The 144,179-nt window shown below is 42.5% G+C and overlaps 8 protein-coding genes across 8 annotated transcripts; 4 read left to right on the top strand and 4 right to left on the bottom strand.

Annotated features, from left to right (window-relative positions):
- Positions 1 to 18,310: 18,310 nt before the first annotated feature.
- Positions 18,311 to 24,608, top strand: LOC308280435 (uncharacterized protein). The gene is made up of 6 exons (XM_080720699.1): positions 18,311 to 18,492; positions 20,613 to 20,797; positions 21,174 to 21,284; positions 22,343 to 22,483; positions 22,984 to 23,131; positions 23,491 to 24,608. The coding sequence occupies exons 1-6, from the start codon at positions 18,378 to 18,380 to the stop codon at positions 24,438 to 24,440; spliced, it is 1,650 nt and encodes a 549-aa protein (XP_080576825.1). The 5' UTR covers positions 18,311 to 18,377; the 3' UTR covers positions 24,441 to 24,608.
- A 4,785-nt stretch (positions 24,609 to 29,393) lies between these two features.
- prpf31 (PRP31 pre-mRNA processing factor 31 homolog (yeast)) lies at positions 29,394 to 44,149 on the top strand. The gene is made up of 14 exons (XM_080748395.1): positions 29,394 to 29,527; positions 32,086 to 32,298; positions 33,116 to 33,176; positions 33,752 to 33,835; positions 33,960 to 34,057; positions 34,801 to 34,907; positions 36,103 to 36,272; positions 37,019 to 37,176; positions 37,608 to 37,697; positions 40,239 to 40,366; positions 40,836 to 40,908; positions 41,240 to 41,368; positions 42,714 to 42,812; positions 43,861 to 44,149. Exons 2-14 carry the CDS (start codon positions 32,086 to 32,088, stop codon positions 43,972 to 43,974), a joined length of 1,524 nt encoding a protein of 507 aa, XP_080604521.1. The 5' UTR covers positions 29,394 to 29,527; the 3' UTR covers positions 43,975 to 44,149.
- A 6,300-nt stretch (positions 44,150 to 50,449) lies between these two features.
- Positions 50,450 to 71,175, bottom strand: cnot3a (CCR4-NOT transcription complex, subunit 3a). Its single transcript, XM_080748370.1, has 18 exons — positions 71,040 to 71,175; positions 70,197 to 70,267; positions 69,513 to 69,580; positions 69,358 to 69,432; positions 69,148 to 69,237; positions 68,702 to 68,830; positions 67,389 to 67,484; positions 67,037 to 67,250; positions 66,564 to 66,688; positions 65,173 to 65,229; positions 63,605 to 64,538; positions 62,134 to 62,239; positions 59,574 to 59,715; positions 57,618 to 57,717; positions 56,141 to 56,339; positions 55,608 to 55,740; positions 54,236 to 54,361; positions 50,450 to 52,465 (listed from the first exon to the last, which is right to left on the bottom strand). The coding sequence occupies exons 2-18, from the start codon at positions 70,219 to 70,221 to the stop codon at positions 52,367 to 52,369; spliced, it is 2,718 nt and encodes a 905-aa protein (XP_080604496.1). The 5' UTR covers positions 70,222 to 70,267; positions 71,040 to 71,175; the 3' UTR covers positions 50,450 to 52,366.
- A 2,626-nt stretch (positions 71,176 to 73,801) lies between these two features.
- tfpt (TCF3 (E2A) fusion partner) lies at positions 73,802 to 96,496 on the bottom strand (the record flags this gene model as incomplete). Its single annotated transcript, XM_080748417.1, has 6 exons — positions 73,802 to 74,575; positions 92,998 to 93,153; positions 94,045 to 94,114; positions 95,131 to 95,201; positions 95,736 to 95,858; positions 96,395 to 96,496. 6 exons carry the CDS (start codon positions 96,494 to 96,496, stop codon positions 74,501 to 74,503), a joined length of 597 nt encoding a protein of 198 aa, XP_080604543.1. The 3' UTR covers positions 73,802 to 74,500.
- Positions 76,523 to 78,550, bottom strand: LOC308308291 (eukaryotic translation initiation factor 3 subunit B-like; the record flags this gene model as incomplete). Its single annotated transcript, XM_080753675.1, has 1 exon — positions 76,523 to 78,550. The coding sequence occupies one exon, from the start codon at positions 78,548 to 78,550 to the stop codon at positions 76,523 to 76,525; it is 2,028 nt and encodes a 675-aa protein (XP_080609801.1).
- On the top strand, positions 85,970 to 92,566 carry LOC308303847 (activating signal cointegrator 1 complex subunit 3-like; the record flags this gene model as incomplete). The annotated part of the gene is made up of 1 exon (XM_080748345.1): positions 85,970 to 92,566. One exon carries the CDS (start codon positions 85,970 to 85,972, stop codon positions 92,564 to 92,566), a length of 6,597 nt encoding a protein of 2,198 aa, XP_080604471.1.
- A 1,790-nt stretch (positions 96,497 to 98,286) lies between the features above and the next one.
- Positions 98,287 to 101,040, top strand: ndufa3 (NADH:ubiquinone oxidoreductase subunit A3). The gene is made up of 4 exons (XM_080748455.1): positions 98,287 to 98,304; positions 98,546 to 98,620; positions 100,009 to 100,086; positions 100,864 to 101,040. Exons 1-4 carry the CDS (start codon positions 98,298 to 98,300, stop codon positions 100,953 to 100,955), a joined length of 252 nt encoding a protein of 83 aa, XP_080604581.1. The 5' UTR covers positions 98,287 to 98,297; the 3' UTR covers positions 100,956 to 101,040.
- A 4,027-nt stretch (positions 101,041 to 105,067) lies between these two features.
- LOC308299791 (BAR/IMD domain-containing adapter protein 2) lies at positions 105,068 to 127,127 on the bottom strand (the record flags this gene model as incomplete). The annotated part of the gene is made up of 15 exons (XM_080743577.1): positions 105,068 to 105,140; positions 105,505 to 105,545; positions 105,639 to 105,894; positions 107,699 to 107,764; positions 108,879 to 109,080; positions 109,714 to 110,118; positions 110,729 to 111,083; positions 113,500 to 113,676; positions 116,095 to 116,247; positions 120,247 to 120,384; positions 121,099 to 121,170; positions 121,883 to 121,944; positions 125,853 to 125,939; positions 126,620 to 126,695; positions 127,080 to 127,127. 15 exons carry the CDS (start codon positions 127,125 to 127,127, stop codon positions 105,068 to 105,070), a joined length of 2,211 nt encoding a protein of 736 aa, XP_080599703.1.
- Between the last annotated feature and the right edge of the window lie 17,052 nt (positions 127,128 to 144,179).

The raw sequence follows: 144,179 nt of genomic DNA, 5'->3' as shown, positions 1-144,179 counted from the left end.
GTAGAGGGTTAGCCAAAGTATTACTGAAACCAATTTTAGTCCAATCGGCCAAAGGGGGGCGCTATACGAAGCGTTTGAAAATTCAAACTTCAAACGGGCATAAGTCATGACTCGTTTCGTTTTAAGACATGCAACTTGCTTACACGCGTGCTTTGACTCGAGTGGAAGACATCTGTGTCTTTGTTAAGTAAGCTCCGCCCTTCGATTTTCCGCCATTTTGAGCAGTTTGTAAAACGCGTAAACCCGCTTTTATTCTGGAATTTTCGCTCCGCGTGCACAAAACTTTTTTTACGTGAACTTTGGACCAATATCTAAAGATCTGTCAGATCGGATTTTTTTTTTAAATTGAAACATGCTTTTTTAATAATTCAATGAATATTGCAGTTTTATGCAAATTATTCTTCTGCCTCTAAATCATACATGCAAAGTAACATGTTCATGGCATTTGGCAAAGATGTAGAGTGTTAGTCCAAATATCACTAAATCCAATCTCACTCCAATTGGCCAAAGGGGGGCGCTATATCATTTTGAGCAGTTTGTGAAACGCTTAAACCCGTTCGGATTTTTTTAGCAATTTGCATGAAACATTCTACACACAATCTAAGGACCTTTATCTAATATGCCTATGAAGTGCACACACACACAAAAAGAAAAATAATAACAAATATAGCTGCAAGCAGCGATAAAGTGGCCAAAGCCAAAAACACCTCAAATCATGAACACAGCCTGCAATGTCCGTGAAATCTTGCAAGCACATTCCCAATAGGTCAAGGAACAGATACCACCCTTCTTACATTGGCCTGTTATAATAGCGCCACCAGCGGGTCAACTTTTGGCACAACACATTTTTGGAACAAAATGGACCAATCTTTGACGTCAGTAACGTCAAAGAGAGCACTGCCTGCGATCTTGACATTTTGTACTTTTATAGCCATTGTTTTCTGGCTTGAAGCGAGCCCACAATTGTTTCGAAGGAACAATATTTTTCTAGTTGTGGGCTCGCCTATAAGGCGAGCACACTTTAGATATTGTCATTATTTATTTATCTATCAGGCAGTCATATAGTAGACGGGAACTTCGGTTCCTTTCTACTCCTACATACTTAGTGAGAAAATGAAAATAAAAACATCAATGTGTTCAGTTTACTGTGGCGAAGTGTGCTATTACTTTTTACAGCAATCGGCCAAATGGTGGCGCTGTAGGAAGCCTTCGAAAGTGCGATCTTTGAACAGGTATAGCTCATGCTGTGTTATACATACAGCCATGAAACCTGTATACACTTATGCGTCTCCTCATGCCGAACAACTTTTACCCTCTAACTTTTGACCTCTGACCTTTAGGTCTCCCACAATTCAGAATAATATGAAAAACAGTAAAAATCTATCTCCTCCTGGGTTTTTTTCGTTACGCGCACAAAACTTTTTTTACATGAACTTTGGACCAATACGGTCAGATTTATCTCGGCGGATTTCTTTTAAAGTGAAATATAATTTTTTAATAATTCTATCAATATTGCGGTTTTATGCAAATTATTCTTCTGCCTCTAAAACATACATGCAAAGTTACACGTTCATGGCATTTGGCAAAGATGTGGAGGGTTAGTCAAAGTATCACTGAAACCAATTTTATTCCAATCGGCCAAAGGGGGGCGCTATACGAAGCGTTTGAAAATTCAAACTTCAAACGGGCATAAGTCATGACTCGCTTCGTTTGAAGACATGCAACTTGTTACACGCGTGCTTTGACTCGAGCGGAAGACATCTGTGTCGTTGTTAAGTAAGCTCCGCCCTTAGATTTTCCGCCATTTTGAGCAGTTTGTAAAACGCTTAAACCCGCTTTTAATCTGGAATTTTCGCGTCACGTCCACAAAACCTTTTTTTTACATGAACTTTGGACCAATATCTAAAGATCTGTCAGATCGGATTTAAAAGAAAAATTGAAACATGCTTTTTTAATAATTCAATGAATATTGCAGTTTTATGCAAATTATTCTTCTGCCTCTAAATCATACATGCAAAGTAACATGTTCATGGCATTTGGCAAAGATGTAGAGTGTTAGTCCAAATATCACTAAAACCAATCTTACCCCAATTGGCCAAAGGGGGGCGCTATATCATTTTGAGCAGTTTGTGAAACGCTTAAACCCGTTAGGATTTTTTTTTGCAATTTGCATGAAACATTCTACACACAATCTAAGGACCTTTATCTAATATGCCTATGAAGTGCACACACACACAAAAAAAAATGAATATAGCTGCAAGCAGCGATAAAGTGGCCAAAGCCAAAAACACCTCAAATCATGAACACAGCCTGCAATGTGCGTGAAATCTTGCAAGCACATTCCCAATAGGTCAAGGAACAGATACCACCCTTCTTACATTGGCCTGTTATAGCGCCACCAGCGGGTCAACTTTTGCACAACACATTTTTGGAACAAAATGGACCAATCTTTGACGTCAGTAACGTCAAAGAGAGCACTGCCTGCGATCTTGACATTTTGTACTTTTATAGCCATTGTTTTCTGGCTTGAAGCGAGCCCACAATTGTTTCGAAGGAACAATATTTTTCTAGTGACAATATCTAACCGTCATATCAAGTTCTCCTCAAAACTTCGGTTCCTTTCTACTCCTACATACTTAGTGAGAAAATGAAAATAAAAACATCAATGTGTTCAGCTTACTGTGGCGACGTGTGCTATTACTTTTTACAGCAATCGGCCAAATGGTGGCGCTGTAGGAAGCCTTCGAAAGTGCGAACTTTGAACAGGTATAGCTCATGCTCTGTTATACGTACAGCCATGAAACCTGTATACACGTATGCGTCTCCTCATGCCGAACAATTTTGACGCTCTGACTTTTGACCTCTGATCTTTAGATCCCTCAGAATTTGGAATTATATGAAAAACAGTAAAAATCTATCTCCTCCTGGGATCTTTGCGATACGCGCATGAAACTTTTTTCACATGAACTTTGGACCAATACGGTCAAACTAGTCTCGGCGGATTTCTTTTAAAGTGAAATATATTTTATTAATAATTCAATCAATGTTGCGGTTTTATGCAAATTATTCTTCGGCCTCTAAATCATACATGCAAAGTTACACGTTCATGGCATTTGGCAAAGATGTGGAGGGTTAGTCAAAGTATCACTGAAACCAATTTTATTCCAATCGGCCAAAGGGGGGCGCTATACGAAGCGTTTGAAAATTCAAACTTCAAACGGGCATAAGTCATGACTCGTTTCGTTTGAAGACATGCAACTTGTTACACGCGTGCTTTGACTCGAGCGGAAGACATCTGTGTCGTTAAGTAAGCTCCGCCCCCCGATTTTCCGCCATATTGAGCAGTTTGTAAAACGCGTAAACCCGCTTTTATTCTGGAATTTTCACTCCACGTGCACAAAACTTTTTTTACGTGAACTTTGGACCGATATCTAAAGATCTGTCAGATCGGATTTCTTTAAAATTGAAACATGCTTTTTAAAATAAATTCAATGAATATTGCAGTTTTATGCAAATTATTCTTCTGCCTCTAAATCATACATGCAAAGTAACATGTTCATGGCATTTGGCAAAGATGTAGAGTGTTAGTCCAAATATCACTAAAACCAATCTTACCCCAATTGGCCAAAGGGGGGCGCTATATCATTTTGAGCAGTTTGTGAAACGCTTAAACCCGTTAGGATTTATTTTTGCAATTTGCATGAAACATTCTACACACAATCTAAGGACCTTTATCTAATATGCCTATGAAGTGCACACAAACAAAACAAATAATAATAATGAATATAGCTGCAAGCAGCGATAAAGTGGCCAAAGCCAAAAACACCTCAAATCATGATCACAGCCTGCAATGTGCGTGAAATCTTGCAAGCACATTCCCAATAGGTCAAGGAGCAGATACCACCCTTCTTACATTGGCCTGTTATAGCGCCACCAGCGGGTCAACTTTTGCACAACACATTTTTGGAACAAAATGGACCAATCTTTGACGTCAGTAACGTCAAAGAGAGCACTGCCTGCGATCTTGACATTTTGTACTTTTATAGCCATTGTTTTCTGGCTTGAAGCGAGCCCACAATTGTTTCGAAGGAACAATATTTTTCTAGTGACAATATCTTCCCGTCTACTGACAGGCAGGCAGTCAGTAGACGGGAACTTCGGTTCCTTTCTACTCCTACATACTCAGGCAGAAAATGAAAATAAAAACATCAATGTGTTCAGCTTACAGTGGCGAAGTGTGCTATTATTTTATACAGCAATCGGCCAAATGGTGGCGCTGTAGGAAGCCTTCGAAAGTGCGAACTTTGAACAGGTAGAGCTCATGCTCTGTTATACGTACAGCCATGAAACCTGTATACACGTATGCGTCTCCTCATGCCGAACAACTTTTACGCTCTGACTTTTGACCTCTGACCTTTAGATCCCCCAAAATTTTGAATTATATGAAAAACTGTAAAAATCTATCTCCTCCTGGATTTTTTTCGTTACGCGCACAACACTTTTTTCACATGAACTTTGAACCAATACGGTCAGATTGATCAACCAGAATTTTTTTAAAGTGAAATATAATTTTTTAATAATTCAATCAATATTGCGGTTTTATGCAAATTATTCTTCGGCCTCTAAATCATACATGCAAAGTTACACGTTCATGGCATTTGGCAAAGATATAGAGGGTTAGTCAAAGTATCATTGAAACCAATTTTATTCCAATCGGCCAAAGGGGGGCGCTATACAAAGCGTTTGAAAATTCAAACTTCAAACGGGCATAAGTCATGACTCGTTTCGTTTTAAGACATGCAACTTGCTTACACGCGTGCTTTGACTCGAGCGGAAGACATCTGTGTCTTTGTTAAGTAAGCTCCGCCCTTAGATTTTCCGCCATTTTGAGCAGTTTGTAAAACGCTTAAACCCGCTTTTATTCTGGAATTTTCGCGCCACGTCCACAAAACTTTTTTTACATGAACTTTGGACCAATATCTAAAGATCTGTCAGATCGGATTTAAAAATAAAATTGAAACATGCTTTTTTAATAATTCAATGAATATTGCAGTTTTATGCAAATTATTCTTCTGCCTCTAAATCATACATGCAAAGTAACATGTTCATGGCATTTGGCAAAGATGTAGAGTGTTAGTCCAAATATCACTAAAACCAATCTTACCCCAATTGGCCAAAGGGGGGCGCTATATCATTTTGAGCAGTTTGTGAAACGCTTAAACCCGTTAGGATTTTTTTTTTGCAATTTGCATGAAACATTCTACACACAATCTAAGGACCTTTATCTAATATGCCTATGAAGTGCACACACAAAATAATAATAATAATAATAATAATAAATATAGCTGCAAGCAGCGATAAAGTGGCCAAAGCCAAAAACACCTCAAATCATAAACACAGCCTGCAATGTGTGTGAAATCTTGCAAGCACATTCCCAATAGGTCAAGGAACAGATACCACCCTTCTTACATTGGCCTGTTATAGCGCCACCAGCGGGTCAACTTTTGCACAACACATTTTTGGAACAAAATGGACCAATTTTTGACGTCAGTAACGTCAAAGAGAACACTGCCTGCGATATTGACATTTTGTACTTTTATAGCCATTGTTTTCTGGCTTGAAGCGAGCCCACAATTGTTTCGAAGGAACAATATTTTCTAGTTGTGGGCTCGCCTATAAGGCGAGCACACTTTAGATATTGTCATTATTTATCTATCAGTCAGTCAGTCAGTCAGACAGTAGACGGGAACTTCGGTTCCTTTCTACTCCTACATACTTAGTGAGAAAATGAAAATAAAAACATCAATGTGTTCAGTTTACAGTGGCGAAGTGCGCTATTATTTTTTATAGCAATCGGCCAAATGGTGGCGCTGTAGGAAGCCTTCGAAAGTGCGAACTTTGAACAGGTATAGCTCATGCTGTGTTTGAGTTACAGTCATGAAACCTGTATACACGTATGCGTCTCCTCATGCCGAACAACTTTTACCCTCTAACTTTTGACCTCTGACCTTTAGGTCTCCCACAATTCGGAATTATATGAAAAACAGTAAAAATCTATCTCCTCCTGGGATTTTCGCGTTACGCGCATGAAACTTCTTTCACATGAACTTTGGACCAATACGGTCAGATTGATCAACCAGATTTTTTTTAAAGTGAAATATAATTTTTTAATAATTTAATCAATATTGCGGTTTTATGCAAATTATTCTTCGGCCTCTAAATCATACATGCAAAGTTACACGTTCATGGCATTTGGCAAAGATGTGGAGGGTTAGTCAAAGTATCACTGAAACCAATTTTATTCCAATCGGCCAAAGGGGGGCGCTATACGAAGCGTCTGAAAATTCAAACTTCAAACGGGCATAAGTCATGACTCGTTTCGTTTTAAGACATGCAACTTGTTACACGCGTGCTTTGACTCAAGCGGAAGACATATGTGTCGTTGTTAAGTAAGCTCCGCCCTTCAATTTTCCGCCATTTTGAGCAGTTTGTAAAACGCGTAAACCCGCTTTTATTCTGGAATTTTCGCGTCACGTGCACAAAACTTTTTTTACGTGAACTTTGGACCGATATCTAAAGATCTGTCAGATCGGATTTCTTTAACATTGAAACATGCTTTTTTAAATAATTCAAACAATATTGCATTTTTATGCAAATTATTCTTCTGCCTCTAAAACATACATGCAAAGTCACATTTTCATGACAAAATAGTGTAGAGGGTTAGTTCAAATATCAATGAAACCAATCTTACCCCAAATGGCCAAAGGGGGGCGCTATATAATTTTGAGCAGTTTGTAAAACGCTTAAACCCGTTTTTATTCTAGGATTGTTTTTGCAATTTGCATGAAACATTCTACACGCAATCTAAGGACCTTTATCTAACATGCCTATGAAGTGCACACAAAAAAATTATAAAATAATAATAATAAATATAGCTGCAAGCAGCGATAAAGTGGCCAAAGCCAAAAACAACTCAAATCATGAACACAGCCTGGGATGTGCGTGAAATCTTGCAAGCACATTCCCAATAGGTCAAGGAACAGATACCAACCTTCTCACATTGGCCTGTTATAGCGCCACCAGCGGGTCAACTTTTGCACAACACATTTTTGGAACAAAATGGACCAATCTTTGACGTCAGTAACGTCAAAGAGAGCACTGCCTGCGATCTTGACATTTTGCGCTTTTATAGCCATTGTTTTCTGGCTTGAAGCGAGCCCACAATTGTTTCGAAGGAACAATATTTTTCTAGTGACAATATCTAACCGTCATATCAAGTTCTCCTCGAAACTTCGGTTCCTTTCTACTCCTACATACTTAGACAGAAAAGGAAAATAAAAACATCAATGTGTTCAGTTTACAGTGGCGAAGTGTGCTATTATTTTTTATAGCAATCGGCCAAATGGTGGCGCTGTAGGAAGCCTTCGAAAGTGCGATCTTTGAACAGGTATAGCTCATGCTGTGTTATACATACAGCCATGAAACCTGTATACACTTATGCGTCTCCTCATGCCGAACAACTTTTACCCTCTAACTTTTGACCTCTGACCTTTAGGTCTCCCACAATTCCGAATTATATGAAAAACAGTAAAAATCTATCTCCTCCTGGGATTTTCGCGTCAAGTGCACAAAACTTTTTTCACATGAACTTTGGACCAATACGGTCAGATTAATCAACCAGATTTTTTTTAAAGTGAAATATCATTTTTTAATAATTCAATCAATATTGCGGTTTTATGCAAATTATTCTTCGGCCTCTAAATCATACATGCAAAGTTACACGTTCATGGCATTTGGCAAAGATGTGGAGGGTTAGTCAAAGTATCACTGAAACCAATTTTATTCCAATCGGCCAAAGGGGGGCGCTATACGAAGCGTTTGAAAATTCAAACTTCAAACGGGCAAAAGTCATGACTCGTTTCGTTTGAAGACATGCAACTTGTTACACGCGTGCTTTGACTCAAGCGGAAGACATCTGTGTCGTTGTTAAGTAAGCTCCGCCCTTTGATTTTCCGCCATTTTGAGCAGTTTGTAAAACGCGTAAACCCGCTTTTATTCTGGAATTTTCGCGTCACGTGCACAAAACCTTTTTTACGTGAACTTTGGACCGATATCTAAAGATCTGTCATATCGGATTTCTTTAACATTGAAACATGCTTTTTTAAATAATTCAAACAATATTGCATTTTTATGCAAATTATTCTTCTGCCTCTAAAACTTACATGCAAAGTCACATTTTCATGACAAAATAGTGTAGAGGGTTAGTTCAAATATCACTGAAACCAATCTTACCCCAAATGGCCAAAGGGGGGCGCTATATAATTTTGAGCAGTTTGTAAAACGCTTAAACCCGTTTTTATTCTAGGATTTTTTTTGCAATTTGCATGAAACATTCTACACGCAATCTAAGGACCTTTATCTAACATGCCTATGAAGTGCACACAAAAAATATATAAAATAATAATAATAAATATAGCTGCAAGCAGCGATAAAGTGTCCAAAGCCAAAAACACCTCAAATCATGAACACAGCCTGGGATGTGCGTGAAATCTTGCAAGCACATTCCCAATAGGTCAAGGAACAGATACCAACCTTCTCACATTGGCCTGTTATAGCGCCACCAGCGGGTCAACTTTTGCACAACACATTTTTGGAACAAAATGGACCAATCTTTGACGTCAGTAACGTCAAAGAGAGCACTGCCTGCGATCTTGACATTTTGTGCTTTTATAGCCATTGTTTTCTGGCTTGAAGCGAGCCCACAATTGTTTCGAAGGAACAATATTTTTCTAGTGACAATATCTAACCGTCATATCAAGTTCTCCTCAAAACTTCGGTTCCTTTCTACTCCTACATACTTAGACAGAAAATGAAAATAAAAACATCAATGTGTTCAGCTTACAGTGGCGAAGTGTGCTATTATTTTTTACAGCAATCGGCCAAATGGTGGCGCTGTAGGAAGCCTTCGAAAGTGCGAACTTTGAACAGATGGAGCTCATGCTCTGTTATACGTACAGTCATGAAACCTGTATACACGTATGCGTCTCCTCATGCCGAACAACTTTTACGCTCTGACTTTTGACCTCTGACCTTTATATCCCCCAGAATTTTGAATTATATAAAAAACAGTAAAAATCTATCTCCTCCTGGGTTTTTTTCGATACGCGCACAAAACTTTTTTCACATGAACTTTGGACCAATACGGTCAAACTAATCTCGGCGGATTTCTTTTAAAGTGAAATATAATTTTTTAATAATTCTATCAATATTGCGGTTTTATGCAAATTATTCTTCGGCCTCTAAATCATACATGTAAAGGTACACGTTCATGGCATTTGGCAAAGATGTGGAGGGTTAGTCAAAGTATCACTGAAACCAATTTTATTCCAATCGGCCAAAGGGGGGCGCTATACGAAGCGTTTGAAAATTCAAACTTCAAACAGGCATAAGTCATGACTCGTTTTGTTTGAAGACATGCAACTTGTTACACGCGTGCTTTGACTCGAGCGGAAGACATCTGTGTCGTTGTTAAGTAAGCTCCGCCCTTCGATTTTCCGCCATATTGAGCAGTTTGTAAAACGCGTAAACCCGCTTTTATTCTGGAATTTTCGCTCCACGTGCACAAAACTTTTTTTACGTGAACTTTGGACCGATATCTAAAGATCTGTCAGATCGGATTTCTTTAAAATTGAAACATGCTTTTTTAAATAAATTCAATGAATATTGCAGTTTTATGCAAATTATTCTTCTGCCTCTAAATCATACATGCAAAGTAACATGTTCATGGCATTTGGCAAAGATGTAGAGTGTTAGTCCAAATATCACTAAAACCAATCTTACCCCAATTGGCAAAAGGGGGGCGCTATATCATTTTGAGCAGTTTGTGAAACGCTTAAACCCGTTAGGATTTTTTTTGCAATTTGCATGAAACATTCTACACACAATCTAAGGACCTTTATCTAATATGCCTATGAAGTGCACACACACAAAAAAATAATAATAATGAATATAGCTGCAAGCAGCGATAAAGTGGCCAAAGCCAAAAACACTTCAAATCATGAACACAGCCTGCAATGTGCGTGAAATCTTGCAAGCACATTCCCAATAGGTCAAGGAACAGATACCACCCTTCTTACATTGGCCTGTTATAGCGCCACCAGCGGGTCAACTTTTGCACAACACATTTTTGGAACAAAATGGACCAATCTTTGACGTCAGTAACGTCAAAGAGAGCACTGCCTGCGATCTTGACATTTTGTACTTTTATAGCCATTGTTTTCCGGCTTGAAGCGAGCCCACAATTGTTTCGAAGGAACAATATTTTTCTAGTGGATAGTTACTTTTCCCAGATACCCTTGTAGGCTACAACAAAGTGGGGCATACATTTGTGAAAAAACATAAAAAGTTGAAATATGGAGAGCTTGGAGACCCAAGGTTTCTGCCTGGCAGCAAAATACACCTCATAAAGGCTGACAGCTCCCATCAAGCGGTGACAGATACAGTATCACCTCCCACTGGAACCAAGAAGCCTCGTTTCACCCATCCACGTCTCCAACTATACAGACAGAATTAATCTGCTATAATTATCCTGCCCCTTCCTCACACTGTGACATGTACAGCTGTGTGGGGACACAAATCCTGTGCTCAACAATGCGAGGCCTCAGCTCTGTTTCCCAACACGTATTAATTTGGTCTCCAGAAGCCTCCCAGTCTCTCTCTCTCTCTCTCCTCTCTCTCTCTCTCTCTCTCTCTCTCTCTCTCTCTCTCTCATGCACTGGTCGCTTCATTTCACAGAATAATGAGGGTTTTAGTCAAAATCTCCCTCTGGGCTTTTTAAAATGGTATTATTGTTTTTGCACACAGATATGCACCAAGGCCTAAATTAGGCACTTTCATGATCTGCTAGCCTTCAGAGCTCATCATTCCAAAGGCTGAAAGGAGAGTAGATGTTCCTTTATGTTATTCTTAGTTGTCTTCTGTTGCTCTATCAGATGTTTTGTACTAAATAAGAAAAAATCAAACACGTGTGAACTGAGCGGTGGTCGTGGAGGCTGTTCAACAGCACTACTGGGTGTGTGCGTGCGTGCGTGTGTATGCTGTGGTGGTGGTGGTGTGTGTGTATGTGTGTGTGTGTGTGTCTCTGAGTGAGAGGGTGTGTGAGAGAGAGAGTGTGTGTGTGTGTGTGTGTGTGTGTGTGTGTGTGTGTGTGTGTGTGTGTGTGTGTGTGTGTGTGTGTGTGTGTGTGTGTGTGTGTGTGTGTGTGTTGCAGTTGATGCTCAGGCTAGACTCAACAGGCTAGACTCATCAGCACCCTCTTTGGTCACTCAGTGGAACTGAGGCTACATACAGGCTACAGACCCACACGGACGGAGACACAGAGACACACATACACACACGGCCATGCTATGGAGCGGTCTAACCACCGCTCAAAAGAGGTTGCGCATCAGCAATGGGTTTTCTCAGTGGAGTGCTAGACCCCAAATCCACTATACATAAAAAGTAGGAATTGAAAAAAAAAAAAATCACACCCGTGTGAACTGAGCGGTGGTTTACCCCCCCCCCCCCCCCTCCCCCCTTCCCCCTTCCTCCCTGTGTGTGTGTGTGTGTGTGTGTGTGTGTGTGTGTGTGTGTGTGTGTGTGTGCGTGCGTGTGTGTGTGTGTGTGTGCCTGGCCTGGCCTGGCCTGGCCTGAAAACAGCGCCCCTCCCTTAACATGTGTGGTCCTAAAAGGTACTACACCACAGGCTTGAGACTACATACAGACCCACCCACCCACATACACGGACACATACACAGATACACGGAGACACACACGGCCACGCTATGGAGACGGTGTGACCACCGCTCAAAAAGAAAAAAATCCCCAAAAGATAGCACATCCAAAACTTCAAATCTATGGAGGACAAAGTACTCACATTTCCACTTCTTTTATTGGCACACACCAACAAACGAACACTTACGCTTTTCGGCTCTGATCATGGCTCATTGTCGAGACGCGTAAGCAACTAGGTGTAAAAATCTGTGTATTATGTATATTACCACCCCTCATACTGCTGGCTGTGTGTGGGATTTGATTGTAATTTGCCTGTGAAACTTAAAACCAGCTCCTGTGGGGGCACCTTGTTGACTCAGCCTGTAAGCTCTAATCTGAAAAATGTGTTGTTTTTGCAGAAGCATAAATGAGGCTTTGCTTCTGACAGGCACAACACAAGCTGTGATGTTCTGACGTCCAGATAGTGATTTGAATGTAGTGTTAATCGGAACAGTCTCTATATGCTCTCGCTCCGTTCTCTTGTGCAATGCTTTGTAAATACATTTAAATATACTGCTGTTGGGTAGAGACCATGTCCAAAGTATCAACTTTTCAGGAAATGAAAAAAAACAACAACAATACAATACTTCCTCATCAAAGTTGGTAATTGGTATGATGATATGATGATTATACATTATCAGATACTTGAGCGTGTCCTTATACTGTATTATCATCGCTTATATACATCACTTATATATCATTCATCACCCATATACAGCTCAAGTGGATTTAGAAGGTTTTTGACCATTAATGCGGGGAAAGGGTTTTGTTAATACTTTTCATTGGTCTCAATATTTGTAAATCCCACACACAGACGAAAAGGATGTTGAATAGCACTGATTTATATGTAATAAAAAAGAAAATAGAGATGGTTTCTGCCCGACAGCAACGAGATATGTCGAATAAAACCAACTCTCCTCTACATCCAGGGGTGAACACCAAGGGCAAAGATTCCAGGAGGAAAGATGACCTGCCAATCAAAGCCAGGTCACCGGTGGGAGGAGCCAGGTCACCGGTGGGAGGAGCAAGGTCACCGATGGGAGGAGCAAGGTCACCAGTTGGAGCCAAGTCACCGGTGGGTGGGGCTAGGTCGCCAGTGGGAGGAGCCAGGTCACCGGTGGGAGGAGCCAACCCCGTGACATCGTCGCGCTTCACAGTCAGCCCTGCCGACGACCCCCACCTGGTGTGAAGCGCTGGCTGCGTCATGGGAACCTTTCAGAGCCGCACCCTCTTGAGAATGGTCAGTGAAACGGCACCAGCCACTCTCTCAGAGGCTATTTTTTTATTGAATAGGCAAGACGATTGGGAAAGGAAAAAGACTCCCGTTCTAGAAGCTGGGCACATTCCAGGTTTTACCAGCTACAGGAAATTTTGTATGTCTAAAAGGGTTTGCCGAGCTCCTCCGACCGTGCCACTTGTTTTAGGAAAGTTTATTCGGAGCCTCGCTCGCGCTTGGCAAAAGTTCTTCTGTGGAGGAAGTATGCAGTATTATGCTAGGAGAGGAGGAGCCTGGAGCTTAGTAAAATCTGAAACAGATTTGACGGCTATGCAATGGGAGTCTTAACTGTGTACCAGCTTACCCTCTATTTTTTTTCCTGGCTTTGTTCTGTTGTATTTTTCCCCATATTGTGTGGGGAGTGCACTTTCTTTGGTCATCTATGTGTCTATGTAATGCTTAATTTATGCTCCGCCATACTTTGTTGCACGACGGTGTCGTGTGCCCAAAATATAGCTACAAGCCGTGTTGCGTCCTTGACACGTTGTGAGCTTGTAGGTCTGCTATTTTCGGTGCACGCCAGCGTCATGTGGCGAAGTATGAAACGGTCTTAAGCGCTTTGTTAAAGAAAGAAAGGGGAAAAAAACGTTTTTTCATTGCAGTCTGTCAGTTATTCTCGTAGGCAGCCGTTGGGGACAGAAGATGCTTGACTCCTGTGTTTGAATCCTCATTCAACATTTGTACAAAATAACGTAATACAAGTGTATACAATATCATTTTAGAGCTGTTTTAAGTTTAGATGTATTCTTAGACTGCACGAAAAAAGAAAGAAAAAAAAGAAGCAAGCTATGTTACTTTATACTTTTGAATTTCAAAAGGCTATTTCTATTATTTATTTATATGGTTATTTATTTAAAAGCAATTTCCATGCTATGTAAATATTTATTTATTTATTTTTGGTTCGCTTAATTTTAGCTCTCAGAATTGTTTGGGTCAAAAACGCATCTAGGTTTAACTTCTCAAGGTCTTTAAGACAAATAAATCTAAAATATTTTCCCAAACTTCTTAATTGCTAAAAAGTATTTTGTATAATTTCACTTGTTGATATAATAATCCCATCCTGTACGGAGCTATGTCCTCTAATGTAATGTTTTATTTTATTTTTCAATGTCAATGAATTTTTAGCTGTCTTTTGTCATTCCTTTGACCTTTGTTTGATGACAATTAATGTAGCTTAGCATGAAAAAAATGGAAGCCTGTCATTGGTAAATAACTCCATTTGTTGATGTATGTGTTAATTTATCTCATTTTCTACTAATAGCAGCCAATCATACAAGTCGAGGTCCAAATAGTCCCTTTGTTTAGTCTGTTTCAACGTTGGTTTAAAACCTTGTATTGTTTAAAGAATGGTTTTCAAGGGATACTGTATAAACAAGGGGAAATAAAGTCAACATAAAAACTGTGAAACTCTTATTGAACTGTTTAATGACAATAAATTGTATTGACGTATACGTACAAGGTGTTCCATTTAATAAGAAAAGTAATTCTGAAAACTCTTGATATTCAGCTGTCTTGTTTGCCACTGTATTCCACTCATAATGTGTATTTTTGAAAGAATTGCCCTCTCTGTGTAGAAATCCATGCCGTTACGCCACATCTCCAGTATTGGCTAGATTATGCTTAGTTCACTGGGATCAAGTGCCAAAAATAGCCGACCTCCAAGCTCACAGTGCATCACGCTGCGTCACGCTTGAAGGTCAGCTATTTTTGATAGTTTTACCAAAAGGCCCTTTTAGAAATGTCAGCCCTTGCCTCTCACATTCACATTCTCTCCACGTTCCTGGGCCTATGAGTTTTTCAGCGAATCTTAGTCACACCCATGAGCATGGTACAACATGCTCAGGGCAAGTTCGTCAGGAAACTCTTTGCAGTTGCTTGCGGCTGGCCAACCAGTGGTCGGTGACCGCAGGTCTCAGCCAGATCTGTAGAAGAAGAGTTTTGATCTCACCACTTGTTCTATCTCAATGCGATAGTTCCAAACATTGGAACTATCGCATTGAGATAGGATGAGTATTTCCGCATTCCATTCTTACAATCTTGGGAGTCAATGGTGGTCTCAGCTCCATGCTTCTATTCGCAACCAATCACACACTCACTTCTTAATAGAGCACCTTAAATGGGGAAGTTGCATTGCTCATTACTTGCATTTTGCTGCTGCTTTAATACCGCTGTTCTGTTCCACTGCTCCTTTTAAAACTTGCTGCTCGACTGCTATCTTGCTGCTCCCATCATCTTTGCCTTTCCATGCCAGCCACCCGACACATAACTTAATTTGGATTTTAATGGACCCTTTTCACAGGTAAGAACTTTAATTGTGGGTGCGTTTCATTTAAGCATTTCTGACTGTGAGATAAGATTAACTGTACAGGAGCTGTCCACGGTAGGACAGTTACATTTCAAACAATGAAACACATCCACAACTAACGTTATTTCAAAATGTCCTTTCTTTTACCTTTCAACATGTCTGCTATGAAGTCTCTTTAGCTTATTTAGTTCAATTACAATTGACTGAAACAAACACTCATTATACAACCAATAATGTCCAGAAAGCTGGCGAGAACATGAAAATATTGTGACAGACATCCTAGTGAGGTCCAGCTATGAGTCCACTGATCACAAGTAGAGTTAGCAGAACAAGACTAAAGGTCTGTCCATAGTATCTCCGACATGCAAAATTTCCAAACACTAATTCGGACTAATGCTTTTCAGAAGTCACGAGGGATGTAATTGTATGGTCGAAAAGGACCTTTTGACTGAAATCTTCGGTTTCGGTTAAAGTATGGACAGGGCTTAAAGGCCTGTCCACAGTATCTCCGAAATGTTCTGTGAGTTGAACTTTCCGACGTGCAAATTTCCCAACTCTAATTTGGTCTAATGCTTTTCAGAAGTCGCGACTCGCGAGGCACATAATTCTATGGTCGAAAGGGATCTTTTGATCAAAGTCGTCAAAGTATGGACAGGGCTTAAGACAGATACTCAACCCCTAACTGCTTCCAGTGAGGGTGCTACCTTGCACCAGCATAGTTTCCTACGCCATCTGTGTGAAAGTTTATTATAGTAAATTTACCCCCATTGATTCTGGATGGGGACCCAAATACAAGGCCCTGGATGGGGACCCAAATGCATTTGTGTGAGAATCAGTGGGGGTAAATTTACTTGACCCTAAATTTACCCCCATTGATCCAGGGCCTTATTTAGGTCCCCATCCAGGCCCATGCATTTGGGTCCCCATCCAGAATCAATGGGGATTTGAACTCAAGTCTCCATTGAGTGACTAATCAATAGGAAAAAAGCCATTTTGGGGATGAACTACTCCTAAGCATCCCAAAGTTTGGCCAGTGTGGGATGAGGTGGGAGACACTGACACGGGACATGAAAAAAAAACATCACAAGGATGCAACTGGGACGTATCATCAGTGATGTAGCCTGGGGTCGACAGGTGTTTCGGGTCTCGCAACATCATACACCCTCGCCCAGGTGACCCAGCTGGGGTTGATCAAGTCCCGACTTACGTCCCAGTAGCTATCCACGATCAGTCCTACTAGGGAAAGACCAGGGTCACTCAATGTGCTGCACCGGAACAACTCTGCCGGGATTGGGGGCAGCGCCACTCTGGCGCATGGAAGAACTAGGCTCTATGGGTTGACTCCTGGCCGGGCCCCTCCTACGTCTCACCAGGTCCTCTCCTGCTCTCACCAGGTTCAGAACCTGTGCGTTGCACATTCCATTCAGCTGCTGCAGGTGGTTGGGCCGCAAGGGTTGGCCAGTGGTAGTACTGCAAGCTCCACTTGGGCAAGGTGGTGCTGCAGGCTCCGCTTGTGGCTTGAATGGCCATCCAAAAGGCCTCACCGTGGATTTGTTGGGCTTCTTCCTCACGGAAGACACAGGCTGGGGCGCTAACCCAACCTGCTCCCGGGTGTCGTCTACATTCCGGCCGTCAACCGACTCTGCGGTGGTCACCAAACTATTCCTGGTTGTCACATAGTCTATTCCTATGATTCACTATAAATAGAACTATAATGAAAAAAAAAACATCACGAGGATGCAACTGGGACGTATCATCAGTGATGTAGCCTGGGGTCAACAGGTGTTTCGGGTCTCGCAACATCATACACCCTCGCCAAGGTGACCCAGCCGGGGTTGATCAAGTCCCGACTTACGTCCCAGTAGCTATCCACGATCAGTCCTATTAGGGAAAGACCAGGGTCACTCAATGTGCTGCACCGGAACTACTCTGCCGGGATTGGGGGCAGCGCCACTCTGGCGCATGGACATAATATATCTATAGGCTATACATATAGACAAATCCAGATGTAGGAGCGGTTAGCACTGCTCAAAAACAGAGTAAACAGCCTTGGTCAACAATAAGGCTCAGTATGGCTGGAGTAGGCCTGGACTACAGCAGGGGTCTTCAACATTTTCAGGCCAGGGACCCCCAAACTGATCGGGAGATGGAGCAGGGACCCCCTACCTCGTAGGTTGGGGGTGGGGCTACAGCAATATAAAATTGTGTTTCATGTGTATAAACATACCATGTTATTGTGCATTCAATACTATGCTATTAAAATAATAAGACAAATAAAAAAATAAAAAATATATATATAAAAGTTTTTTTCCCCCAACAATTTCCCCCTGTTTAAGACCCCTGACTACAGTATCTTTAGCTTTAATCACACTCTTTACCCTCCATTCCACTGGGCGGCGGTGACAAACGCAACCTAAACCCTGTCATACTTGATAGAAAAGCAGCCGCAAACGGCCAGCCAGAGGTCCGTGAAGTGAGCTGCATTAGCGTTTCCGGCCTGGGAGATGGCTGCAATAAGCCAAGCTCCAGCCTTCAAAATAAAAGTTCACTAAATAATGTTTATTTAAAAGACACAAATGTATTTAAAAAAATACGTGTATGATGTATATCTCTATAATAGTGTACTTTTAATTGTCCTAACACATTTTCCAGGTTCTTTCAGATTGAAATTCGTGGTATGCGAGCTATTAAAGGCCACTTAACATAACTTAAGTGGCCTTGTGTGTGTTCGTTTTAATGCTTAATCTATATTTTGAATGTGCATATCATAGGACAATTACTCGTTTTTCAACATTTTTCAATTGCCTCAGGGGTACTCTTATTCTGAAGAGATCGGCACCGGAAGTCTTATTGCAGCTAACGCTAATGCAGCTCACTTCACATAGGCGCCAGCAAGCCAGCCGCTGGGAGGAGGGCGGGAGGTGCAGATCCGATCTGAACAACTCAGTCTGCACATCAGATCAAAAACACACGTTAAAAGCCACCATGACGCGACAATTTGACGACATGGACGACGTGGACGAGTACATCAAGCTGTTCGAGCAGGCCACGCTGTCCAGCTTCGTCATCTACTCGGTGGAGAGGAGCTACAAGGACAGAGGTTTGTGTTGTTTTGCTGCTATCGCTCGTTAGCACACTTTTTTAGCCTCCGGTGCTGGCTGTGCTGAGCTGATGCGGAAAACAGCAGATCTGCAAGCTCAACGCGCGTCGCCTCCGCGACGCGCGGTGAGCTTGCAGATCTGCTGTTTTCCTGGACCGCGCGACACCATCGTTCCGCCACACGGCGAATCGCTCGCCTGCTCTCAGTGCTCGGCTGCTCGCTAGCTTTGGCTATTAAAGTCCATCTGTTCTTTTTTAATAAATACCTTCTGGGTTTAAATAACACGCACAGTAACGATCTTGGATTAAAACACCGTATTCTTTCTATAGTTATAGTGGCGATCTGATGTTGTGGCGGTGTAATAACGTTGTAATAATAATATTACAACATTACACATATTGCAGGCTTCCCTGCACGACGATACGGCGTACGCTCGATCAAAAAAAATTGCGTTTTTTAACCAAAACTATGTGTTTTCAAATGGGGAAAGAACGGGTGTTGACGCATTATTTCCCCTTTTGTTATTATTGATGATATCTTATCCAAAGTACTGTTCTATCCGTCTGTCTTTCAATGTTTTAGAGTTTTGAGATGCATAAAGTGGTTCCTGTGTGTAAATAAGCTGAAAAGCTTACTAGCATCTCCTTTTAGTTGACCTTGTGCCAGTGGATTGTACTGTCATGAAACTGTACTTTGTTTCCCTATGCAACCTTCTAATACATTCAATCATAGATGGATAGAGAAGTAAACCCAGGCCAGAGGATATTATGGAGCCTTTTGGAACTAATTTGTTGTATTTATGGCGGTCCCAAATACTAAAGAGGTACACAGGGTTCTGAAAGGGGCTAGTAGTGATGGGAGACCAGACTAGATGGGAGTCGGATTCAAGCCCCAAACTCGACTAGGAGCTTTATTTAGGACCCCATTTGATGGATTTTCTTTTAAACTCTGGGACCCCAAACTGTACAAAACAGACCATAAATGTTAAATGATTTACCTGGGAAACCCCTGGAATCGCTCAAGGAACCCTGTGGACCCCTGCCTGACAGGGTGAGGTTCCAAACAGGGCTATAGATCCCAAGTTGAATTACCAGATGCTGCACTAACATGTACCTTACCTTACCTACCAGCTCTTCAGGTTTGATGTTGAACAATGAGGTTTCTATACCACATTTGTCCTGGTGGCCTGGGGGGTGAGAGGAAAGGTCACATTATAAATTGAACAAGAATCAAAACATTAAATCCTAAGCAAACAGATGCTCTTAATGTAGAACTAGTCCTGTGGCTGTGGGTGTGCACAGTAGCCTGTTTGAGGGATTGAATGTAGGAGTCTCAGAAGTAGGCTAATGTTGGAGAACCCAGACCGGTGCCCGTTGGGCAGAATGGTCACCAATCACCATTGTTGTCCAGTTGTGCAATACCCGTTGTATAAACCGTCTGTTTGTCTGTCTGGCCCTCTTTTATGCCCATAATGGTGTTCCGTATCCAGGCCAGTCTGCAAATGTGGCACTGGGCACTGTAGTGATGTCAGTCAGTGATGTCAGTTGGGCATTGTTTTAGCATGCGGCTGTTACCATGGTGGCGACACTGTTTTTAGAATCAGTGATGTCAGCATACAGACAGACAGACGGTCAGATGGCGGATGCCGGACAGACAGACATTCGCTAAATTAATAGTTAGATAGGCTCACAAACCAATATTTACTGTTAAACCTGTGTGGTACAATATACTAGCACATCTGCAGTGGGTTGGAGTCTAGACTGGAGGTGGTCTTCTTACTCTTCCATGGGGATATTTTAGACTGGTGAGGACAGACGCTTACTGCCTGAAGACCATAAGCCCAGTGTCTCCCCTCGCCAACTCTTGCTGAGCAGTTGGTTGTCTTGAATGTCTTCCCATGCAGGAGACCCGTATTTGAATAATGGGTGTTTTCATTGCTATTGCCTCTCTGTCAGGAGACAGGAGAGGACATCACAAGTTGTGTGATGTTACTGAGTCGGTCAAAATATAAATTAATATATCCGTAGATTCACTATATAACATGGCTAGTAGTTACTAGTTATCACTAAAATCTAACTACTTGATATTAAATGTATGTTTTATTGTTTTTGTTTCAACAGCATGGCAGCCCTCGACAAAAAGTCGAATCTACTGGCAGTGGGCGCGGGGAGCTGGCACGCCGGCTATTGAATACACAGGCGTTCCATTCGTGTTCATTGGGTCAAAGAAGATGATTTGCCACCATGGGAAAGACCTCTCTCTAATGAAGAAACAAAGATATAGAGAGCAAAAAGCAAAGAAACTGGTGAGTTTAATGCAGGTGACTGAATCTCTGATGAATCTCTGCATCATCTGCACTAGAAAGACTCATCTGTTCTCAGCAACATTTGTCAAACCAAGTATAGTCTGGCAACTACTGCTATTATATCATTGTCAATCATAATCTCTTATTATATTCAGTGGGCCTCCTTCACAAAATGTTTCACAAATTCATACTTTTTATTTAGCTTTTTTTCTTTTTTAATGGACGAAAATAGCAAGATATAGATTGGCTGTTTTTTCTTTTTTTTTGTAGATGAGGCCCACTGTTAACTAACGTCCTCGCTATGTCAATGTGCATCTTTCTTGCCTTTGAAGACTGAAAGGTATCACAACCTGACTTGAAACATCTAATCTTGCAGCTCGAAGGCCATCGCTTTAAAAAGCGAAGGAGTTTAGGGCAGGACACAAAGAAGGTGGGGTGTCCATCCTCCATACATGTCACCAGGATAGCGAGGTTCCCCAAATATGAGGTTGGTACATTATCTTTTATAAAGCTGCAATGTGCAAATCTTATGTGCTACCTGAGATTCTAACAGTTATTAACTTGAATTATTACCCGGCTTGTTTGAATGCTTGATTCTGATTGGTCCATCGCTGAAATCAGAGGTCTGATATTCCCTGATAACAGACCGCTCCGCTCTAAAACAAACCGCTGCTAATCAAAGACTCAGGACACCTGCTGCAGTCAAGCTGCACTGCGTGAATCGTGTGCTGTATCCAACATGTCAGCCATGTAAACAAACACACAGTGACATTTAGAACTAAACGTTGCTCCCAAGAATGTTTTTAAAAACATTTGAGGCGAGAAATAGACAACGTAGTATCAGAAAATTGATTCTATCTAATCAGCACTTCCTTGTTTTCCAAGGCGACCACGTCGCGCTGGGGGAACGCCCAGCGCAACACTTGTGGAATACTTGCAGTCATCTGTAAACTTTAGTTTTGAGTCAAATTATTCATTTTATTTAGTAGCCGGGTAATAAGCGGAATAATGAATGGCTCCTTGGTGATTGACGATACATAACATCCCTTCAGCCTGATAACTCTCCTCGGCTGGTGCCTCCCTGAACTGTAGTCCAGGGTTTTCAGAAGTTGACACAACAATTCCTGTTCCAGTAAAATTTCCCATAGCTTTGTTTGATTGGCTCTCTGATTTCTAGTTCAAATCTGCTGCTGAGCCAAACAAAACAAAATCATGGGAAGTTTTGGGAACTTTAACTGGTACCAGGAAATGAGTATGCCACCTTCTGAGAGCCAGGCCGATTAGTATTACCTTTTTATATGTAACCGTAAGAAATGAACTATCAACAAAATAGACACTGTAATTGAGTGCTTCAAAGATTCTTCAAACTGTGATCGCTGCACTTAAAATGTATGTCACTTTAAGTGTACGTTCTCTGTCTGTGCTTTCACGGTTGTGATCTCTATTATGGTTCGTACGTACTTCCATGTTTTAGAATTTAGATGAAGCTGGCGTGTTTTGTTTTTTGTTGACCGTGTGATGTATTTGCCACCTTTTTTATGTTAGTTGGAGAACAACACGGAACGAGCAAAAAAGATGACGGCTAAGGCGCTCAGAACGGCCCTGCGGAGGGATCCAGTTGTGTGGGAGAACCTCTACATAATCACAAACCCCAGTGCACACGTTGGACACACACTGGAAGGAGAGGTAATGTATAGTAGGGCTGTCACCATCTGGACGATTAATTGTTATACTGTACAAATAGGGCTGTCACGATTATAAATTGTCACTCAAATAATTGCGATTAACGATTTAATTGTGTTTTTGTCGTTGACAATGACATTTCTGTTTGGCTTTTAGGCCTTTAAGTTGCACATGGTAGATATGACACATAATCTAAATATACAAAGAAATTACTGACATATTTGACAACTTTATACTTAAAAAAGAACATTGATAGTGGAAATAGCCGATCTACAACCTCACAACGCGTCGCAATGTGACGCGTTGTGAGCTTGTTGATCGGCTATTTCGGCTAATCACTGTGATTAGCTAAAATAATTGCATACAGGCGATTAATTTAATAATTATGGCAGTCATAATATACAGGGCATTTATTTTTGGATAGCCACTTTATAATGAATCAATCCAGTCGTGGCAATGTGTGGAAGCACTGCAGCTGAGTGTTCATCTGCTTTGTCTTCCAGTTCATACCGGGCTGGACATGGCAGCAGCTGACACCCGTTGACCTGGCTCCTCGCTACACGCTCGACGCCAGCAGCCTCATTGAACAAGTTATCGTTGAAGGAGAAGACATGGCAATGGATGACGTGGGAGAGCCTATCACATGTGAAGGTGAATGTTGTTTATGTTATTGCATGGTTAAAGGTCCTTTACACACCAGTGGTTCTCGACCTGGGGGCCCAAGTAAGTAGGCAAAAATAATTGGCAAAACACTGTTTTTAATGATGATATAACGTTAATATTAAAACGTTATATCAATAAATAAGAACTTATACTACGTTAGTTCTATTGATCCGAGGTGGAGCACACGATCGAGGTTTCTGAACTGTCCATAGCGCGAGCAAACAAATATGGTGCCATTTTATAATGTGCTATAGTAAGGACCAGTTATGTGAAGATGCAGTTGAAATGGGTGATGTGCGGCTTTAAAAAAGAAATAACTGCAATCTCTATCAACATTTCTTTTTCAGTGTCCACTTCACCAGGCCAGGCAACTTGTGAGATCGCGGTCATCGAAAGTGGAAACGCTGTACCGCGGAAACGTGCCAAGAAGACGGCTTCGTGGAGGAAGTGCGTCAGTTTGAACAAGCAGATTCTTGACACTCTTTACGTCATCGAAGACCAGAACACCCTGGAAGATCTGAGCGTAAAGCTGACCGCGGTGCTAAACGATATGCAACCGATGATCACTGAGGCCGCCACCACGGTGCTGCAACTCGACAACGGGACTAGAAAACGCAAAAGCCCCGGCGTTACCCAACCAAAATCCCTACTGAGAAACAAAATCGGCAGGACAAAGCGCAAGTTTGGCGCGAGGGGATCCACGTATAAAGGCTCTCTGAAACTGACACGCTCTCCGGCACCTACGACGACGGTCACCTTCCAGACGGTCTCGAGTACACTGGAACCGGCCGCGACGGCCTCTCTCCAGCCAAACAACTCCATCACCCTTCAGTCTGCCTCGGGGGTCCCTCTCAACTCCACCTCGTTCACCCTCCAGCCCGCCTCCACGGCCCCTCTCCAGACCACCACGTTCACCTTTCAGCCTGCGCCGGCAGCCTCCCTCCAGACGAGCCCGAGCCCGATCCAGTCTGTCTCGGCGGCCGCCCTCCAGTCGGCTTTGTTAAGGACCCTGCAGCCTGCGTCGACGACCCCTCCTCAGCGGAAGTGGAGGGAACTGCGGCCGGCGATACCAAACTCTGGCCAGTCGGGCACCAGCCCTCAGTCCGCTTCCGCTGTGCCTATGAAGCAAACCATATTCATTCTCCAGCCAGCTTCCGCGACACCTGTTAATCCCGCTACCCAACCTCTGACTTTATCTCCTCTGAAGTCTTCTGTTCAGCCTGCTATTCCCCAGTGCACACCCTTCAACCTGCCCACCAGGTTGCCCTCCAGTCTTCTCCCTCCCCTTAGCCCCTGATGTTGGATAGAGTTTGGGCATCATTTGATGTATTTTGATTTACTTGCCTTTTGATTTTTTTGTATAGTTTCAAGCTACAGTATGACTTTTGTTTTTTGCATAAAAAAAGGGGTTCATGTTTAGAAAGTAAAGTACCCTAAAATTGTACAGAGCAGAACAAGTCACTTTTTCTTCATTAACTTAACTGCAGAAGTCGGTTCAAATAAAGTTAAAGAAAAATAACAATGTCTTATAGTCTAATGATTTTTCCTTTTTGTGCTTGCAAACTTTCTTATTCTGGTGGAGTCTTATCCACGTCAATAATATGCAATATGTGAAAATGGCCGATCTGCAAGCTCACAACACGTTGCAGACATGTTGTGAGCTTGTAGTTCTGATATTTTCGTCTAATGTTCCCTCCAGAATAGGGACGCGATTGGTTAACGTAAAAATAAAAAAAAGTCCCTATCACACAAAGATTTGGCAGCCCCCCCTGCAGTATATCTAATGACCACCTAGGGGTCCCGGACCCCCTGTTGAAAACCCCTGGAGTAGAGGTTTCAGGTCACAGGCCAGACAGTCAATTAAGTTTGTGATTGGAAGCATAACAATGGCATTAGACATGATATTCAATAGAGGTCATGAGGATTCCATTCTTTGGTCTTTTCTATATCGATTATACAGGTCTTATCCCACATTGGCCAAGCTTCTGGACACTTAATGAATCAACTTATAATTGGCACTGCTCCCTTCACACTGGGTGTGATATTTGACCAATTGGCATTTCTGTAGCGTCTTACATGTGTGCATTACATTCATACAGATGACGTAGGCAACTATGCAAGGTTGAGTATATATATGTTAGTCTGGTTCTGCTATAGCTCTACTTGTGATCAGCAGACTCATAATGGACTAGGATGTCTGTCACAATATTTTCATGTTCTCGACAGCTTTCTGGACATCATTGGTTGTATCATTTGAGTGTTTTGTTTGTTTCAGTCAATTGTAATTGAACTAAATAAGCTAAAGAGACTTCATAGCAGACATGAAAGGTAAAGAAAATACATTTTGAAATGATCGTTGTGGATGACGTGTTTCATTAATTGAAATGTAACTGTCCTACCGTGGCAGGTTTAAGGATGTCACGCTTCTCAATAGGAGTGAGAAGGATTGACACCAATGTAAACAAGCCATTGTGCTTTCTCGGGTTTAAATCCTAAAGTGTCTGAACTGTACTGTCCTGTGCTGAAAAGTAGAGCAGCTGTAGGCTACTTTTCCTATGCAAACATCTAATAAAGTATTCAATCAACTAATCAATCGGGATCAGAAATGGCTACATTAGAGGATCAGCCCAGGTTAGAAGGTTTGGAGATAAGAGACAGGCAACTCAGGTGATTTTGAGATGGTTGGTTTGAACATCACCGGCTGCAGAAGAGGGATGAGAAGGGAGAAGAATGCCAGAGATGGAGAAGAGGAGTTCCAGAGAGGAAGTTCATGGATGCGGTGAGAGAGGACGTGCAGGTGCTGGAGATAAGCAGAGAACAGGCAGATGGATGGGATGATGTGTGGGAATTAGCTGAAAGAACAGTGGTTCTCAAACATAACATTTTCACATGTGACCTGTGATATGTATTTGGCTACAGACAAGTTATTGTGCCATGGGGACTTCCATAAGAGAAGCTTTGTTATCAATATGTTAAAAAAGAGTGCATCTCTCCACTCCGACATGTCTCCTTTCCGACATGTCTCCATTCCGACACTAATCCTATCTCTAACCCTAACCCTAAACCTTACGCCACTCCGACAATAAGAAGTCAATTTCGGAGTGGCGACATGTCGGAATGGAGAGAGCCTCCCGTTAAAAAAATGTGCACACATTTTCAAGATCTTTCAAAAATGTAAAATAAATATATATTATAAATATTAAGGGTGCAACGGTTTACAACATTTACGGTATAAAATAGGGTTCCTAATTGTTCTTAATTTTGCTAGGGAATCCCCTCAAGGACCCCTGGGCGTCCTCGGACCCCACTTTGTTCATTTCAATGACCTCTGTTTGGTACTCATAATAATCCATTGGGAACCCCTTCAAAGACCCCTGGGAGTCCTGACTCCCCAGACCCCACTTTGAGAACCTCTGGATCAGACAGACAGACAGACAGACAGACAGACAGACAGACAGACAGACAGACAGACAGACAGACTGATTGATTGAAGAATTTATTAGAAGTTTGCAATAGAAAAAAGTACAGTTTCATGACAGTACAAATCACTGGTACAAGGTCAACTAAAAGGAGATCCTAGAAAGCCGAGGCTTATTTCCACAGGAACCACACTTTAAGTATCTCATATAACATTGAAAGACAGACGGATAGAACATAGTACTTTATCTAGGATAATATCAGTTTCAAAAGCATAACATCAGATACAAAAGGCAGAATACAAAGAAAAGGGGGGGGGGAGCATGGGGGCTTAGTCTATTTACAAGTCACGGGTAGCTGCTGTCTGAAGGTGACTTTTCATACCAATTTTGAAGGAGGCTAGGGATTTGCTCTCCTTTAGGACTTGTGGAAGGGCGTTCCACATGTTGATGGTATAGCAGGAGAACGAGTTAGCGCCTTGTTTAGTGTTAAATCTACGCTGATGATGATTAGTGGAGCTGCCTCTGGTGTTATGATCGTGAATAGAGATGGACCGATTGCAAAATTCTTGGCCGATACCGATCCACCGGTTTTATGAAGGTCTGACCTGCCAAAACCGATTTTTCCGATACCGATTTCTTTAGCTAAGAACTAGGAAATAGGGTTGCTCCAATACCCTTTTGTTTCAGGCCAAGTAGGCCTACAAGACATACTTCAATTTGAGTACCAATAAGCTAGAAGAACACTAATCCCAAATCAATCACAATAGTACAATATCCAAAATCACAGACAATATCCAGTCTAATATGACCGTCTGGACTAGGCAGGAGGAAAGCAGGTGACACATGCTTTTCCCCCCCCTTCTTTTTGGAGACGACATTGACACAGGATTATGGAATATATCCTTACATTGCAAAGGTAATCGGCACCATCTGTATTCTGTAGGCTGCCTCTAAGTAGACTGGCTGCTACTTGCTAATGTTTACGTCACAGGACCGAGCATCATGCTGTGCAGTGCAAGAGATACAATTGGCCGATTTTGGCATATTTATGTCAGTGACCTGCCGATCACCGATTTGGCCGGTTTGATATGATACCTGCCGATTTCTGATATTGGCCGATACCGATGTCCATCCCTAATCGTGAACATCCTTGACCTTTAAGAAGTAGTTTGTCAGGTACATGGGAATCTTGGAGGTGTAGTGTATCTTGTACACCAGGCCCATTGCAAGATGCTGTACTCTGTCAGCTACTTTGAGCCACCCCACGCTTTCGTGGTGATGCTCGGTAAGGTGGGTCAGAGGAGGGAGACCAAGCACAACCCTAATTAGTTTGTTTTGGGCTGTTTGGAGCTTTAGCTTTAAGGCAGCTGGGGCGTCGCGATACCAGACAAGGACTCCGTAATCAATGAGGGGCCCAATAAGAGCACCTCCTAGTGTCTTTCGGGATTTAATATTGATCAGCGGGGCAACTCTTTGCAAGAAGCGAATTCGTTGATTGACTTTATTGATTACCTTGGTGGTCATTTTTTCACTGGATAGGTTAGCCTCCAGCCAGGATGCAACCCAGGTAGCAGATGTGGTTTTTTCTTTCTATCACAGTGTCACCTACTTTAATTGTGAAGTTCTCAACTAGGCTAAGTTTCTGACTAGATCCAAAGAGGATACATTCAGTTTTGCCTAGGTGAATTGAGAGTCTGTTGTCATTGAGCCAGGTGCAGATCTTGTTAAGTTCACAGTTAAGGGCCTTTTCAACCTGCAATATGTCTCTGCCTGAGACTAGGAGAGCCGAGTCATCCGCGAACAGAAACAGATTGCAGTCACAAGCAGATGACATGTCGTTTACGTATATTAAGAACAACAGTGGTCCTAGTATACTCCCTTGAGGTACTCCACAGTTTACTGGGAGGGGGGGGGACAGGGTTCCGTTGACTTCCACCATCTGTTCCCTCCCCACCAAGTAAGAGTGCATCCATCTCACTGCTGTGCTATCAAGACCAATAGCTTTGAGTTTTTCAATCAGAATAGAATGATCGACGGTGTCAAATGCCTTCTAGAGGTCCAGCATGACCATGCCGCAATATTTGCCATCGTGAATTTCACGTTTGATGTAATCATTCAAATAGATGAGGCATGTATCTGTGGAATGGGACTCTCTGAAGCCAGACTGGAACTCGTAGATCAGTTTATTCTCTTCAAGATATTTAGCCACCTGTTCATAGACAATTTTTTCCATTACCTTAGAGATGGAACTAAGGATTGAGATTGGCCTGTAGTTGCCAGGGTCAAGTTTACTGCCTTTTTTGTGCAGGGGGGTTACCTTGGCTAATTTGAAGTCCTGGGGGACATAACCCTGCTTGATAGATAGATTAATAATATGGGTAATGATTGGGGCAATGGTGGCAGCTGAGTCTATGAGAAATTTGGGGGCGATTTTATCATGGCCAGCGGCCTTGAATTGAGGTAGGGTGCGCAGTTTTTTAAACACTTCATCAGTTGTCACCGTGGCAAGTTTAAAGTTGTCTTTGCATACCCCAAGGTTCCTGTAGAATTTCAAGATGTGCCTAACACCAAACAGCCCAGATGGAGCGGGCAGTTTATTGACCAGATTTTTGGCCATGGAGGTGAAGTAGATGTTGAGATTTTTGGCTACATCAAGACTATCAGTGAGGAGGGTTGACAAAGACAGACAATATTGTAAACTTTATTCAGAACTCAATGATTTATTTTTAAACGCAGGCTCCCCTCCACTCCAGGAGGGGGCGATAATACACTTAATTTGGCAGCCGCCATAAAACACCAACAGGAAGAAGGGCTGACGTATTATTTGTGCGACGAAAACGATTAGAAGACGTCGTGGAGAAAGATTTTTCAGTCTATCGCACTAAACGCTGCATAAAAACAAACAACAATAGAGCTAAAACCAACAAGTTGTTTCCTCGAAAGACGGGATTATTAAATTCCCGAGGTGAGTTACTTTTATGTATCATTAATTTATTGTGCGAGTGAGTGTTAAAGCCTTGTTATGTCGGTGTGGATCATGTGAACATCTAACTAGCTTCAGTCTCAAAGAAACATTGAATTCTCCAAGGCAGTGTTTCTCAAATTTCAAGGTCTCCCCTTAAATTAAGGGGAGAGCTTGAAATTAGTTAAGGCTTAACTCTGACAGTGTACAAATGGAACCAAATGGACCATGGAACCAAATGGGCAGGGCCCATTTGGTTCCATTTGTACACTGTCAGAGTTACAGACTTTAAAGGGTCAATTTTAGACCCTATAGGGTGGCGAGTTTAGAAACTCTAGGCTTGCTAAGGGAAGGAGCGCTCGTTTTCAGTTATTGTCCACGACATTGCAAGCGGCGCGAAGGCCAGCGGACCTTGTGGCCGCGAAGAGCGGGCCAGGGCCGGCCGCGCGAGTTACGAAGCCGTGGTGAATGCAATCGTTCTATTTATGCCCAGCGCACGATAAACGCAATGATAATTGGGTTTTGGTGCACCTCGCGCGGTCCAAGTGACTACAACGGAGCGCTCCCAACCTCCGGTTCAGCCAATCACAAGCTTCAAAAATGAGTGCGGGGCGTGGTTTCCCTTAGCAAGCCTAGAGTTTCAAAGAGTCTCTGAAATCCACTCTGAGAACCACTGCTGCAAGAGACCCAGTAGTCCATCTAATATGATAGTATTATTTAGTATACGAATATTTTAATATTAAAATATCTCTTTACTTCAGAATTTGTGGTGTAGAATCATACTTATGTCCTCCTATACTGTATCTTTCGACCAAGTCTTTGAGGAGTTTATTGTATAAGTTTGGTCTCTAGGCGCAAGCTTGGAGAATAGGGGAATATTGAGGTTCCAAATCAGGGGTCTTTAATGTTCTTCAGGCCAAGGAAGGACCCCTTGGTTGAGAGAGAGATGAAGCAGGAGAGATGAAGCAGGAGAGAGATGACTTGTAAATAGACTAAGCCCCCATGCTCCCCCCCCCCCTTTTTTTCCCCTTTTTTTTTCTCTGCCTTGCTTTGTATTTGATGTTATGCTTTTGAAACTGATATTATCCTAGATAAAGTGTGTTCTATCTGTCTGTCTTTCAATGTTATATGAGATACTTAAAGTGTGGTTCCTGTGGAAATAAGCCTCGGCTTTCTAGGATCTCCTTTTAGTTGACCTTGTGTGATTTGTACTGTCATGAAACTGTACTTTTTTCTATTGCAAATTTCTAATAAATTCTTCAATCTTCAATCAATCAAAGGGACATCCTAGCCTGTCTTAGCCATACTATATGCTGCAGTTAACTGCTCCCTTGTGTTAACATGAGCGGATAGTTTAGCTGTGCTAGGCTAGGGACATCCACTACATACATAAACATATTTTATGAAAATGTGTTGCAGATTAAACTGTGTTATAGATTTCTTGGATAGCTTCATAGACTTGTTGAGCGGTGGTCACATCGTCTCCTATACGTGGCCGTGTGTATGCGTGCGTGCGTGTCTGTCTGTCTGTATGTAGCCTGCAATACCTTTTCTGACCACACATGTTAAGGGAGGGGCGCTGTTGTTCAGCCTCAGGCCAGGCACACTCACATTCACACACACATACCGGTACACACGCACGCACACACACACGCACACACACACATACACAGCCTCCACCGCTCAGTTCACACGAGTGATTTTTTGACTGACTGACAAGTGACAAACAACATCAGTGGTGTGTACATTGATGTTTTCTTGTTTATTTGTTTGCAGTGCACATCATCTTAAATATGTTGGGTTCACGTTAGTGTATTTAACCACTTAAGCCAGGGGTGGGCAACTTTGATGATGGCGAGGACCACTATATTTCCACCTTCACTCCAGAGGGCCACATAGCATATTGCTATGTCCTACTTTGTCATTCCAGTATCTCATACAAAAGAAGCAAAAAATAGCAGATCTACAAGCTCAAAACGCATCGCGCTGTGATGCGTTTTGAGCTTGTAGATCGGTATTTTTTGCTTCTTTTGAATTGGAATCCTGAATATTGTTTTTGTTATTTTTGAATTGGAATCCTGAAATGTCATATTTTGATTTAATTTCAAACATTTAATTATATAATCATGTTAACTTTATTAACTTGAATACAAATACATTGAACATAAAGAAATACATTTTAATACTACTATACTAGTCATTAAGCTACTAATATAGACTGAAGGAATTAAAGCAGGTCATGTTTGGAATTGTAACAGCTGATATCAATAATATATCAGTATTCCGGTATCAACCTGCGGGCCGCATTAAGTGAAGGTGGGTGCCGCACGTGGCCCCCGGGTCGCCAGTTGCCCATGTATGACTTAAACCCTCAATACTTGACTGTTGGGTCAGTACTTGGTCTGCTCTTTTTTTCTTTTCTGCGGGGTCTGCGGCCGTATACATTGGGAGAGCCTGACATGAAAATACTTGAGAACCAGTCTTGAGGACCACCGCGAGGACAAGATCAAGATTCAATTCAATAATTGTATTAAGATGGTCTTTCTTTTCCTGGCTACCAGATGTCTCTAGCGGACGAGCTGCTGGCAGATTTGGAGGAGGCTGGAGCCGAGGGCGAGGATGGGCTCTATCCCGGAGAGGAGGAGGGGGACAGCGATGGAGAGGCAGCGGAGGGGAAGCAGGAAGGTCTGGAGGACATCCCAGAGGAGATGGAGGTGGACTACAGTGGCGCTGAGAGTGTGACGTCCATCGCCAAGCTGCGCAACAGCAAACAGGTTTGTTATATTGCGTTGGCCACTTTCATCACTGCATATTTTGGGAATGTCATTATAAGTGCCGATTTTTCTTAATTGTCCAAACAGTTTCAAGATGTGTTTTTTTGTGTGTGAAAAACATTTTAATTTAAAAAATAGCGGAAATTGCTGATGTACCATCTTAAACTTGTAGATTGTCTATTCTTTGCTATTTGTCCTTGAAAAAGTATATAGGGTTTAAGTGGTTAAGATTTATACTTCATTGCACCATTTCTCACTTATAATTGTGTTATTTAGACCTTTGTAATACCTTTATAATAATAATAATCTAGAAGGTCCCACAGCTAGAAGGTCCTGGGTTCGATTCCCGCCGGGGGACGCTGTGGGCGCTGGCGGCGTGTTCCTCCTCCGCGTCATCAGCGCCCACACCCTAGGTGGGGTTGGCGATAGGGCCTTTCTGTGTGGAGTTTGCATGTTCTCCCCGTGTCTCCTAGGGTTGATACCCTCACAAAAACATGCACGTAATCCTGGTCTCAATAATGCCTCCCCCTGGCCAGCCGGGGCGCCTGATGGAGGGGAAAGGAACTGGTTGGAATAACGTGTTCCTTCCACGCGCTACGTCCAAACCAGGGAAATCTCCACTGTCAGGTGAAAAGAAGCAACTTGGACTCCTCATGCATAGAAGGAAGCATGAGGTCAGTCCGTTGTCTCCCCAGGCGCGGCAGAGGGAGAGCAGAGCCCAGGATTACATAGGCAATTAGCACTGGGTGAAAAAATGGGTTACAAAAGTGTGGGATAAAAATTATAGAAGTATAATAATAATAATCTATTTCTATAGTTTTCAGAAATCATGGAAAAGATTGACCTATATGTTGGGAAGCAGCGCAAGAACTCAGAAGGTGAGAATTACCACACTGTTGATTTTCGGCATTGTCCACTGTCTCGTTTGTACAAAGCACTTTATCTGTATCTATTTCTCTCTAGTGTTTCTTTCCCCCTGCCTTTATTTTTCTACTTATTTATATAAATTGCTATTTCTATCGTGCACAATTGACTGCCATAATAATTCTGAGCAAAAAATTACTATTACGGCTGTGCATGAAAATGTGAAAGACCTATGGCAATCGATCACCCTGTCTGAACATCAGTTAACACATTTAATTATTATTCTATCTAAAAACCAGTGAGGCTGCTCTCCCTACCTTGCTCTGTTATGAAGTTGGCATTAGTCATTTAGATGATCCATCTATTGCACTTTGCATCCACCATTTAGCTTACAGTTTACTAGTAAAAAGGGACATAGTTGGCAGGAAAGGATACAAAGAAATGGTTTGGATGACCAATAAGCTAAAAATGAAGTATGGATAAACAGGCCAGGGTTCTGGTTGTTAACATGTCTCACGCACAAATCCCTTTCCTTCAGTATGAAACTGTTCTGATGATATCTGATGTACTCTATTGTTTTTCCCTACAGTGTCTGGCCCGGTCGAGTCTGACCCAGAATACAGACTGATTGTGGCTGCCAATAACCTCACAGTGGAGATTGACAATGACCTCAGTGAGTTTTTATTTTAATGATCTCTGATGATCTTTTTACAGAAGCCTAGAAGTACAGATTTCATTTTATTATTTCCCATGCAAACATATTGACCTCCACTTCTCATTTTCTTCCTCTTTGTCAGATATCATTCACAAGTTTGTCCGTGACAAGTACTCCAAAAGATTCCCAGAGCTGGAATCTCTGGTGCCAAATTCTCTAGATTACATCCGGACAGTTAAGGTGAGTTTGTAGTTGAAATGATTAGATCTGTGCAACGATTTACGTCGAGTCGTTTCCGATAGACTGTTGCCCAAAATTGCAGATCCAACCCATCTACAATCTCGCATGTGCTGGGTACCTCTGATACGGCCAGATTGGCACATGTCTCTAGTGTATTAAAATTTGTTGTGGACTGTAAAGGTGGACGTCAAAAACATAACATGCCCATATATGGACTGTAAACCACTTTAAAAAAACAGCTGTAATGCTACATAGCTACCTGAACAGTTAGTTTTACTATAAGAGCACATGGCCGCAACTCATATTTCTGCTAAACATTTCAGTTGTGAAATCATGTATGATGATATAATGATACCCATGAATACAACTAATGTTTTCTGTGGGCCTCCACAGACTACAAGAGTTTGTGCGCAATGTTGTGGCATTTGAGGAGAAAGATTGCTTGCAAGATTGCTGACGAGTCATGACACGTAGTGTTAAAGTGCCTGGCTGATATGTTAATAGGCGTTTTTACGACCCACCCGACGGTAGAAAATATCTAACATGTTTGAAAATCAGCGCACAGCGGGGTAGCGATCCATCATGAAATCTGGTCGTGCACAAACTCTTGTAGTCTGTGGAGGCCCTTAGTAAGATGGGTTTCCTAGAGAGTTGTGCTTTGTTGTTGTATTGTAATGCCCAGTTGCCTGAAATTTCCACTCTAAAGGAAGATATCGTGTCTGGTTTGTGTTTTTGCTTTTCAGGAACTGGGCAACAACCTGGACAAGTGTAAGAATAACGAGAACCTGCAGCAGATCCTGACCAATGCCACCATCATGGTGGTCAGCGTTACAGCCTCCACCACACAGGGGTCTGTATCTGTAAAATACATTTAAACACACTGGGGTCAGTATCTGTAAAATACATTTAAACACACTGGGGTCAGTATCTGTAAAATACATTTAAACACACTGGGGTCAGTATCTGTAAAATACATTTAACCACACAGGGGTCTGTATCTGTAAAACACATTTAAACACACAGGGGTCTGTATCTGTAAAATACATTTAAACATCCTCAACCACACTGGGGTCTGTATCTGTAAAATACATTTAAACACACAAAGCTTTGATTGTACGCTTTTGGAACGTTGCTCACCGATGGCTGAGCTTCTTTGATCTCGGCAACTGACTCTATTCCATATTACTATTCAAGCAAGACACTTAGAGCCTAACTGCTCGCGGGTGCCATATTAACCCTGCCGGTCAACTGCCTGATCAACAATTTAACTATGGGGTTCCCTGCCGGTTGACTTTTATATAAAAAGTAATTTTTTAGATATTTTTTGTGGAAAAAACGGTGATTCCTACCTTGTGTTGTTGTGACAGACAGAGTGTGAAAAAGGAGGATGAGATCATGACGCATCCGGAAGTGCAGGGTCTCTCCATGTTAGCATGGGCTATTTAGCCATAAGCTTCAATGCAAACTAAAAACCATAGCGCCGCTTCAGTAGATCGGATTTTGATGGCGTGTGGCGCGTGCATACGATCCGGCACGGAGGCGCGCACGCACCCACGTTGATTCCTGCCGTCTGCCCCATTGTGAAGCGCATAGGTGGATCCTTGGTTGTGTTCTCATCGCAGAGAGAACCGGGCCTTTTCAGTGTTACGATGGCGCTCTCTAGTGGTGTTTTGGTGGTGGTTTATCATCAGTCAAGTGAAAATCTAAGTTCATATGAAATTAAAATATAACTACTTCCTGGCGTTATTAGCGCACAGCCATATTTTGGGTTAGCAGGGAATGTAATGGCAGCCACTGCTTCTAAGAGTTAGGATGGGTAAATACGGAGGATGAATTTCATGTATGTGTAAATGTACAGTGACCAATACCCCAGCTACTATTACAAAAATACTAGGACATGGTTCATGCTAGCATTTAGAACTATCTTCAATGCATGGTTCCTTTTTAAATGGTATGAATTCATCAAATTGATCAATTGATCAAATGAAATCACAAAAGTAAAAGGACAAAAAAAATGTTTTCTTTATTTTTTTTAATTGTCTTAGGACGATGTTAGGTGAGGATGAGTTAAAGCGATTGGAGGAGGCCTGTGACATGGCGCTGGAGCTGAACCAATCAAAACACAGGATCTATGAATATGTGGAGTCCAGAATGTCCTTCATTGCTCCAAATGTCTCCGTCATCGTTGGAGCGTCGACAGCCGCTAAGATCATGGGTAAATTGAGCGTGAAGTCAACATTGTATGATAAAATGGGTCATTATTATCACATTACATCTGTGGCTGATGAAACCCACTTTCAGTACACCCGGTGTGGTTACAATTCAGGCATTTATCAGACGCTTGTATCCAGAGCGACTTACAAAATCAAATGTGAGATCAGCAGTATCCTAGTCAACAAATGAGTAGGGATGCTAGGAGGATGGATGCTTGGTGCATTGTCACAGGTGTTTTAGGGAAGGTTGGATGGTTTTTAGGGCTGTCACAATTATTACATAATCGTCTAATCGTGATTATTTTTACATTATCGCAATTATTTTGTCATAATCGTGAATGTTGAAAAATGTCAGAAATAGTGGAAATAGCAGATCTACAAGCTCGCATCGCATCGCGGCGCGTTGTGAGCTTGTAGATCGGCTATTTCCACTATCAATGTTATTTTTTAAGTAGTAAGTTGTCAAATATGTCAGTAATGTATTTGTATATTTAGGTTATGTGTCATATCTACCATATGCAACTTCAAAGCCTAAAAGCCAAACAGAAATGTAATTATCAACGACAAAAACACAATTAAATCGTTAATCGCCAATTATTTGAGTGACAATTAATCGTCATGTAAAATGTCATATCGTGACAGCCCTAATGGTTTTGTTTAGTTCCATCTCAGCATTGTTTCTTGTGCTCTGTGTGTGTGTCTGTAGGTATTGCTGGTGGTCTAACCTGCTCTGTGTGTGTGTCTGTAGGTATTGCTGGTGGTCTAACCAACCTGTCCAAGATGCCAGCCTGTAATCTCATGTTGCTGGGAGCCCAGAGAAGAACCCTGTCAGGATTCAGCAGTACCTCGCTGCTGCCTCACACTGGCTACATCTACCACTGTGATGTGGTGCAGTCACTGCCCCCGGTCAGTGCATACATAGTCACCCTGACAGCTCATTTGTTTTGGAGACCTTTATTGATCCTGCTGGGGATATCCCAAGCCAAGTGTCTTAAGTGGCTCAGGGACTTTTCAATGTGGTCCGGGGTTGGCGAACTAGGTTTCTGATTCCTTTACACACTCGGCTACTGTAGCCAACATTGCTGAAAACAACCGTTTTTCAAACTAGGCTTTAATGTGAAGCAATAGTAGAGCTCTGCAATTAATTATAATATTTTGGATGTCGTAGAAATCTATTTTCTTTTTGCGGGACCCATTCTAGTTAAACAATGACAGTACCTGTAATACCTTAATGTAAGAGTAGTTGATGGGTACCTGCAATGTAAAATGTTGGGAACCACTGCCCTAGAGTATGACGTGTTCACATGTATTTTGCCCTGGTGTGGTGTTCTCTTTAGGACTTGAGGAGAAAGGCAGCTCGTCTGGTGGCTGCAAAGTGCACCCTGGCTTCCAGAGTGGACAGCTTCCATGAGAGGCCAGATGGCAAGGTGAGGCGCATCCCTGTTTCATTCATATTCAGCCTTCCTGTTGAAAGGAAATCATATTCAACAAACTAATATTTCACAATGTTTGATCCAGTCTATTGATGGCTGACACCTTTTTTGAACTACAACACAGTGAGTTGAACGTTAAGGCCCTAACACCAAGCCGACATCGGCTGAAAAGCAATGGCTGTGGCCAGCAATTGCCCGTCATTTTGGTGGTGTGTCCCATGCCATAACAGAGTTCGCTTATTAGCGGTGGCCGACTGAGGCCCCATATACACGAAGACAATACACTGAGTTGTTTCCAAAACGTTCACTGTACAGACTGAATCGTCTCAAGAAATGCAAGTGTCTACATGAATCCACTGAGAACGCAACAAAAACACTGAAAATGCTGTAGTACATATGCCCGGCCTGTGAGTGGCGCTGTAATACTGCCACAAAAAGAGAGAGGAAAAGAGCAGTTATTTCCACTTGTTGCTGATGGAGGTGCTGTGGGAGGGAGGGAGGGCGGGCGGAGTACAGTTTGCTGTAAAAGTCCTCTCGCACTCCGTAGCACAAACGCAACATGTGTGATGATGATGTTGGGAGGGGAGGGGGACTCGGCGCATACGGGTTAGGGAGAGGTTGTGCTGCAATGTACGTTATTCGGCTGTACACACAGAGACGCGATGGCGCCATCTTCAAATCGATTCACTCTGGGAGCTGGTTTCTGCCATCTCCATGTGGCAGAAAGGTGTAAAAGTTAAAGAACTAGTGCGGAATGACTCAAATTAGTTTTCGTCTGGACGCCGCCTAAGCATTTTAAATCAGCAGCGGGAGGTTGTCAGAGAGGGAGAGCTCTCTGATTGTGAGGTCAGTGAGGGAGGGCTCTCTGATTGTGAGGTCAGTGAGGGAGAGCTCTCTGATTGTGAGGTCAGTGAGGGAGGGCTCTCTGATTGTGAGGTCAGTGAGGGAGGGCTCTCTGATTGTGAGGGCAGTGAGGGAGGGCTCTCTGATTGTGAGGTCAGTGAGGGAGGGCTCTCTGATTGTGAGGGCAGAGAGGGAGAGCTCTCTGATTGTGAGGTCAGAGAGGGAGAGCTCTGATTGTGAGGTCAGAGAGGGAGAGCTCTCTGATTGTGAGGGCAGTGAGGGAGGGCTCTCTGATTGTGAGGTCAGAGAGGGAGGGCTCTCTGATTGTGAGGTCAGAGAGGGAGAGCTCTCTGATTGTGAGGTCAGTGAGGGAGGGCTCTCTGATTGTGAGGGCAGTGAGGGAGAGCTCTCTGATTGTGAGGTCAGAGAGGGAGGGCTCTCTGATTGTGAGGTCAGTGAGGGAGGGCTCTCTGATTGTGAGGGCAGAGAGGGAGAGCTCTCTGATTGTGAGGTCAGAGAGGGAGGGCTCTCTGATTGTGAGGGCAGTGAGGGAGGGCTCTCTGATTGTGAGGGCAGAGAGGGAGAGCTCTCTGATTGTGAGGTCAGAGAGGGAGGGCTCTCTGATTGTGAGGTCAGTGAGGGAGAGCTCTCTGATTGTGAGGTCAGTGAAGGAGGGCTCTCTGATTGTGAGGTCAGTGAGGGAGGGCTCTCTGATTGTGAGGGCAGAGAGGGAGGGCTCTCTGATTGTGAGGTCAGTGAGGGAGGGCTCTCTGATTGTGAGGTCAGTGAAGGAGGGCTCTCTGATTGTGAGGTCAGTGAAGGAGGGCTCTCTGATTGTGAGGTCAGTGAGGGAGGGCTCTCTGATTGTGAGGGCAGTGAGGGAGGGCTCTCTGATTGTGAGGGCAGAGAGGGAGAGCTCTCTGATTGTGAGGTCAGAGAGGGAGGGCTCTCTGATTGTGAGGGCAGTGAGGGAGAGCTCTCTGATTGTGAGGTCAGTGAGGGAGGGCTCTCTGATTGTGAGGTCAGTGAGGGAGAGCTCTCTGATTGTGAGGTCAGAGAGGGAGAGCTCTCTGATTGTGAGGTCAGAGAGGGAGGGCTCTCTGATTGTGAGGTCAGTGAGGGAGGGCTCTCTGATTGTGAGGTCAGTGAGGGAGGGCTCTCTGATTGTGAGGTCAGAGAGGGAGGGCTCTCTGATTGTGAGGTCAGTGAGGGAGGGCTCTCTGATTGTGAGGGCAGTGAGGGAGGGCTCTCTGATTGTGAGGTCAGTGAGGGAGGGCTCTCTGATTGTGAGGTCAGTGAGGGAGGGCTCTGATTGTGAGGTCAGTGAGGGAGGGCTCTGATTGTGAGGTCAGTGAGGGAGGGCTCTCTGATTGTGAGGTCAGTGAGGGAGGGCTCTCTGATTGTGAGGTCAGAGAGGGAGGGCTCTCTGATTGTGAGGTCAGTGAGGGAGGGCTCTCTGATTGTGAGGTCAGTGAGGGAGGGCTCTGATTGTGAGGGCAGTGAGGGAGAGCTCTCTGATTGTGAGGTCAGTGAGGGAGGGCTCTCTGATTGTGAGGTCAGAGAGGGAGGGCTCTCTGATTGTGAGGTCAGTGAGGGAGGGCTCTCTGATTGTGAGGTCAGTGAGGGAGGGCTCTCTGATTGTGAGGTCAGTGAGGGAGGGCTTTCTGACCATACCTGTGTGTTTCTCTGCAGGTGGGATACGACCTGAAGGAGGAGATTGAGAGGAAGTTTGACAAGTGGCAGGAGCCTCCTCCAGTGAAGACGGTGAAACCACTGCCGGCCCCACTGGATGGACAGAGGAAGAAGAGAGGAGGAAGGAGGTACACTCATACACACCGTGCATTTAACACATCTGGTGCCAACCCTGAGTTTCCCGAGTTTGGGCCGTTTTTGAAGAAAGTTTTTTTTTTTTTCTTTTTTTCAAAAATCATTTTTTTCAAAAATGAATGAACGGATTTCCAAGCGGATTTTTTTGTTTGAAAGCTGTGAACAGTGTGCACACACGTGGTGCATCATCTAGGCATGGGCGTGCACGAACCGTGCACTATAAATTACATGGAAGTCTATGGAGACCATGGCAACGCGGGACATTGAGGGGAAAAAAATCATTGCAACTTAAGTGTTAAAAACGCCACACTGGATAGGTCATAATTAGAACCACTTGAACCCTAGCATCCCTATCAGGTCAACAAAGTAAGCATGGGGTTTAAGTGGTTAAGAAATAGAGCCTCATAGAATTTAAGTAATTAACATTGGATTTGACCATGCGTATTTTTTGTCTTCCTCAAGGTATCGTAAGATGAAGGAGCGTCTTGGACTGACGGAGATCAGGAAACATGCCAACAGGATGACTTTCGCCGAGGTTAAGAATGGATTCAATATTTCTCAAAACGCCTCACATGGTTCTCATAGGAAGAAACCTGCACAGTTACATCCTCAGTGTTGGTTAAACTCTGATTGTACAAATGGACTGCATTATTTTACACTGAGGATTTGGTATGTTGTTAAACACCACTTCCCAATTTATATTGGAACCAGGCTAAATTAATGCATTGAGATGAAACAACAACATTGTTTAGTGTTTTTATTTTGGCCCCAAAGGTCCAATCGTAGATGGCCAGTTGTAATTTGAATGATGTCTGCCAGCATGAATGGGGGAGGGTTGAATATGTTTTTGTGGTGGTGTCTTTCAGATTGAGGATGACGCGTACCAGGAGGACCTGGGCTTCAGTCTGGGTCAGCTGGGGAAGAGTGGCAGCGGGCGGGTCAGGCAGGCCCAGGTCAACGAAGCCACCAAGGCCAGGATCTCCAAGTCCCTCCAGGTACAGCCAGACCAGACTCCTGATAAACATGAATTGAAGGGTTCCGGTCCAAAATGTACTTGCATGTCGTTGCTGTCTGGCCAAAACCAGCTAATATATAACAAAAAAACAAAAAAGGTTTTTGATTTATTTTTTCCCCTTCTCATAAATCTGTGCTATTGAACACCCTTTACGTCTGTGTGTTGGTTAAAAAAGTATTAAAAAGTGCTCCAGCTAAAATCTCCTAACTCCACTTGAGCTCGGTGTCTTTTTGGAGGTTTTGGCCCGACAGCAGAGATATATATATTTTAACCACTTCCAACCAATCAAATCCAGTGCATTCAAAAAAATGACCACAGCATAGATCATAACTGATCTACAAGCTCATAGTGTGGCTTGGCTAGGCTCTCCAACAACATTATGACGCTATACCTACCAATAATGATCATTGCAACCCATATTATCCATATAATGCTCAAGATTTAAATAATTCCATATGATCGATACACTTGTTTAACATCATGGGTGGCTCTTCTGTATCCCTGCTCCAGTTAGTCCAAAATGCAGCTGCCAAAATCTAAACACAAGTCGTAGGTCACATACTGCACTACTAGTGTTGGCTTAATGTAGAATTGATTTACAAATCCTTTTAATCACTTATAAAGCACTACACAGTACACAGGCTGGCCCCACGCCACATAACCGAACTACTTGCCAATGTGAGATATCTCGGGTCTTCTGCCCAAGTCTCTCTGTACTCAAAACTAATGGTGGCCGAGCCTTTGCAGTGGTTGCTCCCACTGTGAGACTTCGCACTCACTTTGCTTGGTATCAAATATCAAACAAGACACACACATGCATATCTCCTTGTATGGGCCCTTCTCTCTGTGACATTAGTTATCTTCATACATGGAGATCCGTGCTCATTCCGTGCTCCTACACACACACACACACACACACAAAGCCAGACGTAGGAGCAGTTGACACCGCAAAAAAAAAAAGACATGTGACAGTTGACTGCTTTTAAGAAGTTGTCAAAACTTTATTGTTTCCTAAGCACTCTAGCACTATTTTCTCATTGTACAGCACTGTGTATCTGTTTTGAAGGTTGCTTTAAAAATGTTTACTCTGGCACACACTGGCCTATTGGTCCAGGCGCATACCACATAGGCTTTATGTAGCCTGCAATGGGTCGCTGGTTCGATTCCCAATCCTGACCAAGGTTTGCTGCGTGTCTCTCCCCATTTCCTGTCAGTCTACTGTCCTGTAAATAAAGGCATAAAAGCCCCCAAAAAACATATCTTAAAAAAAAAATGTTTACTTACTTTTACTGTAATGTCTTGTCCCTGTGTTTGCTTTCCCTCAGAGGACACTGCAGAAGCAGAGCATGACGTACGGAGGGAAGTCCACAGTCAGAGACCGATCGTCTGGAACCAGCTCCAGTGTAGCTTTCACTCCTCTCCAGGTACCAAGAATAAAGCCCTTTGCACACAGGACAGTTGCGTTTTTTTCATTTGCTGCATGAATAAAACGCATTGGATTTGGTGTGCAATGCTGTGCGGAATCGGCGTTGCGGATCCCAAAAGGAGTCATAAAAGGAGTGATGAGTTTTTTACCGCATGCGACAAGACGCACGAATCGAACTGGGTTCGATCGAGAAAAAAACGCACGGCCGCAGCCACTGGTCGCACGGCTAATTCGGATCCGGTGTGCATGAGGTCGTAGAGAATCATTGTTTTCCTTTTAAAAAATGAAATTGTCCGTTTTATCCGTGCGGATAAACGCGCCTGTGTGCAAAGGGCTTAACCCACTGCACATAGGATTGGTTGATGTGGTAGCCTAGAACAGTGTTTTTTGTTTAGTTTTTTAAACTTTGATTTGTCAATGACCCAATAACTCTGAGAGTGTACACTCACTCGCAAGAGTTACAGGCCTGCAAGCGTCCATTTGGAGTGTGTGTCCTCATGCAGGCGCAGAAAAACACCATGAACTACTGATATATAAAGTGGTGGAAAAAATATGTTACATCAGCATGAAATGAATTTGAGAATGTTTACAGTTATGAAACGGATAAAAAGCGAATGACCAATGCGTAATCTATGTCAGTAATCTGGCTAGCCATCGTCAAAGAAAAGGTCCTTTTCACTTAACTGGAGCTCAGTTAGTCTTCTTGAAGACTACTATGTGATGTCAGTGGCTTTTTCATGTGAAGGTGCCCCAAAATGATATGTATTTGGCCACGGACCCCCATCTCAAAATATTTAGTTCCATGGACCCCCCCAGAAGCAAAATTTGAGTTACAAACGTTTGCTTTAAAAAATACATTTATTCAAAGATTTGCACACATTTTCACGACTTCCTCAAAAATAGCTGATCTACAAGCTCGCAGCGTGAGCTTGTATATCTGCTATTTTTCAATAGTTAAAGCGTTCAGTAATCCCAGGCCTAAATGGGTTATAAAGATTATCCTGGTTGTTCCTAACGGCTGTTTCCCTCTGTCATATTTCTGTCAGGGGCTGGAGATTGTCAACCCTCAGGCGGCAGAGAAGAAGGTGGCTGAGGCCAACCAGAAATACTTCTCCAACATGGCAGAGTTCCTCAAAGTCAAGAAAGAAGAAAAGATGTGATGACTTTAACACCATACAGTATTTACTGTAGCGCCTCCTCTTTTTTCCCCTTTGACTCAACCACGGTAAAAAGATGACTTTGTTTTTTATGTGTATAATTTTGCTTCTGTATTTTATGTTCTACCTTATGACTTTTTTTTCCCGTTTTGAATAATAAACAATGCAGACATTTTGACATGGTTTCGTAATTTTTATTATGGCATAGAAAAGTGTCCGACCTAGACTGATGGACTCACTGTCGTGATTCTGTCATATAAATATACAGTACATCACTGTTGTATAACAACCGTTAATGAAGTTACATTAGTTGACTGTTTTATCCAGCAACAACATGATACTTTCCTTTAACTTTACTTACCAAAGCTGAAGAGAGAGAAAATACTAACTACTATATTATGACTTTTCCACAAATGTGGAAAACATACTGTACATAATTTAAAGCAATAAACAGAAAGTATGAAACTAAGCCTTGTCGGGCCATGATGAGCCCATCTCCTGTTTCTGTAGCATGAGGCAGCTTGAAGCTAGTATGTCAGTTGCCAACATTGGACTGTCAGAATCCATGAGATTTCTATTTTTTGTAAAGGGGGTCTGAGTCAGACCCTGGTCGGGGAGTCCCCCAACCCCCCCACCCCCTTACAAAAAATAGAGGGTCCTCCCCAAAAACCTAATCTTAACATATATATTTTCCTGTGTTCTATTGAATTTGTGCGGAAGGTGAGTGGTTCAAACCCTGCCTAAGCCAACGTCAGCAAGGGGGGAAGATGACAGCCAGCCCCATGGCCTCCCCTAAGTAACAAGAAATCTTGTGAAATACAATGTTGTCAACCAATCATCAAGGATGATGATACACAAAAGAAGTACATTTCTAAAGCTTCTCCCTCTTCCACCGACCGGTACGGGCCTAAAAGAGGGCGTGAGGAGGGAGCTGGGCTGTCTCCACCCCTGTCGCCTTAAAAACCCAGAAATTGAAGACATACCCTGACCAAGATTCAAACCCTCAACCTTCAAGTAGTAAAACATCTACTTCACTCATGCACCACCAGGCCTTTCACACTATTGTAATCTTGGAGCTTATATTTAAAGTTGAAATGAGAGGTGACAGGTCAGGAAATGAAAATCCACTGCAAACACCTCTACCCCTGATAGAATAACTTAAATGATACTGACCATAATTATTACTGACATGATACTGGACATGATACTGACATTATTACTGGCCATGATCAACATAATACTGAAGCCTGAAGAACCCACCGTGGGTTGAGTATTACGTTCTCTGATGTAGATTTCTATGTCATTGTGGCTCAAGAGATGAACACAGGTTTAACATATCAAAGGTGTGAAGTTTAAGTCCCCACTGGATATTTTCACTGTCCATCTAAATTCTAAAAGTTGGGTTAATTATTACTTTCACCTTTACATCATCCATGCCAGTGTGGCTCAAGAGATGAACAAAGGTTTAACAACCAAAGGTGAGGGGTTCAATTCCCCATTGGATATTTTCGCTGTCCATCTAAATTCTGAAAGTTGGGTTAAGTATTACGTCCGTCAAATTATCTTCCATGCCAGTATGGCTCAATAGATGGACACAGGTTTAACAAACCGAAGGTGAGCAGTTCAATTCCCCACTGGAACTTTTCGCTGTCTAACTAAATAAGGCATGGGCCACATACTGTGAAACCAAAACTACTGCTGATTGGGATAAATACAGAATGTTGAGAAACAAAAGTAAAACTATGTGTAGAAATGCAAAATCTAATTATTTCAAAGAATCTTTCACACACAATTCAAATAACCCCAAAGCATTCTGGAATAAAATCAAAACATTAACTAATGCACCTGACAAATCTAGTAATTACAATAAATTAAAGGTCAATAACACTATTCTACAAGATCCTCTTTCAGTAGCGCAAGCATTTAATCAACATTTCTCCTCAGTATGTGCCCCCACAGTGTCTGATCCCTATGTCATCTCAAATTTTTCACCACCTTGCCACAGTACATTCGCATTTAAAAAAATTACTCCTGTTGAGGTCATGACTGCCATCAATGTGTTGAAAGTTGCCAGCAGCCCCGGTTTAGATGGTATTGAAAATAAATGTCTTAAATTAGCGGCAAACATTCTTATGTACCCTCTATGCGATCTATTTAATTTATCTTTAACAACCTGTGAAATACCTGCCATATGGAAGTGCTCACGCATAACTCCACTACACAAAGCTGGTAGTGAACTAGATTCTAATAATTACAGACCAATCTCAATCATTTGTTCTATAGCCAAAATATTTGAAAAATTAATTCACAAACAATTATCTAACTACCTCTGTAAACACAATATTCTATCACCTGTTCAATCTGGTTTCCGTTCAAATCACTCCACAACGACTGCTCTATTAAAACTCACTAATGACATACTTTCCTCATCTGCTGATGGCAACCTTACAGGAGCAATTTTCATAGATTTAAGCAAAGCATTTGACCTGGTTGACCACTATCTGCTCTTAGACAAACTCTACTCAGTTGGACTTTCACGTAATGCTCTACTCTGGTTCAGTTCATATCTCCATAACAGAAAACAATGTGTCATCATACAGGACAATAAATCTGATCTGGTAGTACAAGAACGAGGTGTGCCGCAAGGTTCAACCTTAGGCCCACTTCTGTTCACCATTTTTATCAATGACCTTCCCAAAACTCTCTCTGGCTGCAAGGTGCAACTTTATGCTGACGACACAGTTATTTATAGCTCACAACCAAATCTATTACAAAATCAGTCAATCTTGCAAATTAATTTCAATAAACTTGAATCGTGGCTCTCAGCTAATAGACTTGTCATCAACAAAACCAAAACCAACACTATGCTTTTTGGAACAAAAAATAATCTCAACAAACCCGAAATTCTAAACCATTCATTTACCATTACCTGTCTTGATGGTACACACTTAAGTAGAATAGATCACACCAAATACCTCGGCCTTTGGCTGGACTCAGAATTATCATTCAAATGCCACATAGACAATATTGTAAGAAAAATCAATTACAGCACAAGTGTTCTGTACCGCAACAAAAATTGTTTCACCTTCACAGCCAGAAAGAAAATAGTGCTACAAGTCACATTACCCATCATGGATTATGCTGATATAGTCTATCAGTCTGCTACTAAAACAAATCTTCTACCTCTAAACACCATATACAACCGCTTATGTAGATTTGTTCTTGATTGCCCTTACATGACCCATCACTGCATATTATATGAAAATCTCAATTTACCATCTCCCACAGTAAGACGACAGCAGCACTGGTTACAGTTCATTTTCAAATGTATTCACTTCAATTATCCTCAGTATTTAAAACAGTATATGGACCCATACACTTCTGATCACAATCTCAGACATTGTGCACAGACTTACTTTAAGGTCCCACCAAACATATCCAATGTAGCTGGCAAAAAATCATTTATGTTTAAAGCTCCCTCTGACTGGAACAACCTACCTGCTCACATTCGGTCAATAACTTCATTTAAACTGTTCAAAACTGCGCTGTCCTCTTATCTCGAGATTACCTGTTCGTGCTTTGAATAATTTATCTTTATAACTTTATAACCATATGATCCATCATGTGCTCTGTACTTTTCTATTATTGTTGTTAGTGTTGTCCTATTTGTAGTATGTTTTGTTTTGGTCTTGTTTTGTTTTGTTGTTGTTGTCTTCTTGTCTTGTTGATGTTGTCTTACCTATATGTGAAAGTTCTATGTGTATATGTATAAAATGAATGATGTTTGTCAATCTGTGGGAGCTCCTCGAAAACGAGATGATACATCTCAAGGGGTTATCCTAATAAAGAATTTCTATATATATATATAAATTCTAAAAGTTGGGTTAATTATTACATTCGCCGTGGTATCATCCATGCTGATGTGGCTCAATGGTTAAAACCAAGGTCTACAAGTCAAAGGTTCTAAGTTCAAACCTCAAACAAAACTGAAATATCTCAAGTCTCAAAATAACATCAAAAGCTAATAAACCAACTCAAAAGTGCACTAAGTGAACTCAAATACCCCAACAAAAAGTGAAACAATAAAATAAAACTGGTAATGGGAAGGATCACTAATATATAAACTAAAAAATAATAGTAATACAAATAAATAAAAGAACCACAAATACAAAATCACTGGGAATAATCACTGACATAAGAAAAAAAAAAAAAAAATTAGAGAAAAAAACTTTAAAGCTGTACTGTGGAAGCTGCTCAACTAGTGGTCAGTAGCGGTATTGCTTTTTTCGGCCGGAGTCGCCGCGGACCACCGGAACGGTGGTCTCGCGAGCACCTCCGCCTTGCCGATACGATTCCGTAGAGACGTCTCCCATCATTTTTAGACCAGAATTGAGGGAGTAGCAAGCAAGATTCCTTCACCAATGTAAACACAATTGCTGAGGGAAGCTACTTCCTTTAGAGACAGCAAGACTCGCTGTGATTGGCCGGTGGTGTATGATCGGCGCTGTGATTGGCCGGTAGTGTATCATGTGGGAGATGACATCATTTTGCCGGGAAATTCTCCCCCCCTCACAACTCATAGAAAACATATAAAGAGAAGGCTTCAGAAGCTGAAAATAACAGAGTGGGGGTTCTAAAACTTTAGCGATTTAACAGTTAGGACAATTTTAAGATTTGTTTTATAAAAAAAGTTACATGGTATAACTTTAACTTAATATGTAAATTTCGAAAGCTCCTCCCCCTGGAGGTGTGGCACCTGCAGACTCCTCCCTCTTCCACCGGGGCTAAAAGAGGGCGTGAGGAGGGAGCTGGGATCTCTCCGCCCTCATTGCCTTAAAAACAAGAAAAATGAAGGCATTCCCTGACCAAGATTCAAACCCTCAACCTTCTGGTTGTGAGGTATCTGCTTTACTCTTGCACCACCAGGCCTTTCACATTAATTGGATTTTGGAGGTTATATTTATAGTTGAAAGGAGAGATGACAGATCAAAAGATGAAAATCCACTGCAAACACCTCTACCACCTCTACCCCTGATAGAATGACTGAATCTACTAGATCACCCCCTGATGATCAGGGTTCATTTTGACACAAGTGAGTTCTATTCCAGGTTATTGTTTAAAACCATTTGTACTTTTACTGAGTCTGCACCTGCATTTACACTTGAAAGCACTTTAAAGCAAACAGAGATGTTTCATTTTAGCCCAAGTAATGTCATTCAAATTCATACCCTTTTTGTCATATATGGATTTCTTAGTTTCAGATGATCAAAACTATAGCAGTTTCAGCCACAAGTTTTTCTTGTTTTGCCCTACACTTTAGACAGTTACATTAAAAAAGACACTTTACATTCGTGACAATCTCAAAGTGCTACAATAGGCATAAATACAAGTATCATCACACGATTCACACCATTAAAAAACATTTAGAAACTTTAAAGTTTAGTTTCTCAATTAAATACTGCTGAATTATTAAATATATAATTAATAATTAAATGTGTATGTGTCACAAGCCTGTGGGGCCATGACAAATTGAGGAGGACACGTGCTAGTGGTTGTGTTGGCATTGGCAACCCTGAACTAAAGCTAAACCCACACCTTGAATCAGTTTATATCAAACCCAGGTGCGCCAGGTGCGTTTGTGCGTTATTTCTTTCCACACTGCACCAATTATCTGCACCTATGTTGTTTCTGCAGCCTGGCCGGGAACTACATTCTTGTAGCTGGGGACTACTTTCTTGCAGAGCAGAGTGTATGATTAGTGAAATAGAACAGTTTTCATTGGTACAAGTCTAGAGCTAGGCTTGTGGTTACCTGTATTTTACACCGGCTGAGCCTCTAAAACCACAGGTAACCACAAGCCTCTTGTGGCTTATTGCTTCATTAAATACTATGCTATTAAAATAATAGATTCATATATTCGTGCTTGCTTTTTAAACGTGCATACATGATGTGGCCGTACCACTGCCATTTATAAACATACCGTATTAACTGAGAAGCAATGTTTAAATACAAATATATATATACATTTTCCACCAACAATTTCGGGGACCCCCTGCAGTATCCCCGCGGTCCCCCTGGGGGCCCGTGTTGAAGACCCCTGGCCTATGCCAAATGTTGGAAATGCATATTGTACAAGTAAGGTAGTTAATTATTGTAGTAAAGTATTATGGACAGGAGGTGGCAGTGTTGCACCCATTTATGCCCCGATTAATTTAGGAATCGGTTTAGTCAAGTGTGATTGATGTAAATTGCATTGATTCCAAGGCACTGAATGGCGTTATTATGAATAATTGATTCAGTAACAATTGTATCAGCTCATTCCATGAGATGGGTGCAATATGTTCAATACAACAGTAAGGGTCGTCTAAATGTGCTCTGACGGTCATGCAATTAAATGACAGGACATGACATCACATGTCACAATTGTAATTTCTGAAAAGTATTTATTGAAATTTTACAATCCTGTTTTAACCCCACTTTATGACGTCGCCCATGCAGAACCTTGACAAGTAAATATGAGAAAAAACTTGTAAATATTTATCTTGAAATTCACATTTTAGCAATTTTCTACCTGACCCTCCTTTTCTCAAAAGCCCAAAAATAGATTCTATAAAAGGCAAATCTCTCATAACTTTGCTCTATTCTCCCCCCTCCCGCTCACGTCCTTTTCCTCATCTTTAAAGAAAACTGCAATATGTCAAGGGCTGGATCACACAAGACACATTTCACTTTTAACTCCTTTAGTTTCACAGACGAGACCTTTTCGTTGGCCAAATCGGAGGGGGACATGTTAAATTCACGACAAATGCTCATCGTTTAAGCGTCCAAGAAAAGATCCCACCCGGTCCTAGAAAAAAGGGTTTAAAAGCCAGCTCAAAATGTGCCAGTGAAAATCCACAGTTCCTCAGGAGTAGCACATGAACAATCACTACAGACCAGACATGGGGTTTCTCTTCAGTTTCAACGCAAAACCCCCTCATAGGTTCAATCCACCGCCAGGTTATTTGGAGCAGATTGGTACGTGCTTTTCACTCGACATGTAAACAGTTTAATCAGTGCATTCACCATTTCACTTTATAGATAGGGGGTTTCTTTATAACTTGAAATATCAGGTGGTAAATTCAACACAGCAGTGGAAATTTAAGTTGTGATGATGAGGTAACGACAAAAGGATGTAGGCAGAGGAATTTAAATCAAGGTACTGACTGGGTATTTTGAGGGAGGTGTAATGGTTGTATTGAGTGAAAAAGGGCATAGACAGATTCACTGAATTAAAAATGGCTCTGCAGTTATTTCTGCGTTGAGGGTGAAAACAATCAGCTAGATTTCTCAAAAAACGCTTTTGCTTTTTAGATTTAGATTTTATTTTTTCACAAACATGAATGCCCCCAATAAGGATGAAGCATTCTCTTTTTACAGGTAAACTTAAAAACACTTTATTTGTAAAGAGAGGGAGTCGGAGACGAGTTCAATTGCATAGCAATTTAATTCATGTCCAATAAGGACTCTTTCCCTGGCACAGGGAGAGTCCCTGTGGTCATTCTCAATCAGTGTTTTTAAATCCACCAAGACAATATCAATAGAACTATTGATAATCGCTCACTATCTCTAATAGTGACCATATTCAACAGGCATCGTAGGGCCTCAAATGAAGCCATTTTCCTACATGTCTGCTTAACCCCCCCCCTCCCCTCCCCTCCCCCCATTTCTACACCACCGAATTACAGTAAGTACAACTTGGCCAATTTTAACGGAACAAGATTTAACCCAAATGTATTTTGTTTTGTCAGTCAAAGGCTTCCAGGCTTGTGTCGGGGTAGGAGCGTGGTACAGAGAAATGATCTTGATGAAAACGGAAAGGGGGGGGGGGGGGTATGAAAAAAGAAAAAAGGAAAAACTTAAAACATGAGAAACATGCATGGGTTAGGCTTTCCTAATGCCGAATTTATGCTCCGCCGTACGATGGCGTTGCACGCCCAAAATAGCCCATCTACAAGCTATCAACGGGTTGCGGATGCGACGCGTTGCGAGCTTGCGGATGGGCTATTTTCGGCTTGCACCACCATCGTACGACAAAGTATGAAACAGGCTTAATGCCACATACTGAGTGTGCACAAAGACAGGCACAAACGCAAGATCTCCAATGATACCCTTAGACCCTCCCCCACTTGGGCACGCCAACGGGGGTTCTGACCACGGCTGGTGCGGCGGTGTGAGGGAGGGCATGGGGCTTCACGTGAGATGCAGCCTATACGGACACCAGTCTCCGTTATAGGAGAGGGGCTTCTACTACACATCACAATCTCTAGCCACAGTATGGAGTTCAGTCTCGGAATGTCAACAGCAGCACGTTCTCCCTCTCTGTCTTTCCGCCATCAGTCCCCTCTTTTGTCCGTCACTGGAGGTCTCTGTCCTCGAGGTACCTATACTCAAAGGTGAAGCCCTCCTTCTTCCTCTGGCCCCATTTCTCATAGTCAAAGTAAATGTAAGTGCCCTGGAATGGAGGGAGAGAAGTGAGAGGAACAGTCAGATCATTATTTCATTAAAAGGCGCATTAGAAAACTTTCAGGCACTACGACATGTCGCACTTACAACACCTCTGTTGCGCATAAGGTTTGTCGTTTCCCTGATTTGTGCCTCCAAGATCAACACATGGATAATGGCGGCTGTCCTCTTTCTTTGAAAAGGCGTATTAACTGTTCTGCTGCTGTAGACGATCCTCACCGTCATTCAAATCGGTGACTACATGACGCCGTTGACAGCGCTCACCGTCAATCTTACTGTATTTACAGTAAATGTATTAATACTTACATAATGTCGCTCCGGTCGCGGCCGCATCGGTAATGTCGCGATTTGTTTAAAACGCACGTTGGGCGTGCACACGAAGTGAAGCTCCTCCATGTTAAGTCAATGGAGAGGCCCATAAAGAGACTTCATTTAATCCAAAAGAGCCATTTTGAGCCATTTTGCACCAGATCTGATGTAAACAATACACACGGCAGGGCGCAGCCATGTTTCTCTTCTCGGCTCACACTGTCATGTGACTAGATGACGTAATCGTTGCCGTCAAGTGATAATCCAAAAAAACAAAAACAACCCCCTTCCAGCCCTTCAAAATAATAGCGGCGGCCGACGGAGGAAACGGCGCGGCACCAAGGCAACAAGCAACCTTCAGATTAAGAGGCACGAGTTGTGTTAAACTGATGTATTTAACCATTGCTATTATTTTGATAAAAAAAACTTCCAAAATCCAAACCTTTTAAAAGCTCGACTGCTGCACAGCTGTTTAATCAACAGTACACACAATCTGGAGTGGTATTTTACGTGCACAGCATCATCAGTTGCTTAATCGATTATTTGATTAAAGGCCAAATCCATATATCAACAAAATACAGCAAATCATATTATCAGCAAAGTCAATCACCTAAAGAAAAAAAACATGTCTCCACTCTTCGCTGCCATTTATTTGGGATGTAGATTTTTGCATATATATCATTCACATTTAAGTGAAGTCGTAAATTGCAAATATTAGAAACATATATAGGATAAATTACAAAACCCACAATTACTAAATTAATGGATTATTGTGTTATCCCCCCATATTGTATTGGTGAAGGGTTGTATTTAGTTTTACATGCACACACACGCACGCACGCGCGCGCGCGCACACGCCTCACAACAGGGACATAAAACGTGAAAGAAAAAAAGTGGAAAAAGGGTATTGTTTTGTCACAACCATTTTTTTGGACTCAATAAAGTATTAAAACATATGGACATAGGGACCTACAAACAAAGTCAAACGTAGGAGCAGTTAGCACCACTCAAATAATAATAATGGATTACTAAAATACTCAACAATACTGCGCAGATATCTATTATTTACATGTACATACCTGTATGTGTACGCACATTTATGTGAGCATTTCTTTTGTGCACATTTGTCTTAATATACAAAGTGTCATGTGCTTGTGTGATGTGTGTTTAAACATTGTGGTAAATGTTTGAGGGTTTGCCATGTGCGATTGTGTGCGCGTAGTGGCTGCGTCTTTTGTCTGCGTGTCTGCAGACAGGCAACAGGTTCATCGTTAAATGTAGCATTTCTAGACATTTCAAACATTCTAGCAGAAAACAATAGCAGCAATTCATAGATCATCTCCCTGTATTATTTGTCACTTTGAAACAGATTGTTTTGAATCTATGCTTATCATATTACATCTGTGTGAATAACAGATATACAAAGATTTAACATCACTAGGTCTTTCACCTGTTCAAACTCATCAGTGATAGTCTTGGGTTCCTCGTGTCGCTGGAACCACATCATGTACTTGGTGTGGAACCTCCATGATTGTTTCTTCAAAGCCTTCGCAGACAGATACTGAGCCTTGGTGCCCTGGGAGACGGAAGCCACATTGACAGGATTAATAGATTACTTTGGTGACCGGGGGATCCATCATCCATAGCTCACTCCTTTTTCCCCATCTACACCAAATCTCTCTTACCCATTTAGGCCTAGAATTATTCAATGCTTTAACTATTGAAAAATAGCAGACATACAAGCTCACAGCGCGGCACCGCTGCGAGCTTGTAGATCTGCTATTTTTGAAAAATCTAAATTTGTTTTTAACAAGTCTTTGAATACATCTATATAAAAGCGAACATTTGTAACTCAAATATTTGCTTCTGGGTGGTCCCTGGAACAACATATTTCAAGATGGGAGTCCGTGGCCAAATACCTGTAATTTTGGGGGTCCTTGACATGAAAAGGTTTGAGAACTGCCGATTTATTTTTTTCAAAAATAGCAGATCTACAAGCTCGCTGTGAGCATGTATATATCTGCTATTTTTCAATAGTTAATATATTACTTTGGTAACCGGGGGATCCATAGCTCGCTCCTTTTTCCCCTTCTACACCAAATCTCGTAATTTGAAAACAGCCCAAGTTAACAACGTGTGATAATAACAACACGTGGTGAGCATGTAGATCCCACACTATGATGACAAAATAGCGACGCTAACATGGTTTACACAATAACACACTGGACAAGAGTTATGAAGAATGTAATGCAACGTGGAATATATTCTACGATTTCTCAAATGTTGGTGAAAGTCTCTGAAAGCGTGGCAGGGAATGACATACGTTGAAAAACAATGTTGGCACTTGGCAATCAAAGTCATTATGATGATTCCAAGGGTAGAAATAACTGAGCTGCAAACACATGCCAGCTGAGTTCAAGCGAGTTGGGAGAGTGGATCAAACTATACCTCCGTTTAATGTAGTTATTTCTTATTGTAGACAGCGATGTGAGCCTATTTAGAAAGTATGGGGAACATTTTGAAACATGTGAGCTATAATGACATGCTGAAATAGGGACGTCAGGCTGAAAGTAGTTATGCTATAATTTACGAGAGGCCATGATGATATATTCTAATTATTTTACACTCTGTGAGCTAGTTAGATCTGCTATTTTCTCTAATTGTACGACTGAGTATGTAGGGCTTATCCACTTTGTTGATCGGTGTCCCTCAAGGGTCTATACTTGGTCCCCTATTCGTTTCCCTCACACCAAATCTCTCGCTGAAAATCGACAAGCTCACAACACGTCACGATTGCGATGCGTCGTGAGCTTGTTCCATACCTCCAGGTAGTAGAAGATGAAGAAGAGTGTTTCTGTTGACAGTCTCTGGTAGAACTCTATAGAGTCTGAATGGTGAGGGGGCATCTGATGATGGAAGGGCAAGGTGGGACAGGGATTCCTCATCAGGTACTGCCTGGAAAACCATCAAATGGAAAACATCAAATACGTTTCCATGTGTTTAGCTCCACTGCAGTAAAAAAGTTACAAAAATAAATAAGTACATATAATGTAGACTTGCAGCAGGCTGTACATTTAAGACTGAAATGACAATCATGTGTATTTCTTTGTTTGAAAACAGTAGCCACCATTTCCATTGTTTCTGTCAGGCCGTACGGCCGAAGGCCTGTACGATCTTCCGGCATTTTGCCCACAATTAGGGATGGGTATCGTTTGGATTTTTATGAGTCCGGTTCCGGTTCTGCTTATCGGTTCCGGTTCGTTAATCGCAATTATTTGAGTGACAATTAATCGTCATGTGAAATGTCATAATGGTGACAGCCCTACAAAAACACAACTAGCTGTGGTGATTGTACCTGATCCTCTCGGAGTCCGAGGGGTGAGGCATGTGTGTCCACGCTGACTCCTGCATGGCCTGCTGGTAAAGCTGGTCTTTAGAGAGAGGTGTGGGGCCCAGCGGACACACCCCCAGCGAGGGGGGGATGCTGACTTCTGACAAGGACGGCTGGGGGGCGGCAGGAGTCCCGGGGGCTGCAGACGAACTGGAGAAGATGTCTACGGGAAGAAGAAAGGGTGCAGGTTTGGTCAGGATGTCACGTCATTTTGACCTGGACATTGTTTGTGACCTTGACCTTCGCCGTTTCGACTCATAAGTTAATGTGTGTGTCGGTTTGTCCGTAGCTAATCTTGCAAATCACAGAAGGGATCAAGTGCCATATTGCTTGTGCACACTGTACAGTAGGCCACCTTAGTACCGGCACCCATTTCCTTCACATTCTAAATATTTTTAAATATTTAACTTAAGATTTTATAATGGGAGTCAAAGGGGCTCTGAATTGGACTGATAGTCATCAAAATGACATGATTGATATGACAGAAATAAATGATAAAGGCTGTGTGCATGTGCCTTTGTTGTCATTATAGCACAAGGGGCTCCCTTAACACTCACCCTGCCAAAAAAGACGTTTCTATAATAAAAACGTCTTTTTAACTATGGACCTCCCTGCCAGACGTCTTCTGGACGTCTTTTTTAAATAAATCATTAAAAAAAAAAATGTTTTGGACCTCCAACAATGTACTAGGCATGATCGCGATCGCGAAATTGCATGTTTAACCCCCATACCAACCCCATCTTTCAAACATGGCAGCCATGTTTGTTTACATTTGAAGAAAACATAAGGGCTGTTTTCTCCTGAATGCCTGAACGGATTTCCAAGCGGATTTTTTTGTTTGAAAGCTGTGAAAAGCATGCACATGCATAGTGCATGATCTGTGCACGAATGTGTGCACCAGCGTGTACACTATTTTTTTAACCCTTTGGTGGCGAACCGGCAATATAAGAGGTCCCACTTTAAATATGGCACCGACTGAGTTAAGAGATCAGAGGTTTTTTTAGGCCCTACAACAGCATAACTTGCTACAAATTAATTTATGCAAGAGCGCATTATGTAAGCACATTACGTCCCACTTTCTCTCCATATTTGGAGAGAAATGTCATCATCAACATGATATGATGACATATTTGCTCAAAATGCATCTCATGGTGATTGAAAGGGAGTTTTTCACTAGCGACAGGAACCATAAATTATTTATGACAACGTTTATTAAGGTTAGAATTAGAAAATCAAAGGGGGAAACGAATGGGGTCCAGTGTAGACAAATTATTTTTGGTACCTCGCGGTGGGAAAACAGCGCAACTAGCGGCCAAACATAGGAAGTTTTAGTTCCGTATTGGATTTGTTTTAAATCGGCGGAACTATGCCCCTGGTCTGATAGCACTGTACAGAATGTACACACGGTGTGTCATAGGTGTGTGGTGGTGATGATGCTGACCTCTGTCTGGTAGGTGCAGGTTTGAGATCTCTCCGTCCAGACGAGATCCTAGCGCTGCTCTCTCAGCCATGGCCTTGAGAGAACTGAGGGGCTCAGGGGCCTGGAGGTTGGAGCACAGAAGAACAGTCCTTGTTGGTACACTTGTGCTTTTTATTACTGGATACGGTGACCATGTCTATGTCTGTGTTCTTGTTTGTGTATGTTTACTGTGTTTTAGAGTCTTATCATCTTGCTGTAAACATGAATTGCCCAGTTTGGGACATGCTTATAAACCTTGACCCTGAATGGAAAGGAAGGATGGAAAGAGTATTGTTACGTTTTATTAGAATAATATGAGTGTGTGTGTGTGTGTGTGTGTGTGTGTAGTGCAGGGGGATTGTGGGAAAGGCAGACGGTAAAAACAATGCAACTATTAACAAAAGAAAAGTAATTTGAGTGCTGTGATATCCCCTACATCAGGGGTTTTCAAAGTGGGTGACGGGGAACCCTAGGGTGCCGCGACATGATTTGATAATATTTGGAATCTATTTGAACACTTGAAAAAATATTTAGTATCATTTTAAACTTGAGGTACAAAGTTATTTTCAGTCAGTTCTAACCAAAATGGCTGTTATCTCAACGCTTTCCTCGCAACATAATCACTAAAATATCGTCACTGTCGGGCAGAAACCTCGTATTTCCAAGTTTCAAATGTTGGTAAAGCAAAGCCCTGCTTCATCATACAAGACTGTCGCACAAAACTAGTGAAAACAGCCGATCTACAAGCACACAACGCCTCGCGATGCGAGGCATTGTGTGCTTGTAGATCGGCTGTTTTCACTAGTTTAGTACATTTTATAGATGATAAATACAAAACGACGATATGCTATAAGGTGCTGGGAGTGAACATTATAATGTAAGGGTGCCTCGGATTAAAAAAATATATTTATGGGGTGCCCTGAGACAAAAAAGTTTGGGAACCCCTGCCCTACATACTATAATTGTATGGATTTTGCTTGGCTCAGTATGTTGAGCAAAGCCCTAACGACACCACTGGGTTATGGGATGCATTCTTATGGGACAACAAATATATGTATTTACTTTTGGGGTTGGATGAAAGCTTCTGTCAAAACGCATGTCAATCAGCTTTAATTGGAAGCACCAAGTGATGTTTTATACCAATGAAAATGTTTATATAGTGTGTAATGTAAAAATGAATATCACCTTTCTTACATACGATTTAACTCACTTTACTCCTATGAGATGAAGCTTCAAATTGTATCATAGGCTTTAGAAATCCATATTTTATTTGGCATAGTGCAGGTCGACCTGCTATCAAGGCCACCATGTTCGGACCAGGTGACCAGAAGGGCTGGTCTTGCCATAAATGAAGACTCAACATGATGTCACAACATAGATATTTTAGCTATTTGGCATATGACAAAGTACTCTATATATAAGGCTTTAAGTGGTTAATGTGAAAATACTTCACATAAACCAGTATTAACCCATTAAAACATGGAACCACTTTAACCATTATTTTATGCTTTAACTATTAAAACATAGCAGATATACAAGCTCACAGTGTGGCACCAAGTTATAAAAATCTAGATTTTTTTGCAAATCTTTGATTATATCTTTTTTTTTTTTAAGCGAACATTTGTAACTCAAATATTTGCTTCTGGGGGGGGGGGGGGGCCTGTAACAACATATTTTGAGATGGGGATCCGCAGTCAAATACATGTAATTTTAGGGGTCCTTGACATGATAAAGTTTGAGAACCACTGATTTAGAAGAAGGATTTAGAAGACAATCGGGTCAAAAATATTCAAAGACAAATTTTCAAGAATAGCAGATCTACAAGCTCGCAGCGCAGCACTCGGTGCCGCACTGTGAGCTTGTATATCTGCTATTCTTTTTAATAGTTAAAGCATAACATAATGGTTAAAGTAATAATGCGTATTTGACGCTGCTCACCTTTAGGCTCTCCGAGGGCTGTGTGTAGGAGTGGGGTCCGTTGAGCAGGCTCCCTCCTCCGGGTGTGCTGTCAGAAAAGGAGGGGGACGGAGAGCTGGGGGGCAGGGTGATGGAGCTGATGAGACTGGGCCCGTTGTCCATCCTGTCAACAGGGCCAGAGCGGCAAGAGCAGAGAGAGAAGGCAGAGTTATGTTTGGCATGTGGTCACCAACTTGCAGCGCAATGTGCAGCCGAAAGTTCAGTGGACCCTGAAGCACTGTGCTCTCCAGGCAGCACAGGTGGATGGAACACTGACCTATCCAAACACACCACTGAAGAGAAATAAGAGCGCGATTTAAAGTTCAATAAAGTTTAAACTAGATTAAGCCATAAGGTCGAGCAATGTAATCCACATTAGATCTTAAGATTTCAGCCCGAGCCTGACGGGACCCGATGGGTCCGGTCGGCGCGAGCTGGGCCTGGCCCAATTTGTCACGTATTTGTGGGGCTTTGGGTGGGGTCTGTCTTTTTTAACCAGGGAGGCAAGCGCAGTGCAGTATCATGATGTCTCTGTGACTGTGTAGATGCGCTCATAACTCTATAGCTGCGCATTTGAGTGTGTTCTGACTGTGTGTGCGCTGCTGCGCAACTTTGATCGTGTGACTGTGTGTGTGTATTGGTGGCTGCTGTGGCGTGTGCATGCATGCGCACTGCCCGAGCAGAGCGGAGGACATCATTGAAACTGTCCACAGTCACTTTTGTATATCCTAAGAATATTATAGACATTGAGTGAACTTTTAGTTATAATAGCCTGTACACCTTCTGCCTGACTTAGCGGCGGCCATCAGCCATGTTCTCCAGCAAGGCTCCGATGTTTATTTGTTCCTTAATTAAGACAGTGCTTGCAACAAGCTGTTTTTAAAAATAAAGACAATTGGAAAAGGGTATCACCAATATTTAATTTAGAAAAAAGGCTGCAAGCAGCAATTAAGCTCGTTTAGAAAAATGACAAGCTTCGGGCTGTGTCGGGCTCGAATTGTCAATTACGTATCGGGCTTTGGCTCTGTCCCGGGCTGACGTTCTGTCAGGCTGGGTTGGGCCAGGCTCACATATTTAGGCCTGATTAAAGCTCTAATCCACATTTCATGTATAGGAAAAAAAAGGGAAAAAAGAAATCTCAAAATTTAGTCAATACGCTAATTACTGCCCAAGTGTATAGTCCTTGTTAATATTATCAACCCTTACGGTTGGTCTTTTGGAAGGTGTACCACACGTCTACTTCAATACACATGCATTCGTGTAGTCGTTTCTTTCAAGATAGACAAATTAATAAAAGATAGTTGTAGCCTACTAGCCCTGCCCTACATCTATGTCTACTAGGGCATTCACGAATGAGAGAGTGTTTTTTACTGGTGATTCAGTCAGAGTGTATGAAAGGGTGCGCTCGTTTTATTGTCCACGACATTGCAAGCGGCGCGAAGGCCAGCGGACCTTGGTCCTGCTCTTCGCCCCCGAGCGCCACAGGCGCGAGTGGCCGCGAAGAGCGGGCCAGGGCCGCGCGGCCGGCGGAGCGCCGCGCGAGTTACGAAGCCGTGGTGAATGCAATCGTTATATTTATGCCCAGGCCGTAAGGCCTGGGCAAGCCCACGCAGTCCGGTCCACGCAGTCCGGTGCGCATTTCCGAACGCACCCTTTCCCCACACTCGGACTGAAACACCAGTAAAAAACACCATCCCATTCACGAATAGTGATTTTTGAGCGGTGGTCACACCGTCTCCATAGCGTGGCCGTGTGTGTAGGTATGTTTGTTTGTTAGTTAGTCTGTTTGTATGTGGGTGGGTCTGTATGTAGCCTCAAGCCTGTGTAGTACCTTTTCTGACCACACATGTTAAGGGAGGGGCGCTGTTGTCCAGGCCACACACACACACACACACACACACACACACACACACACACACACACACACACACACACACACACACACACACACACACACGGGGGGGGGGGGGGGAGAACCACCGCTCAGTTCACACGGGTGTGATTTTAGTATTCGAATTATTCGACCTCAAAGTATTCGAATAGTCGAATATTCGACTGGCCAAACTTTCAAATATTAAGTAAGCAAGAGGCGATCATTGTGAAAATAGCAGATCTACATGCTCACAACGCCTCGCGTTGCAAGGCGTTGTGAGCATGTAGATCAGCTATTTTCACAATATTTATCTGCGGAACCGAGTCAAATTAAATGTAATACCTACAATTCCAAGTGCTTGTCAGGGTGGGGGTCCCCAGTTCAAATATGTTTCTTTTGGGGGTCACAGCCTAAAAAGGTTTGAGAACCCCTGGTATAGAGCATTAACAAATTCATCCAAAAGGGGCAACTCATTCTTATGAATTCCTATCTAGCCAAGCTTTATAAACTATAGATTAAAAAAAAAGAAGAAAAAAAAACAAAACGCAAATATTCGACTTTGGTGAACAACGTCGAATAGTGACTTTGATATTCCAATATTCTAATATTCTAATATTTGGTGAATGCTCTAATGTCTACCCAGCTTGTCTTACGAATTGGACAACTCACGGCTGACTGGTTGAGGAGGTGAGTGATGAGGGCTGGCTGCTCTGTGATTGGCTAGGTGTGCTTAGCGCTGACTCTGTAGAACTCTCTGCCACTACGGCACTGTAACCTGAAAGAAGGGGAGGGGAGAAGGTCACAAACAGAGACACACAAGTGACCATAGGGCTGTCACAATTATTACATAATCGTCTAATCGTGATTATTTGACATTATCGCAATTATTTTGTCATAATCGTCATAATCGTGAATGTTGAAAGATTTCAGAAATAGTGTTAATAGCAGATCTACAAGCTCACAACGCGTTGCAGATCTTGTAGATCGGCTATTTCAACTATCAAAGTTATTTTTTAAGTAGTAAGTTGTCAAATATGTCAGTAATTTCTTTGTATATTTAGGTTATGTGTCATATCTACCATGTACAACTTCAAAGCCTAAAACGACATATCAACGACAAAAACACAATTAAATCGTTAATCGCCAATTATTTGAGTGACAATTAATCGTCATGTAAAATGTCATATCGTGACAGCCCTAAGTGACCACGTTATTAATCATCTAAACGCATACTTAAATATGCGCACAACATGGACAATGGGTGCTGCTGGGACAATAAGGCTAACACAATATAGAGAGGTAAAGCCCGCACTCCAACTGTATGGCAAAAGAGTGACTTTAAATTGATTTGTATGACAATGTCTTCAGGTCAGTTTCCATACTGACCTGAAAAAGATCCATTGCGGATCGAAATGTCATTATATTATTATTGTTTTTAAGTTGCTCTTTTACCATACAGTTTAATAATGCCACTGGATAACATGTTATAATGACCCAACAGACTAATCCATGTTTGAACTTACTATACAATAGTATAAGAGTACACAATAAATACTGGGTTAATACTTAAAAGGACAACTTTTTTTTAACCTGGATCCTATTGTTCTGTTCTCCACATTAAAGGTGTTTTTATGTTATTAATTAAAACAAAAAGGTTAAAAGCTCTATATTTTTATAGTAATCATTGCTATACAGAGAATATTTGTTCAGTAACAAGGGTCTCCAGCTCTATTATTAACATAAAAATGTACATTTAGGTCACCAATTTCATCCAATCAGGTGAGAAAACCACTTTATCAACTTCACTTTTATAGAGCTCAATTTCTAATTCTAACGACTAATTTTGTCTGTTCAGTTTTTTTGTTTCATTACTTCCAAGTTGGTATCCTGACCTGAAGATGAATTATTCTTTTTACTAAAGAGTTGGAGACTGAACAAACACTCTATAGCAATGATTACTATGTGAATATAGAGCTATTTCACAAAACTATATCACTTACATCACCTTTAAATACTCAAGTACTTGTGCACATAAAATACTTTACTGGTTAATACAATGTAACAAAGTTGATAGCACCATTTTTGTACTTTTCATACAGAGAAGATAAGTAAAACCAAAAGGACAAGTAAGTTGACCTACTTGTGCTTCCATTCTGTTTCAGTCCACTTGGTGGTCTAGCTGGAGCAGCATTTACTCCTCCGCCTACACCTCCATTCCCTCCCATCATGCCTACGACCCCTATGGGGGCGGCACTGACGGGGCTGGGGGGCACCTGAGGTGTTCCAGCGGCCACGTTTTGCCCAGGGACCAGACCCAGGATCCCTCCAGTCAAAGAGCTGTGGGCAGGGCTCGAACCCAGCAAACCCAGGCCCGTACCAGCGCCGTTGGTGGTGACTCCACTGGAGCCAGAGGTGGGGATGGAGACGCTGCTCTCTATGGATACGCTTGACTGGCCGATGCTGCTCAGACCCAAGCCGCCCGATGCCGCCGCCTGGGCGTAAGGGGCGGGGGTGGAGCCGGAAATCAGCCCCGCCATGGTGTTCAGGGCCGTAGGCATGCCACCCAGACCTAAACTGGTTAGCTGGTTGGCAGTGCTGGTCCCCGTCATGCCAACTTTGCTCAGACCCAGTCCGAGCCCGAGCCCCAGGCTGGAGGCCGGGGACGGCCCGGGCAACGGCTGGGCTTGGGAGATGGGCGCCACTGAACTGGGCGTGCTGGGGGTGGGCAGAGATGGGGTGGTGGAGGCTGGTAAGAGGGGATGGCTGGGCGGGCTGGGGGTGTTTGAGGGGACAGAGGGTTTTGTTTGTGGTGGCTGTTGCTGCTGTTGTTGCTGGCTTGGTGGCTGGGCTTGTTGCTGCTGCTGCTGTTGTTGTGGTTGTGGTTGTGGAGGCAGATGCTGATGTTGCTGCACCGCGCTGCTGAAGCTTCCTATAAGACTGTTGCTGGTGGGAACGATGGGGATGCCCCCGACGATGCTCGCCATGGACACCAGCGAGGACGATGACGACGAGCCCGAGGTGGTGGAGGAAGATAAGGAAGAAAGCAAGGAGGGGGTGCCGTTTTTCACAGGCGACTGCAAAATGACAGAACAGCAACAAAAGAAAGGCTTTCTTAGAGAATTTAACTCATGGCAACTGGAATACAGAATATAGCCTACAAGGAACAGAGTTGTATTTCAATGAGGTATGGAGGGGGGAGAAGCCGTCACCGTCCAACTATGGGCTAAAGTGTGGCATAATTCTTTTACAACATGAGTCATAGCAAGGAGGGAACGTAAACATTGGCTCACTGTGGCTCCAAAGTAGAGCCAGACCAATGCCAGATGTTTGGGTCTGATGTTGTTCCCGGTTTTGGATAGGCCTAGACCATTGATTACCAGTGTTTTGACCAATATTGATATATATATTGATATATATTGATATATATTGATATATATATATATATATATATATATATAAAATAATTAGAAATGTTCATTTCATTAAAGTTAAACAAATGAAAATAAATACAGAGCTAGATATAAAAAATGTAAATAAAAACATTAAATATCCACCTATAATGAGAAACCAGGTTAAAACATCATGATACATCGGCTGAAGAAAAGTCCAATAATGACTAATATATCGGTTGGGGTCTACTCCAAATGACCAAAGATGAAGAGGTAATGATGTGTTCATCTACTGACAGTAAAGATTGCAGCCTCTTACCTGACTAACTTCACTGTCTGTCCACCGGGCCCTTTTCTTATCGTCCTCCGAGTTCTCCTATAGGAAGAGACCTTAGTATGACAATCCACTTTGCATATGTGTCATCAAATTAGCGTGCCTGGACTCTATAGGCCAGTAACTGGACATGCAACTAGTGTTAAGTGAACACAAACTGTTTTTGTGGCATTTCGTAGCCAATAATTCAATATTTGCTGATGGTAGGAGACCTTTGGAAATGATATAGAAATAGTGTAATCACATAGAATCACAGAGTAATCACGGAGAGGCCTACTGATGATCCAGGTACAAAGAAAATGTTTTAAATATATTAATTACTCTTATTATTAAGATCTGACATAAAGCTTCTGAGCTCTGGAGACTAGGGATGGGATGATATGAACATTTCATATCACGATTATTGTGAATAAAGAAATTGCGATTTAAGATATCGTGATAATCAAAATATCAACAACATCCATTATCTGGATTACCTGGGGTGGAACATTTGTCAAAAAATAGCAGATCTACAATCTCACAACGCGTTGCAGATGGTAGATCGGCGATTTTTTGTCAAAGAGATTTGTTAGAGAGTGGAAATAAATACTGTATCAAGTAGGTATATTATAAGTATGTTTTACCAATAGAGGGTTTAAATGGCACCGGATATGCAGCTCGGCAAATAAAAGGTGAATTGATCCCAGTGCATGACGGAGGACGATTTCACGATAAATTAAATCTCCACAATATGATTATCGTGAGTGTTTTTTATCACGATAAACGATAATATCGCTTATCGTTTCATCCCTACTGGAGACACAGAAGTTAGAACACACTGATAGGCGTTATGTCTGATATGTATGTGTCTTCCTCACAATAGAAAGACAGGATTCAGATAAAAGATCCCATTAAGACGGGGGTCAGCAACCCGCGGCTCTAGAGCCGCATGCGGCTCTTTAGCGCCACCCTAGAGGCTCCCTGGAGCTTTTTCAAAATGTATGAAAATGGAAAAAGATTGTCACTGTTGGGCAGAAACCTTGTATCTCCAAGTTTCAAATTTGTATGTTTTTTCTTTTCTCGCAAAGTAAAGCCCTGCTTCATCATACAACACTGACGCACAAAAGTAGTGAAAACAGCAGATCTACAAGCACACAACGCCTCGCGGTGCGAGGCGTTGTGTGCTTGTAGATCGGCTGTTTTCACTAGTTTAGTTCATTTTTTAAATGATAAATACAAAACGAAGTTATGGACATAGTACAAGGTTTCCACCCGACAACGACGATATATAAGGCTTTTAAAAAATGTTGTGGCTCCAGACAGATTTCTTTTTTTTTTTTTTGGTCCAATATGGGGTTGCCGACCCCTGCATTAAGAGAACAAGGTCCAGAACTCACGGCAGTGCATGTGGCTGGGGATGGGGGGATAGGCGAGGAGGAGGTGGTGGAGGTGGGAGTGCTGCTGGAGTGGAGGAACATTTCATCCTCCAAGCCCTGACCCGACGGCGACGTGGCCACTAACGCTGCGGGTACCACAGAGAGAGGACAGAGAGAGAGAGAGAAAGAGACGATAGAAACCAAAGTCACAGTGTTACAGCTCTGACAGTGTTCAAGTTGATGCAGAAATCAGCGGTTCAAAATAAAACACAAATATCCCCACTAAGGCTGCACATTTAATTAACACTATATTTGTTGAGCTTTTAGTTCCCCACTTCTACTACTATACTATCTATTCTGGGGATGTCATAATATAAAGTGTGTATTTAATTTTACATCCAATTCGAGGTCTAAACAACGATATTAAAATACCAGGATATTAAGACTTTCCCTAGCACCTGCATAACACACAAAAAGACGACAGTTCTACGTACGTATGTCTTCAAGATCCAGGTCGTCGTACAGGAACTCGTTCTCCTCGAAGTCGGGGTCCTGTGACGAGTCGATGTAATACTCCACGTCGTCCTTGATCTTCTGGACTGAATCCACCTGCACCGAGTCGTTGTCCAGCATTCGCAGGATGGTTTCCAACATGCGGATGTGGAACCTGTGCCTTTCGACCAACCTCTTGAGCTCTTCAATGCGATCCTGCTTCTACGTTGCACACAGGGAGTCAAGAACAGCATCGTGCAGGACTGAATATTGGTCTTTTTCGAGGCAGTGCCACAGAGTGACAAAATGTAGGAGATTGCACTTGTGAATCAGGAGCAAGCAAGCGATACTCACCTCCTTGTCGCCCTTCTTCTTTCGCGTCTGCACCGAGAGAGACTCGACCTCGCTTTCGAACTGGTCTACCTGCATATTTAGAGTGTCTATTGTATTCTAGATGGGGAAGAAAGAAAAGTTATAAGAATGAACAGAGAATTTATTATTATTATAACAAAATTACACTCAAGTGGTCTCGCCTCTATGCCTGTGAATTCTGCATCTAGAATCGGGGAACAGAACCTGGGATTGGTGGTTGTTCTGTAGATTGTGTTACTTTATTATGCATATTAAAATGAATAAGACAAATGAATGCCTACCCAACTTGTGGATTACAGTTTCCACATTTGACCCATTGGATATTCAGAGCAGCAAATGATAGTATGTTATTCAGAATATTGCATTCTTGGGAGTGTTCAGAGTGAACTCTGGCCATTAAGACCAAGGAGACCATGCAGCAGAGCGTATGTGTCCACAATGGCAGCCACATACTTAGGCTAATTAGGTCTGTCGGACAGCCAGCTAGCTGCCACTCAACATTGTGAGAGTAATTCTTCCTCAGGTCACAACCTGCCACAGCCTTTTGAATGTTTAAGCAGGATAAAAAGGTTTATTAGCATATATCTGTGACTAATCTATCACTGTCATCTTCCCTTAGTTGTAACTGCCTTCAGAACCAGCACATTAAGTCCTCTATTTTTGGTTGTTGATGCTTTCAAACAGAGTCCTTTCTTGTTCAAGTGTCAGATTACTAGATTAGAGTTGGAATTCTACTCAAAAAGTCAAGACAGTCTGGATGCTGTGTGATGCACGGTGGGGGGTGATCAGGAAGGCTCATGGCATCATTGAGAGAGCTGAAATGATTTATGATTGCAGCCTATTGTAAGGCTAATCAGTCATTCCCAAATTTTCCATTATCAGATTAACTCTTCTGTCCTTTTTCTGTGCGTTTTAGGGGAATGAGGAATAAAAGGATTACTGAATCCTATTGTCGTCTTGTGACGCAGACATGTGAAAATCTGACATAACACTTCCCCAATGCACTATTGCTCGCTCTCTAGTCTCTAGGCACTGGAAAATACCAGAATTTCTCACAATAAAGTGTCAGGACTGAGGTTAAAAGTTGGTGACGTTACCCTTTAAGTAAAAATAAGTCACACCCAGTGTGAAGTTGAGCGGTGCTATTAATGAAGCTATGGCCAGTGTGAGATTGGGGCGGGACATACATACAGACTCAGGACATACGTAAATACAGACAAAGACAGATTTAGGAGCGTTTAGCACCACCACTCCAGAAATATGCAGTAGGTGGAGTTGAATAGTGGACATCTTACTGTTAGCCACTGTCCCGTTTCCTCCTTTTCCCTCTGAGCTGGATCGACCTTCTGAGCGAGCCCCAAACCTTCTTTCGAGTACGCCTTTGTTTTTGTTTCTCGCTCCACCACCTTGAACCGCTCCATTTGCTGAGGCAAGACAAGTCACAAATGGTTACATTAGAGATGGGCTACAATCACCAACCTCCATTGTTAGGTAGATAGATAGATGCTTTATTTGTCCTTGCGGAAATTTTTTTTGCAAACAAGCAGTCATCAGGACACAAAATCACAACGCATAATACACCAACACAATACATGAATGACAAGACAGACCCCACAATTCACTGATAACATGATACAAAACAAAAATACCAGAATTTCTCACAATAGAGTGACAGGACTGAGGTTTCTTCACATGAGTCGATTAACAGAAAGAGTCAAGAATAAGAGCGAGAGAAAAGTACCGTCTCGATGAGTTTGCGGTTCTCCACTAGCTGCCGTTTGTCTTTGATCTCGTTCGAGGCTACCCATGTCTTTATCTGATCTCTCAATCGCTACATAGAGGGGGGAGAGGTGATGAAAACGTTAGAACTCGCAATTGGCAAATTAAACCACATATGTGTTAAGACTGGAAAAGAGATGAAGAGAAATTGAGTATTGCACTGATTTCTTACTTGTAGTTTTTTAATCTCTTTTTTGAGGTCAGCCTCATATTTTTCCTTCTGGTTAGCATTCGCTGCATTGTGAAGCTGGAAAACATGCAGTGTCAGTTTCCTGAAAAATACATTTTGGAAATGGGGTGCACAATAAAAGTAAGGTATGTTCTCACCTTTTGCCAAATATCTTCAAACTGTTCTACTCCTTCAGCTACCTTTTTCAAACATCTGTCGATTTCACCTGCAGAAATAAAAGAGGGTCACAATTTATAAATGTAATCAAATGCATTTCTATTGCAAAGTTAATCACAAGTCACTAATAAGCAGTGGTGTGTTCTAGGTTTTCGGATGGTATCCCCCCCCCCCCACACACACACACACACACACACACACACACACGCGACGTGTACGCGCATATACACTCGCACGTGGTCACCAAATGAAATGGTTCGTAGAGGGTATACGATTCTTCAAAAATGTTCTTGGGCGGTATCTGCTGATAAGCCATTACTAAAACAAAAGCACTAAGTATCCTGATTGCTGATTCTGACCAAAGAGAAGTTGAGATGAGACACAAACTAAACTCTGGTACAGGAACCTTTGGTCCTATAGAGACAACAGATTGTCATTCTACCAACAGGTCCAGTAGCTGGGCTATACCAAAGTAAGGATAAGATGCAGCACTACACACAATGTGCCCTGGTTGGCACAGGACTATGGTGGCATAATTTTGGTCTCTCTTGTGAGAGACAAGATTATGACCAAAACGTTCTGTACCAGTACCAGACCTGCCCCACCACACACACACACACACACACACACACACACACACACACACAATAACTGAAGCCTCTTACCTTGTAGTTTTCTCTTGTCAGCCATGGCTTTGACTACGACAATGTCCACATTCCGTCTGTCACACAGTTAGCTGGGGGGAAAGTACAGATGTGACTGAACAGTGCAACGGGACAGACAACCAGCTGGTGATCTGAGCTGTCCAAGAAAGTCAAGTCCAGGTCAAGAGTCAGAGCAATGAAATCACAACAAGTCCTGCTTTCAGGAGGCAGCGATGCAAGTTCGGCTCGAGTCCATGTCTCCAGCTATCTATCTGGATGGAACTGACGTTAACATTAGCCCACTTGCAGACAGACAGACACACACACACACACACACACACACACACACACTTAACGGCTAACCGTTACCTCCATGGAAATGTGAATGGGAAGCTGAACACACCGATGTAACCTGTGTGTAACCACGCATTTCAGACGGCATGTTTTCCTTTAATTCAGCTTCACATTAACGCGTTAGTATAGGGGCTCACTGTCTGACTGACATCATGCTCGTCAGCTAACGTTATAGCTACCTACCTAGCTGGCTATGCTTAGCTCGACAGCTAGTTGGGTCAACAACACCACATTCATAACTCGTGTTAGTGGGCATCTTTCATATTCGTGCATTAACGTATCGGGGTGCATTGCTGCCGTTTTAGGGTGGCTGTTGCGTGGTGCAGGGCTCATATAAAATATCACAATATTTGCCTACTCGCTAGCCTACTAGCTAATATTGCTAATAGGCTAGCCTCTGCATAAAATACTAGACAGCAGCTTAGCTAGCTAGTTAGCCACATTTAGGAGAAAAAAAGGGAAACTGGGTCAACCCGAGCGTCTAGATTCACGCTTGTTTTCGACATTTACCTAGGGTCTGGGCTTTCGTTTGTCCTGTTCAATTATAGCCAATGCTAATTCCCCCAAAAGTCTTCTTTACTTGCAAATTATGTGTTTCTTTTCGACACTCTCGTTGTACTCTAGCTAAAGATGGACGGTAGCTAAATCCCACCTCCAACTTTGGGTCCAGCCCCTAAATCCCGTCCGTGGGATGTGATTGGACGAATGGCTGGGAAACATCCGCTGGAGCGGAGCACGGCGATTGGTCTAGCGAGCCTGGCTGGGTTATGATTGACAGCAGCCCCCAAAACATTGGATCAGAATGTACACACTGACTAGTCTATGGCAGGGGTCTTCAACAGGGGGTCTGGGACCCCGCTAGGGGGTCCTCAAGTTACTACAGGGGGTCCTCCAAATCTTCCAATCCTTTTCTATATTAACCACTTGAATCCTTGTGTCCATATTCTGATAACTGTAGCCAAAAATAGCAGATCTACAAGCTCACAACGCCTCGCGCTGCGAGCTTGTAGATCGGCTATTTTCGGCAAAGAAGAGGTTTGTGTAGGGGGGAAAAAGAGCAGACTAAGTACAGAGTAAAAGGTCAAGTTCATTAGGTAATGATTGTTCAAGTGGTTAAATATCAGAAAACAAACAATAATTGACATGAATCCAAAATACACTGATGATTGTGCTGTCAAACAATGAAACGTATGGAATCTCTGAAAAGGTTGTGGGGGTCCCTTCATCTCTCTCTCACCTAAGGGGTCCTTGGCCTGAAAACATTGAAGACCCCTGGTCTATGGTACACACTGGAAATTCAGTTGGAGCACTTTTCCTTTCTTCAATCATTGCTCACCTTCTTCATTTCGTATCATCAATGCCAGCAGTCCATTCACAGTTTTATTTATCTGCTCACGGTGACTTTGAGAAACTGACAACTAGGGCTGTCACGATTATGACATTTTACATGACGATTAATTGCCACTCAAATAATTGCCAATGAATTGTGTATTTGTTGTTGACAATACATTTCTGTTTGGCTTTTAGGCTTTGAAGTTGCATGTGGCAATCATGACACATAACATGTATACAAAGAAATTACTGACATATTTGACAATTTTATACTAAAATAACATTGATAGTGGAAATAGCCGATCTACATGCTCATTGTGAGCTTGTAGATCTGCTATTTCCACTACTTTCTGAAAGTGTTGTAACTATATTAAAATTTCTCAACATGGACACGATTATGCAAAATAATTGTGATAACCTCAAATAATTGAGATTAGACGATTATGTAATAATTGTGACAGCCCTACTGACAACACAGATTTTTTTTCATTAATATGTAAACATCCCTATTATCTGACTCCATTGATAACATTAGTTGTTGAGGGGGGCGATATTTTAAGCAATAAGTAAATGTATTTATTTAGTGGGTGTGCAGCCTGTATAATCTATCCGTTTCTTGTCTTCCAACAATGAAAAAAAAGAAAACGTTTTATTCTAACCAAAATGTCACAAACTTGTGGATATCAGAAATTAAATTTAATACACAGATCCATCTAGAAAAAATAGAATATTGTGTGAAAAAGCATTGCAGATGCCCTAGCAGATAGCCAGATATCCCAAATCACAACTGACTTTGGAAACTTCCCACTGGACTTCAAGCAACTCTGACTTCAGGTGGTTGACATTTCTCTGTAATAAATGCTTGTTTTGAGTGGTCTTGTGTAATATTGTAATAATTTGAAATATGGACTTTTGATATTCATGAAAAAATCTAAATTTTAACACACAAAAAAAAGGTTTGGAATAATTCACTGAATGTGCAATGTATCTTCTATCTAGAATATATGAAAGTTCCAAGAAAATGTACTTTTACACAATATTCAAATTTTTCAAGATGGATCTGTATATTCAGAATACACATATATATATATATATATATTAGGGCTGGGACTTTAACTGATTAATTGCGATTAATTAATTACAGAAAACTAACGTGATTAAAAAAATAACACATTTTAATCGCACTTAGTTTTTGCACCACAGAACCTTCAGTTTCGGGCATACTGATCATCGATGCAGCAACCAAGAAGAGACAACACACACAAAGGGAGAAGTAGCCGATCAGAGCGCTTTGCTTGGCCCAGTGGATGCGAAATTTAGATTTAAAAAACTCAATCGTTGATTTCCTCGTACAACAAAATGTGTTTTACTTGGAAAAAAATGCTTCTCAGGTCAAATATCGATGTGCGATTAAAATGCGAAAGATTTTGATTAATTAATCAGAGCCTGTAATAAATTAGATTAAAAATTGTAATCGCATCCCAGCCCTAATATATATATATATATATATATATATATATATATATATATAACGTGCATACTCGCATGCTCCAATAAATATATATATGTGTGTGTTTTTTTTCTTTTTGTCGCAATCATAAGTCAATCGTTTGATGACCAGCAGTGGTTCCCTATGGAAACACAAAGAGTCGCCTCAAATTATTGGCTTAGGAATGCGACAACATTTTTTGGGGGGGTGAACTATCCATTTAACGACAACATTTCGAGTCTGGGCACTTAGAGTCAAAGAATTTGACCTGATGAAGAGGCTATAAATTATGTTTGGTGAAGTGTGCAGTTCTGTTCTGTTCCGTTTGTCTCTGGGACATGTGTCAATATGTAGGCTGTACAGATTCTCCTGTATTCCTCTACTACGCCTCCTTTTTTCAGTCTTACTCAATAAAACATAAAGATCAATATAATATCACGTTTCACATTTTACTGTGCAGCTTAATTAATCAAGGCAGGTTTGATAACTAGCACGTTAACAAAGGAGCTCATCTTGAGAGCTACTAGAGCACAGCGTTGTGGTGTGCAAAACTCTGATTACATGATTATGCTGCCAGATTCAGACCCACTGCCTTACAATACGTAATAAGTTTCAGCAATGGAGGGTCTGATTCACAAAATCTCAGCTATGCCTCATTGGCTGGTCTGTAACAAGTCCATGTTTGCTCAATTCATGTCATTTCCCCCCCCTGCTTAACCACATTTCTTTAGTTGTGACTTTAGATATCTATCTAATTGTCTGGCTACTGCAAGACATAGATTAAACTGGTTTGTGTCGTCAACTACCAATACAAAATATTTACACAACAGATATACAATATACAAATATATACAACCAAAAGTTAACAAATGAAGTGATTATGGTCATGGGCTGACTTCTAATATCAACACAGAGCTTCACTCAACCGACGGGTCTCAGGTTCAATATCCGCTGCAGCCAGGTTTCCTTTCAAGAAGTGTTTGAGCAAGGCACTGCAACTCCTTTGAATTACTACTGTAGCTAAAAGGTGAAAAAGAAAAAACAAAAGAAAAAACGCCACGTGTCCCATCAGGTGTATTAAACTGAAGCAATGGAGAGCTCCGGTGTGTTTCCTCAGAGGAGGGCATGCCGTGCGGAGCTCCCTTCCACGTTAGTGCGACAGAGAGGTCGGGCTGGGAAAGTCTCCAAACTGGGTTTCAGCCAACATGGATATATCTCCTTCAGTCTGTGGATGGGGAATGGAAACAGTTAACACCAGTTCAAGAAGAATGCTCTATATAATATATCTATATTATATCATTTTAATAAAATAATCAATAAAGAAAAGTCGAATAACAGACACACATGGGTTGTGAGCTTGTAATACATTTACAGGATTATTCTGCATCATTCCGTTGACATTCACATGACATTCGCTTCTCGATTATTTTTCGAAAAAGTAAAATAATAATCACTAACAAAATTACCACTAGTTGCAGCCCTAGAATTCTCTGCTGTATACTGTATGTGTCTGTAAAACACATCCCCTTCTCCTCAACAATAGGGCACACAGTGCCGGATTTATATGACATGAGGCCCCTGGGCAAGGGGAAATAAAGAGGCCCTCGTGCGTGCGCGAAGCGCAGTCTAAAACGAGGGCTTTAGACTGCGCTAAGCTTTCAGAGCAGCTACATGCAGTGCGGCCAGCAGAGCAGAAGCTCTCAATGTTATTACCATAATAAAACAAAATGTACAGTAACTAAACACAATTATCACTTTATTTGGATTGCAATACTTTAAAATTTTGCAACCGGTCATGATTTGATGATTTGTTTTCAAAACTAGGCCACCAAATTTTAGATGTCAATCAAGATGGAATATGAAAAATCACACCCAATGTGAAGTGAGCGGTGGTCGTGCTTGCATAACATCTTCAGACTAGGATTTAAGTCTAGGATGTACAGGCTATGCCACACACACACATTTTGCTATGGCAAAACGCTGAGGAAAAAGGCTACAGACATACGACATATGACATCACTAGACAAACATGATGCTACGCACTCACATTTTACTATGGCAAAACGCTAAGGAAAAAGGCTACGGACACACACACAGCTAGACACACACACATTTTGCTCTGGCAAAACGCTGAGGAAAAGTGCTACAGACATACGACATATGACATCACTAGACAAACATGATACTGTATTCCGATTGCGAGACGTTTGGATAAACAAAGGAGTAATATCACAAAATGTTTTACGTAAGTCCTCCTCCTGATGGCGCTATAGAAGACAGATGTGACAAATGCAGGTCAAAGGTTTTTACTTGGCCACTAGGGAATATGCATACACAATTTTACACATATTGGTGCAGTTATAGGTGGAATCAGTAATCGGCCTGTTATATAGAGCCACCATGAGACTGATTTGAAAAATTGCAAGTGCCATTTCCTCCTTCTTCCGCCAGATTAGCTGATGGACGGACGGACACACGGATGGACGTACGGCTTGCAACACATACTTCAGCCTCTCAGCCTGGCGGAGGGGAAAAAATATATAATTTAATGGCTCAGGGCTAGGGATAGGACCATATGAAAATTTCATATCATGATTTTTGTGACCAAAGAAATCACGATTTACGATATTATCGTGATAATCGATCAAAATATCCCCTAAATCCATTATCCTGGGGCCAAACATTTGCCAAAGGCAAAGAGATTTTTTAGAGAGTGAAAAAAAGACTGTATCAAGTATGTATATATTATAAGTACGTTTTACCAAGAGAGGGTATAAACGGTACCGGATAATATGCAGCGCAGCAAATAAAAGATGAATTGATTCCTGTGCATGACGGAGGACGATTTCACAATGGATGCCTGAGATGTCCACAGGAGTCTTAGGGTCAAAGGTTAATGGGAGCCGACTCACCGTTAAGACACCTGGTTACCCTGGTTACCAAGTAAACAAAACCTGTGGTAACCGCTGGTGAGCGAAAACACTACATATCCTCCCATGATGCAACTCGTTCGCCAGCATCATGGAGCGTCCATCTCCAAAGAAATGGCTTTTTATCTCGGAATCTACTTCCACAAACTTGATACGATTATCGCGTTTTTTTTTTTTTATCAAGATAAACGATAATATCACTTATCGTCCGACCCCTACGCAGGGCACTATACAGGCCGACCTCAGAGGGGAATCAGTTCTTCGCCGATAAAGAACTCAACGGTCTCCTCCTCCCAGTCGCCGCCTCCTACGCTGCTGTCCAGCTCGTCCGTGTCCACGCCCTCCCTCAGCCTGAGGCGGAGCTCCCTCTGCTCGCGGTACTCCCTGGTGGCGTCCTGGCGGTACTGCTCGTACTTCTCCACCATGGCCCGGCGCCGGTCCACCAGCTCCTTGGAGGCCCTGGACTGGCTCAGGCGGTCCTTCTGCTCGAAGACCTTGGAGAAGCTCTTCAGGTTCTTTCTGATGGCCTCCGCCTGCTCGGGGCTGAGCAGGGTGGGCGGCCGCGGCCGCCACAGCAGCTGGCAGAAGCGCTCCTTGTCGCCGACCTTCCGGAGCAGGCGGCCCTGAAAGCTCCACAGCCAGTAGGCGTTGTCCACCTTGTGGCTCCACCAGGATACGGAGGTGACCACGTAGCGTCCCGTGGGGTCCCACTCCACGTCGGACGCCGTGTAGTGCTCCACCGTGTTCATCATGGTGCAGTCGGACGTGTCCAGGAAGACCAGGTGGCCGTTGAGGCTCTCCAGGCCGGCCAGCACCAGGAACTGACCCCGCGGGCTCCAGAAGATGCTGTTGACCGGCTGGTTCTCAAACACCTTCATGAACTTGACGCTCCTGCCCTCCTGGATGTGGTAGATGGAGACGCTGTATCGATTGGGAGACTCGCCATGGATCACGGCCAGCTTGCTGCCATTGGGCTCCAGGGCAAACGTCACGATGCTCTCCTGCATCGTCAGCGGCTCCACCAGGACCACCTTCTCCCTCATCTGGAAGATCATGAACGTGGTGTCGACACGCCGCGCTCCCTTGGCATGCCTGCCCACCTTCACGCAGAGGTAGTGTCCGTTCCTCTGCCAGTGCAGCTTGCAGTCGACCATGTCGAATGCAAGGTGGTGAAACTCGATATCCTGCCTCGAGGGGATCTGCATCAGGATCAATTTGGGCGCGCGGTAACCGTCCCCGTGTGACCAGAACGCTACTATGTTGTCACGGGGCGACCACGAGAAGTCCATGATTCCAACGATCGTTAGACTCTTCTTGTCAAGCAGGAACATAGACGGAGTCTCGTAGATGCTCAACGTATCCTGTGTCATCCTGGCGAGGTACTTCCCGTCGTGGCTCCACTTGAAGATGGGCCAGTGTGTCGAGCTCTCGCAGTGGAAAACCCTCTTGGTCTGGCCACTCCTGACGTCCCAGATGATGACGAGGGCCTGCGAGTCCTCCTTCGACGGACTGCAGGTCACCACGTACCTCTCACAGGGGGAGAAGTCGGCGAGGGAGACGTCCGGGTGGTTGAACCTCTGGATCTGCTTGAACTTCTCGCCGCCCCACAGCGCGATGCCCCGCTGGTGGAAGGTCGCCAGGTAGGTGCCCTGGGGGGACCAGCGCACGTACGTCTCCGTCCACAGCTTCCTCTCCTCGACCGGGACGGGCTCCGCCGCCGCGTCGTTGGAGAAGATGGCCGTCCGCTGTCCCGCCTCATAGATCACGCTGTACTGGTCGCAGCAGTCGGGGTCCAAGAGCCAGTGCTGCAGATTCCCTGTGTCCTTGAAGGGCTGCTCCTCGGGACGCTCCCAGTCGTCGCCGACGTTCATGACTCTGTCGAACTCGCTCAGCGTGGTGACCCGGAACGTGTGCTGCTTGTCCAGCTTGAGGCCGTCGACGGCCTTGGCGGCCTCTGCCTGGGCGGGCGTGGCGTACTCCACGAAGACGTAGCCCTTGTTCATGCCGTCGTCCCCCTCGGGGTAGAACTCGGTGGTGACGTCGCCGTACATGGAGAAGATCTTGTGCAGGGCCCTCTTGAGCTTGTCCAGTTTCTCGGGGCCCACCCGGGGGACGTTGTCCACCACCACACAGCTGCAGGCAATGCCCTCGGCCTCCAGGGGGCGCTCCTGCAGGAGGTCGCCCAGGAGCTCCTCGTCTCTGATGTCGTCCACAAAGTCCTCCGGGTCGCTGAAGGAAGGTTCTACCGCATCGTACAACAAGTCCATCATCGTATCTTGCATGTTTACAGAAAAAAGGTGTCGGGGACTTATTATGTCTCTTTAAAAAGCAGAGCTTAATGTGAGGTTTAAACGACTCGGTCAATCACACGTGATGACAGAATGTCATACCCATATATGTAGCTCTTTACGTGTAAGTTCAGCTTTGCAGTCAGCCAATCTGGGGATTGGACTCCACCTTTAAATATCACTCTCCGACCCCTTGACATTCTCTCTTCACCTCCATCCCCAGCTTGTATGTTTGAGCGGTGCCTACATCTGGCTTTGTAGGTTTGTACGGATGTCCCTCCCCATTGGCCAAGCTTTGCGGAATGCTTAATGAAATTAACTCATAACTAGAAAAGATGCAATTGGAAATTGCAAGTGTGGTTGCCTATTTATTGTCTGGAAAGCCAGATTGTCATGGGAAGCTTGACCAATCCTCAAGCTTGCACCCATTGAACTCAATTGACTTGCTCTATAATGGTGACGTCAACGAGAATGCAGCTAAAAGTTATCCAGAACATTAATGCTGCTTCCTGATTGGCTATGTTTATGCAGCGTTTGTGTTCCGGACTAGAACAATAGTCTGGTTGCCCTACTGGCGACCACATTAAATAGTACGGCTCACTTCACTCTGGGTGTGATTCTTTTTGACAATCAAAGTCATGCCCTTTAAAGTCCAATTGTGAATGAAGATTAGACAGTTAAACCCAACATTAAATAAACCCTGTTTGATCCATTCGTTCGTTTGACATGGGCTGGAAGAGCAAAACATAACTAGAGATACTGTTCCTCCGAAATAGTGTGGGCTCGCTTGTAAAAAAAGTAAATTGTTATTTTTTCATATTTTATGTTTAAATAAATACAAATATGTCTATATAAGTGAATGGTTGTTGTTGCTTTGTTGAATATAGAAAATTACATTGTTTAAAAAAGAAGGTCATTTTATAATGAATGAAATACTGTAATGGTAATGTATGTTGCTAGTTTCCTTGTCATGTTTGTCTGGGAGGGACAATTGTTCACAATTCAAGTTTCTATTGATTCTGGGAGTTTCAATTCAGAGGCCTTTCTCTATCTTCATGCTAAATGGTTGTTCTTTGGATGGATTGAGAACTTTGTTGTCATTGTCTCGGGAGATAATCTCTGGTACTTTCAACAGACACATCAGAAGTTATGATACAGTATACAGGATTGTGGTAACTATAGTATGTTTGTAGTACTCCTGACTGGATACAATGTTGTGGTTGAGAGATGGAAATGTAGTCCAATAATGTGTTCTTGTCAGTGGTTGGTTCTGTGATTACTTGAAGATATCTTTTTGATTCAAAAACATTAAATATTGGATGCAGTGTGTGTGTTTTTTTTCTCCACAAATAATGATTGGATTATGATTCATCATGTCTAAATATTCCAAAAGGCATTTCAAATTTGAAATGAATACGTCAACATTGTAGGTTGGAGGTCTATAAATAACAGTAACCAGTGCATTGATCGGGGCTTCAATTCTGACAACCATGAATTCCAAGTCAGTTACGTTGTGTATGTATTCCATTTCATAGGCTTGAATGTGTTTTAACATAAACAGCTACTCCACCTCCGTTTCTATTGGACACGTAAGAATTCTTGGTGTAGGAAACGTCTCGGTTACGTTTGAAAATTGTGTAACCTTTTAAATGGAAACGGTCACTAATAAATGGTCCTTGTAGATGAGTTTCTGTAAGACATAATACATCTGCTAAACATAGCTCATGATGGTATCTTATATTATCGATATGAGGTGCTAGTCCTTCTGTGTTATGATGGATTATAAAAGCTAACTTGTGTCATCTTATTAAGGGCTTTAGTGACTTCAGGATTTGAGTGGATGGTATTCTCATTCATATTAATTATATGTAATCCACTGAGAGCTAACTCTAATGAGAGCTACGTAAGCCATACCAGGTTCAAAAATATTCTTTCGTGATATCACTGCAGTTGAGGTTGTCATGCCCTGAACCTTGTGTATTGTACATGCAAATGCAAGCCTTATGGGAAAATCATGGGAAAATCATTGGCATGAACCAGGAGCCACTCAGCAGCATCCATAAAAAACGGACAGAAAAAAAGGCCTCTCAAATAGTTGAGGATAATACACACACCCTCCACAACTATTTTAATTTAATGCCCTCAGGCCGTCGATACAGATCCTCGACCTTTAAAAAAAGGGGCTTAAACAGCTTTGTGCCCACCTCCATCAGACTGCTGAACACCTAGGTCTGGTGGAGCATGTCTGGACTTCTAATGCCTTTGATTTGTTTTAGTCTTTCGTCTATAAAGGTAAAAGATTTTTAGAAATTATTAATACTTCGTCAATGATAATAATCTCAGCATTTGACAACTCTGCTCTTACTTCATCAAGTTTATTCTTCTTAAGTCCAACATATGGAATTACTAATTTTATAGGTAGCTTAAAGATGGAATGAAGAGTTTTTCCTGAAATATTAAAAGCTGCAGTACCTGTAAAAGCGGTTAACAAAACAGTAGGCTTTGTGATATCAATTTCCTCACGATTCCTTGGGAGTTTCTGTAGTATTCTGGATGACTCTGAATAGACCTTATTCACACCGCGGCCATCTTGGATCACATGACTTCCTATAGCAGCCTGCATTACAAACCATTGTGAACAATGGAGCGATGGTCCCAAAATATGAGTTCTATTCAACCATTTTCTTTTGACCAAATCGACAAATGGGCAGATGACAACATCAACATCCCCAAAAGGATTAAATAGAAGGGTAAATCCACAATATTCATGGTAGTTAGGTTACACTGTTACTCTCTACACGAAGACTTGCTACAGTATCTGCGCAGACTAGTGCTTGCTCTGCCATCATATAGTTAATATTACTGTATCCGTGTATCGTGATTTTTGCATATTAATCAGGAACAATCCAACAACAAATAGTTAATATGATGGTGGAGCAAGCACTACACAGATGGCAAGTCTTTGTACACAGTAAGGTTGCAACCTAACTAACCTTGAATATCGTTACCATGGATGTAATCAATCTACTGTAGCCCTTCTATTTAATCATTTTGGGGATGTTGATGTTGTCATCTGCCCATTTGTCAATTTGGTAAAAAGAAATTGGTTGAATAGAACTCATATTTTGGGACCATTGCTCCATTGTTCACAATGGTTTGCAATGCAGGCTGCTATCCCAGGAAGTCATGTGATCTTAGATGGCCGCGGTGTGAATAAGGTCCTGTTCCAGCACCACCGTTTATAAACAAAAGAAACTGTTCTACATTTATGTAACAAATGCGCTTAATGCACCAGCCTCTAATGGTGTAGAATATTGAAGCTTGTTTCTGGTTTAGACTTTTATACATTTGGTGTAACACTATAGGGTTTAGTCTCGCGTAGCCAGACAACTATTCCACAATCTCTGAATGCTATATAGTCTGGAACAGCAGCTCCCGAACGGCGAGTATCGAAAACGGGCATTAACGTTCAAACAAATATATTTTAAAATGTCATTTCTGCTAAGCAGCAAGCTAAACATGCTTATATGATTTTTATTTATATAATGATAAATATGTGTGATGTGAGACTGAAACGGAAGTGACGTGGGGGCTTCACACTCGCCGTTTCTTCCCCGGTGCGCCAGACTGTATGCCGGGAGCATTTGACCAAATCGCGGAGGCAACAGTCTGGCCACGCGAGACTATATAGGGTTTATCTCAAATGGTTGTGTTTTTGTAGTTCCAGTTCCTGTTTTTGGTTTAGTCTCATTCCTGTATTCTGGTACATCTTCTTGTTCAAGTTCGTCATCTAAATGTCTAGTTTTACTTTCTTCAATACAGACTTCTTTACAGACTTTTTTGGTCTGGGGCATCAATGTTTACATTTTGGCCAGGGCTTTTTAGCATACATGCCATAACACGTTCCGAGCCTGCGATCTCGATCAGCCGAGTGAGTGGCACGGTTAGAACCGTATATAGAAAGTGTATATATGAACGTGTTTAGTTAACATTAAGGTGGGTAGGAACCAATATGCGGAACCAATATCCGGACTGTGTTGCCCGTCGGACCGGTCCGCAGGTCCGTCGGTCAAATCAGTCCTGTCACTGAGCCATATAGTAAGGTTTTAAAGCAATTTTTAGCGATCAATATTAGATTATGAACTATAAATCTTTTGATTAATTAAAAAGACGTTTAGTGTGTTTTTGGCAACAAAGATCAAAGACATTTAGTGTGTTTTTGGTGTTCAGTGAGTTAAAATATCACACTTTGTAATCCAATCAAGTTCTTCAAAATTAACTTCTTTACCTTGTTGTCTGGTAATAGCTTCAATTACCTCAGGCCATCGCATTTCAGCAGCGGAGAATGTGCTGAAAAAGGTTGGTTGGCCTAATTGTCTAATCATAGCAAATGGTGGTGTTCCTCTCAGTGGTTGAATAAATCTAATAGCATCTTTGTATCAAACTAATTTCTGAACCTCATGTTTGTCTTGCAGCATTCTAGAAGTAATTTTTTGTCCATCTCATGTAACAGCCTTTCCTTTACGCAATTGTATTGTCATACTGGAAGTGGCTAAATGAATTTCTGTTGTGCAAAAAATAAATAATTGATGTCTCTAGCAAAACGTGCATCTACATTCATAAACCTTGATTTAAGGTAACTGCATGGTGTTAACTTAATAGGCCTTTCACTATCAAATGCATTTTGACCAGTGGGGAATTGGACAGGGAATGCAGAACATTCAAGATTTGATGTTTTGAAAAAACTGACTGGACTATTATTTTCAGCTGGTGCAACATTATAAATCTTATCATTCATTATAAGTTAATAACTCATCTCCAATGTCTGATGGTTGTAGGCATGATTCTAAGCTATTATTTGATTGTCTTTAGACTGTTTTCCGATGTCTGTCCATGTGTCTTCCACAATGTCATCCATATCTTTGTTTTCTTCCTCATTATTTGTTGGGTCACATAACTCAGGTTCATCTCTGATAGTAATATCTTCATATTGGGGATGTAGTTTTTAAGAACGGGTGAGCCAATGGCTCAGGGAAATGAGCAGTTGCTGTGCTATGGAAAAGATAACCTATATTCTGAAGAAGAAGGGAGAAATGTACGATGAGGTTTGGGGACCTTTTACTCGTCTCTTAAGGGACGTTGATGTGTCGGAAATGCTTCGAATGGATGTAAATACCACATAATCTGTTGTGGCTCTATGCACTCTGTGGACGCTGTTGTTTGCCCTGATCTATATATTTTTTTATTCTATTTTATTTTTGAGTGTGTGTGTGTGTTTTTGCTGTTTTTGTTTTTGCATTTGTTTTGTTTATTGCTCTTATGTAATACTCCTTGTCATGTCCTATACGTTTATTAATGAAAAAAACAAAAAAACAATAAACATATTGTTTAAAAAAAAAAGAAGGTATAACGCACACTTACGTTTTATGCAACTGACAGTCTGGGATAATTGATGTCCTTTGAATCTTAATGCTCTTTTTAATGTAACTCTTAGAACTTGAGATTCACTTCTAAGTCTGGGTAAAACATTAACAGTTGATTCCACTTCTGATGGTACACAAACCACATTACCACATATTGCTCTTTGTTGGCCTTTAGGGAGTGCGATGATCTTAGCAAAAGCTATGTTCTTTGAAATGAGATGTCGTTCTAATATATTAAGATCAAGTAATTCTGAAGGAATTGGTGCTAATTTCAGATTATTAGCCTTAGCAATTGGTGGCATATTTCCTCTTATAAGATAGTCATGGCATGTAGGACAAATCCATTAATTTCTCCTTTCGTTAACTGCTGTACATTGTTGTAGATCTTTGCATTTATCATTACAAATATGAACATATTGTCCAGTTAAGCATGCAGCCACTATTAGGGGATTCTTCACATAGTTAGATCTAATGCATTTTCGTACTTGATTTGGAAACAAAGCTCTAAGACAAACAGTGCAAATATGAGTGGGGCCTTTCTGTTGTTGTTATTTATATCAGGTTGCACTTGTTGGTGGTGATGTCACCAAGAACGCTGCTCCTCATTGGCTAAGGGTCCTGTCTTTGTACTATCTGTACATTTTTTTAGGAGAATAAACTTGACCTATAAAGATTTGGTATAACATACTGGTCTCGCCTTTCAGCGAGCCCACAACTATTGGTCTTGATAAAAAAAAAGAAAAAAGAAAAAAAGAAAAGAGTGTATATTTACTGAAAAGTTTCATTATGGCTAATATAATAAAGGTGACGTCACAATAATGCTGCTTCCTAATTGGCTAAAGGTTCCCCCGTAACCTTGGAACAGAACAATAGTGTTCCACACTAATAATAGTGAAAACAGGATGAGGTCCAATAACAGCGCGCATGGCTTTCATGTGGATCTATGACGTATCTATGACATATGACTCTATGGGCAAGGTTTCAGCCCGATTCACCCGGCAAGGTTTCAGCCCAATTCAAGACATCCTTATAGATGTTGAAAGAGTCTAGCCGATAATTTGGCTATCCAGACAATATATAGGCAACCACACTCGCAATTTCCCAAAATTGCATTCTTTCTAGTTACATCTCCTCCCTTTCTGAGAAACACCTTGGACGTTGGAAGGAACATGTACCAATCGTTGATTGGTACATTGGTATGCAAGATTAGCTCCAAACAGTCTCGTTCAGAGCTACAGCGTAATATTGTAAAAGAAAACAAAGGCTGGCTCCCAGCCTAATTTTAGGTTATATCGCTGCGGTTGCACAAGCATGGTGGTGGCAGAAATAACAATACGGGAAATGAATATTCACAAATTGATTAAAGATCCCAATACTTAAAGACGGGGTGCCATGATTTCCCCTCCCCCATAAAATATGATTATATATCAGGAGGAAGATTTCCTTCAAAAAAGTGTATATAGAAAGAGAGCATTAGTGAGGACGAATTAGATCAAGATAGACTGTCAATGGGTGAAGTGGTCCTTTAACTACTTGTGCCAGCAGTGCGCACAAGCAGGGTGATGAGCTCTGTCTGTGGGTATGTGGGTATTTGGCCAAAGGCTGGGCCTTTAGTCAAAGAGTCAGAATCTAAAGGCTTGTTGATGAGGAAAAATTATTCACAGGCATAAAGCCAATGACATCACACTGACGTCACTGCCAGCCAATTAGCACTCTGGTCATTAAATCATAATACACATATGTATATGTTGCGTGAGGCCATGACTCATTCACTCAGTCACATTCAAGTGTGGCTGTGCCTAAACCCCACTGTGTTTCTCTCTCATCAGCATGGCACTCCCAGCCATACAATAATTGAATACTATATACAGAAATACAAAGGTATGCACAATAATAGAACTATTAGAGAAAAAACGGAATTTACATCTCATTTAACAATAATAATAGAAGTTAAACATCTGTTAGCATAGCAATAACAATGTCTCCACCACGGCTCACAGATGCACTGCGGTCCTTCTCCAAAGTAAGCAAAGAGGAGGATTTAGCTGAACATGTCTATGATTTAAGGACAAAGCGGCTGAAAAGACAGGAGCTGTTTGTCAAAGCTGGCCTGACGTGGCAGAAGATTGTTCAGTTTTGCACACAGAGCCAGGACAAAGCAGAGCAGCAGGCTGCCTCTCAGGAGCTGAAGAGCATCCTTCAGGCCGCCAAACAAATAGTGGGGACAGAGAACGTCCAGGAGACCATCGAAAGCGCTGCCGTCTTTCTCTTTGAGATCTTCCACAACAAAGACCATGTGGGGACTGAGGAAACACGGGCAATCAAGCAGATGTTTGGCCCCTTCCCTGCCTCTGCAGCTGAGGCCTCTTGTGCTGCGGTGGTACGGGCAGTGGCTCCGCTCGGAGAGTCGCGGGTAGAGGACTTTGTCCGGGCCCAGATCTCCCATATCCATCAACGTGGCTCTGCCTTCGGATGCAACATCGTCTTCTCCCATGACTGCTACACTGTCGACCCCGTGGAGAACTTGCCCCTGGTCGAGGAGTCCGAGAAGGACGTCAGCCTGGATTTTAACAGCTTCCTCAACAACCACCAGGGTGCAGGGAGGATCAGGGGTCAGGAGGATGCGTCCACATCAAGGGCTCCCGACCAGGGATCTGGGGACCGAGCTATTTTGATTGCAGAGGTAGAGAAGTACCTGAACGGAGGTAACATGATCTCCTCCAGCCGAGAGGAGCTTTGCGCCTCCCTGTACGGGATGCTGGCCTCCCACACAAGTGACGACGAGCTGCAGAATGGGCTATTTGAGCTGCTGGGCCCAGAGGGGTTTGAGATGATCTCCACCCTCCTGCAGCGAAGGGTTGCAATCATCAACTCTCTCCGCTTACTTTCACCCGACTGGCTCAGCCACCTGACAGATGATAGCCGCAAAGGTGCTGGCGAGGGTTCCAAGCCCACCTTTGCCTGCCAAGTCACCATCCAGTCCGAGCAGGAGAGACAGATGATGAAGATGAATTGGAAGAATGAGAAGAGAGAGAGAAAGAGAGTGAAATGTTATGAAGACTGCTTTGAAGACTGCTTTGACGCCAAAGAGATAAGAGCCCAGAGGGAGAAGGCCCTGCTAACCGCACGTCAGGAGCCTTTGTTCAGCAGGGAGAGGGTGTACGAGCATGTCCGCTACCCCAATGTTTACGACTGCTATGCTGAGGCCACAAAGACCCCTGCCTTTGTGGGAGGAGCAAAGATACTGTTACCAGAGGGCATTCGCAGAGACAACACGAAGATGTATGAGGAAGTGGAAATACCACCCAATGCACCCATGCCCATCGGCATCGAGGAGAAGCCCATCTACATCTCTGAGCTGGATGAGATAGGGCAGCTGGTGTTCAAAGGGATGAAGCGTCTGAACCGGATCCAGTCCATTGTCTTCGAGATGGCCTACAACACCAATGAGAACCTGCTCATCTGTGCCCCCACTGGAGCTGGCAAGACCAATGTCGCCATGCTCACTGTCCTGCACGAGATCCGCCAACACCTCCAACCTGGAGGGGTCATCAGTAAGGACAAGTTCAAGATTGTGTATGTGGCTCCTATGAAGGCCCTGGCAGCTGAAATGACTAATTACTTCAGTAAGCGGTTGGAACCACTGGGAATCACTGTCAAAGAGCTCACCGGAGACATGCAGCTAACCAAAGCGGAGATCCTACAAACACAGATGGTGGTGACCACGCCTGAAAAGTGGGACATCGTAACCAGGAAGGGTGTTGGAGATGTGGCCCTGTCTCAGATTGTCCGTCTGCTAATCCTGGATGAAGTGCACCTGCTCCACGAGGACAGAGGGCCCGTCCTGGAAAGCCTGGTGGCCAGGACCATCAGACAGGTGGAGTCCAGCCAGAGTATGATCAGGATCCTGGGTCTGTCGGCCACACTGCCCAACTACCTGGACGTGGCAACTTTCCTCCACGTCAACCCCTACATCGGCCTTTTCTTCTTTGATGGGCGTTTCAGGCCGGTTCCCCTTGGCCAGACCTTTGTTGGCATCAAAACCACCAACAAGATTCAACAGCTGCATGACATGGAGGAGGTGTGCTATAACAAAGTCCTGCAGCATATCAGAGCCGGGCATCAGGTGATGGTGTTTGTGCACGCCCGTAATGCCACAGTGAAGACTGCCATGAGTCTGATCGAGATGGCCAAGAACCAAGGCACCATCACCCTTTTCCAACCCAACCAGGGAGCAGAATATGGCCAAGGTGAGAAACAAGTCCAGCGCTCCAGGAACAAGCAGATGAGGGAGGTGTTCCCTGAAGGTTTTGGGATCCACCATGCAGGCATGCTTCGCTCCGACCGTATCCTGATGGAGAGCATGTTCTCCAGGGGCCTTATAAAGGTGCTGGTGTGCACAGCAACGCTGGCCTGGGGTGTCAACCTGCCTGCCCATGCGGTCATCATTAAGGGAACTCAGATCTATGACAACACACGCGGCTCCCTGGTGGACCTAGGCATTCTAAACATCATGCAGATCTTTGGGCGAGCCGGACGGCCACAGTTCGACACGCACGGTGAGGGAATCATCATCACCACTCACGACAAGCTGAGCCACTACCTCACCCTGCTTACCCAACAGAGTCCGATTGAAAGCCAGTTCCTTAAAAACCTGTCAAATAACCTCAATGCAGAGATTGCCCTGGGGACTGTCAGCAATGTAGATGAGGCAGTGAAATGGTTGAGTTATACCTACCTGTATGTACGGATGAGGGCAAACCCACTGGTATATGGCATCAACCACAAGGCTTACCAGATGGACCCAGGCTTGGAGCTGTACAGGAGGGAACTGGTGGTGCAGTCAGCCAGGCAGCTGGATAAGGCCCAGATGATTCGCTTTGAGGAGCGCACCGGCTACTTCTCCTCCACAGACCTGGGCCGGACAGCCAGTCACTTCTACATCAAATACAACACCATAGAGACGTTCAATGAGGTGTTCAACTCCCAGAAGACTGAGGCTGACATCCTGAGCATGGTGTCCAAGGCCGAGGAGTTTGACCAGGTCAAGGTGCGTGATGAGGAGTTGGAGGAACTGGAACAGTTGCTGAGTAAGTACTGTGAGTTGCCGGCTGCGGGTGGGGTGGAGAACAGCTACGGCAAGATCAACATCCTGCTGCAGACCTACATAGGCCGAGGAGATGTGGACAGCTTCTCCCTAATTTCAGACCTCTCCTATGTGGCACAGAATGCTGCTCGTATCGTCAGGGCTCTGTTCGAGATCGCCCTGAGGAAGCGCTGGCCAGCTATGACCCACCGCCTGCTCACCCTCTGTAAGGTGATCGACAAGCAGCTGTGGAGCTTTGCTCACCCTCTTCGACAGTTCCCTATCCTTCCCCACACAGTGCTGTCACGCTTGGAGGAGAAAAAGCTCAGCCTGGATAAACTGAAGGAGATGAGGAAGGATGAGATCGGTCACATGCTGCACCACGTCAACATCGGGTTGAAGGTTAAGCAATGTGCCCACCAGATCCCCTCAATCACAATCGAAGCCAGCATCCAGCCAATCACCCGTACCATCCTCCGCGTGTCCCTCGTCATCACCCCTGATTTCAGCTGGAAGGACCAGGTGCACGGATCAGTGGGCGAACCCTGGTGGCTGTGGGTGGAGGACCCAATCAACGACCACATCTACCACTCCGAGTACCTCCTCCTACAGAAGAAACAGGTGGTGACAGAAGAGTCCCTGCATATTGTGTTCAGCATCCCCATCTTTGAGCCTCTGCCCTCCCAGTACTACATCAGAGCCGTGTCAGACCGCTGGCTGGGTGCCGAGGCTGTCTGCGCCATCAACTTCCAGAACCTCATACTGCCGGAGAGGCATCCCCCTCACACAGAGCTGCTGGATCTCCAGCCACTGCCCATAACAGCCATGGGGAACAGAGAGTACGAGAGCCTGTACAAATTCACCCACTACAACCCCATCCAGACGCAGATATTCCACACACTCTACCACACAGACTCCAACGTCCTGCTGGGGGCACCAACAGGCTCCGGTAAAACCATTGCTGCAGAGATGGCCATGTTTCGTGTGTTCAACAAGTATCCAACCTCCAAGGTGGTGTATATCGCCCCAATGAAGGCCCTGGTGAAAGAGAGGATTCAGGACTGGAAGTTCCGAATAGAGGAAAAGCTGGGAAAGAAAGTGGTGGAGCTGACAGGTGACGTGACCCCCGACATGAGAGCAATCGCACAGGCTGACCTCATTGTCACCACACCAGAGAAGTGGGACGGGGTGAGCCGCAGTTGGCAGAACCGCAGCTATGTCCAGAAGGTAGCCATCCTCATCATTGACGAGATCCACCTGCTCGGGGAGGACAGGGGTCCAGTGCTGGAGGTCATTGTATCCCGAACCAACTTCATCTCCTCCCATACCTCCAAGAGGGTGCGTGTGGTTGGCCTTTCCACTGCTCTGGCTAATGCGCGAGACCTGGCCGACTGGCTGGGGATCAAACAGGCGGGCTTGTTTAATTTCCGTCCTTCTGTGCGTCCAGTGCCCCTTGAGGTTCACATCCATGGTTTCCCAGGACAGCACTACTGCCCCCGCATGTACAGCATGAACAAGCCTGCCTTCCAAGCAATCCGCAGCCACTCTCCAGCCAAACCAGTGCTGATCTTTGTGTCCTCACGCCGTCAGACACGCCTCACAGCACTGGACCTGATTGCATACCTGGCCTCGGACGACAACCCCAAACAGTGGCTGCATCAGGATGAGAGAGAGATGGAGGCCATCATTGCAACAGTGAAGGAATCCAACCTGAAACTCACGCTGGCGTTTGGGATTGGCATGCACCACGCCGGCCTGCATGAGAGAGACAGGAAAACCGTGGAGGAGTTGTTTCTTAACAGCAAGATCCAGATACTGATCGCCACAAGCACACTAGCCTGGGGAGTCAATTTCCCTGCTCACTTGGTAATCGTCAAGGGAACAGAGTACTTTGATGGAAAAACCAAGCGCTACATCGACTATCCCATCACAGATGTTCTGCAGATGATGGGCCGTGCAGGCAGGCCACAGTTTGACAACCAGGGCAAAGCAGTCATCCTGGTCCACGATATCAAAAAGGATTTCTACAAGAAATTCCTCTATGAGCCTTTCCCTGTGGAATCCAGTCTCCTGAGTGTGCTGTCAGACCATCTGAATGCCGAGATTGCTGCAGGAACCATCGGCTCCAAGAACGATGGCTTAGATTACATCACCTGGACGTACTTCTTCAGACGATTAATCATGAACCCCAACTACTACCAACTGGAAGACGTCAGCCACAAGGCCATCAATAAGTACCTGTCCAACCTGGTGGAAATAAGTCTGAGGGATCTAGAGTGCTCCTACTGCATAGAGATACAAGAGGATGAGCGCACCATCAAGCCGCTGACATATGGTCGCATCTCCTCCTACTACTACCTGAAGCACCAGACCATCCGCATGTTCAAAGAGAGGCTGAGGGACCAGCTGCCCATCCAGGAGATCCTCTCTGTTCTCACGGATGCAAAGGAGTACGCAGAGCTCCCCGTCAGACACAACGAGGACCAGCTGAACAGCCAGCTGGCTCAGCAGCTCCCTCTGCCTGTGAAACCACACTCCTTTGACAGTCCCCACACCAAGACCCACTTGCTGCTACAGGCCCACTTCAGCCGCACCCCACTGCCCTGTAGCGACTACGCTACCGACACCAAAACAGTGCTGGACAACACCATCCGTGTCTGCCAGGCTATGCTGGATGTTGTTGCCAATGAGGGCTGGCTGGGGACTGCTCTCAGCATATGTAACCTGGTACAGATGATTGTCCAGGGCAGGTGGCAGCACGAGTCGTCATTACTGACACTGCCCCATATTGAACAAAACAACCTCTACCTGTTCAGCCAGTGGGCTAACAAGGAGAGAGGCGGGGCTGGAGGCTTCAACGGACCACCTGAGCTACCTGAGCTTATCACCACATGCAAAGGGAGAGAGAGTACATTCGCTGCCATCTTTGGTCAGGAGCTGCAACCCAATCAGATCTCCCAGGCGTGGTCATTCCTCAGCCATCTGCCAGTGGTGGAGGTGGGGCTGTGTGTGAAAGGCTGGTGGGAGGACTGCCGGGAGCAGATGGAGCACCCAGTTCCTGCCATTGTGGTGGGGAGGGAAAGAAGTTGGATGGATGTCCACGCTGACCAAGAGTACGTCCTCCAGGTCTCACTGAGACGTGTCAATATTGGACAGCAGCAGAGGAGGAAGCAAGACAGTAAAGCCCACGCCCCCCGGTTCCCTAAAGTGAAAGATGAAGGCTGGTTCCTGGTTCTAGGAGAAGCTGACCACAGGGAGTTGCTGGCTGTCAAACGGGTCGGATATGTACGCAACCAGAGACTTGTCTCCGTGGCCTTCTACACCCCAGAGAAGACTGGACAGTGTATTTACACCCTGTACCTGATGAGTGACTGCTACCTGGGTCTGGATCAGAAGTATGACATCCACCTCAATGTGACCCCTGCCAGGATCACCACCCAGGTCAATACCGAGGTGACAGAAGCCATGAGTGATTTGTCCCTCAAGTGACACAACATGCCACCATTCACCATTGTGTCTGCCTTAACTGGGAATCAATGATAGGTGGGGACTGGGTGGGGGTTTACGTCTCGTGATGACTCAAGATTTACAAACTATTCTATGTGAAGGCCACATAACCTTCTATCCAGTACATGGAATAATTGAGAACTGGCATTAAATTGGGAGGAAAATAAAAAACGGATACAAATATAATGTATGTTATTTAATATAAGTTCTGCTCCCTACAGACCACCTGCAAGCACAGCCAATTGTGTTTGTTGGGGTACCTGGCATGGAAGATTCAAACTCAAGCCTCCACTGTTGTTGGAAGAACTTTACACCTGCACCCCCTAGATGCTCCTAGGCACCATATATTGAGTTTTACTTCCACTTTGGAACACAGCCATGCAGAAAACCTTGTTTAAAGTGTGTTCGCCTACCTGTTGGTCCTTGTCCTTCTCCTGTTTTGGCACGCGATGTCTCCTCTTCTTCGGACCGCCGGCAGGATGAAATCCAGTGGAGGAGGAGCCAGACACGCCATTGGGCCTATCATCCTCCACCCCAGGAGCGGAGTCTAATTGGGCACCAGGCTCATCCTGAAATGAAACAACAGTCAACATGATGTACCCGCCCCAAGTGATTCAGTGACCAAAGGGGCACATATCGTGTGGCCTACCCAGGGTTGTGTAAGGTTTGGTTTGTCGCTCTGAGGACCCTAGGAAACTGTGGGAGAAAGTAGCATTTCTACAACATACGGTTTAACACTTCACATTTAAGTCTAAGTGAAATTGCTTTATGCTCTCCAGTAGGTTGCGAAGAAGCCCCTCAATATGTAATTCAAGTTTGGGTCTACGACCTACGGTTCAAGAGTCATAGGCCAAAGGGTAAGGCGGCCACCACTATAAGACTGATTCACTTGCAACCTCTTTCCATGATGATAGTGTATTTTTCATGATGAATACATACTGTATATGTAAACATCACTCGTGAGTGTATTCCATACACTCTATATAATAATCTACAATAATTTAACATCGTTCTCAGATACTCATCATTATTTTACTAGGTAATCATCAGATCGGTTCCTGTTCGTCATGTAATACCAGTGTTAAACAAAGAACAGTTAGTTCATCATTACAGAGCAATGGTGGCATGGAATTCATTACCAATTTAGGAAAGTAATACTGTTTTAAATAAAGGTTGAAATTGTATTTGTTCACACAAGATGTAAAAGAAAGAAGAAAAAAAAAGGATATATATCCCACTTGACACGAATAATGTTGAATTTGTACTATGGAGCTATCAAATGCAGTGGACAGGTTATGAGTTATGTTGTGTGTTGTACTGTTGTGTATGTATTTGTATTTATGTGAAATAAGCTGTTGTTGTTGACGATATGTTTTAAGACCCTAGGAAGAGTAGCTGCTGTGACTGTAGTGTACAGTAAGCTAATGGGGATCTAATAAATAAATCAAGTGTATTCTCACCTCCAGTAGTACGGTGAGCTGGGCATTCCTGTAGTCATCACCATGAGCGTCCAGAGTCTTCATAAGAAACCTACAAGAATGCAATGAAATGGATGTTGAGAGATCAGCAGTTTAGAGGTGGAGGACTAATAGTAAGGGAAAGTTAGCAGAGTGCCGGACCAATCTGGGAACTAAATCATTACCAATAGCTTTCTTCACAAATGTGTTCATAAAGGTGTCTACTATCACCTCTGAACTTTCTCAATCACAACTCCCTTGGGAAACTTTGTGGGAGCAAATCAAAGTTTGGGGGTATCCCGAGGGCCTGGGATTAAAGGGGGGATAAAATGGCCAATATGAGCGTATGAGGTCAGGTGTGTAATTAGGGTATTGTGGGGCTGCTGAATCCATTCCAACCATTAGTTATCTGTAAAAATGACTTGGCCATAAAATAGGCCACACCTACTTTTGTGGGTCCACGAGACTTAGATCTAATACTGGCAATAAAAAAAATGGTTGGAGTAGGGTTTGAATACATGAAAACTATTCAAGATCAGGCGAGTAAGCGCACATCATGAAACACAGGATAACATGATACAATCTGACAAGGAACACTCAAACACAGGGTTTATAGGGACTAACAGGACACAGGTGAACTCGAATGACATGATTGGCTAAGCCTTAGCCAATTAGGCCTATTTTATGGCCACAGAGTCATTTTAACTGAAAACTGACTCTGTGGATTCAGCAGCCCAAAAATACCCTAATTACACACCTCATATGCTCATATTGGCAATTCTTTTATTTTATCCCCTTTAATCCCAGGCATCCCGATACCCCCAACTTTGATTGGCTCCCACAAAGTTTCCCAAGGGAGTTGTGATTGAAAATGTTCAGAGGTGATAGTAGACACCTTTATGAACACATCTGTGAAGAAAGCTATTGGTAATGATTTAGTTCCCAGATTGGTCAAGCACTTAACATGTTTTAATATGAATATTAAATTATCATTTTTGGGGGGGCCCACTTGGAATATCCAGTCATGGTCCACCAGTGTTAGTGGGCCTGTGGGTACACAGGTTTGGAATCGTTGTTAAAAAACATTACCTTCTCTCTTTCTTCATGCGCCGTGTTAGTCTCTGAACTTGGTGAAGACGACCAAGGATCTTCTGGTTCACCTGAGACAGAAACAAATGAGGGATCACTTGGAATTAATTATTTGAGAGGCAAACCCAATAATGATGGTGCCATTTAATCACTTTAACGTTGGTGTCTGTTTTTTGGGCATGTCACTATTAGGCAAACATTTTCAAAGTTTGTGAGCTTGTAGATCGGCTAGTTTCACCCAGGGCTCAATACTTGGTCCACTTCCCTTTTCTCTACACTAAATATGTTATGCAAAAATAACAAATCTAAAGCTCACGTGTTGTTTAACGTGACACATTTTTGCCCAACACCGTTGTATGGCAAAGTATAAAATACGGCTTAAGTTGTGAATCAGTATAATCAATTTAGTCGGTTATAGAAAAACAAAAACGATTTGCTTTGCGTTGATTTGTTGATGTTTAAAAATAAAACCTTGTTAATTTGTTGATGTTTAAAAATAAAACTGCCTCTCAATTGTTCAAAAAAGGTAATCGACAGAATAATCCCTGAGAAAATAATTGACGGTTGCCGCCCTAATAACATAGAATGATCCCATGTTCACTAACCTGTTCTATTTCTTTACATCTCTTACTGAGAGCTAGGTATTTTCTTTTATTCAGTGCTCTCGTCTCTTCATCCTCTTGTCCTCCTTCCTCTAAGAGCTCCGTTCCTCCCGGACCCAGCTCCACCTGGTGGAAACAAAAGAAAAGTGTGTTGCTAGTAGAGCCAGACCAATGCCACAGTTATGGGTCTGATTCTGATCCGGATTTTGGAGAGTTGTAGACCACTGTTTAGTGACGTTTTGACGTCCAAGTTTCCGATGATGTGCCATATCTGACGGACTGTCACGGACAGATCTAGTTTGAATAACAAGTCTCAAGTCTGTCTCAAGTTATCCAACTTCATTCAAATCTGGTCCATCTATCGGATCTGTGAAGCCAATAAAAGCAGCACTGCTGCTTTTTTTGGGCAGGTGTGGCTGTGGGAAATGAAACAGCGTGACTGTCAAGCCCCTATCATAGTAGGCACCGCGGTGATAAGCTATCCACCGCGGTGTAGTCTTTTCAAGTCATAAAACTACAACATTGCCTCATTACTCGCGGTGAAGAGCTATCCACCGCGAGCCCCGACACATCTCTCTGTTTTTACTTTCAGACAGATCGACCCATCACTGATTGCTCGATCTATATATCTGTACATACATACACGCATAAGAAAACATTACCTCCCCCGGGCCCAACTCCACACCACCAGGTTCTAGCTCTGCCTCCAGGATGTGGCCTCCAAAGAGAGGAGGCAACGCCAAGCCAGAGAAATCCTCCATCATCTGGACAGGACAGCAAAGACACAGCACAGCCAGCCCAGAGAAACACAGACACAGGCAATCAACACATGCACAGACACACTAAATGTGATCAACATCTAAAACTGCTAAAAAACTAATATTGATTAAAAACTAAAAGAATACAACCTAAAACTAGCAGCAGTGATGGTAACCGGAATAGTGGGCACCCGAGAACTCTGGGCACCATCTTCTTTTTATATTGCATTTATTTATGTATTTATTTTATAAACCGGGGAACAAATACATTATTTTAAGTTACATTTAAGGCCTAATATTTCTACAATTGCTACAAAGAAGAAGGGTAAATGTAGGTCTGATAATGTACCATGCATGTCCAAATCATGTATAGCCATACAGTACACACACACACACACACACACACACACACACACACACACACACACACACACACACACACACACACACACACACACACACACACACACACACACACACACACTAGGCAATATAACACTGCCGGTGTTTTCTGTACGGCAGGGGTCTTCAACGTTTTCAGGCCAAGGACCCCTTAGTTGAGAGAGAGATGAAGCAGGGACCCCCACAACCTGATCATAGATTCCATATACCGTAGTTTCATTGTTTGACAGCACAATCGTCAGTGTATTTTAGATTCGTGTCAATTTCTGTTTTCAGATATTTAACCACTTGAACCGTCAATACTTAATAAACTTTACCTTTCACTCTGTACTTAGTCTGCTCTTTTTCCCCAATACACACCAAAACTCTTTGCCAAAAATAGCAGATCTACAAGCTCACTGCGAGGCGAGAGCTGGTAGATCTGCTATTTTTGGCTAAAGTCCTCAGAATAGGGACGCTAGGATTCAAGTGGTTAATATAAAAAAGAAGAAAAAGGTTTCCATCACTCAAAGATTTGGAGGACCCCCTGTACTCTTTAACTCTGAGGACCCTCTAGGGGTCCCGGACCCCCTCTGTTGGAGACCCATGCTGTACGTGGTTTGAAATAATTCCTGCTACAACAATATCAAACCATCTCCTTACATTATGGCTCAGAGCCTGCTCAGCCTCAGATCACTGATGCTCTGCACCAGTGGTGTAAAGTAACTAAGTACTTTTACTTAAGTAGGCTACTGTAGGCCTACTTAAGTACAGTTTTGAGGCATTTGTACTTTACTTGAGTATTTCCAATTTCCAATACTTTTACATCTACTCCACTACATCTGGTATCCAAATATTGTACTTTTACTCCACTATATTTATTTGAAAACTATAGTAACTAGCTACTTTTCTGATATAAATTATAAATATTATAAAACATACATTAACCACTTTAGCCCCATTCTTTCTATACCTTGTACATTTTGATGCCAATACTTTCATACTTTTAATCAAGTACATTTTGAAATCTGGACTTTTACTTGTAACGGTCTATAGTGTGGGCCAAATAATACATAACAGTATTTCTACATGGCAGTATTGATACTTTTACTCAAGCAAAAAAAAAATGAGTAGCCTACTTGTGGAAACTGTCTTGCTGCTAAACTATGTATGTGATCATCGCAGATAAGTAAAAGGTGACTCACCAATTTAAACCCTTCTGTCATATGCAGACAAACAAATAATAAAATTAAAAAATCAATGTTTAATAGCAAAAAACCTTCTGGTTGAACTTACACACTCACCTCATAATAATACGGACTCCAATGTTTTCACGCGACGGGCGCATTAAAAGTACGTCACCGTTTGGCCGACTACATTTCCCATGAGCCTCAGCGTACAGTCAGTGTAAAAACTACAAGTCAACATGGCAGGTGCGAGCATATTTGTTGTTTTAGCATTCGCACACATAGGCAATATTTTGTTAATGATTTGCTGTATTAGTCGCACAACTTAATAGTTTGAATATTATGCATTTGTTTCAACGAAACTGCGCAGCCGATTACCTTTAAAATCTATGACATTAATCCATCTAAAGAACAGACGTGACCTTGGGTGTGTTGCTAATGTTAGCTGACTTGGTGCATTCATTGTTGTGTTGTTGGTTCTCTCCAGGGGTCGGAGCATTTCTAAAGAATGCGTGGAATAAGGAGCCTGTGATATTTGCGTCCTGTGCTCTTGGGCTTCTAGGTCAGTCACAACCCCGTCTCTCTCTCTCTGTGTGTGTGTGTGTGTGTGTGTGTGTGTGTGTGTGTGTGTGTGTGTTTGTTTGATTGATTGATTGAAGAATTTATTAGAAGTTTGCAATAGAAAAAAGTACAGTTTCATGACGGTACAAATCACTGGTACAAGGTCAACTAAAAAGAGATCCTAGAAAGCCGAGGCTTATTTCCACAGGAACCACACTTTAAGTATCTCATATAACATTGAAAGACAGACGGATAGAACATAGTACTTTATCTAGGATAATATCAGTTTCAAAAGCATAACATCAAATACAAAGGCAGAAAAAAGAATAATAAAAAAGGGGGGGGGGCATGGGGGCTTAGTCTATTTACAAGTCACGGGTAGCAGCTGTCTGAAGGTGACTTTTCATACCAATTTTGAAGGAGGCTAGGGATTTGCTCTCCTTTAGGGCTTGAGGAAGGGCGTTCCACATGTTGATGGTGTAGCAGGAGAACGAGTTAGAGCCTTGTTTAGTGTTAAATCTACGTTGATGATGATTAGTGGAGCTGCCTCTGGTGTTGTGGTCGTGAACATCCTTGACCTTTAAGAAGTAGTTTGTCAGGTACATGGGAATCTTGGAGGTGTAGTGTATCTTGTACACCAGGCCCATTGCAAGATGCTGTACTCTGTCAGCTACTTTGAGCCATCCCACGCTTCGTGTGTGTGTGTGTGTGTGTGTGTGTGTGTGTGTGTGTGTGTGTGTGTGATCATTTCCTATGCAAACTTTGCAAAGTACTGTCACTGTGTTCTATCAGTCTGTGTCTTTCAATGTTATAATTTGTTATATGAGATACATAAAGTGGTTCCTGTGTAAATTAGCCGAAAATATTACTAAGATCACCTTTTAGTTGACCCTGTACCAGTGATTTGTACTGTCACGAAACTGTACTTTTCCCTATGCAACCTTCTAATACATTCTTCAATCAATCAATCATGTCGGTGCCCAACATTAGTTATTTTATAAACACTTACTGTATATTGTATTTTTCTAATTGGTTGTCACTGTTGACGTTTTTAAATTGAATTGCTGATGTGCACCTGAATTTATTGTCACAATTATCAAACTGCTAAATGTTTTGATCCCCAGCGTCCATCTGTTATTTATTATCCTGTAAACAAAGCATATAATGTTGTTGGGTTATACTGTACATCCCCTGCCGCTGCCATAATGTATTTGAATACATTTTTTAGAATGGGATTATAGGGATGGCATAGTGTAGATGCAATGAAAATGTTCAGTCTTTCATATTAAATAACACGTAAGTAGTAAATTAGTTCCTTCTATTTCGAGTATTTGTAATAGTGTAAACCATGAGCTGTATGATTGTCATATGTGATGTTTTCCTCGTCAGGCATGGCTCTTCCATTGGTCAGTCCCTGGACCAAATACAGTGGAATGATGAATCAATCTACTCCGTACAACTACCCAGGTAAGTAGAGCTGCTGAACAATGTTTATTAATTTGTTTATATATATAGAATACAGTTTTATATACAGTATATTGTGGGTTAAATAAAGAGGTTATCAATCGTGATTGCTCGCAAGCTTGTGCACGCGACCGCTCCACTTGCTAAGAAATCCACAGCACAGAGCACATCACTGGTTGCACCCCTACTTGAAAATGGAAAAGGTTTAGAACATACATGGGCAACTGGCGGCCCGGGGCCCCCACCTTCACTTAATGCGGCCCGCAGGTCAATACCGGATTACTGACATATTATTGATTTCAGCTGTTGCAATTCCAAACATGACCTGCTTTAATTCCGTCAGTCTATATTAGTAGCTTAATGACTAGTATAGTAGTATTAAAATGTATTTTTTTATGTCCAATGTATTTGTATTTAGGTTCATAAAGTTAACATGAGTATATAACTAAATGCATTTGAAATTAAATCAAAAAGTTACATTTCAGGATTCCAATTAAAAAAGAACAAAGAATTATTCAGGATTCCAATCCAAAAGAAGCAAAAATAGCCGATCTACAAGCTCAAAACTGCAATGCGTTTTGAGCTTGTAGATCTGCTATTCTTTTAGATCTGCTTCTTTTGCATGAGATACTAGAATGACAAAGTAGGACGTAGCAATATGCAATGTGGCCCTCTGGAGGGAAGGTGGAAATATAGTGGCCCTCACCATCATCAAAGTTGCCCACCCCTGGTTTAGAAGAATCACTGATCTAAACAAAGCTATTTTTGTTGTGCTTCCAGTCCCTGTGAGAGATGATGGAAACATGCCTGATGTTCCTGTGCACCCATCTGAACCCAAAGGAAATAAGCTTGACTGGATGAAAAACCTATGAAGCTCGTACCTGTTTTTCCTGTTTATCTGTACAGTATAGCTGCTCTGTCTATCGATGACCCACAATAAAGATTCCTTATTTGATACCACCATTGTATTTTATGGCTCTGGGTTGGATCATATACTGTATTCACAAATTCATATATTCTGGATTAGATATGAGAAGTAAAATCTTCTAGACCAGACGTTTGTCCGAGCCAGGACTCAAACTAGTGAAACTAGCAGATCTACAAGCTCACAATGTGTCACTTTGTGCCGTTTGGTGAGATTGTAGATCTGCTATTTTCGCTATTTTAAACCTTTTCAATTTATTTATGGAAATAATTAGATTTGTATTTTATTTATTAAATACTTAAAGGAGTAGTTCACCCCCAAAATGACTTTTTTTCTATTGATTACTCAGGCCATGGAGAGTAGAGTTCAATAATATTTTTTGTTTTTTGTCACATTCCTAAGACAAAAATGTGATAACAATAAATTTACCCCCATTGATTCCGGATGGTGACCCGTTTCGAAACGGGTCACCATCCGGAATCAATGGGGGTAAATTTACTCGAATCAAAATTTTGTCTTAGGAATGTGACAAAAACCAAAAAATATTATTGAACTCTACTCTCCATGGCCTGAGTAATCAATAGAAAAAAAGTCATTTTGGGGGTGAACTACTCCTTTAAGAAAAATGTTGGAATTGTATATAATTGATGAAAAGTTGAAATACATGTGTTTAAATGTAGGAAATGGAAAAAATACAATATTGCAAATTTGGTCTGCGACCCACGTTTGGGAAACAGTGTTCGACAAGAGCGAACAACACCATGCTTACTTCAGATCATTCAACTCCCACCAAATGCTAATGTTAAGACGCTTTGAGGGAGAGAAAAATCATGGCTCCAATGTGAATTTCAGAATTCATGTGGACAACTTTTGACCTCAGTCATCTATTAAAGACATATCCATAATGTATTGCTGCAAATTTGGGCAAGCTTTCAGCCTGATTTGAGCCCCATTGACTTAATTGATCAAATTTGTGTAAAAGAATAATAAACTTTACATGGGGCTGATCGATTGGTCTATTTGCTGAAGTTCTGTTTATTTGGATGTCTTTGGAAACCAGTATTAAAGACAGACAATATTGCTTGTGGAACATTGCTGGGTTGCTTTCCCAATCCCAACATTAAAGTCATTAATAACAGTGGAGACCTGATTGTTTTTTCCTTTATAGAATATATTCTTTATTTAATGACAAGTCAGTATTCAATATTCCATGTGAGGAATATACTTCCTAACAGTATTCTGCATGTATTGTACTAATGCCTTCAATAATCACCAGAATTTTCTATAGATTAAACAAACAAAAGTACAGCTTGTTAGCATTGCCATACATTTTGACAGACTCAAGGTACAGTGTAGAAATGAGTGTGCTGCGTTAAATCAATATTTCACTTTGGTAGAACATTTTCACTTTTTCTGTGATCAAGCCTCTATGAGTTCCACTTGGAAAAGTAAAAGCAATAATATTTAATTCTCTGTCAAAGCATGTTTCCTGCTTCCTGAGGTTTTGAGCTTGTAGATCGGCTATTTTTGTAATTTGTTGAACAAGATTTGTTTACAAATTGAACAGTGTGCGTGCTTGCATCTGGGTCCCTGGAGGCTTATTTCTCCTTAACTACAGGGCTGAGTGATAAAAGGTGAAAATGTTCTCAAAACGCAATGCCACTTTAAAGTAGGAAAATCAAAGTTATACAGTCATCGGTTGTTTTTAAGCACCTTCTTTTACAAACATAAATCAGCATTAGCTCTATGATTTTGCTATAACCATTAACATTGACTTAATAAGTCATTTAGGTACTGTTAGGAGATCTAACATTACCACAGAACACTGGTGGGTGATCTGTAGAATATAACATCATAGCAAAAGAAATAAGAAGTCATAGAAATTCTGTTTCAAGACAGCTTTGATGAATCACAGCTCGGGTTACAATGACTGAAATTCAAATGGTTAAATTACTACAGAACTACTAGCAGAAACACTACCGTGGCTATCATCTAGTTTACCATTAACACTTGCTTAGACGCCGCTCAACTTCCAAAACGCTCTCTTCATCACTTTCAAAGTTACATTCCTCCACTTAAAACACAATCCTGATGTCAGTCTTGGCTTTCACGTCTCTCTAGAAAGATTCTGTGCAGTTGGATTTGGAAAATGTGCAACTACAATCAGCTAGATGTTGTCTATCTTTTTATTCATTTATCTGGGACTGAAAATGAATTAAGGTGGGTTGAAACCCAAAGCCTAGGTGCTGCATTCCCTCGTTCTTTAAACTTTATACCCTCAACCAAGTACCCTTTTCTAAAACACGTCTCTTGTTTATTAAAAAACACATAATCCAATCTCTCAACTGTCAATTATCAAGGTAAAACCCCCAGAATAAGTGGAGATCTTTGATCTCTTTTTGCTCCTCTTGCAGCAAAGGGGATGTTGAGGGTTTCACTCTTTTAACCTTGTAAATTTATAAAAGTTTCAATTATTTCTCTGGTCTACTAAAGGGTAGAATTTGTTTTTGCACTTGATCTTCAAAGATCAAAGAAAACGTTCATCAGCTTATTTAATGCTCCGATATCTATTAGATCTATCATATGTATTTTACCGGTATACTGGTGAAGGGAAAATTAAACTAAACTCAAAATAGAGAATTAGATGTAAAATGTTAAAGAACATATAGACAGCAATCAACCTAATTTTAAATAGAAACAATTTGTACAATATTTAAAATCAAAAATGAAATGAGCATATTCCATGTTCCTCTGCCTCCTTCGTTGAATTTGGAACCATGAAATTACAACAATCTGTTTGACTATTCCAAGCAAACAAAAGAACAACAAGCATTTACTCTAAAGGAGGAACCTGTCCTTTTCCTTGTTACTTCATAGTGGTGAGTTTAGATTTGACCACACATGAACAACCTGCCATTAGGAGCCAGTCCCTAAATGGGTTGAACAAAAGAAATAATAATGTTTTTTTTAATATTGTCAACAGGGGCGTCACAAGGGGTAGGAAAGTGGGACTTAGTTACCAGGGCCCAAGGTGGAGGGGCCCTAGTAACTTTAGCTATTGAAAAATAGCAGATATATAAGCTCACAGCGCGGCACCGAGTGCCGCGCTGCGAGCTTGTAGATCTGCTATTTTTGAAAAGTCGTGAAAATGTGCGCAAATCTTTGAATATATGTATTTTTTAAGTGAACATTTGTAACTCAAATTTTGCTTCTGGGGGGTCCCTGGAACTAAATATTTTGAGATGGGGGGGTCCTTCACATGAAAAGGTTTGAGCATCACTGACATGAAAACATAGGTTTCTTGGCACACATTTTCACGATTTTTCAAAAATAGCTTGTATATCTGCTATTTTTCAATAGTTAACATTCATGGGGGGCCCGCAGTGAATCCTTGTACTCAGGGCCCAGAATTTGGTGTGACGCCCCTGATTGGCACAAAGACAGTGAAAAGAAACTAAATACAGATTATGTGAAAGGGGGGGGGGGGGGGGGAATAATTACAAAAAGAGTCTTCCATCCCAGTTTGAGGGGTCAAAATGTTGAGGCTAAATTATACTTTGCCCAACAAAAGTGTTATATTTAGTTGTTCATGATCTAGCTATGTTGATAGTTAATACTGCACAACCTACCTCACTATCAACATACTACATTACACTCATGTTTCATCAAAGACTAGCCAAGATATATTCATATCTCGCCCCACATTTCATTCCAAGACATTGTTCCGATATTATAGTGGGAATTATTGCTAGATTTTAAATATTATAAACTTCTCCGCAACAATCAATACAGCCAGGAAGAAAAGAATTAACAAAAACATGACTGTGACCACAGTTAGATCAAAAGACAGTACTGCATTATATGGACATGCGATATAATTTCCATTGCTGAATACGTTCTTCTCTACTCTTGTCTACATTCAGACACTTTTAAAATGTAAAATTAAACATTTGAAATATTTCGCCAAATAATCGAATTAAACCAATATGCTACCTTCATGAGTAATGTTCAAAATATACTCGATATTTGATTTTCCCATGGGTTGAGTGTAGACTCTGTTTACTCAATGATGGGAGCTGAGCGATCGTTGGTGACCGTTTTTCTGAGTCGGATGTGGGCAAATGGATTGGTCCTAAAAGGAGCAGATGATAAAATACATAAAATATATTATCTCCAATAATATCCACAAGTATGATGTAAGAGCGATTACATAAAGAGAGTCATTTTTGGGATGAATGATGGGAAGCGTCATCACAAAGAGAAAGAAATCTACCATTTGGAGAAAAACGAAACGCTTGTAGATCATTTGTAGATACGGTACATTAATACAGTATATTGACTACATTATATCAACATAAAGAACACAAGGGGCTACTGATGCCTTTAACTGATCTTTTAACTTTGCGTATGAAACACCTTAATTTCTGAAGATGGCGTCATGAGTTCTTGATAAAATGGAGCTCAAATTAATAACATTAGTAAAATAGATCATTTACCTGGTTGGGGAGGGTGGTGGGGAAGCCATATCGGAGGAGAGCTGGAATGCAGAAGGAGGTATTAAAAGAAATGAGCACTGTGTGTCAAACATAACCGTGTAAACCTCCGTTATGACAAGGCACTTATACCGTACCTCTTGCATCAGCATTGACAGAGTGGGTCGGCTGGCTGGCCTCATCCACTCAACCCCTTGACCTTTCCCCAGAGGCCTCAGGCTGACCTGGCTGGTGTCGGCCATGCTGTAGGGGCGTGGGCGGAAGGTGCTGACCCTCTGTGGAGGAAGGGAGCGCTCCTCTTCGGACTCCGGGGTAAGGGCTGGGAGACCCCCAGAGCCTAGCTTGTCCAGCTGGCCGGTACTGGTGCTATTAGCCTTGGACAACAGCAGGGAGCTGTTATGGAGGCGTATTACACAGAAAGAACAGGTAAGACACAACAAAACGAGAATCCCTTGTCACCGTATATCATTCTCTGCCTAAAGGCATAATTCTTGCGGAAACAATATTTGGAGAGGTTGTAAGACCAAAATGATGGATTGCAGAGAAAAACTAAAACAAATGCATTCCATTGCCAGTTCTTTTCAGCACTCCTTGCACCTTGAAGATTTTCTAACTAGCTGAACATCACCTCAAATGACACCAATATGAACAGTGTCAATGGTCACAAACTCAAGGTGCTCTTGTTTTATTTCAGTGATCTGGACAGTACTGAAGAAAGGCTGCTTTAGGAGGTACAAGCTTCTATAATTCCTCTCTGAGTAACTACCAGTAAGACTCCCTAATCGGGAGATAAGCGACCGTCAGGTCGCAGCGTGAGTTTAGGTCCAAAAATGGGTTAAAAAAATCGGCCTGATGGTGGCGCTATATGGGACAGATCCATTTGATGAAATAAGTGTAGACATACTGTGTAGCGATTTGTGTGATTTTAGGGCAAAAACTGTAGGAGCAGTGTTGAAAAATGTGTTTCACAAGAACCGGCCTCAAGGTGGCGCTAGAAGAGGGGCATGTGAGAAAAGAGGAGATCCATGTTGATGACATGTACCGATTTGCGTGATTTTAGGGCAAAAATTGTGGGAGCTGTGTCCATAACTGTGTGGTGCAAGAAGCGGCCTCATGGTGGCTGGCAAGGAGTGTGTGTGGAAAATTTCACATGGATAGGGGCAAGGATGGCGGAGATATGAGTAGGGCAAAATTGTGACAAATTCTAGCTTCTGGGGCATCCGTGGAACTGAATATTTTGAGATGGGGGTCCGTGGCCAAATACATAACATTTTTCCTTGACATGAAAAGGTGTGAGCACCACTGACATAGAAACATAGGTTTTTCAAAAAACCTTAGAAGGATTTGAAAAATTCAAAGACTTGCACAAACTTTCACGATTTTTCAACAATAGCAGATCTACAAGCTCGCAGCGCGGCATTCGGTGCCACGCTGCGAGCTTGTAGATCTGCCAATTTTCAATAGTTAAAGTACCGAGGGCCCAGAATTTGGTGTGTTGCAGCTGTTGCTGTTGGAGCAGAGGAAGTCTTTGGAGACAGAGTGGTGAAAGATGTGGACTTAAGAGAGCGGAAAGGTGGAGAGCATGGGAAATAATAACTACATATTATTCCACAATCTGTGAGCAGAGCAGCCGATACGTTTATGCCTCACAATGTCATGAACAACGCGAAGATCAGAGCATGGAAACGTGATCAAAGCCATGTTGATTTCAACATGACACCAATTCAGATTGCTGTGAATCAGATATTATACACAGAACACTTAATAAAACTCTTACTTTTTTTTTTTAAACTATGACATATTTCAGTATTGTAACAATGCCATATTTCAGTATATTGTAACTATGACATATTTCAGTATATTGTAACTACAGTATGACATATTTCAGTATATTGTAACTATGAAATATTTCAGTATATTGTAACTATGACATATTTCAGTATATTGTAACTATGACATATTTCAGTATATTGTAACTACAGTATGACATATTTCAGTATATTGTAACTATGACATATTTCAGTATATTGTAACTATGACATATTTCAGTATATTGTAACTATGACATATTTCAGTATATTGTAACTACAGTATGACATATTTCAGTATATTGTAACTACAGTATGACATATTTCAGTATTTTGTAACTGACATTTCAGTATATTGTAAATACGGTGTGTTTCTGGTGTTGGCTGACCTGCTGCTGAGGTTGTCATGGTTACTGGGGTGGGCTTGAGTGTAGGAGAAAGGGAACCAGCCTTTCCTGTTGATGAGGGATAAGTTACAATTCAAATCATGATGTCCAACAAACAATCAAAGAATAACGCCCTTCAAGTGAGATCTGTTATTATGCAACGACAATACTTTGACATACTCAATAGTTAAAATCACATGTTCCACCCCCACACTGTTAACTCCCATAAGCACAGCCAGCGTTGCTTTAGGCCACTATTCAAACTCATCTCTGCAAGTCAACCATAATGCCGTTGAAGACATTATTCTATTGCGTCTTATACCTACTACATCAATGTGCCACAATTACAGTAGAATATGTTATTTCTGTATTCAATTGCTGTGTTCAATCCTTCATTAAAGGGTCTAGTTTCCACCGTCTAATTATAGACAGCCTAGTAAAAGAAGTCTCTCTCTCTCCCTCTCTCTCTCTCAGAGGAGCGTCTGAGCGTCAAAGAAAAAAATAGTGTTAAAATGTTTTCAGTTACTGCTTTCTATTGTTTAAGCGATTTTTGTATTTTGATTTCAGTGGGTTGGGGCATGCCCACAAGTGGCTAAATATGTCTTTTTAGACACAATAAGCCGGCAATTTCTTTGTTACTATTTACACCAGCCCCCAGAAGTCACATATACCCATGAAAGAGTGCTGTGCATCTTGGGAATGGGCTTATTGTTTCTAAAAATACATATTTAGCCACCAACCTGGCGGCATGCATGCAAATCAAAATCGTTAAAATCACTGAAACGATAGAAAGAAGTAAATGAAAACATTTTAACACTCATCTTTTCTTTTCTCTAATGATTATCTAAAATATGAACCCTTGTTGTAAAAAAAGTTGCCCTTTAAGTAAATGGTAAATTTATATAGCGCTTTTATCCAAAGCGCTTTACAGAGATTGTGCATTACATTCACCCATTCACGCACACATTCATACACCGGTGGCGGAGGAAACCATGCAAGGCACCAACCTGCTCACCGGGAGCAATGTGGGGTTCAGAGTCTTGCCCAAGGACCCTTCGACATTAACTCAGGGGGAGCCCGGATTCGAACTGGGAACCCTTCGTGCTCTAATAACAGTTTCTCTACCCCTGAGCTATGCCGCCCCACTTTAAGTAATAAATGACCATAATGTAGTGGAACGTACCGCCCGGTGCGCTCATGCTGACCATAGTGCCACCCGTCTCTTGGCTCTGAGATGAGGAGGGTGATGCCGTCGCCCGGCAGGAAGTGGAGTAAGCAAGCGCCGCTAGCCGCTCCACCACCTTCTGACGCTCCGGGGGTGTGAGCAAACACAGCCTCCACTCTGGTTGGTCCCGTCAGGGGCAGCATTCTGGGGAGACTGGATCCTAGAGGGAGGAGATGAGGGTGTTTATCTGAGGCAGGGGTAGGCAACCCTAGGCACGGGTGCCAACATGGGCACAGGGGAGGGTGATCACTGGCACACTGGCAGAAGTGTGAGAAATCACAACGTGGTCAATTAAATCACCTAAGTCACCTAATTTGCAGCAAATTACATCCTGCACATAATCCTACATTCATCAAAATTCTGAACTTTGACTGGGGAGGGAGTCGGGGAGATAGGTGAGCTAATCTGATGATCGTTATAACAATGTCCTGACAATCAGAATATGACAGACATGGCACCCTGACTAACTAGAAACTAAAAACATAGCACTTGATTTCAAAAAGGTTGCTGACTCTCTGAGGAGACATCATGGGGCACCGCCAGAGGCTCAGTAGATAGAATGTGCGCGCGTATGTGTATGCATGTGTGAACGAATGTGAGGAATGTATTGTAAAGAACATTACAACGTATGCAATCACTGCAAATAAAATGTGAACTATTCGCCGATGCATTTTCCGATCGTTTGTTCTCCGCGATCACTTATGTGCAAGGAGGACCTCGAATATCACAAAACGACTTCTCGCTCATTTTGAAAACCAGGGGCCAGAGGAGCGGACGACGTGGAAGAACGTACCCCCAAAGCCGCCCATCCTCATCTCGCTGCCAGGTCTCCTGGGCAGTGGCAGCGTGGCCGTGGCATACACCTCCGCCAACTTCATCAGCGAGGGGTTGTGGGACGGAGGCGCGGCGCCGCACCCCGCCGCGGCCAGCCCGGCCTGCTGGTGCAGCAGCTGCACCGGCGTCATGGCCCTGGAGAGGGGGGCGCTGTGGGGCAGCGGCGGGCTGTGCGGGGCACTGTGGGAGATGGACAGGGTGACGGCCTGCGTGCCGTGCGCGGGGCTGGCCTGGCTGAGGGACAGCACCGTGGAGGGGATGAGGCTGGGGGACAGGTTGGTGGTGCTGGTGGCCAGCAGGAGAGGACTCTGGTGGTTGGAGGCGGAGGCGGAGGTGGTGGTGGGGGTGGATGTTTGTGGCAAGGCTGTGAAAAGGAGTTAAGGATGTGCAGTTCAATATATGGGTTCAATTTTTTTTTTTTTACATAAGACGCTAAATAAGTACAGAGAGCTATCATGATTGTATATTATTTATTTACAGTAATATAGTAGGTATGTAATGGATATATTGGTGTCTATCTATGTATACTTGTATATACTGTATATATATACACATTACTAATATCTTTGTAAAGTTCAAAGTTCAGATCTTTGTTCTTGTTTTCCTTTTTTTTAAAGATTTGTTTTTGGGCTTTTATGCCTTTATTGATAGGACAGTAGACTGACAGGAAATGGGGGGGAGAGATGGGGAGTGACACGCGGCAAAGGTCGTCCGGATTGGGAATCGAACCGGCAACACCGCCAGGCATCCACGCCTAGGTGGCAATCCTAAGTGGTATGCGCCTGGACCAGTAGGCCAGTGGGCGGCCCTCGTTTTTTGTTTTCTTTGAGAGATTACTTTCTTTGTGTTTTTGTCAAAATAATGTGACAAGGGTGGGCAAAATAAGCCATGGGCTTCAGCCTACACCTTTTTGGTCAAAATGAAATTCAAAAAAATTGACCAAAATAAACTACTACTACTATTAAATGACGTACCAGGGCAGGCGCCGGCGGTGCCGCCAGCACCGCTCTCTGCCAGCAGGCTGGCAGAGGCACTCAGAGGTGTGCTGGTGTGTTGGGGGGAAGCGCTGGCCGAGCCACCGCCGCTGCTGGTGCTGTTGATGCTGCCTCCAGCGGCACCGGCGGCCCCTCCTCCTCCGTCTCCTCCAGCAGAGGAGGTGCCGTGAAGCGAGTGGAAGGCGGTCTGAGGGGAGCCCTGGGCAGGCGGGGAGGAGGAGGAGCTGTCACTGGGCGCGGCAGAGGAGGAGGGGAGCGGGCGGGGAGACTGCTGCTGGTGGGAGCGGTTGGAATCTCCGTTCGAAAGCGGTGGGACTTCCTGAACTGACAGCCTCTGAGGGAGAGAGACAGAGAGACAGAGAGACAGAGAGAGAGAGAGAGAGAGAGAGAGAGAGAGACAGAATATGAGCATTTAGGAAGACAAACAGAAAAAACATGTTTACTTCTAACTACATATTATAGGGCAGGGGTCTTCAACGTTTTCAGGCCGAGGACCCCTTAGTTGAGAGAGAGATGAATCAGGGACCCCCACAACCTGTTCATAGATTCCATATAGTTTCATTGTTTGACAGCAACGATCATCAGTGTATTTGGGATTCATGTCAATTTGTGTTTTCAGATATTTAACCACTTGAGCCGTCAATACTTAATAAACTTGACCTTTCACTCTGTACTTAGTCTGCTCGTTTTCCCCTCTACACCAAAGCTTTTTGCCGAAAATAGCCGATCTACAAGCTCACAACGCCTCGCAGCGCGAGGCGTTGTGAGCTTGTAGATCTGCTATTTTTGGCTAAAGTTCTCAGAATATGGACGCTAGGGTTCAAGTAGTTCATATAAAAAAGAAGAGAAAAAGGTTTCTATCACACAAAGATTTGGAGGGCCCCCTGTAGTAACTCTGAGGACCCCATAGGGGTCCCGGACCCCCTGTTGAAGACCCCTGTTATAGGCAGTGGTTCTCAACCTGTGGGTGGGACCCCCAAGGGAGTTTCTAAATTATTTTGGGGGGTCCCCAGATGATTAACTTAATGTGCAACTTTGTTTTCTGTAGAAGGAGGAGGATGGATCATGTTGATTTAAAGGGATACCGCACCAGCAGAGTCAGAGCGCGGTGGTAACCAAAAAGTATATTCAACTTTGTTTTCTCACTCAACAGTTAACAAACAGACATAAAGTTTAAGTGTATAGAGGGTATCTGCACATTTCAAAAGTGACAATGTAAGGACTTTATTATACCTCTAAAATGTCAAATTAAACCTCTAAAATGTCAAATTAAACATTGGCCAAATTGTCAAATATTTGAGGCAGAAATTGTGAAAATAGCCGATCTAACGCGAGGCGTTGTGTGCATGTAGATCTGCGATTTCACAATAGAACAATAGTGTTATACAAAATGTAATGCCTCAACTCTTAGTGCTCATCAGGGAGGGGGGGGTCCCCAGTTAAAATATGATTATTTTGGGGGTCACGGCCTGAAAAGGTTTAGGACCACTGTTATAGGGCTCAGAGATGTAGTAGTGGTTAATCTACCCCGGTCCATCTAGGATCAGATTCCACCAGAATTCTCTGCACCTCTCCTCTACCGTCTCGACCCCTTTCAGCTGTCTGTCACACAGCTGAGAGCGCACATTTGTCGCTCACAGAAAGCAGCCGGCGTGCATAGTTGCCATATAAAAACAAATGCATGATACCAGCACTATTCACATACCGTAACTGATTACTTTTCAGAATTACATTTCTTCGTTTGTGTTACAATAGACTAGCTAGTATGTTGTTGATAATCTAAATGACTTAGTAAAGGTCCCGGTTCTAATGTGTAGCTATTTATTAATTTATTGGTATGGTTTGCCCTTGATATCAATGTAAGTTATTTGCTGCTTGCCAGACCTTGCGCTCTGTAGGCTATCTCAATACACTGATAATAACAATAAACGTAAAAGTAAGCATTGTCTTAATGAATTGATTGTATAAACTGTATAGTTGTGTACTATAATAAAGGAAATGTTTTATCAATCAAATATGGGATTACTGGTCGTATGCAAACAGTATGACTTGATTTAACTTGGTTCATCCCACAACGGCTATTGTCTAGGTTCAAAAACATTAACACAGGGAGATACAGTAGGTTGTCGATATTGTGCATTTGTATTTACATGATAAATATGCCTGTGTGTAGCCTACTCCATTAACATTCATAGGACAATTGAAGAAAACACAAGCTCGCAACCCTAGTCTGTCTTGCTGAATGACTGAAACTAACAATCCTTAGTTTCCTGTAAAAACAATTTAAACCAGGGGTCTTCAACAGGGGGTCCGGGACCCCTAGGGGGTCCTCAGTGTTACTACAGGTGGGCCACCAAATCCTTGTGTGATAGGATAATCTTTTTCAATTAAAAACTTGAACCCTCGCATCCCTAATCTGTGGAGAACTTTAGCCAAAAATAGCAGATCTACAAGCTTGTAGATCGGCTATTTTCAGCACATAGGTTTGGTGTAGAGGTAAAAGAGAGCAGACCAAGTACAGAGTGAAATGTCAAGTTTACTAAGTATCGACGATTTAAGTGGCTAAATGTCTGAAACACAAATCCAACATAGACTGATGACAGTGCTGTCAAACAAGTTGATGAAAATCTACATAACGCATTTATACAATATGTAGAGGGGGTCCCTGCTTCATCTCTCTCTCTCAGTTAAGGGGTCCTTGGCCTGAAAACGTTGAAAACCCCTGATTTAAACTACTCCCATCATCCCACCTGCTCTCCCTGGGCGGAGCCCAGCTTGGTGTGTCGGAGGACCTCGGCTATCCCAGCAGCCCCAGAGGCCTGCGGGGCCGTGTGGCGCAGCAGGTTCAGGGCCCGCTCCGGGAGCTTGGTGGGCTGAGAACACGACTGCTGCCAAGACGACAGTTTCTGGGACAGGAGCTCTCTCACCTGTGGAAATGTTTAAAAGCATAAACAGGCAATGTTATGTATGGACAACTTGAAGTAGTAGTTCACCCCCTAAATTATTACTCACGCCATGGAGACTTGAGTTCAATAATATTTTTTTGTATTTGTCGCATTCCCAAGACAAAAATGTGATAATAGTAAATGTACTCCGATTGGTTCCGGATGGGGACCTGGAATAAGCATGGCCCTCGTTGGGGACCCAAATGAATGGCAGTGGATGGGGAAACCATTTTATTTATTTTTTGTTAAGGAATGTGAATTAACTAGAAAATATTGTTCCTTCGAAACAATTGTGGGCTCGCTTCAAGCCAGAAAACAATGGCTATAAAAGTACAAAATGTCAAGATCGCAGGCAGTGCTCTCTTTGACGTTACTGACGCAATCGGACGCTGCATGCGTGATTTGAGGCATTTTGTTCCAAAAATGGGTTATGCTAAAGTTGACCCGCTGGTGGCGCTATAACAGGCCAATGTGAGAAGGGCGGCATCTGTTCCTTGACCTAATGGGAATGTGCTTGCAAAATTTCACGCACATCGCAGGCTGTGTTCATGATTTGAGGTGTTTTTGGCCACTTTATCGCTGCTTGCAGCTATATTTATTATTATTAATATTATTTTAAAAAATTGTGCACTTCATAGGCATGTTAGATAAAGGTCCTTAGATTGTGTGTAGAATGTTTCATGCAAATTGCAAAAAAGATCCTAGAATAAAAACAGGTTTAAGCATTTCACAAAGTGCTCAAAATGATATAGCGCCCCCCTTTGGCCAATTGGGCTAAGATTGGTTTTAGTGATATTTGGACTAACACTCTACATCTTTGCCAAATGCCATGAATATGTTACTTTGCATGTATGATTTAGAGGCAGAAGAATAATTTGCATAAAACTGCAATATTCATTGAATTTATTAAAAAAGCATGCTTCAATTTAAAAAAAATCCGATCTGACAGATCTTTAGATATTGGTCCAAAGTTCACGTAAAAAAAAAGTTTTGTGCACGTGACGCGAACATTCCAGAATGAAAGTGGGTTTAAGTGTTTTACAAACTGCTCAAAATGGCGGAAAATCTAAGGGCGGAGCTTACTTAACAAAGACACAGATGTCTTCCGCTCAAGTCAAAGCACGCGTGTAAGCAAGTTGCATGACTTCAAACGAAACGAGTCATGACTTATGCCCGTTTGAAGTTTGAATTTTCAAACGCTTCGTATAGCGCCCCCCTTTGGCCGATTGGAATAAGATTGGTTTCAGTGATATTTTGACTAACCCTCTACATCTTTGCCAAATGCCATGAACGTGTAACTTTGCATGTATGATTTAGAGTCCGAAGAATAATTTGCATAAAACCGCAATATATATTGAATTATTAAAAAATCATTATTTAACGTACAAACTTCTCACCACATAGCCTGTGTAGATATAGGTTCAAAGTTCATGTGAAAAAAGTTTCATGCACATAATGCGAAAATCCCAGGAGGAGATAGATTTTTACTGTTTTTCATATAATTCCAAATTTTGGGGGATCTAAAGGTCAGAGGTCAAAAGTCAGAGGGTAAAAGTTGTTCGGCATGAGGAGACGCATACGTGTATACGGGTTTCATGGCTGTACCTCAAACACAGCATGAGCTATACTGTTCAAAGTTCGCACTTTCGAAGGCTTCCTACAGCGCACCATTTGGCCGATTGCTGTATAAAGTAATAGCGCACGTTTTTATTTTCATTTTCTCACTAAGTATGTAGGAGTAGAAAGGTGCCAAAGTATTGAGGAGAACTTGCACTGACTGACTGCCTAGTATAGAAATAATGACAATATCTAAAGTGTGCTCGCCTTACAGGCGAGCCCACAATTACTAGATGATGCTTATAAATGGTTTAGTAAGTAAACCCATAGTCTGGAAAATGTGTCAATCTTGTGCAAATAATAGCTGGAATTATACACTTTTCAAGATGTTAAATGATATCCTGAGAACCCCATGACGTTATTATACATAGATCTATCTTCTTCATTTTGCCCTCAAAGTGCACCAGAGTAATACAAATGCAAAGAAAATTAACACAAGGTCAGATTAGATCAGATTCCTGGCCAGCCAGACCATTTCCTACATGCCACTTCCCTATACTCTCTCTCCATGTTTAGTGTCTGTCTCCACATAACATATCAAATGAGGTTATTTATTTATTTATTTATTTGGTCTCAGTCTCGACTTGGTCTCGACCTGCCTTGGTCTCGGTCTCGACCTCGACCCCCTCCCACACTCGGTCTTGACTCGGACTGCCCCCCCCCCCCCCCCCCCCCCCCCCCCTCCCCTCGGACTTGGTCTTGACTTGGACTCGCTTTAGGTGGACTCGACTACAACACTAGTATGAAGGTGACAGCCATGTATTGTTCATTGCTGCGTCTCACCTTGCAGTGGTAGTTCATAAGCAGCTTGGTGACAGAACACTGTCTGTCCACCAGGAAACAGTATCTCCTCCGCTCCTCTGTCAGTGCAGACTTGTAACCCACGGCAACCAGGGTGTCCAGCTCACCTTGGCGACGACTCATCAACTCCACAAACTGAGAGAAAGAGTTGGACACATTTCAGTACAAATGACATGTGTACATGGCATGCACATACGGTACATACCCACAAAAAAAACATGCGCATATATAGGCGCTCACACAAACATGTACACTTAGGTAGGGCATTCACTGAATATTCGAATATTCTAATATCAAAGTCACTATTCGACGTTGTTCACCAAAGTCGAATATTTGGTTATTTTTTTATTTTAATTCTCTCTTTTTTTTAAATAAATATTATTTAGTCATGGTTTATACAGCTTGGCTAGATAGGAAGTCATAAGAATGAGTTGTCAATGCCCCTGATGGATGAATTGTTTAATGCTCTATACTGATGTCATGCGTTACGTTTCGTCTCCCGGAACTAATTGCCAGTGGAAAAACAGCGGCCAGCCAGAAAACTCGATGTCATGATGGAGGAAGATCCAGCTAATGCAACTGTCACTACTAGACTGAAGATTGCTTGTTTTTGGATGAAAAAAATATATATATTTCCTGTAGAATATTCGACTATTCGACTGTTTTCAGGTGACAGTGACCAGCATTGGCCAGGTGGGTAACATAGATTCTACCTCTTCCGAAGTGGTCTGACACTACACGTGAGAAACGATTGCCTAACAACGCTTCGCAGACGCCAGGCCACAGGACCTAGACTGACGACTTGACACAGACTACTTGAACTTTAGAGAACACAGATACACTCCTACAAATGTGAATACACAGTCTACACACAAACACAAACGTATGCACATTACGCACGCACGCACGCACGCACGCACGCACGCACGCACGCACGCACACACGCACACACACACACACACACACACACACACACACACACACACACACACACACTCACTTTATAAATACATGCCCATTCACTATGCTCACGCACCCACACACAAAAAACATAACATACTTTAACACTTATTGTAAGGACAGAAAGGGACAACGAGGAACAGAGAGGAAGTTGTGACATCACATCCTGTCTGCTGCTAAGCGATGATAACAAAATCTAAATCGTCAAATATTGTCCCTCGACCCCCACTGACCTTTTCCTTCCCTTGTTCTCTCCTCCCGTTTTAATTCCCCATTCCCCATAGTATACTCCAGATCTCTCAAAACGCCCGCCCTGCCACTGATATCGCCCCTGTTTCTCCAAGTAAAATAAAATAAAATACTAAGGCAGGGGTCTTCAACTTTTTCAGGCCAAGGACCCCTCAGTTGAGAGAGAAATGAAGCAGGGACCCCCACAACCTTTTCATAGATTCCATATAGTTTCATCGTTTGACGGCACAATTCATCAGTGTATTTTGGATTCAAGTCAATTAGTGTTTTCAGATATTTAACCAGTAAGACTCCCTAATCGGGAGATAAGCGACCGTAGGTCTCGCTAGAAGAGGGCCATGTGAGAAATGAGGGGTGGGGTCTCCGCGTTGCCTTGGCGGACGAATAGGTACCGGCCCCGGCTCTCCCGGACGCTCCTAGGCCGAGTTAGGGCATTTTATGTGAGCTGCAGTGGAGGGGGTCCTCCACTGGGGGCGCCACCACTTTTGCATCCGTTCTGGAGTAGCAGGAGTGGGTGGTCCCCGGGAATTCCCCGTGAGCAGCCCCGTGGGGGTGGTCATTTGGTCATTTTTGCACATTTGGTATTTTTTTTACACCTGGGGGTCCCCCAGGGACCTGGGGGTCCCTGGAACTCCGGGGGTCCTTGGAGGTTGTAGATTGGCAGGTAAGGAGTGTGTGTGCAAAATCTGGCATGGATCGGGGCAACGGTTGCGGAGATATGAGCAGGGCAAAAGTGTGACGTCTGACGTGTGACGGACGGACGGACGGACGGACGGACGGACGGACTGACTGACTGACTGACGCACGGACACCTGGTGGAGCTTTCTGTAGTAAGTCGCAACCACTTGAACCGTCAATACTTAATACATTCAACCTTTCACTCTGTACTTAGTCTGCTCTTTTCCCCCTCCACACCAAAGATCTTTGCCGAAAATAGCCGATCTACAAGCTCACGAGTCACAACGCCTCGAGGCGTTGTGAGCTTGTAGATCTGCTATTTCTGGCTACAGATCTCAGAATATGGACGCTAGGGTTCAAGTGGTTAATATAAAAAAGAAGAAAAAAAAGTTTCTATCAAACAAAGAATTGGAGGACCCCCTGTAGTAACTCTGAGAACCCCCTGGGGGTCCCGGACCCCCTGTTGAAGACCCCTGTACTAAGTTACTTGTTCTCCATGGGAGATCAGCTGAGTCAGATTGCATCGTTCATTAATCTCATTAACAAAAGGTCCCTGGTTCTCACACAAACAAACACACACACATAACTCTACCTTTTAATCCCCATAATGCTGGAGTAAAGCTGGTTATCCGGCTGCATAAAAGAGGATCCAAGTGTGTGAAGGATTATCGGTGTTTCGTTCTCTTACTCTCAAATAAAAGAGGTCACCGTGCGTGACCCTGTCACCTATAGCTCACTGAAAAATGCAATCGTTGCATAATGTCCTCGTAACAACACAGTCATACCCTGAACTATAAATGAGACCAGTGATTATCAACCAATGGGCCGGAGCACATTGGTGTGCCGTGAGTATATTGCGAGTGAGATTTTCATCATAATGTGACATTAATAATAAACAAGTACATTGCATTCTTTTGTCAAAACCTTGAAAAAAAAATCGTTTTCATTGTGATAAAGATGAATTATTAGTATGTGTTTCTTAAACTTAGTTGCAAGATCTAGTTCCTATCCACGCAGCAACACAATCGATTGGCAGAATGTTCAGTGGTCAGATGGGATGGCCATGAACGCTTTCGATATTTTCAGGAGGGCCCTGATCCAGAAAAGGTTGAGAACCACTGAATAAGACTTTAGGCTGCACCTTTCTCTGTGCTATGATCTGTTCTGTGATGAATAATAATGATCCTTATAGAACATTATAATAGGCTATGCACACTTATACAGCAATGACATGCCCAAAATAACGTCACCAGGTTGAATGTGGGAAAGTTCCACTGTGGGATTTCTAAATAATTAACCAATTAAAAATATTAAGTAATAAATATAAAAGTATTATGACTACATTGGAACCAGAACACAGGTTCTTTTTTCCATTTCCTGAAAAGTAACGCTTTTCAGGAAATGGAAAAGTAACGCTTTTCAGGAACCCAACAGCAATGATATTCATTCATTGTACAGCTCCTACAGGCTCAAAATAGCTTGTAGATCTGCAATTCGGCATTCGTTTACAAAAAAAGGACATGGCGTTCATGTCCTACCTGGGATTCCGCCATGTGAGTGCTGAAATGACACTTTGATCTTTATGTAATACCTCTTGTCAACCAGTAGTGGTCCCTATCGACCACAGGATCTAAAGTCTCAATAGAAGACCAACTACAACCACAGCAGTTGTTTTACTTGTATTGTATTAGCATGCTCTAGCACAGGGGTTTTCAAACTTTTTTGACTCAGGGCACCCCTGTAAACAACTTTTTCATCCACGGCACCCCTGAAACACAATTTTTAGAATCTTACATCCTATTGGAGAAATATCCGTTTCCATCAGAACTGACTGAAAATAACATTATACTTGACATTTAACCACTTGAACCCCAGCATGCCTATTCTGGGGGGAAGGTTCACCAAAAATAGCCGATCTACAAGCTCACAACACGACGCGTTGTGAGCTTGTAGATCTGCTATTTTTGGTGAAGAGAGTTGTCGTAGATGGAAAAAGAACTCATCAAGTACAATGGAAATCAGGTCTGTTTTTACTAAGCATAGTGAAGTGATATTGATGCAGTGATATTGATGAATTCCAAATATTATCAAATTATCTCGTGGCACCCCTGGACTGGCATCACCCACTTTGAAAACCCCTGCTCTCGCATACCGTTTGGCAAAGAATTACGTTTGAAATAAAATAAACATGTAATCACTAAATAAATGTTGTGCAGCTTCTAGAGAGACAGCGTACAGCTGTGTTACCTGCATCTCTCTGTCACCATACTTGTTGGGGTGGCGGCTGCCCTGGCTTTTCCTGCGCAGCTTCTTCAGCTGAGACTGGCAGCGCTCGATGGACTCCGTCTTGGACTTCCGCTCACTCTGGTACTTCTTTAATGTGGCCTGAGACACACAGGCAGAGCAAGAGGTGGGTGAGAGAGAGAGAGAGAGAGAGAGAGAGAGAGAGAGAGAGAGAGAGAGAGAGAGAGAGAGAGAGAGAAATCAATAATTGACCTTCTCGACCGTGACCATCTGTGCTTTTGACAGACAGAATTAAATACCTTTGGCACATGTAGACTGTCTAAATATGTTTGATATTTATGTTTGATAAAACCCCCAAAAATAATCATAGTTGAGCTGGGGACCCCCCACCCTGACAAGCACTACTTGGAGTTGGAAGAGTTGAGGCATTACATTTAGTTTAACACAGTTCTATTCTGCCTCTAATATTTGACTATTTGGCTAAAGTTTAATTTTTCATTTTAGAGATATTAAAAAAGGTATTAAAAGTCCTTAAATTGTCACTTTAGAAATGTGCAGATACCCACTTTATACACTTAAACTGTATGTTGGTTTGCTTACTGTTGAGTGAGAGAACAATGTTACACATTAATCTGGGGACACCCCGAAATAATTTGGGGACCCCCCCCTGCGGGTCCCGACCCACAGCTTGAGAACCACTGATCTAATATATGAAGTTTTATGGCCTTGTGTTGTGATTTAATGAATGATACTGAGTGAGTCATTGTGGACAGAATGACATACTGTAGTGTACACAGACAGTATACTACACAGGGACAGGCAGTAGTTGAACAATGGCTTTGCAGCTCAACTTACTGTAAGGTATTTGATGTCCAACTCCAACTTCTGCTCCAGCTGGGCCAGCAGCTCCGAATGAAACAGCTTCAACTGTTGAGGGACATTATTATACACATAATTATGTTATATATTTAAAGGTCTTATGACATAACGTTTCATTATTCTTTCCTTTTTTCATGTTTCCTGACCTCAATTACACCAAAAGAAACTTTTCAACATTCAGTGGCTCAGTGGATGCGTACGTCCAGAGGCAAATTAACTCACTTTTCTGAGCCTAGTAATTAAAAAAACTACATATTACAGAAAGACGACTGAATGTCAAAGTTCTGTTTTTTGGGGGGGTGTAATTGAGGCCAGGAAACATGAAGAAAAGTCTAAAAATAAATACATTTGATGTCATAAGACCTTTAAACTTTGTTTTTATTTTTTATTAGTGCCTACTTCGTTTTTACAGCAGTGTTGCACGAACATTGCTAAATTATAAGCTCATAGCATGGTGCTTGTAGATCTGCTATTTTTCGCTATAAAAAAAAGAAATTTCAAAGTGAAATTTAAATTCAAATTTAAATCGTCTGTGGGTTTTATAAATATGTATCCACTGAAAAGCATTAACAAGAGCTTGTGACTATATAACATTGGATCCACCCACCATCAATGATAATACAACATACCAGAACTTTTACATCATTTAAATATACAGCAAATATCAGCACTCATACACTATGGCCTATGAACACCGTAATAATGTATATACGATTTGACAACCTGCTGGCTTCTGAACAAAGTGTCTGAGCACACTCACCACGTCTTCCAGTTGCACCTGGATCTGCCTGTGGACCTCAGCCATCTGAAACAGGGTGTCTCCTGCAGGGAGACGGACAGGAGCAAAGGAAACAAAGGAGACGTTTTCATGAAACACACAGGATTGTGGACGCAGAAACAGCCTGCTGCTGCTGCTGCTGCTGCTGCTGCTGCTGCTGCTGCTTGTCATTCCGGACATCGTTGTTGTCAGGTCGAAACCATGTATGTCTAAACCCTTCCTTTTTTTGTTATTATTTTAAAAATGATTTAAAATAGTGAAAATAGGCGATCTAACGTTGCATGTGTATGATGATGTAGGGCAAGGGTCTTCAACAGGGGGTCCGGGACTCCTAGGGGGTCCTCAGAGATACTACAGGGGGTCCTCCAAATCTTTGTGTCATAGAAACCTTTTTTTCCCTGAGAACTTTAGCCAAAAATATCAGATCTACAAGCTCACAACGCCTCGCAGCAGCTATTTTAGGTAAAGGGGTTTAGTGTAGAGGGGAAAAAGCAGACTAAGTACAGAGTGAAAGGTCAAGTTTATTAAGTATTGACGGTTCAAGTGGTTAAATATCTGAAAACACAAATTGACATGAATCCAAAATACACTGATGATTGTGCTGTCAAACGATGAAACTATATGGAATCTATGAAAAGGTTGTGGGGGTCCCTGCTTCATCTCTCTCTTGACTAAGGGGTCCTTGGCCTGAAAACGTTGAAGATCCCTGATGTAGGGCTTTAAATTAGAAGAAAAAAAATACACATTTGAAACTGATACAAGGTTTCTGCAGGGCAGTGACGTTATACGTAGCTGACAGGATGCTCATTTCTGGAAACTGAGAGTCGTGTTTGAGCACTGTTATAACTGGTGCTTCACACCGGTGGTTCTCAAACATTTCTCTTTCAATCAGCAATTTGACTTATTTAAGAAACTAGCCCTTACCCGTTCAAAGATATGAGCTCCAAAATGATGTGCAGTGTGTGGGTTATGGGATGTGCACTGTGCACACAGTATATGAGGGATGGAAAGTAACTTTAACTGGTGCTTGCATGATGTAGGAGCATCAATGTAAGAAACCCGTTTCGTTTAATGGCTACAGAGATACTGTTCCCCCCCCCCCCCCCCCCCCCCCCAGCCCGCCCGCCCGCCCACCCGCCTGCACACACACCCGCCTGCCTGCACACACACACACACACACACACACACACACACACACACACACACACACACACACACACACACACACACACACACACAGAGCTGGTTAAACATTTTGCCTCAAGCTAGATGCAGAATAGATGTGCCTCATGCTAGATGCAGAATAGATAGTAGATACACCATAAAAATGCTAATATACAGCATACGATTTGTGAAAGTGACAAACGGGCTTCACAGTTATGTCAGGTGTGTTCATATGCTTATGGTGATGCGATTTCAGATCAATTGCTCCAGCCACTGAGGAGAAACGCTGTGACAGACAGACACTCACTCACTCACTCACTCAGACATTCACAAAATTATATGTTTGATGATAGAGGGTGGCGAAAATACGTTGTCACTTAAAGGAGTAGCTCAAACAAAACATTACTTATTTTCTATCAATTACACACTCCATGAATTCTTCAAGCAGATTTTCTTGTTCGTGTCACATTCCTAAGCCAATTTGATAACCAGATGACTTATTTTTGCCCCATTTCCAATGTCGAGAAAATTGTGGATCTACAAGTAGAGGCACTAGTGCTGGTCTTGTGTATCATAATGGCTGAATAGGCACCTACCTGCTATCGCAATTTCAAAATATAACCGGAATCATTTTATTCAAACAGGTGTGCAAATACAGTATGTTGGGCGATAGCTACATTTCCCAGTAGCGTGTGGATAGCTTCACGACTTTCTGAATTATGTGGCTTTTAAGTAGTTACGCCATTTCTTTCACCATTTATCTTTGCACCTGGGTAGCTTGACAAAGGTTCACTACATTTTCAGAGGCACATCTATACTATAATTTTGCGAATGTCTGAGTGAGTGAGTGAGTGAGTGAGTGAGTGAGTGTCTGTCTGTCTCAGCGTTTCTCCTCAGTGGCTGGAGCAATTGATCTGAAATCGCATCACCATTAGCATATGAACACACCTGACATAACTGTGAAGCCCGTTTGTCACTTTCACAAATCGTATGCTGTATATTAGCATTTTTATGGTGTATCTATTATCTATTCTGCATCTAGCATGAGGCACATCTATTCTGCATCTAGCTTGAGGCAAAATGTTTAACCAGCTCTGTGTGTGTGTGTGTGTGTGTGTGTGTGTGTGTGTGTGTGTGTGTGTGTGTGTGTGGTGTGTGTGTGCAGGCAGGCAGGCGGGTGGGCGGGCGGGCTGGGGGGGGGGGGGGGGGGGGGGGGGAACAGTATCTCTGTAGCCATTAAACGAAACGGGTTTCTTACATTGATGCTCCTACATCATGCAAGCACCAGTTAAAGTTACTTTCCATCCCTCATATACTGTGTGCACACAGTGCACATCCCATAACCCACACACTGCACATCATTTTGGAGCTCATATCTTTGAACGGGTAAGGGCTAGTCAACATAAAATAGCACAACAGATCCTTCACATCAAAGGGGAATTCTCTGTCTCCAGCCATTTGTAGCTTTTATACAGCCGAATATTTGATTCAGTAACTCAGTGTCGTAAATATGTCCTCTACCATAGCAACCACATTAGGAGGTACGAAATGTAGCCTTTTATGTTTACACCAATATGATTAATGTCTTCAGCCAGACTTTATCCACGCACCAAGACAGGTCTTTGACAGTTATGTCAGCAGTAATTTGTTTTCACGCAATACAACAATAACACAAGCACAGATTTATACATTTTGTTATAATTTCACATTTACATCAAATGCTATACCGTAGGCTACCTGCTGCTATTTGTGGTTTTTATACCTGATGCTCTGTTCTTTTTCCCTTTAACAATGTCACTTTAACTATGCACACGATTTATAGATTTTATATACCTGCTGCTTTTAGCTAGATATGGCTATTTTTGCTACTTTTGTGGGACACTCTAAGTATGATAAATTAGGCTATTAGTTTTCTCCCCGACAGCAATGTTACAAGCTATAGGCTACTGTATACTTCTTTTTTTTTTTTTGGTTGTTCAATTGGATATTTTTTTGAAAATATTACAATGTATTTTCTTCCAATATTCTGAAACCTTCACCTACAATGACATGCCCAAATTGGGGACTCCAGGTTGAAAGTGATCAAATCTGTGAATAAGCTGTATATAATATATTATGCTGTATATAATTTATGTCTTATCATGTCATTGTTATCTTATCTGATCTGAACCGAATATGTTATTGCACCGTGTGTGTGTGTGTGTGTGTGTGTGTGTGTGTGTGTGTGTGTGTGTGTGTGTGTGTGTGTGTGTGTGTGTGTGTGTGTGTGAGGCTGCATGGTTTTGGGCCCCCGCCCCTGCATGGGTCTCTCTGGATGTCAGCTCAGCTGTGAGTCTGTCTGTGTCTCTCCCCTCCTTGCCTCCCATGCACCCTCACACAGCACAGCACAGCACTGTGACCCCCTCCCCTCCCCTCCCGCCTGCCTCCCCCACTGTTTTCAGCATTACAATGAGATCATGTGGTGTTGTTAATCTCTCAACAATGACTCTACTCACTCCCTCTCTCCCTTTCGCTGCTCTCTCTCTCTCTGTTCCTCATGCCGTCTCATCCCTTCAAACCACTCTCCGCTTCCATTTGTTGAATGCGTGTACTAGTATATACAGTCACATTGTTTCAGCCTCCCACTTGAGTCTCTGTCATGAATGAATTAATGTAATTTAGGCATTTACTCTTCACACTTTTGGCTTTAAGGTCCAATAATTCCTCTCTCTCTCTCTCCCTCTCCCTCTCTCTCTCTCTCTCTCTCTCTCTCTCTCTCTCTCTCTCTCTCGCCCGCCCACACACTCACCCAGTTCTTTGGAACCCTGGCTGTCGCTGGCAAGTTCTCCCAGTTTCACCAGTGCGTCGAAGTATCCCTTGGCAGCAACCGTCACTCCTGAGGAAGAAGAAGACAGCACGCTTTAGAAAAATGCTACTTATGCAACTTACAGTTTGACCATCAGGGGTGTCGCACCAAATTCTGGGCCTGGGACTGGGTACTTTAACTATTGAAAAATAGCAGATATACAAGCTCACTGTGCGGCTTGTAGATTGTAGATCTGCTATTTTTGATTTTTTTTTTTTGAAAATGTGCAAGTCAATTGAATATTTCATATCCTTCTAAGGTTTTTAGAAAAAAACTATGTTTCTATGTCAGTGGTGCTCGAACTTTTTCATGTGAAGGACCCCCACAGACCCCCATCTCAAAATATTTCAAAGATTTGCACATATTTTCACAACTTTCAAAAATAGCAGATCTACAAGCTCGCAGCGTGGCACTCGGTGCCGCACTGTGAGCTTGTATATCTGCTATTTTTCAATAGCTAAATTATAAAATAATTCCAGGCCCCTCCACCTTGGGCCCTTGTAAGTCAGTCCCCCCCCCCCTTGTGACGCCCCTGTTGACCATTATCATGACGTGCTCAGGTTTGGACCTATGGGTTTTTCTCGAGAACAGTTTGCTGTTGTCCATATTGCTACATTGTGTTATGAAATGAAATTGCATAAAAAAAAGATTTTCTTTCTTCTTAGAAACGTTTTCCTAGTGTTTTTTCTTCTTAATGAGGTTCCACACACCTGTCAGGGCTCTCTCATAGTTCTTTCCCATCGTCACAAAGTTCTTCAAACTGGGGTTGAACTGGTCCAAGATGCCCTGTGTGAACGAGCACATAACATACAGCATGTTTTTTTTTATGGAGGCCAAATTGGACGCCGGTCTGGAGAATTGTGTAGCCAAAAGGGGACATCACTTCAAACAGGAACACAAAATTAGGGCACTCGCCTCGCTACGTTCATACACAGATTTCATTGTTTGGAGACAAACAGGAGACGACAGACAGATCAACAGAAAGGCAGACAGACATACAGTACTGTATATAGACTGTGACAAAAAAAAGAGAAACAAAAAGACTGATAAGACAGACAGACAGACACACACACACACAGTAAAGCCTGAGTAATAGGCTATGTAGTTGATCAAGTTTGCAATGGGTTGTGAGCTCTTTTCAGTGGCCGTGTCAACTGTGGTTTATCCTACCTTATAAACATTTTCTGTCATCTTGTTGACCTCTTCGGTGCGAGACATGATTGGTTCCTTTTTGTACAGCAGCTGTCTTTATGTGTTGTACTGTCTTCTCCTCCTGCTGCCCACAACCCTAGGCTTTATGACACACAGCAATCCCCTAAACACATCAAAGATACAAAGCCATGGGTTACATGCATATCTGCATACAGCATACATGGGCAACTGGTGGCCCAGGGGCCACATGCGGCCCCCACCTTCACTTAATGTGGCCCCGTAGGTTAAGACTGATATATTATTGATTTCAGCTGTTCAAATTCCAAACATGCAAATATGATCCGCTTTACTTCAGTGTGTAATAGTAGCTTAATGACAAATATTTAAGAAAAGGTTTCTTTTTCATGTCGAATGTATTTGTATTTAAGTTCATAAAGTTAACATAAGTATAGCTAAATGCATTTGAAATTAAATCAAACCGTAATTTTTCAGGATTCCAATTAAAAAATTGCCAAAGATTATTCAGGATTCCAATTCAAAAATAGCAAAAATAGCAGCTCTACAAGCTCGAGCTTGTTGATCTGCTATTTTTGCTACTTTTGTGTGACATAGAATGACGGAGTAGGGCATTAATTTACAAAAAAAACGTTAAAATACGAGATAACTGCCCGACAGTATATGCATCGTGGCCCTCTGGAGTCAGGCCATGGCTACAGGGAGCTGGATTTTTCATATATCCCGGTTTTTCAGATATCCACATAGAAAAATATCTAGGTCCACACGACAAAGATATCTAGGTCTAACAAGCACACACACAGTAAAGTCTTCAGAGATATCGGGGTACCGTGTCTACACGGATCCAGTGAATCGGATATTTTTCAATGTCTTCACTTATTTATCCGGTTTAAAAAATATCCTGCTTTGCGGCCAAAATATCCAGCTTCGTGTGGCTGCAAGCCCCAACAGCACAAAAAAATGTCTAGCTTCAAAAATATCCAGCTCCGTGTAGCCATGGCCTCAGTTTGGAAATATAGTGGCCCTCTCCATCATCAAAGTTGCCCACCCCTGACATACAGCATATAGAACTATGTAGGCCTTTCATTGCCATGCCAATGTTTTTTGGTTCACTCAACAAGGCAGGCAGTCGATGGTCTTGCGGATCGAGTGCCCTCTCCCGAGTTGTCAAACCGTGGTGCACAGAATAGGTGGTCATGTGAACCAAAACGAGCGCCCCCTCAACACGCCCTGGGAGGTGGGAACATATAGGACCGTCCTTGGGGACGGGTAGGTACAGTATGCTCCCAAATTAAATCTACAACGCAGTGCTACAATGTGGATCAAATTATAGGGGGGATATATTAGACTCGTGATGAGTCAAGAGACAAGATGCTTGTACTCGTCTACTCACTGCCAGTGCCATTCTGTGACCTCATCCTATGAAACAATACATCACAAATACTGTAGTACATACGTACGCACGCACGCACGCACGCACGCACGCACGCACACACACACACACACATGCACACACTCTCTCTCTCTCTCTCTACTGTACTCACATCCACATGGCTTTGCGTGCACGCACAAACACACAGATAATGTTGAGTGATTGAAAGAGCCCTGTGTGAGACAGTGCAGTGCAGTCTGAAGGAGCGTGAGTCAAGTGACATTTTGACAGGTACATGCAGATGGAAATGACATTACTTGAGTGGGTGTGTTTGGTTTAGCTGTTGCTGTGTGCCAGCCAGCAGGGTTATCACTTCGAGGCTAGCCTACAGCTATAACTTCATGCTGGCCCATAGAAACACCTAAATGAAAGCTGTCGTGTTTACCTGTCAAAATGAAGACACATTTTGTCGCATCTCAACACTTTTCAGTTGAAAATGCATCATGTTAGCTGAGCATCACTTGTCGAAGGGGTTGTTTGACAACGTATAAAGCTTTTAGAAATCTTTATTTTTTGTAACCCAATTTTTTCACCCGATGCAATTGTCTAATGTAATCCTGGGCGCTACTCTCCCTCTGCCAACCTGGGGAGAGCAATGAACTGACCTCATGCTTCCTTCTATGCACGAAACAACTTGGAGGAGTCCAAGCCACTTCTTTTCACCTGACAGGGGAGAGTTTCCCCGGCTGGAACACGTTATTCCAACCAGTTCCTGGCACCTGATGGAGGGGAACTCCATCAGGCGCCAGGGGGAGGCAATATGGAGACCAGGATTACTGCATGTTTTTGTGAGGGTACCTACCCTGGGGGACATGGGGAGAACATGCAAACTCCACACAGAAAGGCCCTTTTGCCAACCCCACCTAGGTTATGGGCACTGATGGCACAGAGGAGATAACACGTCCCTAGCGCCCACTGCGTCCTCAGCGGGAATCGAACCCAGGACCTTCTAGCTGTAGGAATCCTTGACTGGATCGCACAAAGGACCAGCCAGACTGCTGTTATGCTTGCACTGAAGTCAACAATGTTATTGTCCCCGGCGTGTCCTTACTTCACATGTCTCACTTGCCAGTTCCACCATTATCACTTCACACAGCATTAAGGCAACCCAAATATTTCTCTGTGTCTGTTGTGCCAGAGTCGTTGTACCATTTCAGATAAGAACAATGGACTTTTCCAATCCAGGGCCCGAGTGTCAGGACACTGAACAAACATGGGGACAGGCGTGCTTCCTTGGCAGCGGGGACGATCAAGGCGAAGCGCTACTGAGGCCAAAGGAATTCCTCGGCCTGGATTAGGTGGCCAAAAGGCTCGCTCAACCCAGCTTTCCTTCGCACAGCCCTCCTTTGTTATCACAGACCGATTACAGGGGAAAACTTTGACCCAAATCAAGTAATGTTATATGACAAAGAAAACATTTCCAGACTCCTGTTCATTAAAGCCACCGTTTAGTCGGGCTGCAGTGAATGAAGTTCAACTCAATGCGCAGGCCTATACAGTAGCAGCAGTCCAGAGGAATGGTGGTTTGTGTGCAGTAAGCCACTAATGCAGGGGTCTTTAACAGGGCGTCCAGGACCCCTAGGGGGTCAGAGTTACTACAGGGGGTCCTCCATATCTGTGTGATTATATTATATTAACCACTTGAACCCTAACGTCCATATTCTGAGAACTTTAGCCGAAAATAGCCGATCTACAAGCTCACAACGCCTCGCAGCGTGAGGCGTTGTGAGGCGTTGTGAGCTTGTAGATAGTCTATTTTCGGCAAAGAGGTTTGGTGTAGAGGGGAAAAAGAGCAGACTAAGTACAGAGTGAAAGGTCAAGTTTATTAAGTATTGACGGTTCAAGTGGTTAAATATCTGAAAACACAAATTTACATGAATCCAAAATACACTGATGATCGTGCTGTCAAACGATGAAACTATATGGAATATATGAGATGGTAATGGGGGTTCCAGCTTTATCTCTCTCTCAACCAAGGGGTCCTTGGCCTGAAAACGTTGAAGACCCATGCACTAATGATACAATTGTTTGTTGACCAGTATAGCAAACAGTACAGGTGTACGGTAAGGCATCCAGGAACTTGACATCAAACATGGAGAGTGATGTGATCAACTGGTTCGTGGTCAATAATTTGTGAACTACATTATCTAAGCCTGTGCTTTTCAAACTTTTTCATGTCAAGGACGTTTGTGCCAGGGACCCCCATAAGCAAAGATTTGAGTTAAAACATTTGCACAAAATAATGTTCAAGATTTTTCAATAATAGCGGATCTACAAGCTCATAGCTTTTTAATAGCCAAAGTAAAATATAGTTGAAGTGGTTCAAATTATTGTGATGCTATATTAACCAATTTTGCTGAGGACCCCCGACTGGGTATTTGTTTATAGCGATGCACAAGAACCTGATGGAGTATTATTATCAGTGGTATAAAGTAACTAAGTACATTTACTTAAGAACTGTACTTAAGTGCAATGTTGAGGTATTTGTACTTTACTTGATTAGTTTTCAGTATACTTTTACTTCTACTCCACTACATCTCGGATCCAAATATTGTACTTTTACTCCACTACATTTATTTAAAAACGTTAGTTACAAGTTACTTTGCAGATATAAATGATTATATTAAAAAAGAACATACATTAAACAACTTATTTAATAGCCCTATTTTATACCTATAGGCTATTTGAAAATAGCCGATCTACAAGCTCACAACGTGTCGCATCGTGACGTGTTGTGAGCTTGTAGATCTGCTATTTTCAAACATTTTGTACTTTTACTTTTGGTACGTTAAGTACATTTTGATGCCAACACTTTCATACTTTTACTCAAGTACGTTTTAAATTCTGGACTTTTACTTGTAACAGAGTATGTATACATTGCAGTATTGATACTTTTACTTAAGTATAAAATGCGAGTACTTTTTCCACCACTGATTATTATTGATTTGTATTGAAATAAAGTTGTTAATTGTTCTGGCTGTTCTTTCTTCCAAAATGAAAACTTCACATTAATTTGAAAACACATACTCTGCATGAAGGTATAACTCACAGTGGAATACAATTAAAGGCTTCAGTTATTAGGGATTGATTAAAAAGTAACACCAAGGAATGTGGGTAAAGATATTGGGCAATGAGCCTCGGCTAACCTTCAATGGGGATATTGTGGAATGAATCTCCACACTGATGCCCTGTTGTCAGAGTTGCAGAGAAGGATAATACAGATCTGTCAACATTATTTTGTCTAATCAAAATTGATACAAATCTATTTAACTTTCATTCAGTTGATTTTCAAATGGATACAGTAGGCTACTCAGTGGATGGTAACATTTAGCTCATTAAAGTCTGTATGAAAACAAAAAATCATTGTCATGGTGTTTTATAATATAGGCCTATTTGATGAAATTATGTAATAACAATAATAATAATAAGCAACAAGACGGGCCCCCCCCCCCCCCCTCCCCATTCTTTACATTTCTATCTCCTGCAAATATTTTACTGAAGCCTGTGTAGCAAGTAAAATGGAATAGTGATATAATTTAAATGTGGGGGTCCAGTTTTAAGCTGTGCATTTTAGCTACACTAATAGGCCTACACATAGGGGAACGGTTTTCTATGTAAAACGTGGGCAGTGCTCTCTCTGTCGCTGTCCGCTACCTGTTGATCTCAAACAATATCACTTCATAAAAAACACATCAGTTGATGAAAAAAGCAGGCTACATACCTTTTCTGTGCTCATTATTGTTGTAAACCATAAATACCTCCTCCTCCTCCGTGCCTTAAGAGCGTTTAATGAACACTGAACAATTGTAACAGTAAAAAAAAAACACCCCTTCTTTTTTCTGTCAAATACTTTTCCCGACCCCTTTATTCGTTAGTGGGGGTTGTTTCATTCTGCCCTGCACTAAATCTCAACCCACCCCTCCTCTCCAATGCCTCCCCCCACCCCCCACACACACACTTTCTCCCACTCTCTCTCTCTCTCTCTTTCTCTCTTTACTCACAGGAATCGGGGTCAGATATTTGGTGCCGTTCAGTACCTCTCCTCATAATTGAGCCGATTATGAGCCGCAGCAGCAGCCAGGGGCGTAGCACCAAATTCTGGGCCCCTAGGACAGAAATCTGTATGGGCCCCACCACGCAAGCGGAGAACCGGCCAACCGGGAACACTTTGAACTGTTTTTTTTTTCTTTTTTTACTACAATGGTGTGTATGTATCATATTTTCATTGTGTTTTGATCAGTCAGCAAAGCATGATTGCCATCATGCATTGTGGACTGATCAGAACTCAATGAAAATAATATGTAGGCCTACCAATTTCCAAAGACCTCTTCCAACATATTTTTGTTTCTTTTGTATTATTCCCTTTTGTTATTAATGATATTCTATGCAAAGTACTGTGTTTTATCTGACTTTCAATGTGATGAGACAGATACATGAAGTGATCACGTTGTCATGACACTAAATTTTCCTATATGCAAACTTCTAATAAACTAATCAATCAATCAAACAAAGTCCAGGAATTCTAGCTTGATCTAACCATGATCACTACACATAATCATACATTACATGCACACTCAGATACAGCTACTGTCCCATGAAATAAAAAGTGCAGAACAACATCATCACCAGCAAGTGAATGAGACACCAGAACTCTGACTTGAGCCCAGCCTCCCAAGCCAATATAAAACAGTATAACAATAAAACACTACCATTTTTAGTAGCAGCTTAAATATGTGCAGGTGTTGTGCAGAATATACAATCACTAATCAATAGCAGCAGTGCTCAAGCAGATGCACAAGAGGAGTGAAGCACATACGGTAGGCTATACATAGGAAGTAGAATAGGAGAAACAAAGAAGCAGTATAGGACTATTAAGAATGGGTGAAGTATGAACATGATTAGCCTACATGCAAAAATGAGTCTGCATGCAATCAGAACTTTGTCTAGTTAGCTAAAGTATGGAAAACACGGGTTGGCTATAATGATCTGAGAATATATCTACTGTATAACAGGCTAGATCATATAGGCTACATAACAGGACATTCTTGTGTGTACTGTGTGTATGCATATACATGCACATACATTGTTTTAACAGCAAAGTCAGTCAGTGTGTTTAATCTACAGCAAGATCCTGTGAACATTTTGGGAGTTCACAAAACAATAATACTGTGACTGACTGAAACAATAATATTGTGATGCCTAGATTGTTATTTTTATATGACATAATCATGTGACTACTAGATAGATGATGGGATATTATACAATTATTGTTATTACTAGGGACATCCAGCAGTTTGTCTTGTCTCTCCAGCAGAGTTTCTAGTGTCTCCATCTCTCTCTGGAAGAGGTAGCACATGAACTCTGCAGCCGCACTGAGGCGCTCAAACACAAACACTCTGACATTAATCCTCACACTACTTGACACTATTACCATACTTTAGATAACTAGTCATTGTTGCAACAAACCAAACAATTTTTCACTTTGATTTGGGAACCTACATTACAGATTCATAACGTGATCAACTGATCATGTCACTAGTTTGGGAGTGCTTCCTTCCAGAACTTAACAAACAGGTGTTTCGTTCGAAACACTTGTGTTTATGCTTAAAACGTTATCCATGCTTATTGCTTAATGTTGTTGGATAAAGAAGGAAGAAGGAAGAGGGGAGAATATTTTCTGTTGCATGCTTACCCACAGACATCAGCTGTTTCCTTGAGTGTGTAACAGACAGTCATGGCTCTCCTCTCACTCTCAGTTTACGGTAATCAAACATGCCGCTCTACATTACGTTTTGTCATTTTTTTTCTCTCTCTCGCTCTCCCTGTCTCTGTTCAATGCCTGTTGTGTGCTCAAGAAGCCGGGGGAGGGTGGGGAGAACAGAAGTGAGAGTTGATCTTACGGTTGCAGTCTTTTTTTTTTCTTTTTTTTTTTTCTCCCTGTCTGTTCAATGCGTGTTGTGTGCTGAAGCTGATCTACACTCAGGACCGGGGAGGGTGGGGCGAACAGAACGTGAGAGTTGATCTTATGTGCAGGGCCAATGAAAAGACTTTTCCATTTACTTCAGATGATCATAACTGTCTAGAGCACACCTAAGTTTCACAACCATAACATGATGCAGGCGGACGCACAAACCGCAAAACTACTGTAGGTCTCAAAACAACGTGATAGCAGGAGAAACCATTTTAGCTTTGTAAGGGGTGAGTATACAATATAGAGATCCTCAATTATTTAAATTGTATGCAACAGTCGCTCATTGGTTTTATTCCAGCGGTAATTTTACGTTTTTAGACACAAATGATAATTTTTTTTATTATTATTATTATTGGGGGAAAAAACGTTTTAATCCAGACTTTTCGAGGGCCCTGGCACCTTGGGCCCCCCTACCTCAGTCTAACTTTCCTAGGCCCTTCAGCGCCACTGGCAGCAGCAGCCGCATGCCTCCAGTCCAGCAAGCGCGCACGGAAGGACCCGGAGAAGAAACCTAAGCACCATCCGACATCCAACCGACCTCTCCTCTCCTCTCCTCAGCTCAGAACCGTTAGAATCCCTGAGCCGCTGAAAACCTTCTCCCTCCTCAACTCAACCACCACCACACGGCTCTCTCTCTCTCTCTCTCTCTCTCTCTCTCTCTCTCTCTCTCTCTCTCTCTCTCTTTCCCCCTGACAGACAATGTACTCTCTCTTTCACTCTCCTCTCTCTCCCTCTCTCACTCACTCGGGCAGAATAACAATGAGCTAACGGGGAGCCCGGGCTGAATAGACGCCAGGGGGTAGAATAATGACTTGAACCTTTTTTCTCTTTCTCTTTTTCTTTTTTTTAAGTCCCAAAAGACATGCGAGGCAGTGGATCCGGATCCCGCGCAACTCAACTCAACTCAACTCACATAGGCCTACATAACTGAGAGAAGACACAAGAACACGGCCATAATAATCACACGATTCACACCGGCCTCTCCTGAGTCTCCTCTCCTTTCCTCTCCTGGCTGCAGCCACCCCTCTCCAGTGGTGGGAAAAAGTAGGCTACTGGAAAGTCTGGAATTCTAAATGTATTTGAGTAAAAGTACAAAAGTATTGGCATCAAAATATACTTAAAGTACCAAAAGTACAAAATGTTTGAAAATAGAAGATCTACACTACAAGCTCACAACACGTCGCATCTATAGGGCTATGTTTTATAGTTTAATCATTTATGTCTGAAAAGTAACTAGTAGCCTAACTAAAGTTTTCAAATAAATGAGTGGAGTAAAAGTAGCCTACAATATTTGGATCCGAGATGTAGTGGAGTGGAGTAGAAGTAAAAGTATTGGAAATACTCAAGTAGCCTATAAGTACAAATAAGTGTAGACCTACTTAAGGTTAAGTACATTACTTATACTTAGTTACTTTACACCCTCTCACTGCAGCACGCATTCCTCTCAATTCCTTCTCAAAGGAACACACTGAACACAGAGAGAAGCCATTACTTTAGTTTGATGAAACATAGGCTACTTGACGTATAGGGCGTAGCGTAGCCTAATGCACATGCAGGGACCGACCTCAGCAGAAGGAAGGAAGGAATACATTAGGCTATGTGTGTCCAAGGAAGCAAATATAAGGGGTTAAGTCAAGAGCTAATTAGTTATTAACACAAAATATGTTGTTGCAACAAGTAGCTTAGCCCTACATGCATTGCATCATGTAATGTGCTTAGGCTACAGGTTAATTAACATGGAATTATTAACGTCAGGCCTCAAATCCATGCAATCAATGCTAAAACCAAATGAAATGGCATGTTCATGAAATGTAGGCCTAATTGCCAGTAGCCCAGGACATGCCAGAATAATAGAATAATGGCATAAACCTTATGATTTGACATCCGACAGTGTAAACTATGTTATTAAATTGGTTTAATCAAGGGAGAACTTTATTTAAAAGTTGGGAGGGCTGTTAGCCTAATTCGTAAACGCTGCCCTGGTGAGAATTGTGCACAATGCGCGACGGGCACGCACGCACGAGGCACGGTTGTTCCAGGCCAATTAGGCTTCTGGTGATGTAGTTGCAAGATTTCACCAAGAGATGGCGTTAAAGTCAACCATCATGCCATGAATGAGAGGGGTTAATGGAGGGCATGAAGGGTTCTGGTAACATTATGAATAAATAGTAAAAAGGCTTAATTAAATCAGATAAAAGTAAATATTTGTTTTCATATTACTGAAAACAAATATTACAGGGCTCTTCCACACCAACTGGTTCAGGGACGGTTATCCACAGGCCATGTGAGTACAAGTGACTGCAAAACTTATGAACTTTGGCACCTACCTACCCAGCCTGCAGGCAGGGGTGTCACAAGGGGGGGGGGGGGGGGGGGGGGCTGAGTTACTAGGGCTTCTGGGGGGTCCGTGACATGAAAAAGTTTGAGCGCCACTGACATAGAAAAATGGGTTTGAGGTCATGTTTATGACAATGAGCAATCAGAAATATCCAACTGTTAAAAGCTACAAATGGATGAGGATTTAGTCATTTCTCTTTGATGGACAAACTGCACTGAAAATGTAGTGATATAGCTTTTGTCAAGCTACTCAGCTTCAGCGATATAGTGACAATAACTATTATGCATGCCATTTTCACCTACATTGACATGTGACATGTCCAAAACATTGAACCTGGGACGCCAGGTTGAAAGTGGTTAAGAGGTATTTTTATGTTGATGAAACACATGACTGAGAACTGAATTGAGGGAGACATTTTTCCAGTTTGAAAATAAGACAGAGGGAACATTATCAGTTATGAGGCCCTGGGGAGTGGGGACATAGGCTCAGCTTTTCTTCAAGAAGGAATAACAAAACACGACCTAAAACAGATAATCATGTCATAACCTTCAACTCACACAACCCTTTTCAATTATTCGCCTACAGCAGGGGTTCCCAAACTTTTTTGTCTCGGGGCACCCCATAAATGTTTTTTTAATCCGTGGCACCCCTACATTATAGTTTTCACTCCCAGCACCTTATATTTATAGTATATCGTCATTGTCGGGTGGTAACCGTTTTGTATTTATCATCTAAAATATGTACTAAACTAGTGAAAACAGCAGATCTACAAGCACTTGTAGATCGGCTGTTTTCACTAGTTTTGTGCGACAGAGATTTCTGCCTGAAAGTAATGATATTTTAGTGATTATGTTGCGAGGAAAATGTTGAGATAATAGCATTTTGGTTCAAACTGACTGAAAATAACTTTGTACTTAAAGTTTAAAATTATACTAAATATTTAGTGTCCAAATAAATTCCAAATATTATCAAATGATTTTGCGTTGCGGCACCCCAGGACTGCCGTCGCGGCACCCCAGGGTGCCCCGTCACCCACTTTGAAAACCCCTGGCCTACAGATCTGTGTGACAACTGCCAACATGGGAAAATCAGTTGTTGTTTATGCACTGTGAAATGGTGCCTAGAGGCTAGACAATCTCATTCTGTGTGGTTAGGCACCATATACCGTGTCAATGTTTTTGTCATGCTGTGGTTGTTTAAATCGATATACATTTCTCACAGATGAATCCCATATGGGACAACATAGTCTGGTCTGTGCAGGGGCCCTTGGATCAAATTGAATGGGGAGACTGTCGGAAAATAAAATGTCAACATTGTTCATGAACTTTTAGCTTACAATCTCTAAATTTACTCCAGTATCTGGCCTATACTCCTATTCGCAATTTGGTGTGAGGGGAGTTTCTCACCTGAACTGAGTCAGTGGGTCCCTAGACATGAAAAATCACAGAGGTGCTCATCCGCCATAGTGGCACGAATGGCGCAATGGCCAAATCAAATATGGCCGCCATCGGCTATAATGAAAATCCAACTTTTGTGTATATGCACAAGCAATACCTCCATTCTGACTAATTTGGGTGCGAGGAATTCATTTCTGATATTGTTTTGACCATGTTGGGTGATTTGGACCTTGAAAGGTCATGGTCAAGGTCATTTTGTAATTCCGAAGACCATGGCCACAACTTAGTGTAGGCTGTAGGTCTAAATCAACTAATTCTGACATGTATAATTCATTTCTGCTATTGTTTTGACCATTAACTCATTGAGTGCCAATCCCGAACTAGTTCGGCTTTATTATCGTATCGCAGAGTGCCGATCCCGAACAAGTTCGGCTTTAAAAAAAAAAAAAAAAAAAATTTTTTTTTTTTTTTGAAAAAATGTTTTTTTATTTTTTTTTATTTTTTTTTTGGACCCCATCAAATCTGGTGAACATGATTTCAATCGCGATTTTGCATGTTCCACCCCCATACAACCCCATCTAACATACAGGGCAGCCATGTTTGTTTACATAACATGTAAAACATAATGGCGATTATCTCAAGAATGCCTGAACGGATTTCCAATCGGATTTTTTTGTTTGAAAGCTGTGAACAAACTGCACAAATCCACTCCAATGCAATCCAGGATTGCATTGGATTTTTTAGAGCTCATTCTTCTCTGTTTTTTTCCCATGCATGAGGTGTGCAAGGTTTAATCATGGCTAAGTTGACGAAAATAAGGCTTCTAAAATGCTTGGTAGCCAATAGCTAACTTCAAGCTAACTTCATCCTCTTCCTGTACATGCACAAAGGAAAGTGTTCAGGCAAGTCATGGCTGCAGGGCTTCTGCATATACCAGCATATCTCTATGGGATTTTCTATGGCCACTGGGCGCCCTCTAGTGGTGAAAGGGGTGGCACTAAATGAGTTAAGGATCATCTTGTCTTTGAAATATCAATGCCATTTTTCAAAAACGATTTTGTCTTTACTAGCGCTTTTATTTTATTTTTTCATAATAGTTTGTTTTGTTTATAACAAAAGACATACTAGTAATACATATAAGTAAACACCCCCATTTAACTTTAAAGGGGGACTTTAACTGGGTGTTTAAATCAGCAAATAAGACTATTTACGAATAAAAGTGACAAATAAGATCACATAACAAAATCACACACAAAATTAAATAACACTTTCCCTTTTCTCACTGTCCTCAAAGTGCACCATATTGTGATTCTGTGTATGCAAGTTAGTGTGATGTGCTTTTACAGGATGGATTTGCCATTGTTCCATCACAAAATATGATGCACAGAACTCCATCAGCAAGGCAGCCATAACGTTGAGTGTCACGCTTCAGACATGGCAGGAGTGTACTAAAGCCAAAGTGTTCCTTCCATCCATCAGGGCTTGACATTGACTTTTTGAGGCACTTATCCTTTGGACAAGTACATTTCTCATTCACTTGTCTGGGCACAAAAGTCACTTGTCCGGTTAAACTGAGTCAGACATTGAAATAGAATGAATAACAAAAGGACTGCTATTGACCCTCCTTGCTCCCTCCACTCCATAGTATAGTATAAGGGCAGTCCATAGTCTGCATACAGCACAAAGGACAAGCTTAATGTCATGACCTGATCCATGTTCCATTGGTTCTAGTCTTTTCTCAGGTTCCTTGGCTGTTGCAAGCAGGTGGCAAGAAATGCACCAGAAAGGTGCCTTGTTGGTCTCAGCTGTTGTACTTCTCTGCTGTGTCTTGTTCTGTCAAAGTCTTTGCCTCTCAGTCTCCAAAGTTTGTTAGATATATCAGAAGCCATAACTGCATGTTTAATCCCCACCTGGCCCATGCAGTCATCTCCAGTCTCCAAGGCATATGTGCCTTGATCACTGTTTAGCTAGTGGTGCTCCAAGATCAATGCAGTGGAAGCATTTCCAATTTTCACCAGTGCCATTCTGCAGCCAGTGCTTGTAAATATGGGGTGTAGTATAGCAGTTACGCGAAGGAGACAACAACTCTCTGGGGTCCGCCATAATTCCGACATCCCATTATTCCGACCATTAGGTTAGTGAAGGTTAGGGTTGGTTATAATGGAGTCAGTACATGCACCATGTGTCAGCCTCCTCAATCCTATTCAAGATGTCTGGGACCTCTACTCCACCTTTGTCATCTTCATCAGAGACAATGGTAAATGAACTGCATGTACAGTATATAGTGCTTTTCTCCAAAGCACTTTACAAACCACCCATTAACACACACATTCACACACCATGAAACCATGCAAGGTTCCAACCTGCTCATTGGGAGCACTAAGGGATTCAGTGTCTTGCTCAAGGACACTTCGACACATAACCAGGAAGAGCTGGGAATCGAACCTGGAACCTTCAGATTTCAAGGCAGGCGCTCTATTCTGAGCCACTGTCGTCCGACAATGATGGTAACATTGCCACGGGCTTGATTGGACACCATATTCCGAACACACAGCTGGAGAACTGTTTGTTCTCCTCAGACACCAAGAATTTGGAAAGTTGCTGAGGGATGGATGTGTCTACTAGTAAGACGCCTCAGGGCGACATGCGTGCCAATTCTTGGCCATCTGGCCAGTGATGTGTATCGGACCAGTTACATATAATGGAGACCCCTGCATGATCAGGGGTCAACATTGTTATGTCAAAACATGCCAGATATGTCCTTAATATTGATGACATTGGGACAGGGATCTCCATATATGGGCATAAAACATATGTTAAAAGCCAAGCAGGGCCTTGGCGAGTTAGGGCCTGGGTTTGATGTCTGGGGATCCCCATATATGAGCATGAGGGGGTACCCTAACAGGGCATCAAAAAGGTAGCACATCCAAAACTTTAAATCAGTGGAGAATAAAGTACTCACGTTTCCACTTTTTTATTGGCACAAACCAACAAGAACTCTTAAGCGTTTCGGCTATGAGCCTTCATCAGAGCATTCTGGGTGTGTCTGTCAGCTCTGTTGTCTCTGATGATGAGGAGCTCCCCGCTAAAGGGGCTGGTGGTGAAGAGATCCCAGACCTCGATCTAGATTGAGGAGGCTGGTGTTACATGTGGAGTCAATTGGCCCCATTATAACTAAACCTATCCATAACCCTAACGTCAGGATTATGAGCGGACCCCATAGAGTTGTCGTAGTCTCCTTCGCATTAATGCTATACTACACCCTAAACATTCAAGACCTGGGGATGAAGGAGATCTGGCTGCAGAATGGCACTAGGGGTGCTCTATGGCACATGCTTCCACTGCATCAATCAGTCTCTCATCTTGGAGCACCACTAGCCAAGACAGTGATCAAGGCACATATGCCTTGGAGACTGGAGATGACTGCATGAGCCAGGTGGGGACTAAGCATGCAGCTATGGCTTCTGAACGAGTACAGTACAATATCTTAAAAGAAATTCGGAGAAGCAAAGACCTTGACAGAACATGGTAGGCAGAGAAGTACAGTACAACTGCTGAGACCAACAGGGCACCTTCCTAGTGCATTTCTTGCCACCTGCATGCAACAGCCAATGAATCCGGGGAAAGACTAGAACCAATGGAACATCGATGGATGGAAGGAACACTTTGACTTTAGTACACTCCCATGTCTGAAGCGTGACATTCGTCGATATGGTTGCTGGGCTGGTGGAATTCTGTGCATCATATTTTGCCATGGCACAATAGCAAATCCATCCTGTAAAAACACATCATACTAACTTGCATCATAATACACAATCACAATATGGTGCACTTTGAGGGAAATTGTTATTTAATTTTGTGTGTGATGTTTTGTGATCTTATTTGTCACTTTTATTCGTAAATAGCCTTATTTGCATTTAAACACCCATTTAAAGTCCCCCTTTAAAGTTAAATGGGGGTGTGTACTTCTATTTATACTAGTATGTCTTTTGTTATAAACAAAACAAACTATTATGAAAAAAATTTAATAAAAGTGCTAGTAAAGACAAAATCGTTTTTGAAAAATGGCATTGATATTGATATTTCAAAGACAAGATGATCCTTAATGGTCAAAACAATAGCAGAAATGAATTATACATGTCAGAATTAGTTGATTTAGACCTACAGCACCTGTTTTTACTCCTAACAATGGCCAAGTTGTGGCCATGGTCTTCGGAATTACAAAATGACCTTGACCATGACCTTTCAAGGTCCAAATCACCCAACATGGTCAAAACAATATCAGAAATGAATTCCCCGCACCCAAATTAGTCAGAATGGAGGTATTGCTTGTGCATATACACAAAAGTTGGATTTTCATTATAGCCGATGGCGGCCATATTTGATTTGGCCATTGCGCCATTCGTGCCACTATGGCGGACGAGCACCTCTGTGATTTTTCATGTCTAGGGACCCACTAACTCAGTTCAGGTGAGAAACTCCCCTCACACCAAATTGCGAACAGGAGTATAGGCCAGATACTGTATTCTACCACTTTTTCTAGTCACATGTTCAAATACTGGATTCTGATTGGCTAAATTCCGGAGGTTATGGCAGAACAACCGCCGCAGTTGTGTGAGGACGAGATCAATGCGCCTCAGTGTACATCCGGGGACTTCAGGAGGTAGTCGGAACACCTTTCCCCCAACCAACATATGACGGTCGTAGCGGTCCTATGTTTACTAACGTGCGTACGACGTCGCCGATTTATTTGGATCCAATGCAATCCGCCAACTTTAAAGCCCCTTTTCTCTGAACCTATGCCTTTCTGGAAGCGAACAGCCTCTATTTACGGCCGGAACGGTCCTTCTAACTGACGTTAGCTTAGCTGTATGCTAGACATCTTTCTCTGCATGGAGTTGGCGTCATCTGGTGGTGAGTAGAAGATGTTGTTTGTGGAACTATTTGCTGTCGTCACGGAAGTTTTATAGGCAATAATGATTGTAACTTAATATCCTTGCAAGTTACAACTATGTGTTTTCTTTCATGTATACGGAAAAAAGTGGTAGAAAAGCTATTTACCACTCGGGGTCGGACATTATGCTCTGATAATGTCCTGTGTGAGGGTGTTATCGGACTCGGCTTCGCCTCGTCCGATCACCCCCTCACACAGGACATTATCAGAGCATAATGTCCTCTCACTCGGGGTAAATTGCTTACTTAATTTACTTTAGGAAGATTATAAGATCCTTGACTTTTCTGTGCTAGGTTTCCATTGGATTGGTATGATCTGAATTCCTGAAAATGTACAGTAAAATGTGGTGTAATTCTGTTGGACAGCGACCTGCCCATCCGGGGGAAGTAGGTTGATGAGACTAAATTAGAATTTCTCAGAATGTCTGTCTGTTGTCAGATCACGCAGTGATTACTGAAGGTGCTGAGCCAAACTGGAAGTGCGTGCGGTCTGGTCTGTGATGTCACCACCAGGGACTATTTCTAAAGATATTTTTGGGGCTTTTTTGCCTAACTTTTATATGATCCTTTTGTTGATGGGATATGTTTTGTAAAAAACGAAAATTCTATAAAACATTTAAATAATAAAAACCTACATGCCAGAGCTTAGAAGGCACGTTTTCCCTGCTGGAACTCATGCCGTTGGAAACAGGCAATACAATTCTGAGACGAACAAGACCCGACGCCATTGTGAGCAGTTTCTTCTTTGCAGAAGTGATGAGTGATGTGATTCTTCTAGCCTTTAGATATCCCCAGTATCAGTAGCAGGCACGTGCACACATAGACATACCCGTCTGTAAAAAGTGTCCTCTCCAGACCATGAATGCAGTTTTTACTATGGTGAAAGAAATGCAAATCCCATATTATGCCATACCTGAGGGCAGCATTCAAAAGAATTGCCTTGTCCAAACTCTCCTGAACTTGAATGCAGCATCTTATGATGAAAGAATTGCCTTCTCTGCTTAGAAATACA

Source organism: Nannobrachium achirus (genome assembly GCF_963921795.1).
Source record: "Nannobrachium achirus genome assembly, chromosome: 2".
NCBI classification, from domain to species: Eukaryota; Metazoa; Chordata; class Actinopteri; order Myctophiformes; family Myctophidae; genus Nannobrachium; species Nannobrachium achirus.
The sequence above is the reverse complement of the archived record's forward strand: the minus strand, read 5'-3'. Positions and strand labels throughout refer to the sequence as shown.

Bases quoted from the DNA above. Each gene is read 5' to 3' on its own strand.
- LOC308280435 (XM_080720699.1), top strand. From the start codon at position 18,378: ATGACGCGACAATTTGACGACATGGACGACGTGGACGAGTACATCAAG. The intron at 20,798-21,173 runs GTGAGTTTAATG...CTAATCTTGCAG, and splicing joins AGCAAAAAGCAAAGAAACTG to CTCGAAGGCCATCGCTTTAA. The intron at 23,132-23,490 runs GTGAATGTTGTT...TTTCTTTTTCAG, and splicing joins AGAGCCTATCACATGTGAAG to TGTCCACTTCACCAGGCCAG.
- prpf31 (XM_080748395.1), top strand. From the start codon at position 32,086: ATGTCTCTAGCGGACGAGCTGCTGGCAGATTTGGAGGAGGCTGGAGCC. The intron at 34,908-36,102 runs GTCTGTATCTGT...TAATTGTCTTAG, and splicing joins ACAGCCTCCACCACACAGGG to GACGATGTTAGGTGAGGATG. The intron at 41,369-42,713 runs GTACAGCCAGAC...GCTTTCCCTCAG, and splicing joins GGATCTCCAAGTCCCTCCAG to AGGACACTGCAGAAGCAGAG.
- cnot3a (XM_080748370.1), bottom strand. From the start codon at position 70,221: ATGGCTGACAAGAGAAAACTACAAG. The intron at 68,831-69,147 runs GTACTTTTCTCT...GTCTTGCCTCAG, and splicing joins ACCGCAAACTCATCGAGACG to CAAATGGAGCGGTTCAAGGT. The intron at 65,230-66,563 runs GTGAGTTCTGGA...CTCTTCCTATAG, and splicing joins CCCCAGCCACATGCACTGCC to GAGAACTCGGAGGACGATAA.
- ndufa3 (XM_080748455.1), top strand. The intron at 98,621-100,008 runs GTCAGTCACAAC...TTTCCTCGTCAG, and splicing joins CTGTGCTCTTGGGCTTCTAG to GCATGGCTCTTCCATTGGTC. The intron at 100,087-100,863 runs GTAAGTAGAGCT...TTGTGCTTCCAG, and splicing joins TACTCCGTACAACTACCCAG to TCCCTGTGAGAGATGATGGA.